Source organism: Pleurodeles waltl, chromosome 7 (genome assembly GCF_031143425.1).
Source record: "Pleurodeles waltl isolate 20211129_DDA chromosome 7, aPleWal1.hap1.20221129, whole genome shotgun sequence".
In the NCBI taxonomy this organism is placed as follows: Eukaryota; Metazoa; Chordata; class Amphibia; order Caudata; family Salamandridae; genus Pleurodeles; species Pleurodeles waltl.
Window position 1 is genome coordinate 522,623,515 of NC_090446.1, and position 144,179 is coordinate 522,767,693.

Consider the following 144,179-nt stretch of genomic DNA (forward strand, 5'->3'; position numbering starts at 1 on the left):
CGACGTGGGACTCCTTTGTGCAACTTCGGCGAGCACCGTTTCACGCATCCTCGTAGTGCCTGTTTCTGGCACTTCTCCGGGAGCTACCTGCTTCAGTGAGGGCTCATTGTCTTGCTCGCCATCCCCTCTCTCTGCAGGTCTAATTTGCGACCTCCTGGTCCCTCCTGGGCCCCAGCAGCGTCCAAAAACGCTAAACGCACGATTTGCGTGTAGCAAGGCTTGTTGGCGTCCTTCCGGCGGGAAAGTAGTGAGTACCAAGTGGTACTTGCACCTTACACCAGGCCCAGGTATCACTTATTAGTGTATAGGGTGTCTAGCAGCTTAGGCTGATAGATAATGGTAGCTTAGCAGAGCAGCTTAGGCTGAACTAGGAGACGTGTGAAGCTACTACAGTACCACTCAGTGTCATATGCACAATATCATAAGAAAACACAATACACAGTTATACTAAAAATAAAGGTACTTTATTTTTATGACAATATGCCAAAGTATCTTAGAGTGTACCCTCAGTGAGAGGATAGGAAATATACACAAGATATATATACACAATAGCAAAAATATGCAGTATAGTCTTAGAAAACAGTGCAAACAATGTAAAGTTACAATAGGATGCAATGGGGAAACATAGGGATAGGGGCAACACAAACCATATACTCCAAAAGTGGAATGCGAACCACGAATGGACCCCAAACCTATGTGACCTTGTAGAGGGTCGCTGGGACTATTAGAAAATAGTGAGAGTAAGACAAATAACCCTCCCCAAGACCCTGAAAAGTGAGTGCAAAGTCCACTAAAGTTCCCCTAAGGACAAATAAGTCGTGTTAGAGGAATAATGCAGGAAAGACACAAACCAACAATGCAACAACTGTGGATTTCCAATCTAGGGTACCTGTGGAACAAGGGGACCAAGTCCAAAAGTCACAAGCAAGTCGGAGATGGGCAGATGCCCAGGAAATGCCAGCTGCGGGTGCAAAGAAGCTTCTACTGGACAGAAGAAGCTGAGGTTTCTGCAGGAACAAAAAGGGCTAGAGACTTCCCCTTTGGTCGACGGATCCTTCTCGCCGTGGAGAGTTGTGCAGAAGTGTTTTCCCACCGAAAGAACGCCAACAAGCCTTGCTAGCTGCAAATCATGCAGTTAGTGTTTTTGGACGCTGCTGTGGCCCTGAAGGGACCAGGAGGTCGCAAATTGGACCAGGAGAGAGAGGGGACGTCGGGCAAGACAAGGAGCCCTCTCAGCAGCAGGTAGCACCCAGACAAGTGCCAGAAACAGGCACTACGAGGATGCGTGAAACGGTGCTCACCCGAAGTCGCACAAAGGAGTCCCACGTCGCCGGAGACCAACTTAGAATGTCGTGAAATGCAGGTTAGAGTGCCGTGGACCCAGGCTTGGCTGTGCACAAAGGATTTCCGCTGGAAGTGCACAGGGGCCGGAGTAGCTGCAAAAGTCACGGTTCCCAGCAATGCAGCCCAGCGAGGTGAGGCAAGGACTTACCTCCACTAAACTTGGACTGAAGAGTCACTGGACTGTGGGGGTCACTTGAACAGAGTCGCTGGATTCGAGGGACCTCGCTCGTCGTACTGAGAGGAGACCCAAGGGACCGGTAATGCAGCTTTTTGGTGCCTGCGGTTGCAGGGGGAAGATTCCTCTGGCTAGTGCCAGGGTGCCCTCACACTAAGTAACTTTGCACCTAACCTTTACTAGGTAAAGGTTAGACATATAGGTGACTTATAAGTTACTTAAGTGCAGTGTAAAATGGCTGTGAAATAACGTGGATGTTATTTCACTCAGGCTGCAGTGGCAGGCCTGTGTAAGAATTGTCAGAGCTCCCTATGGGTGGCAAAAGAAATGCTGCAGCCCATAGGGATCTCCTGGAACCCCAATACCCTGGGTACCTCAGTACCATATACCAGGGAATTATAAGGGTGTTCCAGTAAGCCAATGTAAATTGGTAAAAATGGTCACTAGCCTGTTAGTGACAATTTGGAAAGAAATGAGAGAGCATAACCACTGAGGTTCTGATTAGCAGAGCCTCAGTGAGACAGTTAGTCACTACACAGGGAACACATTCAGGCACACTTATGAGCACTGGGGCCCTGGGTTACCAGGGTCCCAGTGACACATAGAACTAAAACAACATATATACAGTGAAAAATGGGGGTAACATGCCAGGCAAGATCGTACTTTCCTACACAACCCCCCCCCCCCAAACGAAGGACAATAAGACTAGCCAGGACCTGATGAGTCTTCATTGTCTAAGTGGAAATATCTGGAGAGTCCATCTGCATTGGAGTGGCTACTCCCAGGTCTATGTTCCACTGTATAGTCCATTCCCTGTAGGGATATGGACCACCTCAACAATTTAGGATTTTCACCTTTCATTTGTTTTAGCCAAAGTAGAGGTTTGTGGTCTGTCTGAACAATGAAGTGAGTGCCAAACAGGTATGGCCTCAACTTCTTCAGAGCCCAGACCACAGCAAAGGCCTCCCTCTCAATGGCAGACCAACGCTTTTCTCTAGGGGTCAACCTCCTACTAATAAAAGCAACAGTTTGATCCTGGCCCTCAGAATTAAGTTGTGATAGGACTGCCCCTACTCCTAATTCAGATGCATCAGTTTGGACATAGAATTTCTTAGAGTAACAAGGGCTTTTCAGGACAGGTGCAGAGCACATGGCCTGCTTCAGCTCCTCAAAAGCTTTCTGACAGTTTGCTGTCCATAATACCTTTTTAGGCATCTTTTTGGAAGTGAGGTCATTAAGAGGGGCTGCAATGGAGCCATAGTTCTTAATGAACCTTCTGTAATACCCAGTGAGGCCTAGGAAGGCTCTCACCTGAGTCTGTGTGGTAGGGGGAATCCAATCAATAATTGTTTGGATTTTCCCCTGTAGTGGTGCAATCTATTCCCCACCAACAAGGTGTCCCAGATAAACCACCTTACCCTGCCCTATCTGGCACTTTGAAGCCTTGATAGTGAGGCCTGCCTTTTGCAGGGCCTCCAAAACTTTCCATAGGTGGACCAGGTGATCATCCCAGCTGGAGCTAAAGACAGCTATATCGTCCAAATATGCTGCACTGAAAGCTTCCAGCCCTTGCAGGACTGTGTTCACCAACCTTTGAAAAGTGGCAGGTGCATTTTTCAAACCAAAAGGCATTACAGTAAACTGGTAATGTCCTCCAATGGTAGAAAATGCAGTCTTAGGTTTAGCATCTTCTGACAATTTGATCTGCCAATACCCTGCAGTCAAATCAAAAGTGCTTAGATACTTGGCAGATGCCAGTGTATCTATGAGCTCATCTGCCCTGGGTATAGGGTGAGCATCAGTTTTGGTTACCAAGTTGAGACCTCTATAGTCTACACAAAACCGCATTTCCTTCTTTCCATCTTTGGAATGGGGTTTTGGTACCAGTACCACAGGAGAAGCCCATGGACTGTCAGAGTGCTCAACCACTCCTAGTTCTAACATTTTCTGGACCTCTTGCTTTATGCAGTCCCTGACATGGTCAGGCTGCCTATAGATCTTACTTTTGACAGGTAAACTGTCTCCAGTATCTATAGTGTGCTCACACCAAGAAGTGGTACCTGGCACAGTAGAGAAGAGTTCAGAGAATTGATCTAGGAGGTTTATGCAATTGTCTTTCTGCTCAGCAGTAAGACAATCAGCCAAAACTACACCTTCCACAAGAGCATCTTGTTCTGTGGAAGAGAAGAGATCAGGTAGAGGATCACTGTCTTCTTCCTGTCCCTCATCTGTTGCCATGAGCAGGGTGAGATCAGCCCTGTCATAGTAGGGTTTCAGGCGGTTTACATGGAGTACCCTAAGGGGACTCCTTGCAGTGCCTAAGTCAACTAAATAGGTGACTTCACCCTTTTTCTCAACAATTGTTGGGGACCACTCCATTTATCTTGGAGTGCTCTTGGGGCCACAGGCTCCAAGACCCACACTTTCTGCCCTGGTTGGTACTGAACCAAAACAGCCTTCTGATCATGCCATTGCTTCTGGAGCTCTTGGCTGGCCTGAAGGTTTTTGCTGGCCTTTTTCATGTACTCAGCCATCCTTGATCTGAGGCCAAGTACATAATCCACAATATCCTGCTTAGGAGCTTTGAAAGGTTGTTCCCAACCCTCCTTTACAAGTGTGAGTGGACCCCTAACAGGGTGTCCAAAAAGAAGTTCAAAGGGGCTGAAGCCCACTCCTTTCTGGGGTACCTCCCTGTAGGCAAAAAGGAGGCATGGTAGAAGGATATCCCATCTCCTGCAGAGTTTTTCAGGGAGACCCATAATCATGCCTTTGAGAGTTTTATTAAATCTCTCCACCAGTCCATTTGTTTGTGGATGATAGGGTGTTGTGAACTTGTACGTTACACCACACTCCTTCCACATGGCCTTTAAGTATGCAGACATGAAATTGCTTCCCCTGTCTGATACCACTTCCTTTGGGAAGACCACCCTGGAAAATATTCCCAGGAGGGCCTTTGCCACTGCACGTGCTGTAGTGGTCCTTAAAGGAATAGCTTCAGGATATCTTGTGGCATGGTCCACTACCACCAAGATAAACCTATTGCCTGAAGCAGTAGGAGGGTCAAGGGGGCCAACTATGTCAACCCCTACCCTTTCAAAGGGAACCCCAACCACAGGCAGTGGGATAAGGGGTGCCTTTGGGGTGCCACCTGTCTTGCCACTGGCTTGACAGGTTTCACAGGACTTACAAAATTCCTTTGTGTCCTCAGACATTCTAGGCCAATGAAACAGGGGAACAAGCCTGTCCCAAGTTTTCATTTGTCCTAGATTCCCAGCTTGGGGAATGTCATGTGGCAGTGTTAGGAGGAACTTTCTGTACTCCTGAGGAATCACTAATCTCCTGGCAGCTCCAGGTTTAGGATCCCTATGCTCAGTGTACAAGAGGTTGTCTTCCCAGTAAACTCTGTGAGAGTCACTGACATCCCCATTAGCCAGTTTGACAGCTTCCTGTCTGAGACCCTCTAATGTGGGACAGGTTTGCTGTGCCACACTCAGCTCCTGTCTGGCAGGCCCCCCTTCACCCAAAAGCTCAGCAGTGTCTGCTTCCAGCTCCTCTGGTGTAGGTTCTGCACAGGGAGGGAATTCTTCTTCCTCAGAAGTTGAATCCACTGTAGAGGGAGGGATAGTAGGAAGTGGTTTGCTTCTACTAGCCCTAGCTTTAGGGAGCACTTGGTCCATTGTTCCAGGATCCAAGCTTCCCTGTCCTTTTTGCTTTTTGGCCTGAGCCCTTGTCAAAGCAAAAATATGCCCTGGGATGCCCAGCATTGCTGCATGGGCCTCCAACTCCACATCTGACCAAGCTGATGTCTCCAAATCATTCCCTAATAGACAGTCTACAGGTAAATCTGAAGCTACCACAACTTTCTTTGGACCAGTAACCCCCCCCCAGTTGAGATTTACAACAGCCATGGCGTGGCTAAGTGTGTTGTTGTGAGCATCGGTTACTTGGTACTGGTGACCAAGTAGGTGTTGTTCAGGGTGGACCAGTTTCTCTATGACCATAGTCACACTGGCTCCAGTGTCCCTGTAGGCCTGAACCTCAACACCATTTATTAGGGGTAGCTGCTTGTACTTATCCATATTAAGGGGACAAGCAACTAAGGTGGCTAAATCAATAGCCCCCTCAGAGACTAACACAGCCTCTGTGGCCTCCCTAACAAGGCCAACCCCAACTAAGTTACCAATAGTGAGCCCAGCTACTCCCTTGGATTGGCTATTAGTAGGTTTGCTCCCACCACCACTGCTATTAGTAGGGACACTAGGGGTAGCAGTAGGGGTTGTAGTGGTAGGAGCATTGGTGCTTTTCTTTGGACAACTGGGATCTGTTGTCCAATGGCCTTTTATTTTACATAAATAGCACCATGGTTTCTTTTCCTTGTTCTGATTAAAAGAGGATTTGGGCCCACCACCCCCACCAGAGTGTTTTTGTGGGCCTGATGAAGACTCATTTTTAGATTTGTCCCCACCCTTGTCAGAAGACTTACCATCCTTCTTCTTGTTGCCATCTTTGTCACCCCCTGTATGAACTTTTCTGTTCACCCTTGTTCTGACCCATTTGTCTGCCTTCTTTCCCAATTCTTGGGGAGAGGTCAGATCAGAGTCCACCAAGTACTGGTGCAACAAATCAGACACAAAATTATTAAGAATATGCTCTCTCAGGATCAAGTTATACAGGCTGTCATAATCAGTAACTTTACTGCCATGTAACCACCCCTCCAAGGCCTTCACTGAATGGTCAATGAAATCAACCCAGTCTTGTGAAGACTCCTTTTTGGTCTCTCTGAACTTTATCCTGTATTGTTCAGTGGTTAAGCCATAACCGTCCAGGAGTGCATTCTTAAGAACTTGGAAATTATTAGCATCATTTTCTTTCACAGTAAGGAGCCTATCCCTACCTTTTCCACTAAATGATAGCCATAGGATAGCAACCCACTGCCTTTGAGGGATATCCTGTACAACACAGGCCCTCTCAAGTGCAGCAAACCACTTGTTAATTTCATCCCCCTCCTTATAAGGGGGAACTATCTTATGCAGATTCCTGGAATCATGCTCTTTTGCAGGATGACTATGGGGAATACTGCTGCTGCCACCATGGGTATCTAAACCCAACTTCTGTCTTTCTTTCTCTAGTTCAAAAGACTGTCTATCCAAATCCAGCTGTTGCTTTTTAAGCTTCAGTCTGGTTTGTTCCACTCTCAACTTATTGAGTTCCCTCTCTAACATTCTGTCATCAGGGTTGGTGGGAGGGACATTCTTAGACACAGAAGAATGAACCGAAGGAGACCTGTCCCTTACAGAAGCCACCCTAACAGCTTGGCTAACAGAAACATCTCTACCTGTATGGTGAGAATAAATGCTTTTGCTATGATGTGAGACAACACTATTTCTATGGTGAGGCTCTCCATCATTACCAACTATGCTAGACTGTCTAGTAATGGGCAGGCTAGGAAGTTTCTTTCCTGAATCTTTTCCTGGGGGAGTCCCTGGATCAGATTGGGAACCATTTGCTACTATTTCCACAGATGTGGCCCCTATGGCCTTATCTTGTTCTCTAAGCATGTTAAGCAATAATTCCAAAGAAGGATTCTTCCCTACACTCAAACCTCTCTCTACACAGAGACTCCTTGCTCCTTTCAAGCTAAGGTGGTCATATGCAAGTTTGGAGAGATCAACATTTTGGCCTGTGCCAGACATTTTTAGAGAGAGTTAAAGTGATAGTAAAAGATAAAAAGTTTGTCAGAGCTTTTAGAAAGACAGAGAAAAAAAACTTTTTAAACTTTTTAGAACTTTTTAGAAAGTTTAGAAGTACTTTTCAGCACTTAGAAAAGAGTGAAAAGAGGAAATGCAAAACTTTTTGGCTATGTGTATATACACTGACCTTGTTTTGTATATTTTTCTCTTATGAAAAGTACAATGACAAGAGTGGTAAGTAGTCTCAAAGCACTTATCCCACCGCTGCACAACCAATGTAGGAGGCTGGGCTGGCTTGTAGTGAGTACCAAGGGGTACTTGCACCTTGCACCAGGCCCAGGTATCCCTTATTAGTGTATAGGGTGTCTAGCAGCTTAGGCTGATAGATAATGGTAGCTTAGCAGAGCAGCTTAGGCTGAACTAGGAGACGTGTGAAGCTACTATAGTACCACTCAGTGTCATATGCACAATATCATAAGAAAACACAATACACAGTTATACTAAAAATAAAGGTACTTTATTTTTATGACAATATGCCAAAGTATCTTAGAGTGTACCCTCAGTGAGAGGATAGGAAATATACACAAGATATATATACACAATAGCAAAAATATGCAGTATAGTCTTAGAAAACAGTGCAAACAATGTATAGTTACAATAGGATGCAATGGGGAAACATAGGGATAGGGTCAACACAAACCATATACTCCAAAAGTGGAATGCGAACCACGAATGGACCCCAAACCTATGTGACCTTGTAGAGGGTCGCTGGGACTATTAGAAAATAGTGAGAGTTAGACAAATAACCCTCCCCAAGACCCTGAAAAGTGAGTGCAAAGTGCACTAAAGTTCCCCTGAGGACAAAGAAGTCGTGTTAGAGGAATAATGCAGGAAAGACACAAACCAACAATGCAACAACTGTGGATTTCCAATCTAGGGTACCTGTGGAACAAGGGGACCAAGTCCAAAAGTCACAAGCAAGTCGGAGATGGGCAGATGCCCAGGAAATGCCAGCTGCGGGTGCAAAGAAGCTTCTACTGGACAGAAGAAGCTGAGGTTTCTGGAGGAACGAAAAGGGCTAGAGACTTCCCCTTTGGTGGACGGATCCCACTCGCCGTTGAGAGTCGTGCAGAAGTGTTTTCCCGCCGATAGAACGCAAATAAGCCTTGCTAGCTGCAAATCGTGCGGTTAGCGTTTTTGGACGCTGCTGTGGACGTGGAGGGACCAGGAGGTCGCAAATTGGACCAGGAGAGAGAGGGGACAGCGAGCAAGACAAGGAGTCCTGTCAGTAGCAGGTAGCACCCGGAGAAGTGCCAGAAACAGGCACTACGAGGATGCGTGAAACGGTGCTCACCCGAAGTCGCACAAAGGAGTCCCACGTCGCCGGAGACCAACTTAGAACGTCGTGCAATGCAGGTTAGAGTGTCGTGGACCCAGGCTTGGCTGTGCACAAAGGATTTCCGCCGTAAGTGCACAGGGGCCGGAGTAGCTGCAAAAGTCACGTTTCCCAGCAATGCAGCCCAGCGAGGTGAGGCAAGGACTTACCTCCACCAAACTTGGACTGAAGAGTCACTGGACTGTGGGGGTCACTTGGACAGAGTCGCTGGATTCAAGGGACCTCGCTCGTCGTGCTGAGAGGAGACCCAAGGGACCGGTAATGCAGCTTTTTGGTGCCTGCGGTTGCAGGGGGAAGATTCCGTCGACCCACGGGAGATTTCTTCGGAGCTTCTGGTGCAGAGAGGAGGCAGACTACCCCCACAGCATGCACAAGCAGGAAAACAGTTGAGAAGGCGGCATGATCAGCGTTACAGAGTTGCAGTAGTCGTCTTAGCTACTTTGTTGCAGTTTTGCAGGCTTCCAGCGCGGTCAGCAGTCGATTCCTTATCAGAAGGTGAAGAGAGAGATGCAGAGGAACTCGGCTGAGCTCTTGCATTCGTTATCTAAAGTTTCCCCAGAGACAGAGACCCTAAATAGCCAGAAAAGAGGGGTTGGCTACCTAGGAGAGAGGATAGGCTAGCAACACCTGAAGGAGCCTATCACAAGGAGTCTCTGACGTCACCTGGTGGCACTGGCCACTCAGAGCAGTCCAGTGTGCCAGCAGCACCTCTGTTTCCAAGATGGCAGAGGTCTGGAGCACACTGGAGGAGCTCTGGACACCTCCCAGGGGAGGTGCAGGTCAGGGGAGTGGTCACTCCCCTTTCCTTTGTCCAGTTTCACGCCAGAGCAGGGCTAAGGGGTCCCCTGAACCGGTGTAGACTGGCTCATGCAGAATTGGGCACCTCTGTGCCCAACAAAGCATTTCCAGAGGCTGGGTGAGGCTACTCCTCCCCTGCCTTCACACCATTTTCCAAAGGGAGAGGGTGTCACACCCTCTCTCAGAGGAAGTTCTTTGTTCTGCCATCCTGGGCCAGGCCTGGCTGGACCCCAGGAGGGCAGATGCCTGTCTGAGGGGTTGGCAGCAGCAGCAGCTGCAGTGAAACCCCAGGAAGGGCAGTTTGGCAGTACCAGGGTCTGTGCTACAGACCACTGGGATCATGGGATTGTGCCAACTATGCCAGGATGGCATAGAGGGGGCAATTCCATGATCATAGACATGTTACATGGCCATATTCGGAGTTACCATTGTGAAGCTACATATAGGTAGTGACCTATATGTAGTGCACGCGTGTAATGGTGTCCCCGCACTCACAAAGTTCAGTGAATTGGCTCTGAACAATGTGGGGGCACCTTGGCTAGTGCCAGGGTGCCCTCACACTAAGTAACTTTGCACCTAACCTTTACTAGGTAAAGGTTAGACATATAGGTGACTTATAAGTTACTTAAGTGCAGTGTAAATTGGCTGTGAAATAACGTGGACGTTATTTCACTCAGGCTGCAGTGGCAGGCCTGTGTAAGAATTGTCAGAGCTCCCTATGGGTGGCAAAAGAAATGCTGCAGCCCATAGGGATCTCCTGGAACCCCAATACCCTGGGTACCTCAGTACCATATACCAGGGAATTATAAGGGTGTTCCAGTAAGCCAATGTAAATTGGTAAAAATGGTCACTAGCCTGTTAGTGACAATTTGGAAAGAAATGAGAGAGCATAACCACTGAGGTTCTGATTAGCAGAGCCTCAGTGAGACAGTTAGTCACTACACAGGTAACACATTCAGGCACACTTATGAGCACTGGAGCCCTGGGTTACCAGGGTCCCAGTGACACATACAACTAAAACAACATATATACAGTGAAAAATGGGGGTAACATGCCAGGCAAGATGGTACTTTCCTACAGTAGCTGCTTGTACTTATCCATATTAAGGGGACAAGCAACTAAGGTGGCTAAATCAATAGCCCCCTCAGAGACTAACACAGCCTCTGTTGCCTCCCTAACAAGGCCAACCCCAACTAAGTTACCAATAGTGAGCCCAGCTACTCCCTTGGATTGGCTATTAGTAGGTTTGCTCCCACCACCACTGCTATTAGTAGGGACACTAGGGGTAGCAGTAGGGTTTGTAGTGGTAGGAGCATTGGTGCTTTTCTTTGGACAACTGGGATCTGTTGTCCAATGGCCTTTTATTTTACATAAATAGCACCATGGTTTCTTTTCCTTGTTCTGATTAAAAGAGGATTTGGGCCCACCACCCCCACCAGAGTGTTTTTGTGGGCCTGATGAAGACTCAGTTTTAGATTTGTCCCCACCCTTGTCAGAAGATTTACCATCCTTCTTTTTGTTGCCATCTTTGTCACCCCCTGTATGAACTTTTCTGTTCACCCTTGTTCTGACCCATTTGTCTGCCTTCTTTCCCAATTCTTGGGGAGAGGTCAGATCAGAGTCCACCAAGTACTGGTGCAACAAATCAGACACACAATTATTAAGAATATTTTCTCTCAGGATCAAGTTATACAGGCTGTCATAATCAGTAACTTTACTGCCATGTAACCACCCCTCCAAGGCCTTCACTGAATGGTCAATGAAATCAACCCAGTCTTGTGAAGACTCCTTTTTGGTCTCTCTGAACTTTATCCTGTATTGTTCAGTGGTTAAGCCATAACCATCCAGGAGTGCATTCTTAAGAACTTGGAAATTATTAGCATCATTTTCTTTCACAGTAAGGAGCCTATCCCTACCTTTTCCACTAAATGATAGCCATAGGATAGCAGCCCACTGCCTTTGAGGGACATCCTGTACAACACAGGCCCTCTCAAGTGCAGCAAACCACTTGTTAATGTCATCCCCCTCCTTATAAGGGGGAACTATCTTGTGCAGATTCCTGGAATCATGCTCTTTTGCAGGATGACTATGGGGATACTGCTGCTGCCACCATGGGTTTCTAAACCCAACTTCTGTCTTTCCTTCTCTAGTTCAAAAGACTGTCTATCCAAATCCAGCTGTTGCTTTTTAAGCTTCAGTCTGGTTTGTTCCACCCTCAACTTATTGAGTTCCCTCTCTAACAATCTGTCATCAGGGTTGGTGGGAGGGACATTTCTAGATACAGAGGTATGATGGGAATGAACAGAAGGAGACCTGTCCCTTACAGAAGTCACCCTAACAGCTTGGCTAACAGAAACATTACTACCTGTATGGTGAGAATAAATGCTTTGCTATGATGTGAGACAACACTATTTGTATGGTGTGGCTCATCATCATTACCAACTATGCTAGACTGTCTAGTAATGGGCAGGCTAGGAAGTTTCTTTCCTGAATCTTTTCCTGGGGGAGTCCCTGAATCAGATTGGGAACTATGAGGTACTTTTTCAACAGATGGGGCACCTATAGCCTTATCTTGTTCTCTAAGCATGTTAAGTAACAGTTCCAAGGAAGGATTCTTCCCTACACTCAAACCTCTCTCTATGCAGAGACACCTTGCTCCTTTCCAGCTAAGGTGATCATATGCAAGTTTGGACAGATCAACATTTTGGCCTGTGCCAGACATTTTTAGAGAGAGTTAAAGTGTTAGGAAAAAGAGAAAGAAGTTTTCAGAACTTTTTAGAAAGACAGAAAAAAAAACTTATTAAACTTTTAAGAACTTTTTGAAAGTTTAGAAGTACTTTTCAGCACTTAGAAAAGAGTGAAAAGAGGAAATGCAAAACTTTTTGGTTATGTGTATATACACTGACCTTGTTTTGTATATTTTTCTCTTATGAAAAGTACAATGACAAGAGTGGTAAGTAGTCTCAAAGCACTTATCCCACCACTGCTCAACCAATGTAGGAGGCTGGACTGGCTTGTAGTGAGTGCCAAGGGGTAATTGCACCTTGCACCAGGCCCAGTTATCCCTTATTAGTGTATAGGGTGTCTAGCAGCTTAGGCTGATAGATAATGGTAGCTTAGCAGAGCAGCTTAGGCTGAACTAGGAGACGTGTGAAGCTACTACAGTACCACTTAGTGTCATATGCACAATATCATAAGAAAACACAATACACAGTTATACTAAAAATAAAGGTACTTTATTTTTATGACAATATGCCAAAGTATCTTAGAGTGTACCCTCAGTGAGAGGATAGTGTAGGAAAGTACCATCTTGCCTGGCATGTTACCCCCATTTTTCACTGTATATATGTTGTTTTAGTTGTATGTGTCACTGGGACCCTGGTAACCCAGGGCCCCAGTGCTCATAAGTGTGCCTGAATGTGTTACCTGTGTAGTGACTAACTGTCTCACTGAGGCTCTGCTAATCAGAACCTCAGTGGTTATGCTCTCTCATTTCTTTCTAAATTGTCACTAACAGGCTAGTGACCATTTTTACCAATTTACATTGGCTTACTGGAACACCCTTATAATTCCCTAGTATATGGTACTGAGGTACCCAGGGTATTGGGGTTCCAGGAGATCCCTATGGGCTGCAGCATTTCTTTTGCCACCCATAGGGAGCTCTGACAATTCTTACACAGGCCTGCCACTGCAGCCTGAGTGAAATAACGTCCACGTTATTTCACAGCCATTTTACACTGCACTTAAGTAACTTATAAGTCACCTATATGTCTAACCTTTACCTGGTAAAGGTTAGGTGCAAAGTTACTTAGTGTGAGGGCACCCTGGCACTAGCCAAGGTGCCCCCACATTGTTCAGAGCCAATTCACTGAACTTTGTGAGTGCGGGGACACCATTACACGCGTGCACTACATATAGGTCACTACCTATATGTAGCTTCACCATGGTAACTCCGAATATGGCCATGTAACATGTCTATGATCATGGAATTGCCCCCTCTATGCCATCCTGGCATTGTTGGTACAATTCCATGATCCCAGTGGTCTGTAGCACAGACCCTGGTACTGCCAGACTGCCCTTCCTGGGGTTTCTCTGCAGCTGCTGCTGCTGCCAACCCCTCAGACAGGCAGCTGCCCTTCTGGGGTCCAGCCAGGCCTGGCCCAGGATGGCAGAACAAAGAACTTCCTCTGAGAGAGGGTGTGACACCCTCTCCCTTTGGAAAATGGTGTGAAGGCAGGGGAGGAGTAGCCTCCCCCAGCCTCTGGAAATGCTTTGTTGGGCACAGATGTGCCCAATTCTGCATAAGCCAGTCTACACCGGTTCAGGGACCCCTTAGCCCCTGCTCTGGCGCGAAACTGGACAAAGGAAAGGGGAGTGACCACTCCCCTGACCTGCACCTCCCCTGGGAGGTGTCCAGAGCTCCTCCAGTGTGCTCCAGACCTCTGCCATCTTGGAAACAGAGGTGCTGCTGGCACACTGGACTGCTCTGAGTGGCCAGTGCCACCAGGTGACGTCAGAGACTCCTGCTGATAGGCTCCTTCAGGTGTTAGTAGCCTTTCCTCTCTCCTAGGTAGCCAAACCCTCTTTTCTGGCTATTTAGGGTCTCTGTCTCTGGGGAAACTTTAGATAACGAATGCATGAGCTCAGCCGAGTTCCTCTGCATCTCCCTCTTCACCTTCTGATAAGGAATCGACCGCTGACCGCGCTGGAAGCCTGCAAACCTGCAACATAGTAGCAAAGACGACTACTGCAACTCTGTAACGCTGATCCTGCCGCCTTCTCGACTGTTTTCCTGCTTGTGCATGCTGTGGGGGTAGTCTGCCTCCTCTCTGCACCAGAAGCTCCGAAGAAATCTCCCGTGGGTCGACGGAATCTTCCCCCTGCAACCGCAGGCACCAAAAAGCTGCATTTCCGGTCCCTTGGGTCTCCTCTCAGCACGACGAGCAAGGTCCCTCGAATCCAGCGAGACCGTCCAAGTGACCCCCACAGTCCAGTGACTCTTCAGCCCAAGTTTGGTGGAGGTAAGTCCTTGCCTCACCTCGCTGGGCTGCATTGCTGGGGACCGCGACTTTGCAAGCTACTCCGGCCCCTGTGCACTTCCGGCGGAAATCCTTCATGCACAGCCAAGCCTGGGTCCACGGCACTCTAACCTGCATTGCACGACTTTCTAAGTTGGTCTCCGGCGACGTGGGACTCCTTTGTGCAACTTCGGCGAGCACCGTTTCACGCATCCTCGTAGTGCCTGTTTCTGGCACTTCTCCGGGTGCTACCTGCTTCAGTGAGGGCTCTTTGTCTTGCTCGACGTCCCCTCTCTCTGCAGGTCCAATTTGCGACCTCCTGGTCCCTCCTGGGCCCCAGCAGCGTCCAAAAACGCCAAACGCACGATTTGCGTGTAGCAAGGCTTGTTGGCATCCATCCGGCGGGAAAACAATTCTGCACGACTCTCAAAGGCGTGGGGGATCCATCCTCCAAAGGGGAAGTCTCTAGCCCTTGTCGTTCCTGCAGTATTCACAGTTCTTCAGCCTAGTAAGAGCTTCTTTGCACCAACCGCTGGCATTTCTTGGGCATCTGCCCATCTCCGAGCTGCTTGTGACTTTTGGACTTGGTCCCCTTGTTCCACAGGTACCCTCAGACAGGAATCCATCGTTGTTGCATTTCTGATTTGTGTTTTCCTTGCATTCTCCCTCTAACACGACTATTTTGTCCTTAGGGGAACTTTAGTGCACTTTGCACTCACTTTTCAGGGTCTTGGGGAGGGTTATTTTTCTAACTCTCACTATTTTCTAATAGTCCCAGCGACCCTCTACAAGGTCACATAGGTTTGGGGTCCATTCGTGGTTCGCATTCCACTTCTGGAGTATATGGTTTGTGTTGCCCCTATCCCTATGTTTCCCCATTGCATCCTATTGTAACTATACATTGTTTGCACTGTTTTCTAAGACTATACTGCATATTTTTGCTATTGTGTATATATATCTTGTGTATATTTCCTATCCTCTCACTGAGGGTACACTCTAAGATACTTTGGCATATTGTCATAAAAATAAAGTACCTTTATTTTTAGTATAACTGTGTATTGTGTTTTCTTATGATATTGTGCATATGACACTAAGTGGTACTGTAGTAGCTTCACACGTCTCCTAGTTCAGCCTAAGCTGCTCTGCTAAGCTACCATTATCTATCAGCCTAAGCTGCTAGACACCCTATACACTAATAAGGGATAACTGGGCCTGGTGCAAGGTGCAAGTACCCCTTGGTACTCACTACAAGCCAGTCCAGCCTCCTACATTGGTTGTGCAGCGGTGGGATAAGTGCTTTGAGACTACTTACCACTCTTGTCATTGTACTTTTCATAAGAGAAAAATATACAAAACAAGGTCAGTGTATATACACATAGCCAAAAAGTTGTGCATTTCCTCTTTTCACTCTTTTCTAAGTGCTGAAAAGTACTTCTAAACTTTCAAAAAAGTTCTTAAAAGTTTAAAAAGTTTTTTTTCTGTCTTTCCAAAAAGTTCTGAAAACTTTTTTATCTTTGTCTATCACTTTAACTCTCTCTAAAAATGTCTGGCACAGGCCAAAAAGTTGAACTGTCCAAACTTGCATATGATCACCTTAGCTGGAAAGGAGCAAGGAGTCTCTGCATAGAGAGAGGTTTGAGTGTAGGGAAGAATCCTTCCTTAGAACTGTTAATTAATATGCTTAGAGTACAGGATAAGGCCATAAGTGCCCAATCTGTAGAAAAAGTAGCTAATGGTTCTCAATCTGATCCAGGGACTCCCCCAGGAAAAGGTTCAGGAAAGAAACTTCTCAGCCTGCCCATTACTAGACAGTCTAGCATAGTTGGTACAGAGGTTGAATCACATCATACTGATGATGTGCTCTCACATTTTACTGGTAGCCAAGCTGTTAGGGTGCCCTCTGTAAGGGACAGGTCTCCTTCTGTTCATTCCCATCATACCTCTGTATCTAGAAATGTCCCTCCCACCCACCCTGATGACAGATTGTTAGAAAGGGAGCTCAATAGATTGAGAGTGGAACAAACCAGACTGAAGCTCAAGAAGCAACAGCTGGATTTGGATAGACAGTCTTTAGAAGTAGAGAGGGAAAGACAGAAGTTGGGTTTAGATACCCATGGTGGCAGCAGCAGTATTCCCCATAGTCATCCTGCAAAAGAGCATGATTCCAGGAATCTGCACAAGATAGTTCCCCCTTATAAGGAGGGGGATGACATTAACAAGTGGTTTGCTGCACTTGAGAGGGCCTGTGTTGTACAGGATGTCCCTCAAAGGCAGTGGGCTGCTATCCTATGGCTATCATTTAGTGGAAAGGGTAGGGATAGGCTCCTTACTGTAAAAGAAAGTGATGCCAATAATTTTGCAGTTCTTAAGAATGCACTCCTAGATGGTTATGGCTTAACCACTGAACAGTACAGGATGAAGTTCAGAGAAACCAAAAAGGAGTCTTCACAAGACTGGGTAGACTTTGTTGACCATTCAGTGAAGGCCTTGGAGGGGTGGTTACATGGCAGTAAAGTTACTGATTATGACAGCCTGTATAACTTGATCCTGAGAGAGCATATTCTTAATAATTGTTTGTCTGATTTGTTGCACCAGTACTTGGTGGACTCTGATCTGACCTCTCCCCAAGAATTGGGAAAGAAGGCAGACAAATGGGTCAGAACAAGAGTGAACAGAAAAGTTCATACAGGGGGTGACAAAGATGGCAACAAAAAGAAGGATGGTAAGTCTTCTGACAAGGGTGGGGACAAATCTAAAAATGAGTCTTCATCAGGCCCACAAAAACACTCTGGTGGGGGTGGTGGGCCCAAATCCTCCTTTAATCAGAACAAGGAAAAGAAACCATGGTGCTATTTATGTAAAATAAAAGGCCATTGGACAACAGATCCCAGTTGTCCAAAGAAAGGCACCACAGCTCCTACCACTACAACCCCTACTGCTAAACCTAGTGTCCCTACTAATAGCAGTGGTGGTGGGAGCAAACCTACTAATAGCCAATCCAAGGGAGTAGCTGGGCTCACTTTTGGTAATTTAGTTGGGGTTGGTCTGATTAGGGAGACCACAGAGGCTACTTTAGTCTCTGAAGGGGCTATTGACTTAGCCACTTTGGTTGCTTGCCCCCATAACTTGGAGAAGTACAAGCAACTAACCCTAATAAATGGTGTTGAGGTCCAGGCCTACAGGGACACAGGTGCCAGTGTCACAATGGTGATTGAGAAACTGGTGCACCCTGAACAACACATACTTGGACACCAGTACCAAGTAACCGATGCTCACAACATAACACAAAGCCACCCCATGGCTGTTGTAAATCTCAACTGGGGGGGGGTATCTGGTCCAAAGAAAGTTGTGGTAGCTTCAGATTTACCTGTAGACTGTCTATTAGGGAATGATTTGGAGACATCAGCTTGGTCAGATGTGGAGTTGGAGGCCCATGCAGCAATGCTGGGCATCCCAGGGCATATTTTTGCTTTGACAAGGGCTCAGGCCAAAAAGCAAAAAGGACAGGGAAGCTTGGATCCTGGAACAATGGACCAAGTGCTCCCTAAAGCTAGGGTTAGTAGAAGCAAACCACTTCCTACTATCCCTCCATCTACAGTGGATTCAACTTCTGAGGAAGAAGAATTCCCTCCCTGTGCAGAACCTACACCAGAGGAGCTGGAAGCAGACACTGCTGAGCTTTTGGGTGAAGGGGGGCCTGCCAGAGAGGAGCTGAGTGTGGCACAGCAAACCTGTCCCACATTAGAGGGTCTCAGACAGCAAGCTGTCAAACAGGCTAATGGGGATGTCAGTGACTCACACAGAGTTTACTGGGAGGACAACCTCTTGTACACTGAGCATAGGGATCCTAAACCTGGAGCTGCCAGGAGATTAGTGATTCCTCAGGAGTACAGAAAGTTCCTCCTAACACTGGCACATGACATTCCCTTAGCTGGGCACCTGGGTCAAATGAAAACTTGGGACAGATTGGTACCACTGTTTCATTGGCCTAGGATGTCTGAGGACACAAAAGAATTTTGTAAGTCCTGTGAAACCTGTCAAGCCAGTGGCAAGACAGGTGGCACTCCAAAGGCACCCCTTATCCCACTGCCTGTGGTTGGGGTTCCCTTTGAAAGGGTAGGGGTTGACATAGTTGGCCCCCTTGACCCTCCTACTGCTTCAGGCAATAGGTTTATCTTGGTGGTAGTGGACCATGCCACAAGATATCCTGAAGCTATTCCTTTAAGGACCACTACATCTCCTGCAGTGGCAAAGGCCCTCCTGGGAATATTTTCCAGGGTGGGCTTCCCAAAGGAAGTAGTATCAGACAGGGGAAGCAATTTCATGTCTGCATACTTAAAGGCCATGTGGAAGGAGTGTGGTGTAACTTACAAGTTCACAACACCCTATCATCCACAAACAAATGGACTGGTGGAGAGATTTAATAAAACTCTCAAAGGCATGATTATGGGACTCCCTGAAAAACTCCGCAGGAGATGGGATATCCTTCTACCATGCCTCCTTTTTGCCTACAGGGAGGTACCCCAGAAAGGAGTGGGCTTCAGCCCCTTTGAACTTCTTTTTGGACACCCTGTTAGGGGTCCACTCACACTTGTAAAGGAGGGTTGGGAACAACCTTTAAAAGCTCCTAAACAGGATATTGTGGATTATGTACTTGGCCTCAGATCAAGGATGGCTGAGTACATGAAAAAGGCCAGTAAAAACCTTCAGGCCAGCCAAGAGCTCCAGAAGCAATGGCATGATCAGAAGGCTGTTTTGGTTCAGTACCAACCAGGGCAGAAAGTGTGGGTCTTGGAGCCTGTGGCCCCAAGAGCACTCCAAGATAAATGGAGTGGACCCCACACAATTGTTGAAAAGAAGGGTGAAGTCACCTACTTGGTTGACTTAGGCACTGCCAGGAGTCCCCTTAGGGTGCTCCATGTCAACCGCCTGAAACCCTACTATGACAGGGCTGATCTCACCCTGCTCATGGCAACAGATGAGGGACAGGAAGAAGACAGTGATCCTCTACCTGATCTCTTCTCTTCCACAGAACAAGATGCTCTTGTGGAAGGTGTAGTTTTGGCTGATTGTCTTACTGCTGAGCAGAAAGATAATTGCATAAATCTCCTAGGACAATTTGCAGAACTCTTCTCCATTGTGCCAGGCACCACTTCTTGGTGTGAGCACACTATAGATACTGGAGACAGTTTACCTGTCAAAAGTAAGATCTATAGGCAGCCTGACCATGTCAGGGACTGCATAAAGCAAGAAGTTCAGAAGATGTTGGAACTAGGAGTGGTTGAGCACTCTGACAGTCCATGGGCTTCTCCTGTGGTACTGGTACCAAAACCCAATTCTAAAGATGGAAAGAAGGAAATGAGGTTTTGTGTAGACTATAGAGGTCTCAACTTGGTAACCAAAACTGATGCTCACCCTATACCCAGGGCAGATGAGCTAATAGATACACTGGCATCTGCCAAGTATCTAAGCACTTTTGATTTGACTGCAGGGTATTGGCAGATCAAAATGTCAGAAGATGCTAAACCTAAGACTGCATTTTCTACCATTGGAGGACATTACCAGTTTACTGTAATGCCTTTTGGTTTGAAAAATGCACCTGCCACTTTTCAGAGGTTGGTGAACACAGTCCTGCAAGGGCTGGAAGCTTTCAGTGCAGCATATTTGGATGATATAGCTGTCTTTAGCTCCAGCTGGGATGATCACCTGGTCCACCTATGGAAAGTTTTGGAGGCCCTGCAAAAGGCAGGCCTCACTATCAAGGCGTCAAAGTGCCAGATAGGGCAGGGTAAGGTGGTTTATCTGGGACACCTTGTTGGTGGGGAACAGATTGCACCACTTCAGGGGAAAATACAAACTATTATTGATTGGGTTCCCCCTACCACTCAGACTCAGGTGAGAGCCTTCCTAGGCCTCACTGGGTATTACAGGAGCTTCATTAAGAACTATGGCTCCATTGCAGCCCCTCTTAATGACCTCACATCCAAGAAAATGCCTAAAAAGGTATTATGGACAGCAAACTGTCAGAAAGCTTTTGAGGAGCTGAAGCAGGCCATGTGCTCTGCACCTGTCCTGAAAAGCCCTTGTTACTCTAAAAAATTCTATGTCCAAACTGATGCATCTGAATTAGGAGTAGGGGCAGTCCTATCACAACTTAATTCTGAGGGCCAGGATCAACCTGTTGCTTTTATTAGTAGGAGGTTGACCCCTAGAGAAAAGCGTTGGTCTGCCATTGAGAGGGAGGCCTTTGCTGTGGTCTGGGCTCTGAAGAAGTTGAGGCCATACTTGTTTGGCACTCACTTCATTGTTCAGACAGACCACAAACCTCTACTTTGGCTAAAACAAATGAAAGGTGAAAATCCTAAATTGTTGAGGTGGTCCATATCCCTACAGGGAATGGACTATACAGTGGAACATAGACCTGGGAGTAGCCACTCCAATGCAGATGGACTCTCCAGATATTTCCACTTAGACAATGAAGACTCATCAGGTAATGGCTAGTCTTATTGTCCTTCGTTTGGGGGGGGGTTGTGTAGGAAAGTACCATCTTGCCTGGCATGTTACCCCCATTTTTCACTGTATATATGTTGTTTTAGTTGTATGTGTCACTGGGACCCTGGTAACCCAGGGCCCCAGTGCTCATAAGTGTGCCTGAATGTGTTACCTGTGTAGTGACTAACTGTCTCACTGAGGCTCTGCTAATCAGAACCTCAGTGGTTATGCTCTCTCATTTCTTTCTAAATTGTCACTAACAGGCTAGTGACCATTTTTACCAATTTACATTGGCTTACTGGAACACCCTTATAATTCCCTAGTATATGGTACTGAGGTACCCAGGGTATTGGGGTTCCAGGAGATCCCTATGGGCTGCAGCATTTCTTTTGCCACCCATAGGGAGCTCTGACAATTCTTACACAGGCCTGCCACTGCAGCCTGAGTGAAATAACGTCCACGTTATTTCACAGCCATTTTACACTGCACTTAAGTAACTTATAAGTCACCTATATGTCTAACCTTTACCTGGTAAAGGTTAGGTGCAAAGTTACTTAGTGTGAGGGCACCCTGGCACTAGCCAAGGTGCCCCCACATTGTTCAGAGCCAATTCACTGAACTTTGTGAGTGCGGGGACACCATTACACGCGTGCACTACATATAGGTCACTACCTATATGTAGCTTCACCATGGTAACTCCGAATATGGCCATGTAACATGTCTATGATCATGGAATTGCCCCCTCTATGCCATCCTGGCATTGTTGGTACAATTCCATGATCCCAGTGGTCTGTAGCACAGACCCTGGTACTGCCAGACTGCCCTTCCTGGGGTTTCACTGCAGCTGCTGCTGCTGCCAACCCCTCAGACAGGCAGCTGCCCTCCTGGGGTCCAGCCAGGCCTGGCCCAGGATGGCAGAACAAAGAACTTCCTCTGAGAGAGGGTGTGACACCCTCTCCCTTTGGAAAATGGTGTGAAGGCAGGGGAGGAGTAGCCTCCCCCAGCCTCTGGAAATGCTTTGTTGGGCACAGATGTGCCCAATTCTGCATAAGCCAGTCTACACCGGTTCAGGGACCCCTTAGCCCCTGCTCTGGCGCGAAACTGGACAAAGGAAAGGGGAGTGACCACTCCCCTGACCTGCACCTCCCCTGGGAGGTGTCCAGAGCTCCTCCAGTGTGCTCCAGACATCTGCCATCTTGGAAACAGAGGTGCTGCTGGCACACTGGACTGCTCTGAGTGGCCAGTGCCACCAGGTGACGTCAGAGACTCCTGCTGATAGGCTCCTTCAGGTGTTAGTAGCCTTTCCTCTCTCCTAGGTAGCCAAACCCTCTTTTCTGGCTATTTAGGGTCTCTGTCTCTGGGGAAACTTTAGATAACGAATGCATGAGCTCAGCCGAGTTCCTCTGCATCTCCCTCTTCACCTTCTGATAAGGAATCGACCGCTGACCGCGCTGGAAGCCTGCAAACCTGCAACATAGTAGCAAAGACGACTACTGCAACTCTGTAACGCTGATCCTGCCGCCTTCTCGACTGTTTTCCTGCTTGTGCATGCTGTGGGGGTAGTCTGCCTCCTCTCTGCACCAGAAGCTCCGAAGAAATCTCCCGTGGGTCGACGGAATCTTCCCCCTGCAACCGCAGGCACCAAAAAGCTGCATTACCGGTCCCTTGGGTCTCCTCTCAGCACGACGAGCGAGATCCCTCGAATCCAGCGATGCTGTCCAAGTGACCCCCACAGTGCAGTGACTCTTCAGCCCAAGTTTGGTGGAGGTAAGTCCTTGCCTCACCTCGCTGGGCTGCATTGCTGGGAACCGTGACTTTGCAGCTACTCCGGCCCCTGTGCACTTCCGGCGGAAATCCTTCGTGCACAGCCAAGCCTGGGTCCACGGCACTCTAACCTGCATTGCACGACTTTCTAAGTTGGTCTCCGGCGACGTGGGACTCCTTTGTGCAACTTCGGCGAGCACCGTTTCACGCATCCTCGTAGTGCCTGTTTCTGGCACTTGTCTGGGTGCTATCTGCTTCAGTGAGGGCTCTTTGTCTTGCTCGACGTCCCCTCTCTCTGCAGGTCCAATTTGCGACCTTCTGGTCCCTCCTGGGCCCCAGCAGCGTCCAAAAACGCCAAATGCACGATTTGCGTGTAGCAAGGCTTGTTGGTGTCCTTCCGGCGGGAAAACACTTCTGCACGACTCTCCAAGGCAAGTGGAATCCGTCCACCAAAGGGGAAGTCTCTAGCCCTTTTCGTTCCTGCAGAAACCTCAGCTTCTTCTGTCCAGTCGAAGCTTCTTTGCACCCGCAGCTGGCATTTCCTGGGCATCTGCCCATCTCCGACTTGCTTGTGACTTTTGGACTTGGTCCCCTTGTTCCACAGGTACCCTCGATTGGAAATCCACAGTTGTTGCATTGCTGGTTTGTGTCTTTCCTGCATTATTCCTCTAACACAACTCTTTTGTCCTTAGGGGAACTTTAGTGCACTTTGCACTCACTTTTCAGGGTCTTGGGGAGGGTTATTTTTCTAACTCTCACTATTTTCTAATAGTCCCAGCGACCCTCTACAGGGTCACATAGGTTTGGGGTCCATTCGTGGTTCACATTCCACTTTTGGAGTATATGGTTTGTGTTGCCCCTATCCCTATGTTTCCCCATTGCATCCTATTGTAACTATACATTGTTTGCACTGTTTTCTAAGACTATACTGCATATTTTTGCTATTGTGTATATATATCTTGTGTATATTTCCTATCCTCTCACTGAGGGTACACTCTAAGATACTTTGGCATATTGTCATAAAAATAAAGTACCTTTATTTTTAGTATAACTGTGTATTGTGTTTTCTTATGATATTGTGCATATGACACTAAGTGGTACTGTAGTAGCTTCACACGTCTCCTAGTTCAGCCTAAGCTGCTCTGCTAAGCTACCATTATCTATCAGCCTAAGCTGCTAGACACCCTATACACTAATAAGGGTTAACTGGGCCTGGTGCAAGGTGCAAGTACCCCTTGGTACTCACTACAAGCCAGTCCAGCCTCCTACAGATAGGAAATATACACAAGATATATATACACAATAGCAAAAATATGCAGTATAGTCTTAGAAAACAGTGCAAACAATGTATAGTTACAATAGGATGCAATGGGGAAACATAGGGATAGGGGCAACACAAACCATATACTCCAAAAGTGGAATGCGAACCACGAATGTACCCCAAACCTATGTGACCTTGTAGAGGGTCGCTGGGACTATTAGAAAATAGTGAGAGTTAGAAAAATAACCCTCCCCAAGACCCTGAAAAGTGAGTGCAAAGTGCACTAAAGTTCCCCTAAGGACAAAGAAGTCGTGTTAGAGGAATAATGCAGGAAAGACACAAACCAACAATGCAACAACTGTGGATTTCCAATCTAGGGTACCTGTGGAACAAGGGGACCAAGTCCAAAAGTCACAAGCAAGTCGGAGATGGGCAGATGCCCAGGAAATGCCAGCTGCGGGAGCAAAGAAGCTTCTACTGGACAGAAGAAGCTGCGGTTTCTGCAGGAACGAAAAGGGCTAGAGACTTCCCGTTTGGCGAACGGATCCCGCTCGCCGTGGAGAGTTGTGCAGAAGTGTTTTCCCGCCGAAAAAACGCCAACATGCTTTGCTAGCTGCAAATCGTGCGGTTAGAGTTTTTGGACGCTGCTGTGGCCCTGGAGTGACCAGGAGGTCGCAAATTGGACCAGGAGAGAGAGGGGACGTCGAGCAAGACAAGGAGCCCTCTCAGCAGCAGGTAGCACCCGGAGAAATGCCAGAGACAGGCACTACGAGGATGCGTGAAACGGTGCTCACCCGAAGTTGCACAAAGAAGTCCCACATCGCCGGAGAACAACTTAGGAGGTCGTGCAATGCAGGTTAGAGTGCTGTGGACCCAGGCTGGACTGTGCACAAAGGATTTCCGCCGGAAGTGCACGGAGGCCGGAGTAGCTGCAAATGTCGCGGTTCCCAGCAATGCAGTCTAGCGAGGTGAGGCAAGGACTTACCTCCACCAAACTTGGACTGAAGAGTCACTGGACTGTGGGGGCCACTTGGACAGAGTTGCTGGATTCGAGGGACCTCGCTCGTCGTGCTGAGAGGAGACCCAAGGGACCGGTAATGCAGCTTTTTGGTGCCTTCGGTTGCAGGGGGAAGATTCCGTCGACCTATGGGAGATTTCTTCAGAGCTTCTGGTGCAGAGAGGAGGCAGACTACCCCCACAGCATGCACAAACAGGAAAACAGTCGAGAAGGCGGCAGGATCAGCGTTACAGAGTTGCAGTAGTCGTCTTTGCTACTTTGTTGCAGTGTTGCAGGCTTCCAGCGCGGTCAGCAGTCGATTCCTTGGCAGAAGGTGAAGAGAGAGATGCAGAGGAACTCGGCTGAGCTCTTGCATTCGTTATCTAAAGTTTCCCCAGAGACAGAGACCCTATATAGCCAGAAAAGAGGGTTTGGCTACCTAGGACAGAGGATAGGCTAGCAACACCTGAAGGAGCCTATCACAAGGAGTCTCTGACGTCACCTGGTGGCACTGGCCACTCAGAGCAGTCCAGTGTGCCAGCAGCACCTCTGTTTCCAAGATGGCAGAGGTCTGGAGCACACTGGAGGAGCTCTGGACACCTCCCAGGGGAGGTGCAGGTCAGGGGAGTGGTCACTCCCCTTTCCTTTGTCCAGTTTCGCGCCAGAGCAGGGCTAAGGGGTCCCCTGAACCGGTGTAGACTGGCTTATGCAGAATTGGGCACATCTGTGCCCAACAAAGCATTTCCAGAGGCTGGGGGAGGCTACTCCTCCCCTGCCTTCACACCATTTTCCAAAGGGAGAGGGTGTCACACCCTCTCTCAGAGGAAGTTCTTTGTTCTGCCATCCTGGGCCAGGCCTGGCTGGACCCCAGGAGGGCAGATGCCTGTCTGAGGGGTTGGCAGCAGCAGCAGCTGCAGTGAAACCCCAGGAAGGGCAGTTTGGCAGTACCAGGGTCTGTGCTACAGACCACTGGGATCATGGGATTGTGCCAACTATGCCAGGATGGCATAGAGGGGGCAATTCCATGATCATAGACATGTTACATGGCCATATTCGGAGTTACCATTGTGAAGCTACATATAGGTAGTGACCTATATGTAGTGCACGCGTGTAATGGTGTCCCCGTACTCACAAAGTTCAGGGAATTGGCTCTGAACAATGTGGGGGCACCTTGGCTAGTGCCAGGGTGCCCTCACACTAAGTAACTTTGCACCTAACCTTTACCAGGTAAAGGTTAGACATATAGGTGACTTATAAGTTACTTAAGTGCAGTGTAAAATGGCTGTGAAATAACGTGGACGTTATTTCACCCAGGCTGCAGTGGCAGGCCTGTGTAAGAATTGTCAGATCTCCCTATGGGTGGCAAAGGAAATGCTGCAGCCCATAGGGATCTCCTGGAACCCCAATACCCTGGGTACCTCAGTACCATATACTAGGGAATTATAAGGGTGTTCCAGTAAGCCAATGTAAATAGGTAAAAATGGTCACTAGCCTGTTAGTGACAATTTGGAAAGAAATGAGAGAGCATAACCACTGAGGTTCTGATTAGCAGAGCCTCAGTGAGACAGTTAGTCACTACACAGGTAACACATTCAGGCACACTTATGAGCACTGGGGCCCTGGGTTACCAGGGTCCCAGTGACACATACAACTAAAACAACATATATACAGTGAAAAATGGGGGTAACATGCCAGGCAAGATGGTACTTTCCTACACCCACCCTGGAAAATATTCCCAGGAGGGCCTTTGCCACTGCAGGTGCTGTAGTGGTCCTTAAAGGAATTGCTTCAGGATATCTTGTGGCATGGTCCACTACCACCAAGATAAACCTATTGCCTGAAGCAGTAGGAGGGTCAAGGGGGCCAACTATGTCAACCCCTACCCTTTCAAAGGGAACCCCAACCACAGGCAGTGGAATAAGGGGTGCCTTTGGAGTGCCACCTGTCTTGCCACTGGCTTGACAGGTTTCACAAGACTTACAAAACTCTTTTGTGTCCTCAGACATTCTAGGCCAATGAAACAAGGGAACAAGCCTGTCCCAAGTTTTCATTTTTTCCTAGATGCCCAGCTAGGGGAATGTCGTGGGCTAGAGTTAGGAGGAACTTTCTGTACTCCTGAGGAATCACTAACCTCCTGGCAGTTCCAGGTTTAGGATCCCTTGCTTCAGTGTACAAGAGGTTGTCCTCCCAGTAAACTCTGTGAGAGTCACTGACATCCCCATTAGCCTGTTTGACAGCTTGCTGTCATAGACCCTCTAGTGTGGGACAGGTATGCTGTGCCACACTCAGCTCCTCCCTGGCAGGCCCCCCTTCACCCAAAAGCTCAGCAGTGTCTGCTTCCAGCTCCTCTGGTGTAGGTTCTGCACAGGGTGGAAATTCTTCTTCCTCAGAAGTAGAATCCACTGTAGAGGGAGGGATAGTAGGAAGTGTTTTACTTCTACTAGCCCTAGCTTTAGGGAGCACTTGGTCCATTGTTCCAGGATCCAAGCTTCCCTGTCCTTTTTGCTTTTTGGCCTGAGCCCTTGTTAAAGCAAAAATATGCTCTGGGATGCCCAGCATTGCTGCATGGGCCTCCAACTCCACATCTGACCAAGCTGATGTCTCCAAATCATTCCCTAATAGACAGTCTACAGGTAAATCTGAAGCTACCACAACTTTCTTTGGACCAGTAACCCCCCCCCCAAGTTGAGATTTACAACAGCCATGGGGTGGCTAAGTGTGTTGTTGTGAGCATCGGTTACTTGGTACTGGTGACCAAGTAGGTGTTGTTCAGGGTGGACCAGTTTCTCTATGACCATAGTCACACTGGTTCCAGTGTCCCTGTAGGCCTGAACCTCAACACCATTTATTAGGGGTAGTTGCTTGTACTTATCCATGTTAAGGGGACAAGCAACCAAGTTGGCTAAATCAATAGCCCCCTCAGAGACTAACACAGCCTCTGTGGTCTCCCTAATCACACCAACCCCAACTAAATTACCAAAAGTGAGCCCAGCTACTCCCTTGTATTGGCTATTAGTAGGTTTGCTCCCACCACCACTGCTATTAGTAGGGACACTAGGTGTAGCAGTAGGGGTTGTAGTGGTAGGAGGCTTGGTGCTTTTCTTTGGACAACTGGGATCTGTTGTCCAATGGCCTTTTATTTTACATAAATAGCACCATGGTTTCTTTTCTTTGTTTTGATTTGAAGAGGATTTGGGCCCACCACCCCCACCAGAGTGTTTTTGTGGGCCTGATGAAGACTCATTTTTAGATTTGTCCCCACCCTTGTCAGAAGACTTACCATCCTTCTTCTTGTTGCCATCTTTGTCACCCCCTGTATGAACTTTTCTGTTCACCCTTGTTCTGACCCATTTGTCTGCCTTCTTTCCCAATTCTTGGGGAGAGGTCAGATCAGAGTCCACCAAGTACTGGTGCAACAAATCAGACACACAATTATTAAGAATATGCTCTCTCAGGATCAAGTTATACAGGCTGTCATAATCAGTAACTTTACTGCCATGTAACCACCCCTCCAAGGCCTTCACTGAATGGTCAATGAAATCAACCCAGTCTTGTGAAGACTCCTTTTTGGTCTCTCTGAACTTTATCCTGTATTGTTCAGTGGTTAAGCCATAACCATCCAGGAGTGCATTCTTAAGAACTGTAAAATTATTGGCATCACTTTCTTTCACAGTAAGGAGCCTATCCTTACCCTTTCCACTAAATGATAGCCATAGGATAGCAGCCCACTGCCTTTGAGGGACATCCTGTACAACACAGGCCCTCTCAAGTGCAGCAAACCACTTGTTAATGTCATCCCCCTCCTTATAAGGGGGAACTATCTTGTGCAGATTCCTAGAATCATGCTCTTTTGGAGGATGACTATTGGGAATACTGCTGCTGCCACCATGGGTTTCTAAACCCAGTTTCTGTCTCTCCTTCTCTACTTCTAAGGACTGTCTATCCAAATCCAGCTGTTGCTTCTTGAGCTTCAGTCTGGTTTGTTCCACTCTCAATCTATTGAGCTCCCTTTCTAACAATCTGTCATCAGGGTGGGTGGGAGGGACATTCCTAGACACAGAAGTATGGTGAGAATGGACAGAAGGAGACCTGTCCCTTACAGAAGGCACCCTAACAGCTTGGCTAACAGTGTAATGTGAGAGCACACCTTCTGTATGATGTGACCCAGCATCTGTACCAACTATGCTAGACTGTCTAGTAATGGGCAGTCTAGGAAGTTTCTTTCCTGAATCTTTTCCTGGGGGAGTCCCTGGATCAGATTGGGAACCATTTGCTACTTTTTCAACAGATGTGGCCCCTATGGGCTTATCTTGTTCTCTAAGCATATTAAGCAATAATTCCAAAGTAGGATTCTTTCCTACAATCAAACCTATTTCTACACAGAGACTCCTTGTAGGAGGCTGGACTGGCTTGTAGTGAGTACCAAGGGGTACTTGCACCTTGCACCAGGCCCAGTTATCCCTTATTAGTGTATAGGGTGTCTAGCAGCTTAGGCTGATAGATAATGGTAGCTTAGCAAAGCAGCTCAGGCTGAACTAGGAGACGTGTGAAGCTACTACAGTACCACTTAGTGTCATATGCACAATATCATAAGAAAACACAATACACAGTTATACTAAAAATAAAGGTACTTTATTTTTATGACAATATGCCAAAGTATCTTAGAGTGTACCCTCAGTGAGAGGATAGGAAATATACACAAGATATATATACACAATAGCAAAAATATGCAGTATAGTCTTAGAAAACAGTGCAAACAGTGTATAGTTACAATAGGATGCAATGGGGAAACATAGGGATAGGGGCAACACAAACCATATACTCCAGAAGTGGAATGCGAACCACGAATGGACCCCAAACCTATGTGACCTTGTAGAGGGTCGCTGGGACTATTAGAAAATAGTGAGAGTTAGAAAAATAACCCTCCCCAAGACCCTGAAAAGTGAGTGCAAAGTGCACTAAAGTTCCCCTAAGGACAAAATAGTCGTGTTAGAGGGAGAATGCAAGGAAAACACAAATCAGCAATGCAACAACGATGGATTCCTGTCTGAGGGTACCTGTGGAACAAGGGGACCAAGTCCAAAAGTCACAAGCAGCTCGTAGCTGGGCAGATGCCCAAGAAATGCCAGCGGTTGGTGCAAAGAAGCTCTTACTAGGCTGAAGAACTGTGAATACTGCAGGAACAACAAGGGCTAGAGACTTCCTCTTTGGAGGATGGATCCCCCACGCCTTGGAGAGTCGTGCAGAAGTGTTTTCCCGCCGGATGGACGCCAACAAGCCTTGCTACACGCAAATCGTGCGTTTGGCGTTTTTGGACGCTGCTGGGGCCCAGGAGGGACCAGGAGGTCGCAAATTGGGCCTGCAGAGAGAGGGGACGTCGAGCAAGACAAGGAGCCCTCACTGAAGCAGGTAGCACCCGGAGAAGTGCCAGAAACAGGCACTACGAGGATGCGTGAAATGGTGCTCGCCGAAGTTGCACAAAGGAGTCCCACGTCGCCGGAGACCAACTTAGAAAGTCGTGCAATGCAGGTTAGAGTGAAGTGGACCCAGGCTTGGCTGTGCACACAGGATTTCCGCCGGAAGTGCACAGGGGCCGGAGAAGCTTGCAAAGTCGCGGTTCCCAGCAATGCAGCCCAGCGAGGTGAAGCAAGGACTTACCTCCACCAAACTTGGGCTGAAGAGTCACTGGACTGTGGGGGTCACTTGGACGGTGTCGCTGGATTCGAGGGACCTCGCTCGTCGTGCTGAGAGGAGACCCAAAGGACCGGCAATGCAGCTTTTTGGTGCCTGCGGTTGCAGGGGGAAGATTCCGTCGACCCACGGGAGATTTCTTCGGAGCATCTGGTGCAGAGAGGAGGCAGACTACCCCCACAGCATGCACAAGCAGGAAAACAGTCGAGAAGGCGGCAGGATCAGCGTTACAGAGTTGCAGTAGTCGTCTTTGCTACTATGTTGCAGGTTTGCAGGCTTCCAGCGCGGTCAGCGGTCGATTCCTTATCAGAAGGTGAAGAGGGAGATGCAGAGGAACTCGGCTGAGCTCATGCATTCGTTATCTAAAGTTTCCTCAGAGACAGAGACCCTAAATAGCCAGAAAAGAGGGTTTGGCTACCTAGGAGAGAGGAAAGGCTACTAACACCTGAAGGAGCCTATCACAAGGAGTCTCTGACGTCACCTGGTGGCACTGGCCACTCAGAGCAGTTCAGTGTGCCAGCAGCACCTCTGTTTCCAAGATGGCAGAGGTCTGGAGCACACTGGAGGAGCTCTGGACACCTCCCAGGGGAGGTGCAGGTCAGGGGAGTGGTCACTCCCCTTTCCTTTGTCCAGTTTCGCGCCAGAGCAGGGGCTAAGGGGTCCCTGAACCGGTGTAGACTGGCTTATGCAGAATTGGGCACCTCTGTGCCCAACAAAGCATTTCCAGAGGCTGGGGGAGGCTACTCCTCCCCTGCCTTCACACCATTTTCCAAAGGGAGAGGGTGTCACACCCTCTCTCAGAGGAAGTTCTTTGTTCTGCCATCCTGGGCCAGGCCTGGCTGGACCCCAGGAGGGCAGATGCCTGTCTGAGGGGTTGGCAGCAGCAGCAGCTGCAGTGAAACCCCAGGAAGGGCAGTTTGGCAGTACCAGGGTCTGTGCTATAGACCACTGGGATCATGGAATTGTACCAACAATGCCAGGATGGCATAGAGGGGGCAATTCCATGATCATAGACATGTTACATGGCCATATTCGGAGTTACCATGGTGAAGCTACATATAGGTAGTGACCTATATGTAGTGCACGCGTGTAATGGTGTCCCCGCACTCACAAAGTTCAGGGAATTGGCTCTGAACAATGTGGGGGCACCTTGGCTAGTGCCAGGGTGCCCTCACACTAAGTAACTTTGCACCTAACCTTTACCAGGTAAAGGTTAGACATATAGGTGACTTATAAGTTACTTAAGTGCAGTGTAAAATGGCTGTGAAATAACGTGGACGTTATTTCACTCAGGCTGCAGTGGCAGGCCTGTGTAAGAATTGTCAGAGCTCCCTATGGGTGGCAAAAGAAATGCTGCAGCCCATAGGGATCTCCTGGAACCCCAATACCCTGGGTACCTCAGTACCATATACTAGGGAATTATAAGGGTGTTCCAGTAAGCCAATGTAAATTGGTAAAAATGGTCACTAGCCTGTCAGTGACAATTTGGAAAGAAATGAGAGAGCATAACCACTGAGGTTCTGATTAGCAGAGCCTCAGTGAGACAGTTAGTCACTACACAGGTAACACATTCAGGCACACTTATGAGCACTGGGGCCCTGGGTTACCAGGGTCCCAGTGACACATACAACTAAAACAACATATATACAGTGAAAAATGGGGGTAACATGCCAGGCAAGATGGTACTTTCCTACACAACCCCCCCCCAAACGAAGGACAATAAGACTAGCCATTACCTGATGAGTCTTCATTGTCTAAGTGGAAATATCTGGAGAGTCCATCTGCATTGGAGTGGCTACTCCCAGGTCTATGTTCCACTGTATAGTCCATTCCCTGTAGGGATATGGACCACCTCAACAATTTAGGATTTTCACCTTTCATTTGTTTTAGCCAAAGTAGAGGTTTGTGGTCTGTCTGAACAATGAAGTGAGTGCCAAACAGGTATGGCCTCAACTTCTTCAGAGCCCAGACCACAGCAAAGGCCTCCCTCTCAATGGCAGACCAACGCTTTTCTCTAGGGGTCAACCTTCTACTAATAAAAGCAACAGGTTGATCCTGGCCCTCAGAATTAAGTTGTGATAGGACTGCCCCTACTCCTAATTCAGATGCATCAGTTTGGACATAGAATTTTTTAGAGTAACAAGGGCTTTTCAGGACAGGTGCAGAGCACATGGCCTGCTTCAGCTCCTCAAAAGCTTTCTGACAGTTTGCTGTCCATAATACCTTTTTAGGCATTTTCTTGGATGTGAGGTCATTAAGAGGGGCTGCAATGGAGCCATAGTTCTTAATGAACCTCCTGTAATACCCAGTGAGGCCTAGGAAGGCTCTCACCTGAGTCTGAGTGGTAGGGGGAATCCAATCAATAATAGTTTGGATTTTCCCCTGAAGTGGTGCAATCTGTTCCCCACCAACAAGGTGTCCCTGATAAACCACCTTACCCTGCCCTATCTGGCACTTTGAAGCCTTGATAGTGAGGCCTGCCTTTTGCAGGGCCTCCAAAATTTTCCAAAGGTGGACCAGGTGATCATCCCAGCTGGAGCTAAAGACAGCTATATCGTCCAAATATGCTGCACTGAAAGCTTCCAGCCCTTGCAGGACTGTGTTCACCAACCTCTGAAAAGTGGCAGGTGCATTTTTCAAACCAAAAGGCATTACAGTAAACTGGTAATGTCCTCCAATGGTAGAAAATGCAGTCTTAGGTTTAGCATCTTCTGACATTTTGATCTGCCAATACCCTGCAGTCAAATCAAAAGTGCTTAGATTCTTGGCAGATGCCAGTGTATCTATTAGCTCATCTGCCCTGGGTATAGGGTGAGCATCAGTTTTGGTTACCAAGTTGAGACCTCTATAGTCTACACAAAACCTCATTTCCTTCTTTCCATCTTTAGAATTGGGTTTTGGTACCAGTACCACAGGAGAAGCCCATGGACTGTCAGAGTGCTCAACCACTCCTAGTTCCAACATCTTCTGAACTTCTTGCTTTATGCAGTCCCTGACATGGTCAGGCTGCCTATAGATCTTACTTTTGACAGGTAAACTGTCTCCAGTATCTATAGTGTGCTCACACCAAGAAGTGGTGCCTGGCACAATGGAGAAGAGTTCTGAAAATTGTCCTAGGAGATTTATGCAATTATCTTTCTGCTCAGCAGTAAGACAATCAGCCAAAACTACACCTTCCACAAGAGCATCTTGTTCTGTGGAAGAGAAGAGATCAGGTAGAGGATCACTGTCTTCTTCCTGTCCCTCATCTGTTGCCATGAGCAGGGTGAGATCAGCCCTGTCATAGTAGGGTTTCAGGCGGTTGACATGGAGCACCCTAAGGGGACTCCTGGCAGTGCCTAAGTCAACCAAGTAGGTGACTTCACCCTTCTTTTCAACAATTGTGTGGGGTCCACTCCATTTATCTTGGAGTGCTCTTGGGGCCACAGGCTCCAAGACCCACACTTTCTGCCCTGGTTGGTACTGAACCAAAACAGCCTTCTGATCATGCCATTGCTTCTGGAGCTCTTGGCTGGCCTGAAGGTTTTTACTGGCCTTTTTCATGTACTCAGCCATCCTTGATCTGAGGCCAAGTACATAATCCACAATATCCTGCTTAGGAGCTTTTAAAGGTTGTTCCCAACCCTCCTTTACAAGTGTGAGTGGACCCCTAACAGGGTGTCCAAAAAGAAGTTCAAAGGGGCTGAAGCCCACTCCTTTCTGGGGTACCTCCCTGTAGGCAAAAAGGAGGCATGGTAGAAGGATATCCCATCTCCTGCGGAGTTTTTCAGGGAGTCCCATAATCATGCCTTTGAGAGTTTTATTAAATCTCTCCACCAGTCCATTTGTTTGTGGATGATAGGGTGTTGTGAACTTGTAAGTTACACCACACTCCTTCCACATGGCCTTTAAGTATGCAGACATGAAATTGCTTCCCCTGTCTGATACTACTTCCTTTGGGAAGCCCACCCTGGAAAATATTCCCAGGAGGGCCTTTGCCACTGCAGGAGCTGTAGTGGTCCTTAAAGGAATAGCTTCAGGATATCTTGTGGCATGGTCCACTACCACTAAGATAAACCTATTGCCTGAAGCAGTAGGAGGGTCAAGGGGGCCAACTATGTCAACCCCTACCCTTTCAAAGGGAACCCCAACCACAGGCAGTGGGATAAGGGGTGCCTTTGGAGTGCCACCTGTCTTGCCAATGGCTTGACAGGTTTCACAGGACTTACAAAATTCTTTTGTGTCCTCTGACATCCTAGGCCAATGAAACAGTGGTAGCAATCTGTCCCAAGTTTTCATTTGACCCAGGTGCCCAGCTAAGGGAATGTCATGTGCCAGTGTTAGGAGGAACTTTCTGTACTCCTGAGGAATCACTAATCTCCTGGCAGCTCCAGGTTTAGGATCCCTATGCTCAGTGTACAAGAGGTTGTCCTCCCAGTAAACTCTGTGTGAGTCACTGACATCCCCATTAGCCTGTTTGACAGCTTGCTGTCTGAGACCCTCTAATGTGGGACAGGTTTGCTGTGCCACACTCAGCTCCTCTCTGGCAGGCCCCCCTTCACCCAAAAGCTCAGCAGTGTCTGCTTCCAGCTCCTCTGGTGTAGGTTCTGCACAGGGAGGGAATTCTTCTTCCTCAGAAGTAGAATCCACTGTAGAGGGAGGGATAGTAGGAAGTGGTTTGCTTCTACTAGCCCTAGCTTTAGGGAGCACTTGGTCCATTGTTCCAGGATCCAAGCTTCCCTGTCCTTTTTGCTTTTTGGCCTGAGCCCTTGTCAAAGCAAAAACATGCCCTGGGATGCCCAGCATTGCTGCATGGGCCTCCAACTCCACATCTGACCAAGCTGATGTCTCCAAATCATTCCCTAATAGACAGTCTACAGGTAAATCTGAAACTACCACAACTTTCTTTGGACCAGATACCCCCCCCCAGTTGAGATTTACAACAGCCATGGGGTGGCTTTGTGTTATGTTGTGAGCATCGGTTACTTGGTACTGGTGTCCAAGTATGTGTTGTTCAGGGTGCACCAGTTTCTCAATCACCATTGTGACACTGGCACCTGTGTCCCTGTAGGCCTGGACCTCAACACCATTTATTAGGGTTAGTTGCTTGTACTTCTCCAAGTTATGGGGGCAAGCAACCAAAGTGGCTAAGTCAATAGCCCCTTCAGAGACTAAAGTGGCCTCTGTGGTCTCCCTAATCAGACCAACCCCAACTAAATTACCAAAAGTGAGCCCAGCTACCCCCTTGGATTGGCTATTAGTAGTTTTGCTCCCACCACCACTGCTATTAGTAGGGACACTAGGTTTAGCAGTAGGGGTTGTAGTGGTAGGAGCTGTGGTGCCTTTCTTTGGACAACTGGGATCTGTTGTCCAATGGCCTTTTATTTTACATAAATAGCACCATGGTTTCTTTTCCTTGTTCTGATTAAAGGAGGATTTGGGCCCACCACCCCCACCAGAGTGTTTTTGTGGGCCTGATGAAGACTCATTTTTAGATTTGTCCCCACCCTTGTCAGAAGACTTACCATCCTTCTTTTTGTTGCCATCTTTGTCACCCCCTGTATGAACTTTTCTGTTCACTCTTGTTCTGACCCATTTGTCTGCCTTCTTTCCCAATTCTTGGGGAGAGGTCAGATCAGAGTCCACCAAGTACTGGTGCAACAAATCAGACACACAATTATTAAGAATATGCTCTCTCAGGATCAAGTTATACAGGCTGTCATAATCAGTAACTTTACTGCCATGTAACCACCCCTCCAAGGCCTTCACTGCCTGGTCAATGAAATCAACCCAGTCTTGTGAAGACTCCTTTTTGGTATCTCTGAACTTTATCCTGTACTGTTCAGTGGTTAAGCCATAACCATCCAGGAGTGCATTCTTAAGAACTTGGAAATTGTTAGCATCATTTTCTTTTACAGTAAGGAGCCTATCCCTACCTTTTCCAGTAAATGATAGCCATAGGATAGCAGCCCACTGCTTTTGAGGGACATCCTGTACAGCACAGGCCCTCTCAAGTGCAGCAAACCACTTGTTAATGTCATCCCCCTCCTTGTAAGGGGGAACTATCTTATGCAGATTCCTGGAATCATGCTCTTTTGCAGGATGACTATGGGGAATACTGCTGCTGCCACCATGGGTATCTAAACCCATCTTCTGTCTTTCCCTCTCTATTTCTAAAGACTGTCTATCCAAATCCAGCTGTTGCTTCTTGAGCTTCAGTCTGGTTTGCTCCACTCTCAATCTATTGAGCTCCCTTTCTAACAATCTGTCATCAGGGTGGGTGGGAGGGACATTTCTAGATACAGAGGTATGATGGGAATGAACAGAAGGAGACCTGTCCCTTACAGAGGGCACCCTAACAGCTTGGCTATCAGTATAATGTGAGAGCACATCATCAGTATGATGTGATTCAACCTCTGTACCAACTATGCTAGACTGTCTAGTAATGGGCAGGCTGAGAAGTTTCTTTCCTGAACCTTTTCCTGGGGGAGTCCCTGGATCAGATTGAGAACCATTAGCTACTTTTTCTACAGATTGGGCACTTATGGCCTTATCCTGTACTCTAAGCATATTAATTAACAGTTCTAAGGAAGGATTCTTCCCTACACTCAAACCTCTCTCTATGCAGAGACTCCTTGCTCCTTTCCAGCTAAGGTGATCATATGCAAGTTTGGACAGTTCAACTTTTCGGCCTGTGCCAGACATTTTTTAGAGAGAGTTAAAGTGATAGACAAAGAGAAAAAAGTTTTCAGAACTTTTTGGAAAGACAGAAAAAAACTTTTTAAACTTTTAAGAACTTTTTGAAAGTTTAGAAGTACTTTTCAGCACTTAGAAAAGAGTGAAAAGAGGAAATGCAAAACTTTTTGGCTATGTGTATATACACTGACCTTGTTTTGTATATTTTTCTCTTATGAAAAGTACAATGACAAGAGTGGTAAGTAGTCTCAAAGCACTTATCCCACCGCTGCACAACCAATGTAGGAGGCTGGACTGGCTTGTAGTGAGTACCAAGGGGTACTTGCACCTTGCACCAGGCCCAGTTATCCCTTATTAGTGTATAGGGTGTCTAGCAGCTTAGGCTGATAGATAATGGTAGCTTAGCAAAGCAGCTCAGGCTGAACTAGGAGACGTGTGAAGCTACTACAGTACCACTTAGTGTCATATGCACAATATCATAAGAAAACACAATACACAGTTATACTAAAAATAAAGGTACTTTATTTTTATGACAATATGCCAAAGTATCTTAGAGTGTACCCTCAGTGAGAGGATAGGAAATATACACAAGATATATATACACAATAGCAAAAATATGCAGTATAGTCTTAGAAAACAGTGCAAACAGTGTATAGTTACAATAGGATGCAATGGGGAAACATAGGGATAGGGGCAACACAAACCATATACTCCAGAAGTGGAATGCGAACCACGAATGGACCCCAAACCTATGTGACCTTGTAGAGGGTCGCTGGGACTATTAGAAAATAGTGAGAGTTAGAAAAATAACCCTCCCCAAGACCCTGAAAAGTGAGTGCAAAGTGCACTAAAGTTCCCCTAAGGACAAAATAGTCGTGTTAGAGGGAGAATGCAAGGAAAACACAAATCAGCAATGCAACAATGATGGATTCCTGTCTGAGGGTACCTGTGGAACAAGGGGACCAAGTCCAAAAGTCACAAGCAGCTCGTAGCTGGGCAGATGCCCAAGAAATGCCAGCGGTTGGTGCAAAGAAGCTCTTACTAGGCTGAAGAACTGTGAATACTGCAGGAACGACAAGGGCTAGAGACTTCCCCTTTGGAGGATGGATCCCCCACGCCTTGGAGAGTCGTGCAGAAGTGTTTTCCCGCCGGATCGATGCCAACAAGCCTTGCTACACGCAAATCGTGCGTTTGGCGTTTTTGGACGCTGCTGGGGCCCAGGAGGGACCAGGAGGTCGCAAATTGGGCCTGCAGAGAGAGGGGACATCGAGCAAGACAAGGAGCCCTCACTGAAGCAGGTAGCACCCGGAGAAGTGCCAGAAACAGGCACTACGAGGATGCGTGAAACAGTGCTCGCCGAAGTTGCACAAAGGAGTCCCACGTCGCCGGAGACCAACTTAGAAAGTCGTGCAATGCAGGTTAGAGTGCCGTGGACCCAGGCTTGGCTGTGCACACAGGATTTCCGCCGGAAGTGCACAGGGGCCGGAGAAGCTTGCAAAGTCGCGGTTCCCAGCAATGCAGCCCAGCGAGGTGAGGCAAGGACTTACCTCCACCAAACTTGGGCTGAAGAGTCACTGGACTGTGGGGGTCACTTGGACGGTGTCGCTGGATTCGAGGGACCTCGCTCGTCGTGCTGAGAGGAGACCCAAGGGACCGATAATGCAGCTTTTTGGTGCCTGCGGTTGCAGGGGGAAGATTCCGTCGACCCACGGGAGATTTCTTCGGAGCTTCTGGTGCAGAGAGGAGGCAGACTACCCCCACAGCATGCACAAGCAGGAAAACAGTCGAGAAGGCGGCAGGATCAGCGTTACAGAGTTGCAGTAGTCGTCTTTGCTACTATGTTGCAGGTTTGCAGGCTTCCAGCGCGGTCAGCGGTCGATTCCTTATCAGAAGGTGAAGAGGGAGATGCAGAGGAACTCGGCTGAGCTCATGCATTCGTTATCTAAAGTTTCCTCAGAGACAGAGACCCTAAATAGCCAGAAAAGAGGGTTTGGCTACCTAGGAGAGAGGAAAGGCTACTAACACCTGAAGGAGCCTATCACAAGGAGTCTCTGACGTCACCTGGTGGCACTGGCCACTCAGAGCAGTCCAGTGTGCCAGCAGCACCTCTGTTTCCAAGATGGCAGAGGTCTGGAGCACACTGGAGGAGCTCTGGACACCTCCCAGGGGAGGTGCAGGTCAGGGGAGTGGTCACTCCCCTTTCCTTTGTCCAGTTTCGCGCCAGAGCAGGGGCTAAGGGGTCCCTGAACCGGTGTAGACTGGCTTATGCAGAATTGGGCACCTCTGTGCCCAACAAAGCATTTCCAGAGGCTGGGGGAGGCTACTCCTCCCCTGCCTTCACACCATTTTCCAAAGGGAGAGGGTGTCACACCCTCTCTCAGAGGAAGTTCTTTGTTCTGCCATCCTGGGCCAGGCCTGGCTGGACCCCAGGAGGGCAGATGCCTGTCTGAGGGGTTGGCAGCAGCAGCAGCTGCAGTGAAACCCCAGGAAGGGCAGTTTGGCAGTACCAGGGTCTGTGCTATAGACCACTGGGATCATGGAATTGTACCAACAATGCCAGGATGGCATAGAGGGGGCAATTCCATGATCATAGACATGTTACATGGCCATATTCGGAGTTACCATGGTGAAGCTACATATAGGTAGTGACCTATATGTAGTGCACGCGTGTAATGGTGTCCCCGCACTCACAAAGTTCAGGGAATTGGCTCTGAACAATGTGGGGGCACCTTGGCTAGTGCCAGGGTGCCCTCACACTAAGTAACTTTGCACCTAACCTTTACCAGGTAAAGGTTAGACATATAGGTGACTTATAAGTTACTTAAGTGCATTGTAAAATGGCTGTGAAATAACGTGGACGTTATTTCACTCAGGCTGCAGTGGCAGGCCTGTGTAAGAATTGTCAGAGCTCCCTATGGGTGGCAAAAGAAATGCTGCAGCCCATAGGGATCTCCTGGAACCCCAATACCCTGGGTACCTCAGTACCATATACTAGGGAATTATAAGGGTGTTCCAGTAAGCCAATGTAAATTGGTAAAAATGGTCACTAGCCTGTCAGTGACAATTTGGAAAGAAATGAGAGAGCATAACCACTGAGGTTCTGATTAGCAGAGCCTCAGTGAGACAGTTAGTCACTACACAGGTAACACATTCAGGCACACTTATGAGCACTGGGGCCCTGGGTTACCAGGGTCCCAGTGACACATACAACTAAAACAACATATATACAGTGAAAAATGGGGGTAACATGCCAGGCAAGATGGTACTTTCCTACACTCCTTGCTCCTTTCCAGCTAAGGTGGTCATATGCAAGTTTGGACAGATCAACATTTTGGCCTGTGCCAGACATTTTAGAAAGAGTTTAAGTGACAGAAAAAGTGAGAAAAAGTTTTTAGAGCTTTTGAGAAAGACAGAAAAAAAAACTTTAAAAACTTTTTAGAACTTTTTGAAAGTTTAGAAGTACTTTTCAGCACTTTAGAAAAGAGTGAAAAGAGGAAATGCAAAACTTTTTAGTTATGTGTACATACACTGAACTTGTTTTGTATATTTTTCTCTTATGAAAAGTACAATGACAAGAGTGGTAAGTAGTCTCAAAGCACTTATCCCACCGCTGCACAACCAATGTAGGAGGCTGGACTGGCTTGTAGTGAGTACCTAGGGGTACTTGCACCTTGCACCCGGCCCAGTTATCCCTTATTAGTGTATAGGGTGTCTAGCAGCATAGGCTGATAGATAATGGTAGCTTAGCAGAGCAGCTTAGGCTGAACTAGGAGACGAGTGAAGCTCCTACAGTACCACTTAGTGTCATATGCACAATATCATAAGAAAACACAATACACAGATATACTAAAAATAAAGGTACTTTATTTTTATCACAATATGCCAAAAGTATCTCAGTGAGTACCCTCAGTATGAGGATAGCAAATATACACAAGATATATGTACACAATACCAAAATATGCAGTAATAGTATTAGAAAACAGTGCAAACAATGTATAGTTACAATAGGATGCAATGGAGACACATAGGGATAGGGGCAACACAAACCATATACTCCAAAAGTGGAATGCGAACCACGAATGGACCCCAAACCTATGTGACCTTGTAGAGGGTCGCGGGGACTATTAGAAAATAGTAAGGGTTAGAAAAATAGCCCACCCCAAGACCCTGAAAAGTGAGTGCAAAGTGCACTAAAGTTCCCCAAAGGACATAGAAGTCGTGATAGGGGAATTCTGCAGGAAAGACACAAACCAACAATGCAACAACGCTGGATTTCCAATCTGGGGTACCTGTGGAACAAGGGAACCAAGTCCAAAAGTCACAAGCAAGTCGGAGATGGGCAGATGCCCAGGAATTGCCAGCTGTGGGTGCAAAGATGCTGCTACTGGACAGTTGAAGCATAGGTTTCTGCAAGAACGAAAAGGGCTAGAGACTTCCCCTTTGGAATACGGATCCCTCTCGCCGTGGAGAGTCGTGCAGAAGTATTTTCACGCCGAAAGACCGCCATCAAGCCTTGCTAGATGCAAATCGTGCCGTAAGGGTTTTTGGATGCTGCTGTGGCTCAGGAGGGAACAGGATGTCGCAAATTGCGTCAGGGGACAGAGGGGATGTCGAGCAAGAAAAGGAGCCCTCTCAGCAGCAGGCAGCATCTGGAGAAGTGCCAGAAACAGGCACTACGAGGATGCGTGAAATGGTGCTCACCCAAAGTCGCACAAAGGAGTCCCACGTCGCCGGAGAACAACTTAGGAGGTCGTGCAATGCAGGTTAGAGTGCCGTGGAACCAGGCTGGACTGTGCACAAAGGATTTCCGCCGGAAGTGCACGGAGACCGAAGTAGCTGCAAAAGTCGCGGTTCCCAGCAATGCAGTCTGGCGTGGGGAGGCAAGAACTTACCTCCACCAAACTTGGACTGAAGAGTCACTGGACTGTGGGAGTCACTTGGACAGGGTTGCTGGAATCAAGGGACCTCGCTCGTCGTGCTGAGAGGAGACCCAGGGTACCGGTGATGCAGTTCTTTGGTGCCTGCGGTTGCAGGTGGACGATTCCGTCGACCCACAGGAGATTTCTTCGGAGCTTCTAGTGCAGAGAGGAGGCAGACTACCCCCACAGCATGCACCACCAGGAAAACAGTCGAGAAGGCGGCAGGATCAGCGTTACAGAGTTGCAGTAGTCGTCTTCGCTACTTTGTTGCAGTTTTGCAGGCTTCCAGCGCGGTCAGCAGTCGATTCCTTGGCAGAAGGTGAAGAGAGAGATGCAGAGGAACTCTGATGAGCTCTTGCATTCGTTATCTAAGGAATCCCCAGAGACAAAGACCCTAAATAGCCAGAAAAGAGGGTTTGGCTACCTAGGAGAGAGGATAGGCTAGCAACACCTGAAGGAGCCTATCAGAAGGAGTCTCTGACGTCACCTGCTGGCCCTGGCCACTCAGAGCAGTCCAGTGTGCAAGCAGCACCTCTGTTTCCAAGATGGCAGAGGTCTGGAGCACACTGGAGGAGCTCTGGACACCTCCCAGGGGAGGTGCAGGTCATAGGAGTGGTCACTCCCCTTTCCTTTGTCCAGTTTCGCGCCAGAGCAGGGCTCAGGGGTCCCTGAACCGGTGTAGACTGGATTATGCAGAAATGGGCACCATGTGTGCCCATGAAAGCATTTCCAGAGGCAGGGGGAGGCTACTCCTCCCCTGCCTTCACAGCATTTTCCAAAGGGAGAGGGTGTAACACCCTCTCTCAGAGGAAGTCCTTTGTTCTGCCATCCTGGGACAAGCCTGGCTGGACCCCAGGAGGGCAGAAACCTGTCTGAGGGGTTGGCAGCAGCAGCAGCTGCAGTGAAACCCCTGAAAAGGCAGTTTGGCAGTACCAGGGTCTGTGCTACAGACCACTGGGATCATGGAATTGTGCCAACTATGCCAGGATGGCATAGAGGGGGCAATTCCATGATCATAGACATGTTACATGGCCATATTCGGAGTTACCATTGTGAAGCTACACATAGGTAGTGACCTATATGTAGTGCACGCGTGTAATGGTGTCCCCGCACTCACAAAGTCCGGGGAATTGGCCCTGAACAATGTGGGGGCACCTTGGCTAGTGCCAGGGTGCCCTCACACTAAGTAACTTTGCACCTAACCTTTACCAGGTAAAGGTTAGACATATAGGTGACTTATAAGTTACTTAAGTGCAGTGTAAAATGGCTGTGAAATAACGTGGACGTTATTTCACTCAGGCTGCAGTGGCAGGCCTGTGTAAGAATTGTCAGAGCTCCCTATGGGTGGCAAAAGAAATGCTGCAGCCCATAGGGATCTCCTGGAACCCCAATACCCTGGGTACCTCAGTACCATATACTAGGGAATTATAAGGGTGTTCCAGTAAGCCAATGTAAATTGGTAAAATTGGTCACTAGCCTGTTAGTGACAATTTGAAAGAAATGAGAGAGCATAACCACTGAGGTTCTTATTAGCAGAGCCTCAGTGAGACAGTTAGTCATAACACAGGTAACACATCCAGGCACACTTATGAGCACTGGGGTCCTGACTAGCAGGGTCCCAGTGACACATAACAAACATACTGAAAACATAGGGTTTTCACTATGAGCACTGGGCCCTGGCTAGCAGGATCCCAGTGAGACAGTGAAACACCCTGACATACACTCACAAACAGGCCAAACGTGGGGGTAACAAGGCTAGAAAGAGGCTACTTTCTCACACAAGGCTTGTTTGCGGTCTTTCTGCGGGAAAAGACTTCTGCACGACTCTTCACGACGTGGGACATCCATCCTCCAAAGAGGAAGTTTCTAGCCCTTGTCGTTCGTGCAGAATCCTCAGCTTCTACCATCCGGTGGCAGCTCCTTTTCACCCACAGCTGGCATTTCCTGGGCATCTGCCCACTCCCGACTTGATCGTGACTTTTGGACTTGGCCCCCTTGTTCCACAGGTACTCTCGTCTGGAAATCCATCGTTGTTGCATTGCTGGTGTTGGTCTTTCCTGCAGAATTCCCCTATCACGACATCTGTGCTCTTTGGGGAACTTAGGTGCACTTTGCACCCACTTTTCAGGGTCTTGGGGTGGGCTATTTTTCTAACCCTCACTGTTTCCTTACAGTCCCAGCGACCCTCTACGAGGTCACATAGGTTTGGGGTCCATTCGTGGTTCGCATTCCACTTCTAGAGTATATGGTTTGTGTTGCCCCTATCCCTATGTGCCCCCATTGCATTCTATTGTGACTATACATTGTTTGCACTGTTTTCTATTGCTATTACTGCATATTTTGGTATTGTGTACATATATCTTGTGTATATTTGCTATCCTCATACTGAGGGTACTCACTGAGATACTTTTGGCATATTGTCATAAAAATAAAGTACCTTTATTTTTAGTATATCTGTGTATTGTGTTTTTTTATGATATTGTGCATATTACACTAGTGGTACTGTAGGAGCTTCACTCGTCTCCTAGTTCAGCCTAAGTTGCTCTGCTAAGCTACCATTATCTATCAGCCTAAGCTGCTAGACACCCCCCTACACTAATAAGGGATACCTGGGCCTGGTGCAAGGTGTAAGTACCCCTTGGTACTCACTACAAGCCAGTCTAGCCTCCTACCATAGCTACCTTCTATCAGCCTAAGCTGCTAGAAACACCTCTTCTACACTAAGAAGGGATGAATGGACCTGGTAGAAGGTGTAAGTACCTCTGGTACCCACTACAAGCCCGGCGAGCCTCCTACAGAGTCCAGTCTATTACTCTCACAGGTGCATTGCCCAAATGGGCATAGGAAGTGGAGCTGGGGCAGTTTAAGGATGGACAGGGTGACAAAGTGGGACAGAAGGATGACATTCAGGGTGGTCTCATTTCTTGGCTGGGGTCTTGGCATCGTTCTCCGTCTTTGTCCTGGATCTCAGGGACCGTTTGCGGGGTGGTTCTCCCTCTGCAGGGGGTGGGGTGCTGGTGTGGTGGTCCTGTGGAGGTGCCTCCTGTCCACTAGCGCCGGCGGAGGTTGTGGGCAGTTCATCATCCATGCTAGTGTCAGGGGCCCCTTGTTGTGCCACAGTGTCCCTCCTGGTGTTGAGTACTTCCTTCAGCACCCCTACGATGGTGCCCAGGGTGGAATTGATGGTTCTGAGTTCCTCCCTGAAGCCCAAATACTGTTCCTCCTGCAGGCGCTGGGTCTCCTGAAACTTGCCCAGTACCGTTGCCATCGTCTCCTGGGAGTGGTGGTAGGCTCCTATGATGGGGGAGATGGCCTCGTGGAGAGTGGGTTCCTTGGTCCTGTCCTCCCCCTGTCGCACAGCAGCCCTCCCAGTTCCCCTGTGTTCCTGGGCCTCCGTCCCCTGGACCATGTGCCCACTGCCACAGCCCCCAGGTCACTGTTGTTGTTGGGGTGGTGGGTCAGCCTGGGTTCCCTGTAGTGGTGGACACACTGCTGATTGACGTGTCCTGGGGACAGAGGTATGGGCCTGCTGGGTGGGTGCTGTGCTGGTGTTTCCAGAGGGGGGAAGCTCTGTAGTGGCCTGTGACTGTGTGATGGGAACCGACTGTCCCGAGGTCCCCGATGGGCCGGGCTGGTCATCTAGTTCCAGTTGGACAGAGCTGCTGTCATCACTGTGGGACTCTTCTGTTGGTGGTGTGGACATGTGTGGACCCTCCTGTCCGATGACGTTGGGTAGGGGTTCTGCAGGGGTATAAAGGGATGTTTAGTACATCTGTGTGTGCCATGGTGTGCAATGGGTGGGTGACCGTGTACCCCAGTGCTTGCATTCCTGTGTGGGACCTTGTGTGATGATGGTTTAGGGGGGTATATGGGTATGTGCAGTGGGCATGCTTTGGTGGTGGGTGTCCATGCTTTGGTGTTGCATGCAGGGCTTGGTGTTGGGATGTGTGATTTGTGATGTTGGAACATTTGTGAGGAGTTGGAGTGACGGGGGTGAGGGTGAGGGTGGGGGTATGTGATGGCATGCAGGCAGGGTGGGGGATGTAATAGTTAAGATTTGACTTACCAGAGTCCATTCCGCCATCTACTCCTGAGAGGCCCTCAGGATGCAGAATCGGAAAAAACCTGCTCCTCCCATGTTGTTAGTTGTGGAGGAGGAGGTGGGGGTCCGCCGCCAGTCCGCTGAACCACAAGGTGGTGTCTTGAGACCACGGAACGCACCTTCCCCCGTAGGTCGTTCCACCTCTTCCTGATGTCATCCCTATTTCTTGGGTGCTGTCCCACTGTGTTGACCCTGTCCACTATTCTTCGCCATAGCTCCATCTTCCTTGCAATGGAGGTGTGCTGCACCTGTGATCCGAATAGCTGTGGCTCTACCCGGACGATTTCCTCCACCATGACCCTGAGCTCCTCCTCCGAGAACCTGGGGTGTCTTTGCTGTGCCATGGGGTGGTGTGGGTGATGTGTGGGGTGGTGTGTGTGGTGATAAGTGTGCTGATATGTAGTGGTGTGTTGTGTGAGGTGCGTGGAAGTTATGTGGGTGATGGTCTGGTGTGCCTGTGGATGCTAGTATTGTTGATGGTGGTGTCTCTCTCTGGCCTTCTCTCACTAATTGTGGTCGTAGGGGTTTGTGGGTGATGTGGGTGTGTGTTTTATATTGTACTGGGTGTGTGGGAGTGGTGTGTGTATGTGTATCAGGTGTGTGTATTTTGAATTTCCCAATGTGGCTGAGATTTGTAAAAGTGTGTGTATTTTGAGCGCGGCGGTGTGTACCGCCAATGGAATACCGCGGTTGAAAGACCGCCGCGTGGATTCGTGTGTTGTGATAGTGTGGGCATATTTATGTTGGCGTGACGGTGGAGGTTTTGTTTTCGTCAGTTTGACCTTTGGTGTGGCGGAATTGTGTGGGTGTCCGAATTTTGGCAGATTCCGTGCTGTGGGTCATAATAGCTATGGTGGATTTCTGAGGCCGCTGCATTGTGTTGGCGGTCTTCTGCACGGCGATAAGCGGCTTTTACCGCCAATGTTGTAATGAGGGCCTTAGTCTTTTTCTCCCCACCAGCACACACAAGCTGTGAGGCAGTGTTCATGTGCTGAGTGAGGGGTCCCCAGGTTGGCATAAAACATGCTGCAGTCCTTAGAGAACTTCCCTGGCCACAGGGCCCTTGGTAACAGGGGTACCATTTACAAGGGACTTATCTGTGTGCCAGGGCTGTGCCAAATGTGGGGAAAAAGATACAGTTTAGGGAAAGAACACTGGTGCTGGGGCCTGGTTAGTAGGGTCCCAGCACACTTTCAATCATAACTGGCATCAACTAAAAGCAAAAAGTTAGGGGGTAACCGTGCCAAGGAAGGCATTTCTTTACACAAGGGCTACTGTCCTTCCTGGAATTTTCTGCGACTTTTGGACTTGGTTTCCTCTCTTCACAGGTCTTCAGGTCCAGTAAACCACCATTGGTGCTTGCAGCCTTGCTTGGTTCTTGCAATAACTTTTATCACAACTTGTAGTGTGTCCTGAGGAAACTTGCAGTACTTTACTCCTACTTTCTTGGGCTCTGGGGTAGGATATTTTACTTACCTTTTGTGTTTTCTTACACTCCTAAGCTGCTAGAACACTGATTACCTTTCACTAATAAGGGATAACTGGACCTGGTATAAGGTGTAAGTACCTAGGGCACCCACTACAAACCAGGCAGCCTCCTACACGTAGGCTGTCTGGAGGTAGCTTGAGCAGAGAAACTTAAGCTGAACCAGGAGACATGCAAAGCTCCTGCAATACCACTATAGTTACACAGTACTTATACACAATAAAAGACAATACTCAGTGTTACCAAAAATAAAGTTACTTTATTTTAGAGACACAAGGCCAAAAATATCTTAGAGACAATACTCCTTCTGCAGGTAAGTAATATACACAATATGTATACTAGTAACCAAATCAGGTAAGTACACAGTCATAGAATAGTGTAAACAATAGAAAATACAATAGATTGCAATGGGCCTAGGGGCGAATGTCGAATTCCCCCCTGGGAAGTGTAGTGTAGAGGGGCGCTGTGAGTGTAGGAAAACAACAAAGGTGAGTAAATTACCTGTAGGAAAGTACCATCTTCCGTGGCATGTTACCCCCATTATTGCCTGTATGTAAGTATGTTTTTGCCTGTCTCAATGGGATCCTGCTGGTCAGGACCCCAGTGCTCATAGTTTATGTTGGAAGGTAGCCTCTTTCTAGCCTTGTTACCCCCACTTTTGGCCTGTTTGTGAGTATGTCAGGGTATTTTTACTGTCTCACTGGGATCCTGCTAGCCAGGGCCCAATGCTCATAGTGAAAACCCTTTGTTGTCAGTGTGTTTGATATGTGTCACTGGGATTCTGCTAGCCAGGACCCCAGTGCTCATATGTTTGAGCCCTGTATGTGTTCCCTGTGTGGTGCCTAACTGTCTCACTTAGGCTCTGCTAACCATAACCTCAGTGTTTATGCTCTCTCTGCTTTCTAAAATTGTCACTGCAGGCTAGTGACTAATTTTACCAATTCTCATTGGCACACTGATACACCCATATAATTCCCTTGTATATGGTACCTACGTACCCAGGGTATTGGGGTTCCAGGAGATCCCTATGGGCTGCAGCATTTCTTTTGCCACCCATAGGGAGCTCAGGCAATTCTTACACAGGCCTGCCACTGCAGCCTGAGTGAAATAACGTCCACGTTATTTCAGAGCCATTTTTCACTGCACATGAGTAACTTATAAGTCACCTATATGTCTAACCCTCACTTGGTGAAGGTTAGGTGCCAAGTTACTTAGTGTGTGGGAACCCTGGCACTAGCCAAGGTGCCCCCACATTGTTCAGGGCAAATTCCCTAAACTTTGTGAGTGCGGGGACACCATTACATGCGTGCACTATACATAGGTCACTGCCTATGTATAGCGTCACAATGGTAACTCCGAACATGGCCATGTAAAATGTCTAAGATCATGAAATTGTCCCCCCAATAACATTCTGGGATTGGGGGGATGTAGGAAAGTACCATCTTGCCTGGCATGTTACCCCCATATTTCACTGTATATATGTTGTTTTAGTCTATGTGTCACTGGGACCCTGCCAGGCAGGGCCCCAGTGCTCATACGTATGTGCCCTGTATGTGTTCCCTGTGTTATGACTGTCTCACTGAGGCTCTGCTATCCAGAACCTCAGTGGTTATGCTCTCTCATTTCTTTCCAAATTGTCACTAACAGGCTAGTGACCAATTTCACCAATTTACATTGGCATACTGGAACACCCTTATAATTCCCTAGTATATGGTACTGAGGTACCCAGGGTATTGGGGTTCCAGGAGATCCCTATGGGCTGCAGCATTTCTTTTGCCACCCATAGGGAGCTCTGACAAATCTTACACAGGCCTGCCACTGCAGCCTGAGTGAAATAACGTCCACGTTATTTCACAGCCATTTACCACTGCACTAAAGTAACTTAGAAGTCACCTATACGTCTAACCTTTACCTGGTAAAGGTTGGGTGCTAAGTTACTTAGTGTGTGGGCACCCTGGCACTAGCCAAGGTGCCCCCACATTGTTCAGGGCAAATTCCCCGGACTTTGTGAGTGCGGGGACACCATTACACACGCGTTCACTACACATAGGTCACTACCTATGTGTAACTTCACAATGGTAACTCCGAATATGGCCATGTAACATGTCTATGATCATGGAATTGCCCCCTCTATGCCATCCTGGCATTGTTGGCACAATCCCATGATCCCACGGGTCTCTAGCACAGACCCGGGTACTGCCAAACTGCCTTTTCAGGGGTTTCACTGCAGCTGCTGCAGCTGCCAACCCCTCAGACAGGTTTCTGCCCTCCTGGGGTCCAGCCAGGCTTGGCCCAGGAAGGCAGAACAAAGGACTTCCTCAGAGAGAGGGTGTTACACCCTCTCCCTTTGGAAAAAGGTGTTAATGCAGGGGAGGAGTAGCCTCCCCCAGCCTCTGGAAATGCTTTCATGGGCACAGATGGTGCCCATTATTGCATAAGCCAGTCTACACCGGTTCAGGGACCCCTCAGCCCTGCTCTGGCGCGAAACTGGACAAAGGAAAGGGGAGTGACCACTCCCCTGACCTGCACCTCCCCTGGGAGGTGCCCAGAGCTCCTCCATTGTGCTACAGACCTCTGCCATCTTGGAAACAGAGGTGCTGCTGGCACACTGGACTGCTCTGAGTGGCCAGGGCCAGCAGGTGACGTCAGAGACTCCTTCTGATAGGCTCCTTCAGGTGTTGCTAGCCTATCCTCTCTCCTAAGTAGCCAAACCCTCTTTTCTGATATTTAGTGTAGGAGGCTGGACTGGCTTGTAGTGAGTACCAAGGGGTACTTGCACCTTGCACCAGGCCCAGTTATCCCTTATTAGTGTATAGGGTGTCTAGCAGCTTAGGCTGATAGATAATGGTAGCTTAGCAGAGCAGCTTAGGCTGAACTAGGAGACGTGTGAAGCTACTACAGTACAACTTAGTGTCATATGCACAATATCATAAGAAAACACAATACACAGTTATACTAAAAATAAAGGTACTTTATTTTTATGACAATATGCCAAAGTATCTTAGAGTGTACCCTCAGTGAGAGGATAGGAAATATACACAAGATATATATACACAATAGCAAAAATATGCAGTATAGTCTTAGAAAACAGTGCAAACAATGTATAGTTACAATAGGATGCAATGGGAAACATAGGGATAGGGGCAACACAAACCATATACTCCAAAAGTGGAATGCGAACCACGAATGGACCCCAAACCTATGTGACCTTGTAGAGGGTCGCTGGGACTATTAGAAAATAGTGAGAGTTAGAAAAATAACCCTCCCCAAGACCCTGAAAAGTGAGTGCAAAGTGCACCTAAGTTCCCCTAAGGACAAAGAAGTCGTGTTAGAGGAATAATGCAGGAAAGACACAAACCAACAATGCAACAACTGTGGATTTCCAATCTAGGGTACCTGTGGAACAAGGGGACCAAGTCCAAAAGTCACAAGCAAGTCGGAGATGGGCAGATGCCCAGGAAATGCCAGCTGCGGGTGCAAAGAAGCTTCTACTGGACAGAGGAAGCTGTGGTTTCTGCAAGAACGCAAAGGGCTAGAGACTTCCCCTTTGGAGGACTGATTCGTATCGTGTTGTAGAGTTGTGCAGTAGTGTTTTCCCGCCAAAAGAATGCCAACAAGCCTTGCTAACTGCAAATCGTGCGGTTAGCGTTTTTGGATGCTGCTGTGACCCAGGAGAGACCAGGAGATCGCAAATTGGACCAGGAGAGAGAGGGGACGTGGAGCAAGAAAAGGAGCCCTCTTAGCAGCAGGTACCGCCTGGAGAAGTGCCAGAAACAGGCACTAAGAGGATGCGTGAAACGGTGCTCACCCGAAGTCGCACAAAGAAGTCCCACGTCGCCGGAGGACAACTTAGGAGGTCGTGCAATGCAGGTTAGAGTGCCGTGGACCAAGGCTGGACTGTGCACAAAGGATTTCCGCCGGAAGTGCACGGAGGCCGGAGTAGCTGCAAAAGTCGCGGTTCCCAGCAATGCAGTCTAGCGAGGTGAGGCAGGGACTTACCTTCACCAAACTTGGACTGAAGAGTCACTGGACTGTGGGAGTCACTTGGACAGAGTTGCTGGATTCGAGGGACCTCGCTCGTTGTGCTGAGAGGAGACCCAAGGGACCGGTAATGCAGCTTTTTGGTGCCTGCGGTTGCAGGGGGAAGATTCCGTCGACCCACGGGAGATTTCTTTGGAGCTTCTAGTGCAGAGAGGAGGCAGACTACCCCCACAGCATGCACCACCAGGAAAACAGTCGAGAAGGCGGCAGGATCAGCGTTACAGAGTTGCAGTAGTCGTCTTTGCTACTATGTTGCAGTTTTGCAGGCTTCCAGCGCGGTCAGCAGTCGATTCCTTGGCAGAAGGTGAAGAGAGAGATGCAGAGGAACTCGGCTGAGCTCTTGCATTCGTTATCTAAGGAATCCCAAGAGACAGAGACCCTAAATAGCCAGAAAAGAGGGTTTGGCTACCTAGGAGAGAGGATAGGCTAGCAACACCTGAAGGAGCCTATCACAAGGAGTCTCTGACGTCACCTGGTGGCACTGGCCACTCAGAGCAGTCCAGTGTGCCAGCAGCACCTCTGTTTCCAAGATGGCAGAGGTCTGGAGCACACTGGAGGAGCTCTGGGCACCTCCCAGGGGAGGTACAGGTCAGGGGAGTGGTCACTCCCCTTTCCTTTGTCCAGTTTCGCGCCAGAGCAGGGCTAAGGGGTCCCTGAACCGGTGTAGACTGGCTTATGCAGAAATGGGCACCAAAAGTGCCCATGAAAGCATTTCCAGAGGCTGGGGGAGGCTACTCCTCCCCTGCCTTCACACCATTTTCCAAAGGGAGAGGGTGTAACACCCTCTCTCAGAGGAAGTCCTTTGTTCTGCCATCCTGGGCCAGGCCTGGCTGGACCCCAGGAGGGCAGATGCCTGTCTGAGGGGTTGGCAGCAGCAGCAGCTGCAGTGAAACCCCGGGAAAGGCAGTTTGGCAGTACCAGGGTCTGTGCTACAGACCACTGGGATCATGGGATTGTGCCAACTATGCCAGGATGGTATAGAGGGGGCAATTCCATGATCATAGACATATTACATGGCCATATTCGGAGTTACCATTGTGAAGCTACATATAGGTAGTGACCTATATGTAGTGCACGCGTGTAATGGTGTCCCCGCACTCACAAAGTCCGGGGAATTGGCCCTGAACAATGTGGGGGCACCTTGGCTAGTGCCAGGGTGCCCTCACACTAAGTAACTTAGCACCCAACCTTTACCAGGTAAAGGTTAGACATATAGGTGACTTATAAGTTACTTAAGTGCAGTGTAAAATGGCTGTGAAATAACGTGGACGTTATTTCACTCAGGCTGCAGTGGCAGGCCTGTGTAAGAATTGTCAGAGCTCCCTATGGGTGGCAAAAGAAATGCTGCAGCCCATAGGGATCTCCTGGAACCCCAATACCCTGGGTACCTCAGTACCATATACTAGGGAATTATAAGGGTGTTCCAGTAAGCCAATGTAAATTGGTAAAATTGGTCACTAGTCTGTTAGTGACAATTTGTAAAGAGAGAGCATAACCACTGAGGTTCTGGTTAGCAGAGCCTCAGTGAGACAGTTAGGCATCACACAGGGAACACATACCTTTAGGTCACAACCTTATGAGCACTGGGGTCCTGACTAGCAGGGTCCCAGTGACACATAACAAACATACTGAAAACATAGGGTCTTCACTATGAGCACTGGGCCCTGGCAAGCAGGATCCCAGTGAGACAGTGAAAACACCCTGACATACACTCACAAACAGGCCCAAAGTGGGGGTAACAAGGCTAGAAAGAGGCTACTTTCTCACACAACCCCCCCCAAACGAAGGACAATAAGGCTAACCTTGGCCAGTTGAGACTTTATTGTCTAAGTGGTGATAAGTAGAGAGTAGCTCTGCAATAGACTGGTTACTCCCTTTATCATCCACTATATGGTTACTTCCCTGTGGGGATGTAAACCACCCTGTTTGAAGTTTTTTAGCTAAGCAACAATGTGAAGATGTATTTTCAGAGTTTCTATCAGTAGGTTTTAGTTTAGAGCAGTGGGAATTGTCCACTGAACCCATTTGTAGTGATGGAAATGCCAGACAGGGATGCTGTCTCAGAAAAGCCATAGTTGGGCAAAAACTTTGTCCATATGGCTGGAAGAGAGAACAGGGATGCTGTTTCTCTTGGGTTGGAGCAGGGCAGGGATGCTGTCCTATCAGCTCCACACTAGGGCAGGGATGCTGTCCTAAGTGTTGTGAGGCAGTGCAGAGTTTCTGCACTAAAGTTTCTCTGGGAGGGTTGGAGGGATGCTCCATGTTAACTAAAATGGTGCTCTTTTTCTCACCAATGTTAGTTATCCCACAGAGAGGTACTTCTACCTCAGGGAGTACAGCTTTGCCAGCTGATGCTTCCCTTGGAACAGGTGCCACCCCAGGAGAGGTTTCTCCCACCACAGGAATGGTATCCTGAATGGCAGGGTGGTTAGGGGATACTGTGATACCCTTTTTACCTGTTGATGGAGAGGGATCCTGAGTTTTCAGGCCTTCTCTCCTTTGCTTTTTCATTTCAGTAGAAATGAGAGGGAACAATTCCTCAGGGAAGCCCAGCATGGCTGCATGGGCATAAAACTCTACATCAGCCCAACCTGAGGCCTCTAGGTCATTACCTAAGAACAGTCTACAGGTAAGCTAGGTGATACCACCACCTGCTTAGGGCCAGTAACTCCACCCCAACTAAACTGAATTATAGCTAAGGGAAGAAACTTAGTGGAGTTATGGACATCAATAATTTATACTGTTGTCCAATGATGTGTTGTTTAGGATGCACTAGGTTTTCAGTCACCAAAGTGATACTGGCACCTGTGTCCCTGTAGGCCAAGGCCTCAACACCATTTATTGAAACTGTCTGCCTGTACTTATCCATTGTAAGGGGACAAGCAGCCAGTGTGGCAAGGCCAATGCCACTAGGTGTGACAGAAACTGTCTTGGGACTGACTACCCCAATTTCTATTATGGACCCATAAGTGAACCCAATTACACCCTTAACTTGACTGTTGCCAGCAGTCCCACCACTAGTACCACTACTGCTAGGGGCACTAGAGCTTGATGTATTAGTGGTGGTAGGCTCAGGGGGTTTACCTGGACAGGACTTATCCCCTGGCCTATGGCCTCTGTTTTTACACTCAAAGCACCAAGGCTTTTTAAATTGTGTAGGTTGAGAAGAAGAGGAAGAATTAGTTTTATCCCCACCCCCTGAAGAGTGTTTAAGATTTGAAGTGGGATCTTTGGTTTTACCCTTATCCCCATGCTTATCTTGAGATTTTTCACCATCTTTCTTCTTGTTGTTCTCCTTGTCACCCCCTGTATGAACTTTTCTGTTCACCCTTGTTCTGATCCATTTGTCTGCCTTCTTTCCCAATTCTTGGGGAGAGGTCAGATCAGAGTCCACCAAGTACTGGTGCAACAAATCAGACACACAATTATTAAGAATATGCTCTCTCAGGATCAAGTTATACAGGCTGTCATAATCAGTAACTTTACTGCCATGTAACCACCCCTCCAAGGCCTTCACTGAATGGTCAATGAAATCAACCCAGTCTTGTGAAGACTCCTTTTTGGTCTCTCTGAACTTTATCCTGTATTGTTCAGTGGTTAAGCCATAACCATCCAGGAGTGCATTCTTAAGAACTTTGTAATCATTAGCTTCATTTTCTTTTACAGTAAGGAGCCTATCCCTACCTTTTCCACTAAATGATAGCCATAGGATAGCAGCCCACTGCCTTTGAGGGACATCTTGTACAGCACAGGCCCTCTCAAGTGCAGCAAACCACTTGTTAATGTCATCCCCCTCCTTATAAGGGGGAACTATCTTGTGCAGATTCCTGGAATCATGCTCTTTTGCAGGATGACTATGGGGAATACTGCTGCTGCCACCATGGGTTTCTAAACCCAGTTTCTGTCTCTCCTTCTCTACTTCTAAAGTCTGTCTATCCAAATCCAGCTGTTGCTTCTTGAGCTTCAGTCTGGTTTGTTCCACTCTCAATCTATTGAGTTCCCTTTCTAACAATCTGTCATCAGGGTGGGTGGGAGGGACATTCCTTGAAACAGAAGTATGGTGAGAATGGACAGAAGGAGACCTGTCCCTTACAGAGGGCACCCTAACAGCTTGGCTAACAGTATAATGTGAGAGCACACCATCAATATGGTGTGATTCAACCTCTGTACCAACTATACTAGACTGTCTAGTAATGGACAGGCTGAGAAGTTTCTTTCCTGAATCTTTTTCTGGGGGAGTCCCTGGATCAGATTGGGAACCATTAGCTACTTTTTCAACAGATGGGGCACTTTTAGCCTTATCTTGTTCTCTAAGCATGTTAAGTAACAATTCCAAGGAAGGATTCTTCCCTACACTCAAACCTCTCTCTATGCAGAGACTCATTGCTCCTTTCCAGCTAAGGTGATCATATGCAAGTTTGGACAGATCAACATTTTGGCCTGTGCCAGACATTTTTAGAGAGAGTTAAAGTGATAGAAAAAGAGAAAAAAGTTTGTCAGAGCTTTTAGAAAGACAGAGAAAAAAACGTTTTAATTTTTTTAGAAATTTTTAGAAAGTTAGAAGTACTTTTCAGCACTTAGAAAAGAGTGAAAAGAGGAAATGCAAAACTATTTGGCTATGTGTATATACACTGACCTTGTTTTGTATATTTTTCTCTTATGAAAAGTACAATGACAAGAGTGGTAAGTAGTCTCAAAGCACTTATCCCACCGCTGCACAACCAATGTAGGAGGCTGGACTGGCTTGTAGTGAGTACCAAGGGGTACTTGCACCTTGCACCAGGCCCAGTTATCCCTTATTAGTGTATAGGGTGTCTAGCAGCTTAGGCTGATAGATAATGGTAGCTTAGCAGAGCAGCTTAGGCTGAACTAGGAGACGTGTGAAGCTACTACAGTACCACTTAGTGTCATATGCACAATATCATAAGAAAACACAATACACAGTTATACTAAAAATAAAGGTACTTTATTTTTATGACAATATGCCAAAGTATCTTAGAGTGTCCCCTCAGTGAGAGGATAGGAAATATACACAAGATATATATACACAATAGCAAAAATATGCAGTATAGTCTTAGAAAACAGTGCAAACAATGTATAGTTACAATAGGATGCAATGGGGAAACATAGGGATAGGGGCAACACAAACCATATACTCCAAAAGTGGAATGCGAACCACGAATGGACCCCAAACCTATGTGACCTTGTAGAGGGTCGCTGGGACTATTAGAAAATAGTGAGAGTTAGAAAAATAACCCTCCCCAAGACCCTGAAAAGTGAGTGCAAAGTGCACTAAAGTTCCCCTAAGGACAAAGAAGTCGTGTTAGAGGAATAATGCAGGAAAGACACAAACCAACAATGCAACAACTGTGGATTTCCAATCTAGGGTATCTGTGGAACAAGGGGACCAAGTCCAAAAGTCACAAGTAAGTCGGAGATGGGCAGATGCCCAGGAAATGCCAGCTGCGGGTGCAAAGAAGCTTCTACTGGACAGAGGAAGCTGTGGTTTCTGCAAGAACGCAAAGGGTTAGAGATTTCCCCTTTGGAGGACGGATCCCTCTCGCCTTGTAGAGTTGTGCAAAAGTGTTTTTCCACCGAAAGAACACCAACAAGCCTTGCTAGCTGCAAATCGTGTGGTTAGCGTTTTTGGATGCTGCTGTGGCCCAGGAGGGACCAGGAGGTCGCAAATTGGACCAGGAGAGAGAAGGGACGTCGAGCAAAACAAGGAGCCCTCTTAAAAGCAGGTACCACCCGGAGAAGTGCCAGAAACAGGCACTACAAGGATGCATGAAATGGTGCTCACCCAAAGTCGCACAAAGAAGTCCCACGTCGCCGGAGAACAACTTAGGAGGTCGTGCTATGCAGGTTAGAGTGCCGTGGACACAGGCTGGACTGGGCACAAAGGATTTCCGCCGGAAGTGCACGGAGGCCGGAGTAGCTGCAAAAGTCGCGGTTCCCAGCAATGCAGTCTAGCGAGGTGAGGCAAGGACTTACCTCCACCAAACTTGGACTGAAGAGTCACTGGACTGTGGGAGTCACTTGGACAGAGTTGCTGGATTCGAGGGACCTCGCTCGTCGTGCTGAGAGGAGACCCAAGGGACCGGTAATGCAGCTTTTTGGTGCCTGCGGTTGCAGGTGGAAGATTCTGTCGACCCACGGGAGATTTCTTTGGAGCTTCTAGTGCAGAGAGGAGGCAGACTACCCCCACAGCATGCACCACCAGGAAAACAGTTGAGAAGGCGGCAGGATCAGCGTTACAGAGTTGCAGTAGTCGTCTTTGCTACTATGTTGCAGTTTTGCAGGCTTCCAGCGCGGTCAGCAGTCGATTCCTTGGCAGAAGGTGAAGAGAGAGATGCAGAGGAACTCGGCTGAGCTCTTGCATTCGTTATCTAAGGAATCCCAAGAGACAGAGACCCTAAATAGCCAGAAAAGAGGTTTGGCTACCTAGGAGAGAGGATAGGCTAGCAACACCTGAAGGAGCCTATCACAAGGAGTCTCTGACGTCACCTGGTGGCACTGGCCACTCAGAGCAGTCCAGTGTGCCAGCAGCACCTCTGTTTCCAAGATGGCAGAGGTCTGGAGCACACTGGAGGAGCTCTGGGCACCTCCCAGGGGAGGTACAGGTCAGGGGAGTGGTCACTCCCCTTTCCTTTGTCCAGTTTCGCGCCAGAGCAGGGCTAAGGGGTCCCTGAAGCGGTGTAGACTGGCTTATGCAGAAATGGGCACCAAAAGTGCCCATGAAAGCATTTCCAGAGGCTGGGGGAGGCTACTCCTCCCCTGCCTTCACACCATTTTCCAAAGGGAGAGGGTGTAACACCCTCTCTCAGAGGAAGTCCTTTGTTCTGCCATCCTGGGCCAGGCCTGGCTGGACCCCAGGAGGGCAGATGCCTGTCTGAGGGGTTGGCAGCAGCAGCAGCTGCAGTGAAACCCCGGGAAAGGCAGTTTGGCAGTACCAGGGTCTGTGCTACAGACCACTGGGATCATGGGATTGTGCCAACTATGCCAGGATGGTATAGAGGGGGCAATTCCATGATCATAGACATATTACATGGCCATATTCGGAGTTACCATTGTGAAGCTACATATAGGTAGTGACCTATATGTAGTGCACACGTGTAATGTTGTCCCCGCACTCACAAAGTCCGGGGAATTTGCCCTGAACTATGTGGGGGCACCTTGGCTTGTGCCAGGGGCCCCACACACTAAGTAACTTAGCACCCAACCTTTACCAGGTAAAGGTTAGACATATAGGTGACTTATAATTTACTTAAGTGCAGTGGTAAATGGCTGTGAAATAACGTGGACGTTATTTCACTCAGGCTGCAGTGGCAGGCCTGTGTAAGAATTGTCAGAGCTCCCTATGGGTGGCAAAAGAAATGCTGCAGCCCATAGGGATCTCCTGGAACCCCAATACCCTGGGTACCTCAGTACCATATACTAGGGAATTATAAGGGTGTTCCAGTATGCCAATGTAAATTGGTGAAGTTGGTCACTAGCCTGTTAGTGACAATTTGGATAGAAATGAGAGAGCATAACCACTGAGGTTCTGGATAGCAGAGCCTCAGTGAGACAGTTAGTCATAACACAGGTAACACATTCAGGGCACACTTATGAGCACTGGGGCCCTGGCTGGCAGGGTCCCAGTGACACATACAACTAAAACAACATATATACTGTGAAAAATGGGGGTAACATGCCAGGCAAGATGGTACTTTCCTACAGGGTCCCAGTGACACATACAACTAAAACAACATATATACAGTGAAATATGGGGGTAACATGCCAGGCAAGATGGTACTTTCCTACAGTATGTCATCAGAATGACCCATGAAAGCATGGCTCTCTAACATCCTCCAGTTCACAGTTTTATTGGCGAGGGTACGGTGAAGAGGTATCTAGGAGCCTTTGTCTTTTTCCTTTGACTCCTGGCCCAATCGTCCTTTTTTTAAGTCTCTCAGTGTGTTAAGGTTTTTTGAAGGTCTGACTGACATATTTGCTTCCACTCTGAGTATTATGCCCCCGTGGGATATATGTTTTTACTAACCTTTTTAATAGGGTCTCTGTTTGAGCCCTTACAGGGCTGCTTTCCTTTCTTAGTTGGTGATACCTTCCATTTGGGTCAGTCCTTGTCCTTACGTTCCTTTTTGCCCCCATCTCCTCCCATTAAGTAGAAATAGAGGTTGCATAGGCTGGATCTGAACTTGGTGGTGAGTCTGATGTCATTCCCATCCTGCTGTATCGGCAGTATGGGAAAAGGTATGTGAAACCGACGTTGTTTAGATGGTGTGGGGGCTTTGTGGCTCCTGTGATGCCACATACAGCACTTCAGGTGTTGATACAGAGCTAGCACCCCTTACCATTGGGGAAGAGCTGTGGAAGAAGATTTTCCAGACCAATCTGGTGCCCGGAGGATTATTCAATCGGTGAGGAATCTACAGGTTGATATAGAATCCACCTGAAGTATCATTATTGAAGGTCAGTGAGTTTTTTTCACCATTCAGGCCAATCTCTGCCATCCATGCGTGTTCTGTACTAATGTCCCATTCATTATTTCTATTTCCAGGGTGATATCGGGAGGCCGCTTGTCTGCCATGAGGATGGGGCCTGGTTCTTAGCAGGAATAGCCACCTTCAGTTCAGGACCAGACAAGCCAGCGGTGTTCACCGAGGTTTCAGCCTATGCTAAATGGATCCAAGAAAAGGTTTCTGGGGTGTACTTTGCCAACCAGACAATCCAAGTTTCAAGTGACGTGGATAGTGAGGATTGTGCAAATGTTGCCCAACCAGCAGGTAAGAGCATGTGAATATGTCCACATCCAACTCACTTAGGTGTGGGAGGGCTATTGTGTTTTCGTGAAGGATGACTCGTGTTTATTTTTAACATTTTGTGTACGTTTTGGCAGTGCTAATGTTCTATTCGGTCACAGATTGGCACTGAGCAAGAGAGAGAAAAACACAGAAAAGGAAAGAAAATAATCAGAAAAATAGTGACAAAAAAAGAACGCAAGGATTAATAAGAACCCGAAAGACTGAGATAAAGGAGCAGGGAGTGTTTGGTGGTGGATTACAGAGGCGTGATGTGGAAATGAGACTACAAGGCCTTGATATTTTACAACCCTACGTTCGATACGATGGGCTTTTGAGCAAAACTGTGGGCACTGGCACTTGTTCTTTTACAAATAAAGCACTGAGGATTAGTCTAATTAAATAGCTAGCAGCAAAGGGGCTCATCAAAATAAATATTCACCTTTGTGGAAATATCTTGGCCCAGCATAGGAAGTTGTTTCCCTAATGCTGACCAGTAATAGAATTAGAAATTAAAGAGTGTCATCCCTCCTTTAAACAGGGGCAGTTGGAGGAAGTGGATAGTATTCCTTAGTATCTATAAGAGCAGATAAGTTATAAAATAGAGAGTTCTCCCTGAACAAAAAAGTCTGAGGTATATAAACAGGTAGGGCCTAAGTCATGTAAATTATATCTGGAAACAAAACTATTTTATCAGATTTAACCGGCCCAGCAGAGTCAGTGGTAGGCGTTCACATTTCTTATGCATCGGATTGCATCCCGATTAACCTCATATTTTAGGCCTTAGATTATCATAGCTCTTGGTGAGCCACAATCCAAGAAACGTCAATTGATTTGCTAGATCAGCGATCATTAACCTTTTGACTTCTTTGGACCCCTACTAAATCACTACTAGAAACCTGGGACACGAAAATAAAGAAACATTTGTACATTAAGTTATGAAGTATGAAGGTTTTACTTAATTCAAAAATCGAAATTTTAATTTTACGTGGAAAATGTAGGGGCATATTTACAAGAAAGTAGTGCATCAGCTACAATGCGCCACTTTTCTTGTGCCCCCAGCACCCCCTTAACGTCACTATGACAGTGCCATATTTACAATACAGCGCACCATGGCACACGTTAGCACAATAGCATACCATTTTTTTATGCTAATGTGGTACATTGGTTGACTAGCGCCAAACATTATGGCGCTAGTCCTGCAATGCGTGGGACGGCCCATTGAAAACAATGGGAACTTCACTTTACCGCCTGTCTTGGGCAGGCGTTAAAAATGACAGGAAAAACGGCCCAGTGAAATCTCATAAATTTCACTGCAGCATTCTTCTGGGCCTCCTAACGGGGGAATGCCCCCCCTTGCATACATTATGCTTGGCACAGGCATAATGTGGCCAAAGGGGATACAAAGTGGTGCAATGCTTGCATTGCACCACTTTGTAAATCTGGTGCAGGAAAAAGTCCTACTGACGACACCTTATTGTAAAAAAAATGATGCTAGGGAGGCGCCAGGAGCCACTAGTGGCTTGTAAATATGCCCTGTAATTTTATTTCTAAGAGACAAAGTGAAATGCTGCACATCTTTTCTCTTATTTGTTCCAGATGCATGCCCTTTGTTTAATTGGTGTTTCCCAGTGTTTCAACTGGGGCCACAAATCATCCATACTAGATTTCGTTTGCTGTACTTGTACTGCTCCCATAAATCAAGATAATGATACCAACTTAATTTCTTCCCTCCAGTTTCAATTATTGTCTCACAAAGGATTTTAAAGTGTTGATTTATTATGTGTGTATGCTTCCTTAATCTGCTAATATTATTTGACTTTCTAACTAATTTCAGACCCCCTGAGTAGATATTGCGGATCCCTGGGGTTCAAAAGACCACAGGTTAAGAATCAATCTACTAAACAGTACTCTCGAGACCCCTTGGAAACCTCCTAAAAATTTGATTATTTTCTATAAATAATTTATGACTAGATTCTAAAACAAAATCAGCAGCAGTGCCCTCCTTTGTGGATACTGTGTTAAGTGGATTAGTGTCCTTATCATGGTGGGCTTTTCTGACTCAGCTCAGAGCCCTGGGCCTGTTTTATGTGTCTGCAGTGTGTAAAGTGAATTAATCTAGCCCGATATTTCTCTAAATTAGTGCCTTATTTTCAGCTAGTACAGCATGGAGACAGCAAGCAAGGATTGTTTCATTCTGTTTCTAGTCTTGTTATTTGAAACTAAAGCACTAACTCACAAAAACATAAGGTTAAGTAAATTCAGTTTACGCACACAGGCATATAATATGTTCGGATTACTTACTGTAATCTTCATTACTCCGATTCTAGCCTCGTTGTCCAAGTAATTACATAATAAAGATTACCAGTACATAATTCGAGGATTGTCTCCTCATCCCATTGCATACATAGTGACGATCTGCCCAAGTTCAGGCCTTTTTATCACATCTCAAGAAAGGAAGAACAAGAACACACCATAAGCATATGTACTCAGTTTTATCTGAAAAGAAACAACCCAGTGTATTACTGTAGGAAAGTACCATCTTCCTTGGCATGTTTACCCCCATTTTTACCTGTATGTCAGTATGTGTTTGCCTGTCTCACTGGGATCCTGCTGGTCAGGACCCCAGTGCTCATAGTTTATGGCCTAATGTGTGTGTCTGTAAAGTGTTTAACTGTGTCCCTGAGGCTCTGCTAATCAGAACCTCAGTGCTTATGCTCTCTCTGCTTTTAAATTTGTCACTGTAGGCTAAAGACTTCACTTACCAATTTCAATTGGCATACTGGACCCCCCCTTATAAGTCCCTAGTATATGGTACCGAGATACCCAGGGCAATGGGGTTCCAGGAGATCCTTATGGGCTGCAGCATTTCTTTTGCCACCCATAGGGAGCTCAGACAAACCTTTGCACAGGCCTGCCATTGCAGCCTGCGTGAAATTACATACGTTATTTCACTGCCATTTTCACTGCACTTAAGTAACTTTAAGTCACCTATATGTCTAACCTTCACTTGCTGAAGGTTAGGTGCAAAGTTACTAAGTGTGAGGACACCCGTGCACTAACAAAGGTGCCCCCACATAGCTCAGGGCCATTTCTCGGGACCTTGTGAGTGTGGAGACGCCATTACACGAGTGCACTCCATATAGGTCAATACCTATATGTAGCTTCACAATGGTAACTCAGAATATGGCCATGTAACATGTCTAAGATCATGGGGTTGTCCCCCCATTCCAAATCTGGTATTGGGGAGCCAATTCCATGAATCCTGGAGGCTCCACTATGGACCCCCAGTACTGCCAAACCAGCTATCTGAGGCTTGCACTGCAGCTACAGCTGTTGCCACCTCACAGACAGGGTTCTGCCCTCTTGGGGTCTGAGCAGCTCAGTTCCAGGAAGGCAGATTAAAGCATTTCCACTTACAGCGGGGTGTTACACCCTCTCCCTTTGGAAATAAGTGTTGCAGGCTGGGGAGGGGTAGCCTCCCACAGCCTCTGGAAATGCTTCTGTGCCCTCCTTTCATAAGCCAGTCTACACCGGTTCAGGGACCCCTTGTCTCCTGCTCTGGGGCAAAACTGGACAAAGGAAAGGGGAGTGACCACTCCCCTGTTCATCACCACCCTAGGGGTTGTGTCCAGAGCTCCTCCAGTGTGTCCCAGACTTCAGCCATCTTGCTTTGCAAGGTGTGGGGGCACTCTAGAGGGCTCTGAGTGGCCAGTGCCAGCAGGTGATGTCAGAGACCCCTCCTGATAGGTCCTTACCTGTTAAGTTAGCCAATCTCCCTCTCAGGGCTATTTAGGGTCTCTCCTGTGGGTTCTCTTCAGATTCTGCTTGCAAGTTTCCTTCAGGAATCCTCTGCAACTACTACTTCATTCTCTGACCTCGGATCAATCGCAGCCTGTTCCAGGAACCACTGTAACAGCAACAAAGTATCCACAAGGGATACTTTTCTTCTGCAAATTTAGCTCCAGCCAGCAACTGCAATAGTTTCCATGGTGTGCACACTCTGGGGACTCCCCGTCTTCAAGCTGCACCAGAAGGACCGAAGAAATCTCCCATGGGATGACGGAGTCACTCCCCTGCTCACGCAGGCACCTTCTAAGACAACGACCGTACCCTTGGACTCCTCTCACAGCAACGAGCATGCTCCTAAGGCCACAGAGGGTGGACCTCATTGACATAGACTGTCCTAAGGTCCTGCTGACGCAATTTGGAGGAGGTAAGACCTTGCCTTCACTGGAAGCGACAGTACCCCTGTGTACTGCATCTTCTTCACCTCCTGAGGCCTCTGTGCATTATTTACAAAATTCCTTTGTGCCCAACCTGGCCCAGGTCCAAAGCACTCCATCCTGCGATGCTCAACTTGCTGAGTTGTTCTCCAGCAGTGTGGGATGTTCCTTTGTTGTGCTGCACCAACTGTGTTTTGCTCTTCCGTTGTCCCCATGTCCTGGGACTCCTGCGGGTGCTATCTGGCAACCTGATGGGCTCTCTAAAGTGCTGAGACCCCCTCTTCCTCCTCACACAGAGTTGAGGCCCCCAGGTCCCTCCTGGGACCAGCCAGCGCCATTTTGGTGCAAAACGCACATTTGATGTAACCAAGGCTTGTTGGTGACTTCCACCACAAAATCACATCTGCATCCATCTTCAGGTCGTGGGACATCCTTTACATCATGCAGGAACACTCAGGCATCTTTCTAGGGTGCATTCCTGCAGTCTTCGTCCAAATGGGGACTCTTCTTTTGCACCCTTTTCTGGGTTGATAGGGGCTCCTACCCTTCCTGGAACTTCTTTTGACTTCTGTACTTGATCCCCCTTCTTTTTCACATCTTCAAGTCCAGGAATCCAGCAGTTGTTGTTTGCAGACTTGGTTGGTTACTGCAATATCCCAATCACGAAGTGTGGTGTGTCCTAAGGAAACTTGCAGTACTTTGCTCCTGCTTTTCTGGGCTCTGGGGTGGGGTAATTTACTTACCTTTACTGTATTCTTACTCTCCCAGCGATTCTGCACACACTACACTTATCTAGGGGGGAATTTGTGATTCTCATTCCACTTTCTTAGTACATGCTTTGTGTTGTTCCTAGACCTATTTTCTCCCATTGCATTCTATAGCATTTCCTATTGTTTGCACTATCCTATGTCTAATCACTTACCTTATTTTGGTGTCTAATGTATATATTGTGTATAATACTTAACTCCAGAAGGAGTATTTCGTCTAAGATATTTTTGGTACTGTGTCACCCAAATAAAGTACCTTTATTTTTGGTAACACTGAGTATTGTCTTTACTTGTGTATAACTACTGTGTAACTATAAGTGGTATTGCATGAGCTTTGCATGTCTCCTAGTTCAGCCTAAGCTGCTCGGCTATAGCTACCTCTATCAGCCTAAGCTGCTACAACACTACTACTTCACTAATAAGGGATAACTGGACCTGGTATAAGGTGTAAGTACCCAAGGTACCCACTACAAACCAGGCCAGCCTCCTACAATTACAAAAATAAGTAAAAGTAGAAAAACACCCAAAATGCAATTACAAAAACTGCCCCTAATTACAAAGAAGTCTGGGAGACAGCTTTACAAAGAGTTCCAGAGCTAAAATCCAACTCATTGCCTTGAGCTAAAATGAGCCTATAATTGGACACAAAAGTGAATGGAGAGTCCCATGTCATAACAGAACAAACATCTGCTCTTGAGACCCCTGCCCATTCAGCCCAAGACGCAGCCATGACCCTAACTGAATAAGCCAACACCCTGCCTGGAAAATCCCTGCTTGCACTTTTATAGGCCAACAAAATCCCTGATATGGTCCATCTCACCAAGGTTGATTTTAAGGACTTAAGGCCTCTATTTGCATTGCCAACTTTAAAAAACAGGAAATCTGACTTCCTAAATACAAAGGTTCTCATAAGATAGATAGTAAACACCCTCATGACACCCAAAGATAACACCAAGGAGTTGTAGGAGGCTGACCTGGCTTGTATTGGGTACCAAGGGGTACTTACACCATGTGCCAGGTCCAGATATCCCTTATTAGTGTAGAAGAGGTGTTTCTAGCAGCTTAGGCTGATAGAAGGTAGCTATGGCAAAGCAGCTTAGGCTGAACTAGGAGACATGTAAAGCTCCTACTATACCACTTGTGTCATATGCACAATATCATAAGAAAACACAATACACAGATATACTAAAAATAAAGGTACTTTATTTTTATGACAATATGCCAAAAGTATCTCAGTGAGTACCCTCAGTATGAGGAGGAGAAATATACACAAGATATATGTACACAAACCAAAATTATGCAGATAATAGCAAAAGGAAGCAATGCAAGCAGTGTAAAGTTACAGTAGATTGCAATAGGAGCACACAGGTATAGGGGCAACACAAACCATATACTCCAAAAGTGGAATGCGAACCACGAATGGACCCCAAACCTGTGTGAGCTTGTAGAGGGTCGCTGGGACTGTAAGAAAACAGTGAGGGTTAGAAAAATAGCCCACCCCAAGACCCTGAAAGGTAGGTGTATAGTGCACCTACTACCCCCAGAGAGCACAGAAGTCGTGATAGGGGGATTCTGCAGGAAGAACAAACAACAGCAATGCAACAACAGTGGATTTCCGGACCTGAGTACCTGTAAGACAAGGGGACCAAGTCCAAGAGTCGTGACAGTGTTGAGAGTGGGCAGGAGCCCAAGAAATGCCATCTGAGGGTGCAAGGAAGCTGCCACCTGTTGGAAGAACCTTGGTGTTCTGCAAGAACGAAGAGTACTAGGAACTTCCCCTTTGGAGGATGGATGTCCCACATCGTGAAGAAGCTTGCAGAGGTGTTCCCATGCAGAAAGACAGCAAACAAGCCTTGCTAATTGCAAGGGTTACAGTAAGAGTTTTTGGATGCTGCTGTGGCCCAGGAGGGACCAGGATGTTGCCACTTGGATGAGGAGAGTCAGGAAGCCCTCACAGAGCAGGCAGCACCCGCAGAAGTATCTGAACAGGTACTTAGAAAAGTGAACTGGAGTCCACCTGAAGTCACAAAAGGGAGTCCCACGACGCCGGAGGACAACTCAGAAGGTTGTGCACTGCAGGTTAGAGTGTCAGGGACCCTGGCTTGGCTGTGCATGAAGGAAATCCTGGAAGAGTGCACAGGAGCCGGAGCAGCTGCAAATCATGCGGTACCCAGCAATGAAGTCTAGCATGGGGAGGCAGGGACTTACCTCCACCAAACTTGGACTGAAGAGTCACTGGACTGTGGGAGTCACTTGGACAGAGTTGCTGAGTTCCAGGGACCACGCTCGTCGTGCTGAGAAGGGACCCAGAGGACCGGTGATGCAGTCTTTTGGTGCCTGCGTGTAGGAGGCTAGACTGGCTTGTAGTGAGTACCTAGGGGTACTTGCACCTTGCACCAGGCCCAGTTATCCCTTATTAGTGTATAGGGTGTCTAGCAGCATAGGCTGATAGATAATGGTAGCTTAGCAGAGCAGCTTAGGCTGAACTAGGAGACTAGTGAAGCTCCTACAGTACCACTTAGTGTCATATGCACAATATCATAAGAAAACACAATACACAGATATACTAAAAATAAAGGTACTTTATTTTTATGACAATATGCCAAAAGTATCTCAGTGAGTACTCTCAGTATGAGGATAGCAAATATACACAAGATATATGTACACAATACCAAAATATGCAGTAATAGTATTAGAAAACAGTGCAAACAATGTATAGTTACAATAGGATGCAATGGAGACACATAGGGATAGGGGCAACACAAACCATATACTCCAAAAGTGGAATGCGAACCACGAATGGACCCCAAACCTATGTGACCTTGTAGAGGGTCGCTGGGACTATTAGAAAATAGTGAGGGTTAGAAAAATAGCCCACCCCAAGACCCTGAAAAGTGAGTGCAAAGTGCACTAAAGTTCCCCAAAGGACACAGAAGTCGTGATAGGGGAATTCTGCAGGAAAGACACAAACCAACAATGCAACAACGATGGATTTCCAGTCGAGGGTACCTGTGGAACAAGGGCACCAAGTCCAAAAGTCACAAGCAAGTCGGAGATGGGCAGATGCCCAGGAAATGCCAGCTGTGGATGCAAAGAAGCTGCTACTGGACAGTAGAAGCATAGGTTTCTGCAAGAACAACAAGGGCTAGAGACTTCCTCTTTGGAGGACGGATCCCGCACGCCGTGGAGAGTCGTGCAGAAGTGTTTTTCCGCCGAAAGATTGCCAACAAGCCTTGCTAGCTGCAAATCGTGCGGTAAGGGTTTTTGGATGCTGCTGTGGCCCAGGAGGGACCAGGATTTCGCAAATTGCGTCAGGGGACAGAGGGGACGTCGAGCAAGACAAGGAGCCCTCTCAGCAGCAGGCAGCACCCGGAGAAGTGCCAGAAACAGGCACTACGAGGATGCGTGAAACGGTGCTCACCCGAAGTTGCACAAAGGAGTCCCACGTCGCCGGAGAACAACTTAGGAGGTCGTGCAATGCAGGTTAGAGTGCAGTGGACCCAGGCTGGACTGTGCACAAAGGATTTCCGCCGGAAGTGCACGGAGGCTGGAGTAGCTGCAAAAGTCGCGGTTTCCAACAATGCAGTCTGGCGTGGGGAGGCAAGGACTTACCTCCACCAAACTTGGACTGAAGAGTCACTGGACTGTGGGAGTCACTTGGACAGAGTTGCTGGATTCAAGAGACCTCGCTCGTCGTGCTGAGAGGAGAACCAAGGTACCGGTGATGCAGTTCTTTGGTGCCTGCGGTTGCAGGGGGACGATTCCGTCGGCCCATGGGAGATTTCTTCAGGGCTTCTAGTGCAGAGAGGAGGCAGACTACCCCCACAGCATGCACCACCAGGAAAACAGTCGAGAAGGCGGCAGGATCAGCGTTACAGAGTTGCAGTAGTTGTCTTTGCTACTATGTTGCAGTTTTGCAGGCTTCCAGCGCGGTCAGCAGTCGATTCCTTGGCAGAAGGTGAAGAGAGAGATGCAGAGGAACTCCGATGAGCTCTTGCATTCGTTATCTAAGGAATCCCAAGAGACATAGGGGGTGATTCTGAGACTGGCGGGCGGCGGAGGCCGCCCGCCAGTCTTCCCCCGACAAAATACCGCTCCGCGGTCGCAAGACCGCTGAGGGTATTTTGAGATTTGCCCTGGGCTGGCGGGCGGCCGCCCGCCAGCCCAGGGCAAATCTACCTTCCCACGAGGACGCCGGCGTAGTGGGAAGGTGCGACGGGTGCAGTTGCACCCGTCGCGTATTTCAGTGTCTGCTTTGCAGACACTGAAATACTTTGTGGGGCCCTCTTACGGGGGCCCCTGCAGTGCCCATGCCATTGGAGACCCGCCAGGAACAGGATGGCGGTAGGGGGTGTCAGAATCCCCATGGCGGCGGAGCGCGCTCCGCTGCCATGGAGGATTCTCCCGAGCAGCGGAAAGTCGGCGGGAGACCGCCGACTTTCCGTTTCTGACCACGGCTGAACTGCCGCGGTCAGAATGCTCGACGGAGCACCGCCAGCCTGTTGGCGGTGCTCCCGTGGTCAGTGACCCTGGCGGTCACCGACCGCCAGGGTCAGAATGACCCCCATAGACCCTAAATAGCCAGAAAAGAGGGTTTGGATACCTAGGAGAGAGGATAGGCTAGCAACACCTGAAGGAGCCTATCAGGAGGAGTCTCTGACGTCACCTGATGGCACTAGCCACTCAGAGCAGTCCAGTGTGCCAGCAGCACCTCTGTTTCCAAGATGGCAGAGGTCTGGAGCACACTGGAGGAGCTCTGGGCACCTCCCAGGGGAGGTACAGGTCAGGGGAGTGGTCACTCCCCTTTCCTTTTTCCAGTTTCATGCCAGAGCAGGGCTAAGGGGTCCCTGAACCGGTGTAGACTGGCTTATGCAGAAGTGGGCACCAAATGTGCCCATGAAAGCATTTCCAGAGGCTGGGGGAGGCTACTCCTCCCCTGCCTTCACACAATTTTCCAAAGGGAGAGGGTGTAACACCCTCTCTCAGAGGAAGTCCTTTGTTCTGCCATCCTGGGCCAGGCCTGGCTGGACCCCAGGAGGGTAGGTGCCTGTCTGAGGGGTGGCAGCAGCAGCAGCTGCAGTGAAACCCCGGGAAAGGCAGTTTGGCAGTACCAGGGTCTGTGCTACAGGCCACTGGGATCGTGGGATTGTGCCAACTATGCCAGGATGGTATAGAGGGGGCAATTCCATGATCATAGACATATTACATGGCCATATTCGGAGTTACCATTGTGAAGCTACATATAGGTAGTGACCTATATGTAGTGCACACGTGTAATGGTGTCCCCGCACTCACAAAGTCCGGGGAATTGGCCCTGAACAATGTGGGGGTACCTTGGCTAGTGCCAGGGTGCCCTCACACTAAGTAACTTAGCACCCAACCTTTACCAGGTAAAGGTTAGACATATAGGTGACTTATAAGTTACTTAAGTGCAGTGGTAAATGGCTGTGAAATAACGTGGACGTCATTTCACTCAGGCTGCAGTGGCAGGCCTGTGTAAGAATTGTCAGAGCTCCCTATGGGTGGCAAAAGAAATGCTGCAGCCCATAGGGATCTCCTGGAACCCCAATACCCTGGGTACCTCAGTACCATATACTAGGGAATTATAAGGGTGTTCCAGTAAGCCAATGTAAATTGGTAAAATTGGTCACTAGGTGTTAGTGACAATTTGAAAGTAATGAGAGAGCATAACCACTGAGGTTCTGGTTAGCAGAGCCTCAGTGAGACAGTTAGTCATAACACAGGTAACATATTCAGGCACACTTATGAGCACTGGGGCCCTGACTAGCAGGGTCCCAGTGACACATACAACTAAAACAACATATATACAGTGAAAAATGGGGGTAACATGCCAGGCAAGATGGTACTTTCCTACACAACCCCCCCCCAAACGAAGGACAACAAGACTAGCCATGACCTGATGAGTCTTCATTGTCTAAGTGGAAATATCTGGAGAGTCCATCTGCATTGGAGTGGCTACTCCCAGGTCTATGTTCCACTGTATAGTCCATTCCCTGTAGGGATATGGACCACCTCAATAATTTAGGATTTTCACCTTTCATTTGTTTTAGCCAAAGTAGAGGTTTGTGGTCTGTCTGAACAATGAAGTGAGTGCCAAACAAGTATGGCCTCAACTTCTTCAGTGCCCAGACCACAGCAAAGGCCTCCCTCTCAATGGCAGACCAACGCTTTTCTCTAGGGGTCAACCTCCTACTAATAAAAGCAACAGGTTGATCCTGGCCCTCAGAATTAAGATGTGATAGGACTGCCCTTACTCCTAATTCAGATGCATCAGTTTGGACATAGAATTTTTTAGAGTAACAAGGGCTTTTCAGGACAGGTGCAGAGCACATGGCCTGCTTCAGCTCCTCAAAAGCTTTCTGACAGCTAGCTGTCCACAATACCTTTTTAGGCATCTTTTTGGATGTGAGGTCATTAAGAGGGGCTGCAATGGAGCCATAGTTCTTAATGAACCTCCTGTAATACCCAGTGAGGCCTAGGAAGGCTCTCACCTGAGTCTGAGTAGTAGGGGGAACCCAATCTATAATAGTTTGGATTTTCCCCTGTAGTGGTGCAATCTGTTCCCCACCAACAAGGTGTCCCAGATAAACCACCTTCCCCTGCCCTACCTGGCACTTTGAAGCCTTGATAGTGAGGCCTGCCTTTTGCAGGGCCTCTAAAACTTTCCATAGGTGGACCAGGTGATCATCCCAACTGGAGCTAAAGACAGCTATATCGTCCAAATATGCTGCACTAAAAGCTTCCAGCCCTTGCAGGACTGTGTTCACCAACCTTTGAAAAGTGGCAGGTGCATTTTTCAATCCAAAAGGCATTACTGTGAATTGGTAATGGCCTCCAATGGTTGAAAATGCAGTTTTAGGTTTAGCATCTTCTGATAATTTGATCTGCCAATACCCTGCAGTCAAATCAAAAGTGCTTAGATACTTGGCAGATGCCAGTGTATCTATGAGCTCATCTGCCCTGGGTATAGGGTGAGCATCAGTTTTGGTTACCTGGTTGAGACCTCTATACTCCTTGGAATGAGGTTTTGGTACAAGTACCACAGGAGAGGCCCATGGACTTTCAGAGTGCTCAACCACTCCTAGTTCCAACATTTTCTGAACTTCTTGCTTTATGCAGTCCCTGACATGGTCAGGCTGCCTATAGATCTTACTTTTGACAGGCAAGCTGTCTCCAGTATCTATAGTGTGCTCACACCAAGAAGTGGTACCTGGCACAGTAGAGAAGAGTTCAGAAAACTGACCCAGGAGATTTATGCAATGGTCTTTCTGCTCAGCAGTAAGACTATCAGCCAAAACTACACCTTCCACAAGAGCATCTTGTTCTGTGGAAGAGAAGAGATCAGGTAGACGATCACTGTCTTCTTCCTGTCCCTCATCAGTTGCCATGAGCAGGGTGAGATCAGCCCTGTCATAGTAGGGTTTCAGGCGATTGACATGGAGCACCCTAAGGGGACTCCTGGCAGTGCCTAAGTCAACTAAGTAGGTGACTTCACCCTTTTTCTCAACAATTATGTGGGGTCCACTCCATTTATCTTGGAGTGCTCTTGGGTCCACAGGCTCCAAGACCCACACTTTCTGCCCTGGTTGGTACTGAACCAAAACAGCCTTCTGGTCATGCCATTGCTTTTGGAGCTCTTGGCTGGCCTGAAGGTTTTTACTGGCCTTTTTCATGTACTCAGCCATCCTTGATCTGAGGCCAAGTACATAATCCACAATATCTTGCTTTGGAGCTTTTAAAGGTTGTTCCCAACCCTCCTTGACAAGTGTTAGAGGACCTATCACAGGGTGACCAAATAGGAGTTCAAAGGGGCTGAAGCCCACTCCTTTCTGGGGTACCTCCTTGTAAGCAAAAAGGAGGCATGGTAAAAGGATATCCCATCTCCTGCTGAGTTTTTCAGGGAGTCCCATAATCATGCCTTTGAGAGTTTTGTTAAATCTCTCTACCAGTTCATTAGTTTGTGGATGATAGGGTGTAGTGAACATGTAAGTCACACCACACTCCTTCCACATGGCCTTTAAGTAAGCAGACATGAAATTGCTTCCTCTGTCTGATACTACTTCCTTTGGGAAGCCCACCCTGGAAAATATTCCCAGGAGGGCCTTTGCCACTGCAGGTGCTGTAGTGGTCCTTAAAGGAATTGCTTCAGGATATCTTGTGGCATGGTCCACTACCACCAAGATAAACCTATTGCCTGAAGCAGTAGGAGGGTCAAGGGGGCCAACTATGTCAACCCCTACCCTTTCAAAGGGAACCCCAACCACAGGCAGTGGAATAAGGGGTGCCTTTGGGGTGCCACCTGTCTTGCCACTGGCTTGACAGGTTTCACAGGACTTACAAAATTATTTTGTTTCCTCAGACATTCTAGGCCAATGAAACAAGGGAACAAGCCTGTCCCAAGTTTTCATTTGTCCTAGATGTCCAGCTAGGGGAATGTCGTGGGATAGAGTTAGGAGGAACTTTCTGTACTCCTGAGGAATCACTAACCTCCTGGCAGTTCCAGGTTTAGGATCCCTTGCTTCAGTGTACAAGAGGTTGTCCTCCCAGTAAACTCTGTGAGAGTCACTGACATCCCCAGTAGTCTGTTTGACAGCTTGCTGTCTTAGACCCTCTAGTGTGGGACAGGTCTGCTGTGCCACACTCAGCTCCTCCCTGGCATGCCCCCCTTCACCCAAAAGCTCAGCAGTGTCTGCTTCAAGCTCCTCTGGTGTAGGTTCTGCACAGGGTGGAAATTCTTCTTCCTCAGAAGTAGAATCCACTGTAGAGGGAGGGATAGTAGGAAGGGCTTTACTTCTACTAGCCCTAACTTTAGGGAGCATTTGGTCCATTGTTCCAGGATCCAGGCTTCCCTGTCCTTTTTGCTTTTTGGCCTGAGCCCTTGTTAAAGCAAAAATATGCCCTGGGATGCCCAGCATTGCTGCATGGGCCTCCAACTCCACATCTGACCAAGCTGATGTCTCCAAATCATTTCCTAATAGACAGCCTACAGGTAAATCTGAAGCTACCACAACTTTCTTTGGACCAGTAACCCCCCCCCCCCAGTTGAGATTTACAACAGCCATGGGGTGGCTAAGTGTGTTGTTGTGAGCATCGGTTACTTGGTACTGGTGACTAAGTAGGTGTTGTTCAGGGTGGACCAGTTTCTCTATGACCATAGTTACACTGGCTCCAGTGTCCCTGTAGGCCTGAACCTCAACACCATTTATTAGGGGTAGTTGCTTGTACTTTTCCATGTTAAGGGGACAAGCAACCAAGGTGGCTAAATCAATAGCCCCCTCAGAGACTAACACAGCCTCTGTGGTCTCCCTAATCAGACCAACCCCAACTAAATTACCAAAAGTGAGCCCAGCTACTCCCTTGGATTGGCTATTAGTAGGTTTGCTCCCACCACCACTGCTATTAGTAGGGACACTAGGTGTAGCAGTAGGGGTTGTAGTGGTAGGAGGCTTGGTACTTTTCTTTGGACAACTGGGATCTGTTGTCCAATGGCCTTTTATTTTACATAAATAGCACCATGGTTTCTTTTCTTTGTTTTGATTAGAAGAGGATTTGGGCCCACCACCTCCACCAGAGTGTTTTCGTTGGCCTGATGAAGACTCATTTTTAGATTTGTCCCCACCCTTGTCAGAAGACTTACCATCCTTCTTCTTGTTGCCATCTTTGTCACCCCCTGTATGAACTTTTCTGTTCACCCTTGTTCTGACCCATTTGTCTGCCTTCTTTCCCAATTCTTGGGGAGAGGTCAGATCAGAGTCCACCAAGTACTGGTGCAACAAATCAGACACACAATTTGTAGGAAAGTACCATCTTGCCTGGCATGTTACCCCCATTTTTCACTGTATATATGTTGTTTTAGTTGTATGTGTCACTGGGACCCTGGTAACCCAGGGCCCCAGTGCTCATAAGTGTGCCTGAATGTGTTACCTGTGTAGTGACTAACTGTCTCACTGAGGCTCTTCTAATCAGAACCTCAGTGGTTATGCTCTCTCATTTCTTTCCAAATTGTCACTAACAGGCTAGTGACCATTTTTACCAATTTATATTGGCTTACTGGAACACCCTTATAATTCCCTAGTATATGGTACTGAGGTACCCAGGGTATTGGGGTTCCAGGAGATCCCTATGGGCTGCAGCATTTCTTTTGCCACCCATAGGGAGCTCTGACAATTCTTACACAGGCCTGCCACTGCAGCCTGAGTGAAATAACGTCCACGTTATTTCACAGCCATTTTACACTGCACTTAAGTAACTTATAAGTCACCTATATGTCTAACCTTTACCTGGTAAAGGTTAGGTGCAAAGTTACTTAGTGTGAGGGCACCCTGGCACTAGCCAAGGTGCCCCCACATTGTTCAGAGCCAATTCCCTGAACTTTGTGAGTGCGGGGACACCATTACACGCGTGCACTACATATAGGTCACTACCTATATGTAGCTTCACAATGGTAACTCCGAATATGGCCATGTAACATGTCTATGATCATGGAATTGCCCCCTCTATGCCATCCTGGCATAGTTGGCACAATCCCATGATCCCAGTGGTCTGTAGCACAGACCCTGGTACTGCCAAACTGCCTTTCCTGGGGTTTCACTGCAGCTGCTGCTGCTGCCAACCCCTCAGACAGGCATCTGCCCTCCTGGGGTCCAGCCAGGCCTGGCCCAGGATGGCAGAACAAAGAACTTCCTCTGAGAGAGGGTGTGACACCCTCTCCCTTTGGAAAATGGTGTGAAGGCAGGTGAGGAGTAGCCTCCCCCAGCCTCTGGAAATGCTTTGTTGGGCACAGAGGTGCCCAATTCTGCATAAGCCAGTCTACACCGGTTCAGGGGACCCCTTAGCCCTGCTCTGGCGCGAAACTGGACAAAGGAAAGGGGAGTGACCACTCCCCTGACCTGCACCTCCCCTGGGAGGTGTCCAGAGCTCCTCCAGTGTGCTCCAGACCTCTGCCATCTTGGAAACAGAGGTGCTGCTGGCACACTGGACTGCTCTGAGTGGCCAGTGCCACCAGGTGACGTCAGAGACTCCTTGTGATAGGCTCCTTCAGGTGTTGCTAGCCTATCCTCTCTCCTAGGTAGCCAAACCCTCTTTTCTGGCTATTTAGGGTCTCTGTCTCTGGGGAAACTTTAGATAACGAATGCAAGAGCTCCTCCGAGTTCCTCTGCATCTCTCTCTTCACCTTCTGCCAAGGAATCGACTGCTGACCGTGCTGGAAGCCTGCAACACTGCAACAAAGTAGCAAAGACGACTACTGCAACTCTGTAACGCTGATCCTGCCGCCTTCTCGACTGTTTTCCTGTTTGTGCATGCTGTGGGGGTAGTCTGCCTCCTCTCTGCACTAGAAGCTCCGAAGAAATCTACCGTGGGTCGACGGAATCTTCCCCCTGCAACCGCAGGCACCAAAAAGCTGCATTACCGGTCCCTTGGGTCTCCTCTCAGCACGACGAGCGAGATCCCTCGAATCCAGCAACTCTGTCCAAGTGGCCCCCACAGTCCAGTGACTCTTCAGTCCAAGTTTGGTGGAAGTAAGTCCTTGCCTCACCTCGCTAGACTGCATTGCTGGGAACCGCGACTTTTGCAGCTACTCCGGCCTCCGTGCACTTCCGGCAGAAATCCTTTGTGCACAGTCCAGCCTGGGTCCACGGCACTCTAACCTGCATTGCACGACCTCCTAAGTTGTTCTCCGGCGACGTGGGACTTCTTTGTGCGACTTCGGGTGAGCACCATTTCACGCATCATCGTAGTGCCTGTTTCTGGCACTTCTCTGGGTGCTACCTGCTGCTGAGAGGGCTCTTTGTCTTGCTCGATGTCCCTTCTCTGTCCTGGTCCAATTTGAGACCTCCTGGTCCCTCCAGGGCCACAGCAGCGTCCAAAAACGCTAACCGCATGATTTGCAACTAGCAAGGCTTGTTGGCGTTCTTTCGGCGGGAAAACAAACCTGCACAACTCTCCATGGCAAGAGGGATCTGTCCACCAAAGGAGAAGTCTCTAGCCCTTTTCGTTCCTGCAGAAACCTCAGCTTCTTCTGTCCAGTAGAAGCTTCTTTGCACCCGCAGCTGGCATTTCCTGGGCATCTGCCCATCTCCGACTTGCTTGTGACTTTTGGACTTGGTCCCCTTGTTCCACAGGTACCCTAGATTGGAAATCCACAGTTGTTGCATTGTTGATTTGTGTCTTTCCTGCATTATTCCTCTAACACGTCTTCTTTGTCCTTAGGGGAACTTTAGTGCACTTTGCACTCACTTTTCAGGGTCTTGGGGAGGGTTATTTTTCTAACTCTCACTATTTTCTAATAGTCCCAGCGACCCTCTACAAGGTCACATAGGTTTGGGGTACATTCGTGGTTCGCATTCCACTTTTGGAGTATATGGTTTGTGTTGCCCCTATCCCTATGTTTCCCCATTGCATCCTATTGTAACTATACATTGTTTGCACTGTTTTCTAAGACTATACTGCATATTTTTGCTATTGTGTATATATATCTTGTGTATATTTCCTATCCTCTCACTGAGGGTACACTCTAAGATACTTTGGCATATTGTCATAAAAATAAAGTACCTTTATTTTTAGTATAACTATGTATTGTGTTTTCTTATGATATTGTGCATATGACACTAAGTGGTACTGTAGTAGCTTCACACGTCTCCTAGTTCAGCCTAAGCTGCTCTGCTAAGCTACCATTATCTATCAGCCTAAGCTGCTAGACACCCTATACACTAATAAGGGATAACTGGGCCTAGTGCAAGGTGCAAATACCCCTTGGTACTCACTACAAGCCAGTCCAGCCTCCTACATTGGTTGTGCAGCGGTGGGATAAGTGCTTTGAGACTACTTACCACTCTTGTCATTGTACTTTTCATAACAGAAAAATATTCAAAACAAGGTCAGTGTATATACACATAGCCAAAAAGTTTTTGCATTTCCTCTTTTCACTCTTTTCTAAGTGCTGAAAAGTACTTCTAAACTTTCAAAAAGTTCTTAAAAGTTTAAAAAGTTTTTTTCTGTCTTTCTAAAAAGTTCTGAAAACTTTTTTCTCTTTTTCTATCACTTTAACTCTCTCTAAAAATGTCTGGCACAGGCCAAAATGTTGATCTGTCCAAACTTGCATATGATCACCTTAGCTGGAAAGGAGCAAGGAGTCTCTGCATAGAGAGAGGTTTGAGTGTAGGGAAGAATCCTTCCTTGGAACTGTTACTTAACATGCTTAGAGAACAAGATAAGGCTATAGGTGCCCCAACTGTTGAAAAAGTACCTAATAGTTCCCAATCTGATTCAGGGACTCCCCCAGGAAAAGATTCAGGAAAGAAACTTCCTAGCCTGCCCATTACTAGACAGTCTAGCATAGTTGGTAATGATGATGAGCCACACCATGCAAATAGTGTTGTCTCACATCATAGCAAAAGCATTTATTCTCACCATACTGGTAGTAATGTTTCTGTTTGCCAAGCTGTTAGGGTGGCTTCTGTAAGGGACAGGTCTCCTTCTGTTCATTCCCATCATACCTCTGTATCTAGGAATGTCCCTCCCACCAACCCTGAAGACAGAATGTTAGAGAGGGAACTCAATAAGTTGAGGGTGGAACAAACCAGACTGAAGCTTAAAAAGCAACAGCTGGATTTGGATAGACAGTCTTTTGAACTAGAGAAGGAAAGACAGAAGTTGGGTTTAGAAACCCATGGTGGCAGCAGCAGTATTCCCCATAGTCATCCTGCAAAAGAGCATGATTCCAGGAATCTGCACAAGATAGTTCCCCCTTATAAGGAGGGGGATGACATTAACAAGTGGTTTGCTGCACTTGAGAGGGCCTGTGTTGTACAGGATGTCCCTCAAAGGCAGTGGGCTGCTATCCTATGGCTATCATTTAGTGGAAAAGGTAGGGATAGGCTCCTTACTGTGAAAGAAAAAGATGCTAATAATTTTCAAGTTCTTAAGAATGCACTCCTGGATGGTTATGGCTTAACCACTGAACAATACAGGATAAAGTTCAGAGAGACCAAAAAGGAGTCTTCACAAGACTGGGTTGATTTCATTGACCATTCAGTGAAGGCCTTGGAGGGGTGGTTACATGGCAGTAAAGTTACTGATTATGACAGCCTGTATAACTTGATCCTGAGAGAGCATATTCTTAATAATTGTGTGTCTGATTTGTTGCACCAGTACTTGGTGGACTCTGATCTGACCTCTCCCCAAGAATTGGGAAAGAAGGCAGACAAATGGGTCAGAACAAGGGTGAACAGAAAAGTTCATACAGGGGGTGACAAAGATGGCAACAAGAAGAAGGATGGTAAGTCTTCTGACAAGGGTGGGGACAAATCTAAAAATGAGTCGTCATCAGGCCCACAAAAATACTCTGGTGGAGGTGGTGGGCCCAAATCCTCTTCTAATCAAAACAAAGAAAATAAACCATGGTGCTATTTATGTAAAATAAAAGGCCATTGGACAACAGATCCCAGTTGTCCAAAGAAAAGCACCAAGCCTCCTACCACTACAACCCCTACTGCTACACCTAGTGTCCCTACTAATAGCAGTGGTGGTGGGAGCAAACCTACTAATAGCCAATCCAAGGGAGTAGCTGGGCTCACTTTTGGTAATTTAGTTGGGGTTGGTCTGATTAGGGAGACCACAGAGGCTGTGTTAGTCTCTGAGGGGGCTATTGATTTAGCCACCTTAGTTGCTTGTCCCCTTAATATGGATAAGTACAAGCAGCTACCCCTAATAAATGGTGTTGTGGTTCAGGCCTACAGGGACACTGGTGCCAGTGTGACTATGGTCATAGAGAAACTGGTCCACCCTGAACAACACCTTCTTGGTCACCAGTACCAAGTAACCGATGCTCACAACAACACACTTAGCCACCCCATGGCTGTTGTTAATCTCAACTGGGGGGGGTTACTGGTCCAAAGAAAGTTGTGGTAGCTTCAGATTTACCTGTAGACTGTCTATTAGGGAATGATTTGGAGACATCAGCTTGGTCAGATGTGGAGTTGGAGGCCCATGCAGCAATGCTGGGCATCCCAGGGCATATTTTTGCTTTGACAAGGGCTCAGGCCAAAAAGCAAAAAGGACAGGGAAGCTTGGATCCTGGAACAATGGACCAAGTGCTCCCTAAAGTTAGGGCTAGTAGAAGTAAAGCCCTTCCTACTATCCCTCCCTCTACAGTGGATTCAACTTCTGAGGAAGAAGAATTCCCTCCCTGTGCAGAACCTACACCAGAGGAGCTGGAAGCAGACACTGCTGAGCTTTTGGGTGAAGGGGGGCCTGCCAGGGAGGAGCTGAGTGGGCCACAGCAAACCTGTCCCACATTAGAGGGTCTCAGACAGCAAGCTGTCAAACAGGCTAATGGGGATGTCAGTGACTCTCACAGAGTTTACTGGGAGGACAACCTCTTGTACACTGAGCATAGGGATCCTAAACCTGGAGCTGCCAGGAGATTAGTGATTCCTCAGGAGTACAGAAAGTTCCTCCTAACACTGGCACATGACATTCCCCTAGCTGGGCATCTAGGACAAATGAAAACTTGGGACAGGCTTGTTTCCCTGTTTCATTGGCCTAGAATGTCTGAGGACACAAAGGAATTTTGTAAGTCCTGTGAAACCTGTCAAGCCAGTGGCAAGACAGGTGGCACCCCAAAGGCACCCCTTATTCCACTGCCTGTGGTTGGGGTTCCCTTTGAAAGGATAGGGGTTGACATAACTGGCCCCCTTGACCCTCCTACTGCTTCAGGCAATAGGTTTATCTTGGTGGTAGTGGACCATGCCACAAGATATCCTGAAGCTATTCCTTTAAGGACCACTACAGCACCTGCAGTGGCAAAGGCCCTCCTGGGAATATTTTCTAGGGTGGGCTTCCCAAAGGAAGTAGTATCAGACAGGGGAAGCAATTTCATGTCTGCATACTTAAAGGCCATGTGGAAGGAGTGTGGTGTAACTTACAAGTTCACTACACCCTATCATCCACAAACAAATGGACTGGTGGAGAGATTTAATAAAACTCTCAAAGGCATGATTATGGGTCTCCCTGAAAAACTCCGCAGGAGATGGGATATCCTTCTACCATGCCTCCCTTTTGCCTACAGGGAGGTACCCCAGAAAGGAGTGGGCTTCAGCCCCTTTGAACTTCTTTTTGGACACCCTGTTAGGGGTCCACTCACACTTGTAAAGGAGGGTTGGGAACAACCTTTAAAAGCTCCTAAGCAGGATATTGTGGATTATGTACATGGCCTCAGATCAAGAATGGCTGAGTACATGAAAAAGGCCAGTAAAAACCTTCAGGCCAGCCAAGAGCTCCAGAAGCAATGGCATGATCAGAAGGCTGTTTTGGTTCAGTACCAACCAGGGCAGAAAGTGTGGGTCTTGGAGCCTGTGGCCCCAAGAGCACTCCAAGATAAATGGAGTGGTCCCCACACAATTGTTGAGAAAAAGGGTGAAGTCACCTATTTAGTTGACTTAGGCACTGCAAGGAGTCCCCTTAGGGTACTCCATGTAAACCGCCTGAAACCCTACTATGACAGGGCTGATCTCACCCTGCTCATGGCAACAGATGAGGGACAGGAAGAAGACAGTGATCCTCTACCTGATCTCTTCTCTTCCACAGAACAAGATGCTCTTGTGGAAGGTGTAGTTTTGGCTGATTGTCTTACTGCTGAGCAGAAAGACCATTGCATAAATCTCCTAGATCAATTCCCTGAACTCTTCTCTACTGTGCCAGGTACCACTTCTTGGTGTGAGCACACTATAGATACTGGAGACAGTTTACCTGTCAAAAGTAAGATCTATAGGCAGCCTGACCATGTCAGGGACTGCATAAAGCAAGAGGTCCAGAATATGTTAGAACTAGGAGTGGTTGAGCACTCTGAAAGTCCATGGGCTTCTCCTGTGGTACTTGTACCAAAACCCCATTCCAAAGATGGAAAGAAGGAAATGCGGTTTTGTGTAGACTATAGAGGTCTCAACTTGGTAACTAAAACTGATGCTCACCCTATACCCAGGGCAGATGAGCTCATAGATACACTGGCATCTGCCAAGTATCTAAGCACTTTTGATTTGACTGCAGGGTATTGGCAGATCAAATTGTCAGAAGATGCTAAACCTAAGACTGCATTTTCAACCATTGGAGGACATTACCAGTTTACTGTAATGCCTTTTGGTTTGAAAAATGCACCTGCCACATTTCAGAGGTTGGTGAACACAGTCCTGCAAGGGCTGGAAGCTTTCAGTGCAGCATATTTGGACGATATAGCTGTCTTTAGCTCCAGCTGGGATGATCACCTGGTCCACCTATGGAAAGTTTTGGAGGCCCTGCAAAAGGCAGGCCTCACTATCAAGACTTCAAAGTGCCAGATAGGGCAGGGTAAGGTGGTTTATCTGGGACACCTTGTTGGTGGGGAACAGATTGCACCACTACAGGGGAAAATCCAAACAATTATTGATTGGATTCCCCCTACCACTCAGACTCAGGTGAGAGCCTTCCTAGGCCTCACTGGGTATTACAGGAGGTTCATTAAGAACTATGGCTCCATTGCAGCCCCTCTTAATGACCTCACATCCAAGAAAATGCCTAAAAAGGTATTATGGACAGCAAACTGTCAGAAAGCTTTTGAGGAGCTGAAGCAGGCCATGTGCTCTGCACCTGTCCTGAAAAGCCCTTGTTACTCTAAAAAGTTCTATGTCCAAAATGATGCATCTGAATTAGGAGTAGGGGCAGTCCTATCACAACTTAATTCTGAGGGCCAGGATCAACCTGTTGCTTTTATTAGTAGGAGGTTGACCCCTAGAGAAAAGCGTTGGTCTGCCATTGAGAGGGAGGCCTTTGCTGTGGTCTGGGCTCTGAAGAAGTTGAGGCCATACCTGTTTGGCACTCACTTCATTGTTCAGACAGACCACAAACCTCTACTTTGGCTAAAACAAATGAAAGGTGAAAATCCTAAATTGTTGAGGTGGTCCATATCCCTACAGGGAATGGACTATACAGTGGAACATAGACCTGGGAGTAGCCACTCCAATGCAGATGGACTCTCCAGATATTTCCACTTAGACAATGAAGACTCATCAGGTCATGGCTAGTCTTATTGTCCTTCGTTTGGGGGGGGGGTTGTGTAGGAAAGTACCATCTTGCCTGGCATGTTACCCCCATTTTTCACTGTATATATGTTGTTTTAGTTGTATGTGTCACTGGGACCCTGGTAACCCAGGGCCCCAGTGCTCATAAGTGTGCCTGAATGTGTTACCTGTGTAGTGACTAAGGGGGTGATTCTAACCCTGGTGGTCGGTGTTAAAGCGGCGGCCAACCCGCCAACAGGCTGGCGGTAAAAAAAATGGGATTCTGAGCCTGGCGGGAACCGCCAACACAGACAGCCACCTTAACACTCCGACCGCCACAGCAGTACAAACAAACAGCGCGGCGGTCACCGCCAACAGACAGGCGGCAGACAATGTACCGCCCACACTATTCCAACTCACCAATACGCCACCTTTTCCGGGGCGGGAGCACCGCCGATAAAAACACGGCGGAAACAGACTACGGACGGGAAAACGCTCACCACTACGCACTTCAGGAGGAAGGAGGACAGCATGGAACCCGAATTAAACATCCTACCTGCTCTCGTCTACCTTCTCATCTACCACGAGTACGAAGTCCGGCGCAGACGACAACGGTGAGTACTGCACCTACGACACACGGGAGGGGGAGGACGAAAGGTTACGGGCACACACATATGCGACCCCCCCCCCCCCAACTATGTACTCACCAATGCAGAGCACCAAGTCACAGTGACACCACCCAAACACCCCTGAAAAATGCTAGGACATAATCATATTTGGAATAAATATTTATGTACCAAAAAGCTCCAGAAAATTATCGTACAACCATGAAAGATATTCACAACAAAACTAATGACATACACATCAGTGTATAACTGAAGTAACAAGTCCTGCACATCCTACGAATTCATCATGTCCGTGGGCCAAAGTTTTGAGAAACAAGGGCAAAGCCCACACAGGAGACCTGAGTCCTTTGGAGAGAACACTGCAGGGGCATCAGATGTAAAAACTACAGGCACCTCAGGGGGAAGGGAAGGGGGGGGCACCACAGCCACATGAGTCCACGACGCCAGATCCACGAGGAGCCACCATGCCCACTGGACCATCCTGGGGAGTGCAAAGCCACAGTCTCTCAATGTCTCTACAGTGGGTGGGCTGCCCACTGGACCATCCTGGGGAGTGCAAAGCCACAGTCTCTTAATATCTCTACAGTGGGTGGGCTGCCCACTGGACCATCCTGGGGAGTGCAAAGCCACAGTCCATCAGGTGGATGACAGTCTCCACTGGTCAAGGAGGAGGCATGGTGGGCACAGTGAACCATAAACGGTGCTTGAGACGGCAGTGCCAAGCGGAGCGGTGCTTGAGAGGAAGGGCCCAGCGGAGCGGTGCTTGAGAGGAAGGGCCCAGCGGAGTGGTGCTTGAGACGCCGGTGCCCAGCGGAGCGGTGCTTGAGAGGAAGGGCCCAGCGGAGCGGTGCTTGAGACGCCGGTGCCCAGCGGAGCGGTGCTTGAGAGGAAGGGCCCAGCGGAGCGGTGCTTGAGACGGCGGTGCCCAGCGGAGCGGTGCTTGAGAGGAAGGGCCCAGCGGAGCGGTGCTTGAGAGGAAGGGCCCAGCAGAGCGGTGCTTGAGACGGCGGTGCCCAGCGGAGCGGTGCTTGAGACGGCGGTGCCCAGCGGAGCGGTGCTTGAGACGGCGGTGCCCAGTGGAGCGGTGCTTGAGAGGAAGGGCCCAGCGGAGCGGTGCTTGAGAGGAAGGGCCCAGCGGAGCGGTGCTTGAGACGGCGGGGCCCTGTTCAGCGGTGCTCTTCTGCACCGCGGGCCCTGTTCAGCGGTGCTCTTCTCCACGGCGGGGCCCTGTTCAGCGGTGCCTATCTCCACGGCGGTCCCTGTTCAGCAGTGCTCTTCTGCACGGCGGGGCCCTGTTCAGCGGTGCCTATCTCCACGGCGGGCCCTGTTCAGCGGTGCTTTTCTCCACGGCGGGCCCTGTTCAGCGGTGCCTATCTCCACGGCGGGCCCTGTTCAGCGGTGCTCTTCTGCACCGCGGGCCCTGTTCAGCGGTGCTCTTCTGCACAGCGGGCCCTGTTCAGCGGTGCTCTCCTCCACGGCGGGGCCCTGTTCAGCGGTGCTCTTCTGCACCGCGGGCCCTGTTCAGCGGTGCTCATCCAGCAGGTCAAGGGAGCCAGACCTGGCCTGGACCCCCTGCTCAGTCGCCCTCGGACCGTGACGTTTCTGGACCCTTCGGGGACGGACTCCTGGCCTCCTTAGTGTCCTCCTTCCCAGCTGGGATGTGGCATGTGGGGTCCACCTTCTCCGCGCTCCTGCTGCCCTTCCGCTCCTTTGATGGGGCTCTCGGGCCCTTGCCTCCCCTACATGGTGTGGGTGGTGAAGTGGCCGCACATTGCTCCTTGGGGGCAGCCCTGTCGGTCCTCGCACGGCGGCCCTTGTTTTTGCGGGTCCTCTTGCCGGGGGGGGGGGCTGGACGTGTCCTTGCTGCTGATCGATGTGTCACTGCTGGCAAAGGGTGGGCTCCAGAACCCAGGCACAACAGTGACACCCGAAGCTGGGCTGGTGGTGGCTGCGGTGCTCTTGGGACTCTTTGAAGATGGATGGGGGAGCTCATCGGGGGGAAAGAGGTTAAGGTTAGCCAGGAAAAGTTTTTTAGGGCCAAGGTAAAGGGTAGGAGAAGTGGAGATGGAAGTGGAGGTAGAGGAGGTGGTTGTAGGAGAGTCAGGTGTGCTGTCATTGGGTGAAGGTGCTGGTGGATGGCTGTTGGGTGGGTGTCTGCCTGCGTTTGTGTGTCTTGGAAGAGGGGGTGACAGACACAGTGGGAGAGGACACAGGGGACGTGTAAATGGCAGTGGAGGTGGTGACTGCACGAGTGTGGACTGTCCTGGAGGGTGAGGTGGTGATGGAAGCACTGGCTGATGTTGGGGTGCATGCAGGTGTGAGTGTAGACGTCACAGGGAGGGAGGAGGGAGACGAGGAGGAGGGGGACACAGGGGTGGCAGTGGCTGTTGGCATGTCTGCATCTGGGTGTTGCTTGGGTGAGTGTTTGTGGGATCTGTGGTGCTTGTGTTTGGATGAGCTGCTCTTGGGTGTTGAGGTGTGTGCAGGCTGGTCTGATGGTGTGGATGGGATAGGCTGAGGAACAGGAGACAGAGAAAGGCTGGAGGCAGTAAGAAGAGGGAGGCTGGAAACAGGGACAATGGCTGCCGTCAGTGCTGAGGCCAGAGCAGTGAACGCTCGTTGATGGGCAGCCTGACCCGAATGAATGCCCTCCAGGTACACATTGCTCTGTTGCACCTCCCTTTGCACACCCTGGATGGCATTCAAAAGGGTCGTCTGCCCAACAATGAGCGTCCTTACCAGGTCAATGAGCTCCGAACTGAGGGCAGCAGGGGCAACAGGGGCAGGGGCTGAGGTGCCTGGGGCGAAGGAGACGTGCGCCTTCCTGGGCGAACCGGCACGGAGCGAAGACTGAGGGGCTGCTGGGAGGGCGGGGCTGGTGCGCTGGGTGGCGGCTGTACCTGTAGAGGCGGGGGCATGGATGTTGCCGCCACCCCTAGGGAGCTCCCATCCGAGGACGTGTCGCTTTCGCTGCTCTCACCAGCGGTCCCCGTCGTGGTGCTCCCCTCGCCGTCCGGATCACTGGTGCCCTCGGTGTCTGTTCCTGGGCCCACCGGGGCCTTGTGTCCTGCAGCTCCCTCGTGCTCCGATGCCAAATCTCCTCCGCCTGATGATGCTAATGCACACATGCACAAGAAGATGAAGAGAAAGGGTGGGGGGAGTGTAGGAAAGTACCATCTTGCCTGGCATGTTACCCCCATTTTTCACTGTATATATGTTGTTTTAGTTGTATGTGTCACTGGGACCCTGGTAACCCAGGGCCCCAGTGCTCATAAGTGTGCCTGAATGTGTTACCTGTGTAGTGACTAACTGTCTCACTGAGGCTCTGCTAATCAGAACCTCAGTGGTTATGCTCTCTCATTTCTTTCCAAATTGTCACTGACAGGCTAGTGACCATTTTTACCAATTTACATTGGCTTACTGGAACACCCTTATAATTCCCTAGTATATGGTACTGAGGTACCCAGGGTATTGGGGTTCCAGGAGATCCCTATGGGCTGCAGCATTTCTTTTGCCACCCATAGGGAGCTCTGACAATTCTTACACAGGCCTGCCACTGCAGCCTGAGTGAAATAACGTCCACGTTATTTCACAGCCATTTTACACTGCACTTAAGTAACTTATAAGTCACCTATATGTCTAACCTTTACCTGGTAAAGGTTAGGTGCAAAGTTACTTAGTGTGAGGGCACCCTGGCACTAGCCAAGGTGCCCCCACATTGTTCAGAGCCAATTCCCTGAACTTTGTGAGTGCGGGGACACCATTACACGCGTGCACTACATATAGGTCACTACCTATATGTAGCTTCACCATGGTAACTCCGAATATGGCCATGTAACATGTCTATGATCATGGAATTGCCCCCTCTATGCCATCCTGGCATTGTTGGTACAATTCCATGATCCCAGTGGTCTGTAGCACAGACCCTGGTACTGCCAAACTGCCCTTCCTGGGGTTTCACTGCAGCTGCTGCTGCTGCCAACCCCTCAGACAGGCATCTGCCCTCCTGGGGTCCAGCCAGGCCTGGCCCAGGATGGCAGAACAAAGGACTTCCTCTGAGAGAGGGTGTTACACCCTCTCCCTTTGGAAAATGGTGTGAAGGCAGGGGAGGAGTAACCTCCCCCAGCCTCTGGAAATGCTTTCATGGGCACATTTGGTGCCCATTTCTGCATAAGCCAGTCTACACCGGTTCAGGGAACCCTTAGCCCCTGCTCTGGCGCGAAACTGGACAAAGGAAAGGGGAGTGACCACTCCCCTGACCTGCACCTCCCCTGGGAGGTGTCCAGAGCTCCTCCAGTGCGCTCCAGACCTCTGCCATCTTGGAAACAGAGGTGCTGCTGGCACACTGGACTGCTCTGAGTGGCCAGTGCCACCAGGTGACGTCAGAGACTCCTGCTGATAGGCTCCTTCAGGTGTTAGTAGCCTATCCTCTCTCCTAGGTAGCCAAACCCTCTTTTCTGGCTATTTAGGGTCTCTGTCTCTGGGGAAACTTTAGATAACGAATGCATGAGCTCAGCCGAGTTCCTCTGCATCTCTCTCTTCACCTTCTGATAAGGAAACGACCGCTGACCGCGCTGGAAGCCTGCAAACCTGCAACATAGTAGCAAAGACGACTACTGTAACTCTGTAACGCTGATCCTGCCGCCTTCTCGACTGTTTTCCTGCTTGTGCATGCTGTGGGGGTAGCCTGCCTCCTCTCTGCACCAGAAGCTCCGAAGAAATCTCCCGTGGGTCGACGGAATCTTTCCCCTGCAACCGCAGGCACCAAAAAGCTGCATTACCGGTCCCTTGGGTCTCCTCTCAGCACGACGAGCGAGGTCCCTCAAATCCAGCGACTCTGTCCAAGTGACCCCCACAGTCCAGTGACTCTTCAGTCCAAGTTTGGTGGAGGTAAGTCCTTGCCTCACCTCGCTGGGCTGCATTGCTGGGAACCGCGACTTTGCAGCTACTCCGGCCCCTGTGCACTTCCGGCGGAAATCCTTCGTGCACAGCCAAGCCTGGGTCCACGGCACTCTAACCTGCATTGCACGACTTTCTAAGTTGGTCTCCGGCGACGTGGGACTCCTTTGTGCAACTTCGGCGAGCACCGTTTCACGCATCCTTGTAGTGCCTGTTTCTGGCACTTCTCCGGGTGCTACCTGCTTCAGTGAGAGCTCTTTGTCTTGCTCGACGTCCCCTCTCTCTTCAGGTCCAATTTGCGACCTCCTGGTCCCTCCTGGGCCCCAGCAGCGTCCACAAACGCACAATTTGCAACTAGCAAAGCTTGTTGGCGTCCTTCCGGCGGGAAAACACTTCTGCACGACTCTCCAAGGCGAGAGGGATCCGTCCACCAAAGGGGAAGTCTCTAGCCCTTTTCGTTCCTGCAGAAACCTCAGCTTCTTCTGTCCAGTAGAAGCTTCTTTGCACCCGCAGCTGGCATTTCCTGGGCATCTGCCAATCTCCGACTTGCTTGTGACTTTTGGACTTGGTCCCCTTGTTCCACAGGTACCCTAGATTGGAAATCCACAGTTGTTGCATTGCTGGTTTGTGTCTTTCTTGCATTATTCCTCTAACACGACTACTTTGTCCTTAGGGGAACTTTAGTGCACTTTGCACTCACTTTTCAGGGTCTTGGGGAGGGTTATTTTTCTAACTCTCACTATTTTCTAATAGTCCCAGCGACCCTCTACAAGGTCACATAGGTTTGGGGTCCATTCGTGGTTCGCATTCCACTTTTGGAGTATATGGTTTGTGTTGCCCCTATCCCTATGTTTCCCCATTGCATCCTATTGTAACTATACATTGTTTGCACTGTTTTCTAAGACTATACTGCATATTTTTGCTATTGTGTATATATATCTTGTGTATATTTCCTATCCTCTCACTGAGGGTACACTCTAAGATACTTTGGCATATTGTCATAAAAATAAAGTACCTTTATTTTTAGTATAACTGTGTATTGTGTTTTCTTATGATATTGTGCATATGACACTAAGTGGTACTGTAGTAGCTTCACACGTCTCCTAGTTCAGCCTAAGCTGCTCTGCTAAGCTACCATTATCTATCAGCCTAAGCTGCTAGACACCCTATACACTAATAAGGGATAACTGGGCCTGGTACAAGGTGCAAGTACCCCTTGGTACTCACTACAAGCCAGTCCAGTCTCCTACATTGGTTGTGCAGTGGTGGGATAAGTGCTTGAGACTACTTACCACTCTTGTCATTGTACTTTTCATAAGAGAAAAATATACAAAACAAGGTCAGTGTATATACACATAGCCAAAAAGTTTTGCATTTCCTCTTTTCACTCTTTTCTGAGTGCTGAAAAGTACTCCTAAACTTTTAAAAAGTTCTTAAAAGTTTAAAAAGTTTTTTTCTGTCTTTCCAAAAAGTTCTGAAAACTTTTTTCTCTTTTTCAATCACTTTAACTCTCTCTAAAAAAATGTCTGGCACAGGCCAAAGTGTTGATCTGTCCAAACTTGCATATGACAACCTTAGCTGGAAAAGAGCAAGGAGTCTCTGTATAGAGAGAGGTTTGAGTGTAGGGAAGAATCCTTCCTTGGAACTGTTACTTAACATGCTTAGAGAACAGGATAAGGCCATAGGTGCCCCATCTGTTGAAAAAGTACATAATAGTTCCCAATCTGATTCAGGGACTCCCCCAGGAAAAGATTCAGGAAAGAAACTTCCTAGCCTGCCCATTACTAGACAATCTAGCATAGATGGTAATGATGATGAGCCACACCAAATAAATAGTGTTGTCTCACGTCATAGCAAAAGCATTTATTCTCACCATACTGGTAGTAATGTTTCTGTAAACCAAGCTGTTAGGTTGGCTTCTGTAAGGGACAGGTCTCCTTCTGTTCATTCCCATCATAGCTCTGTTTCTAGAAATGTCCCTCCCACCAACCCTGATGACAGAATGTTAGAGAGGGAACTCAATAAGTTGAGGGTGGAACAAACCAGACTGAAGCTTAAAAAGCAACAGCTGGATTTGGATAGACAGTCTTTTGAATTAGAGAAGGAAAGACAGAAGTTGGGTTTAGATACCCATGGTGGCAGCAGCAGTATTCCCCATAGTCATCCTGCAAAAGAGCATGATTCCAGGAATCTGCACAAGATAGTTCCCCCTTATAAGGAGGGGGATGACATTAACAAGTGGTTTGCTGCACTTGAGAGGGCCTGTGTTGTACAGGATGTCCCTCAAAGGCAGTGGGCTGCTATCCTATGGCTATCATTTAGTGGAAAAGGTAGGGATAGGCTCCTTACTGTGAAAGAAAATGATGCTAATAATTTCCAAGTTCTTAAGAATGCACTCCTGGATGGTTATGGCTTAACCACTGAACAGTACAGGATAAAGTTCAGAGAGACCAAAAAGGAGTCTTCACAAGACTGGGTTGATTTTATTGACCATTCAGTGAAGGCCTTGGAGGGGTGGTTACATGGCAGTAAAGTTACTGATTATGACAGCCTGTATAACTTGATCCTGAGAGAGCATATTCTTAATAATTGTGTGTCTGATTTGTTGCACCAGTACTTGGTGGACTCTGATCTGACCTCTCCCCAAGAATTGGGAAAGAAGGCAGACAAATGGGTCAGAACAAGAGTGAACAGAAAAGTTCATACAGGGGGTGACAAAGATGGCAACAAAAAGAAGGATGGTAAGTCTTCTGACAAGGGTGGGGACAAATCTAAAAATGAGTCTTCATCAGGTCCACAAAAACACTCTGGTGGGGGTGGTGGGTCCAAATCCTCCTTTAATCAGAACAAGGAAAAGAAACCATGGTGCTATTTATGTAAAATAAAAGGCCATTGGACAACAGATCCCAGTTGTCAAAAGAAAGGCACCACAGCTCCTACCACTACAACCCCTACTGCTACACCTAGTGTCCCTACTAATAGCAGTGGTGGTGGGAGCAAACCTACTAATAGCCAATCCAAGGGAGTAGCTGGGCTCACTTTTGGTAATTTAGTTGGGGGTGGTCTAATTAGGGAGACCACAGAGGCTACTTTAGTCTCTGAAGGGGCTATTGATTTAGCCACTTTGGTTGCTTGCCCCCATAACTTGGAGAAGTACAAACAACTAACCCTAATAAATGGTGTTGAGGTCCAGGCCTACAGGGACACAGGTGCCAGTGTCACAATGGTGATTGAGAAACTGGTGCACCCTGAACAACACATACTTGGACACCAGTACCAAGTAACCGATGCTCACAACATAACACAAAGCCACCCCATGGCTGTTGTAAATCTCAACTGGGGGGGGTAACTGGTCCAAAGAAAGTTGTGGTAGCTTCAGATTTACCTGTAGACTGTCTATTAGGGAATGATTTGGAGACATCAGCTTGGTCAGATGTGGAGTTGGAGGCCCATGCAGCAATGCTGGGCATCCCAGGGCATATTTTTGCTTTGACAAAGGCTCAGGCCAAAAAGCAAAAAGGACAGGGAAGCTTGGATCCTGGAACAATGGACCAAGTGCTCCCTAAAGCTAGGGCTAGTAGAAGCAAACCACTTTCTACTATCCCTCCCTCTACAGTGGATTCTAATTCTGAGGAAGAAGAATTCCCTCCCTGTGCAGAACCTACACCAGAGGAGCTGGAAGCAGACACTGCTGAGCTTTTGGGTGAAGGGGGGCCTGCCAGAGAGGAGCTGAGTGTGGCACAGCAAACCTGTCCCACATTAGAGGTTCTCAGACAGCAAGCTGTCAAACAGGCTAATGGGGATGTCAGTGACTCTCACAGAGTTTACTGGGAGGACAACCTCTTGTACACTGAGCATAGGGATCCTAAACCTGGAGCTGCCAGGAGATTAGTGATTCCTCAGGAGTACAGAAAGTTCCTCCTAACACTGGCACATGACATTCCCTTAGCTGGGCATCTAGGACAAATGAAAACTTGGGACAGACTTGTTCCCCTGTTTCATTGGCCTAGGATGTCTGAGGACACAAAGGAATTTTGTAAGTCCTGTGAAACCTGTCAAGCCAGTGGCAAGACAGGTGGCACTCCAAAGGCACTCCTTATCCCACTGCCTGTGGTTGGGGTTCCCTTTGAAAGGGTAGGGGTTGACATAGTTGGCCCCCTTGACCCTCCTATTGCTTCAGGCAATAGGTTTATCTTAGTGGTAGTGGACCATGCCACAAGATATCCTGAAGCAATTCCTTTAACCACTTCGCTGCCAGGCCTTTTCCCCCTCCTGTGCCAGGCCTTTTTTTGCCTATTTGGGGCAGTTCGCGCTTAGGCCCTCATAACTTTTTGTCCACATAAGCTAACCAAGCCAAATTTGCGTCCTTTTTTTCCAATATCCTAGCGATTCTAAAGGTACCCAGACTTTGTGGGTTCCCCTGAAGGAGGCCAAGAAATTGGCCAAAATACAGTGAAAATTTCGTTTTTTTCAAAAAAATTGGAAAAAGGGGCTGCAGAAGAAGGCTTGTGGTTTTTCCCCTGAAAATGGCATCAACAAAGGGTTTGCGGTGCTAAACTCAGCAGCTTCCCAGCTTTCAGGAACAGGCAGACTTGAATCCGAAAACCCAATTTTTCCACACAATTTTGGCATTTTACTGGGGCATACCCCATTTGTGCAATTTTTGGTGCTTTCAGCCTCCTTCCAGTCAGTGACCGGAATGGTCATGAAACCAATGCTGGATCCCAGAAACCTAAACATTTCTGAAAAGTAGACAAAATTCTGAATTCAGCAAGGGGTCATTTGTGTAGATCCTACAAGGGTTTCCTACAGAAAATAACAGCTGAAGAAGAAAAATATTGAAATTGAGGTGAAAAAAACATCAATTTTTCTCTACTTTTTACTCTGTAACTTTTCCCTGCAATGTCAGATTATCAAAAGCAATATACCGTTACGTCTGCTGGACTCCTCTGGTTGCGGGGATATATAGGGTTTGTAGGTTCATCAAGAACCCGAGGAACCCAGAGCCAATAAATGAGCTGCACCCTGCAGTGCGTTTTCATTCTATACCGGGTATACAGTAATTCATTTGCTGAAATATAAGGAGTAAAAAATAGCTATCAAGAAAACCTTTGCATTTCCAAAAAGGGCACAAGATAAGGTGTTGAGGAGCAGTGGTTATTTGCACATCTCTGAATTCCGGGGTGACCATAGTAGCACGTGAATTACATGGAATTTCTCAAATAGATGTCTTTTTTACACACACCCCTATATTTGGAAGGAATAAATGTAGAGAAAGACAAGGGGCAATAACACTTGTTTTGCTATTCTATGTTCCCCCAAGTCTCCCGATAAAAATGATACCTCACTTGTTTGGGTAGGCCTAGCGCCCGCGACAGGATATGCCCCAAAACACAACGTGGACACATCACAGAAAACAGAGCTGTTTTTAGCAAAGTGACTACCTGTAGATTTTGGCCTCTAGCTCAGCCAGCACCTAGGGAAACTTACCAAACCTGTGCATTTCTGAAAACTAGAGACCTAGGGGAATCCAAGGAGGGGTGACTTGTGTGGCTCGGACCAGGTTCTGTTACCCAGAATCCTTTGCAAACCTCAAAATTTGGCTAAAAAAACACATGTTCCTCACATTTCTGTGGCAGAAAGTTCTGGAATCTGAGAGGAGCGACAAATTTCCTTCCACCCAGCATTCCCCCATGTCTCCCGATAAAAATGATACCTCACTTGTGTGGGTAGGCCTAGCGCCCGCGACAGGATATGCCCCAAAACACAACCTGGACACATCACAGAAAACAGAGCTGTTTTTAGCATAGTGACTACCTGTAGATTTTGGCCTCTAGCTCAGCCGCCACCTAGGGAAACCTACCAAACCTGTGCATTTCTGAAAACTAGAGACCTAGGGGAATCCAAGGAGGGGTGACTTGTGTGGCTCGGACCAGGTTCGGTTACCCAGAATCCTTTTCAAACCTCAAAATTTGGCTCAAAAAACACATGTTCCTCACATTTCTGTGGCAGAAAGTTCTGGAATCTGAGAGGAGCCACAAATTTCCTTCCACCTAGCGTTCCCCCACGTATCCTGATAAAAATGATACCTCACTTGTGTGGGTAGGCCTAGCGCCCGCGACAGGATATGCCCCAAAACACAACGTGGACATATCACAGAAAACAGAGCTGTTTTTAGCAAAGTGACTACCTGTAGATTTTGGCCTCTAGCTCAGCCGCCACCTAGGGAAACCTACCAAACCTGTGCATTTCTGAAAACTAGAGACCTAGGGGGATCCAAGGAGGGGTGACTTGCGGGGCTCGGACCAGGTTCTGTTACCCAGAATCCTTTGCAAACCTCAAAATTTGGCTAAAAAAACACATGTTCCTCACATTTCTGTGGCAGAAAGTTCTGGAATCTGAGAGGAGCCACAAATTTCCTTCCACCCAGCGTTCCCCCACGTCTCCCGATAAAAATGATACCTCACTTGTGTGGGTAGGCCTAGCGCCCGCGACAGGATATGCCCCAAAACACAACGTGGACATATCACAGAAAACAGAGCTGTTTTTAGCAAAGTGACTACCTGTAGATTTTGGCCTCTAGCTCAGCCGCCACCTAGGGAAACCTACCAAACCTATGCATTTCTGAAAACTAGAGACCTAGGGGAATCCAAGGAGGGGTGACTTGTGTGGCTCGGACGAGGTTCTGTTACCCAGAATCCTTTGCAAACCTCAAAATTTGGCTAAAAAAACACATGTTCCTCACATTTCTGTGGCAGAAAGTTCTGGAATCTGAGAGGAGCGACAAATTTCCTTCCACCCAGCATTCCCCCATGTCTCCCGATAAAAATGATACCTCACTTGTGTGGGTAGGCCTAGCGCCCGCGACAGGATATGCCCCAAAACACAACCTGGACACATCACAGAAAACAGAGCTGTTTTTAGCATAGTGACTACCTGTAGATTTTGGCCTCTAGCTCAGCCGCCACCTAGGGAAACCTACCAAACCTGTGCATTTCTGAAAACTAGAGACCTAGGGGAATCCAAGGAGGGGTGACTTGTGTGGCTCGGACCAGGTTCGGTTACCCAGAATCCTTTGCAAACCTCAAAATTTGGCTAAAAAAACACATGTTCCTCACATTTCTGTGGCAGAAAGTTCTGGAATCTGAGAGGAGCCACAAATTTCCTTCCACCCAGCGTTCCCCCACGTCTCCCGATAAAAATGATACCTCACTTGTGTGGGTAGGCCTAGCGCCCGCGACAGGATATGCCCCAAAACACAACGTGGACATATCACAGAAAACAGAGCTGTTTTTAGCAAAGTGACTACCTATAGATTTTGGCCTCTAGCTCAGCCGCCACCTAGGGAAACCTACCAAACCTATGCATTTCTGAAAACTAGAGACCTAGGGGAATCCAAGGAGGGGTGACTTGTGTGGCTCGGACGAGGTTCTGTTACCCAGAATCCTTTGCAAACCTCAAAATTTGGCTAAAAAAACACATGTTCCTCACATTTCTGTGGCAGAAAGTTCTGGAATCTGAGAGGAGCTACAAATTTCCTTCCACCCAGTGTTCCCCCAAGTCTCCCGATAAAAATGATACCTCACTTGCGTGGGTAGGCCTAGCGCCGGCGACAGGAAACACCCCAAAGCGCAACGTGGACACATCCTAAATTTTGGAAAAAAACAGAGGTGTTTTTTGCGAAGTGCCTACCTGTAGATTTTGGCCTCTAGCTCAGCTGGCACCTAGGGAAACCTACCAAACCTGTGCATTTCTGAAAACTAGAGACCTAGGGGAATCCAAGGAGGGGTGACTTGCGGGCCTCGGACCAGGTTCTGTTACCCAGAATCCTTTGCAAACCTCAAAATTTGGCTAAAAAAACACATGTTCCTCACATTTCTGTGGCAGAAAGTTCTGGAATCTGAGAGGAGCTACAAATTTCCTTCCACCCAGCGTTCCCCCACGTCTCCCGATAAAAATGATACCTCACTTGTGTGGGTAGGCCTAGCGCCCGCGACAGGATATGCCCCAAAACACAACGTGGACATATCACAGAAAACAGAGCTGTTTTTAGCAAAGTGACTACCTGTAGATTTTGGCCTCTAGCTCAGCCGCCACCTAGGGAAACCTACCAAACCTGTGCATTTCTGAAAACTAGAGACCTAGGGGGATCCAAGGAGGGGTGACTTGCGGGGCTCGGACCAGGTTCTGTTACCCAGAATCCTTTGCAAACCTCAAAATTTGGCTAAAAAAACACATGTTCCTCACATTTCTGTGGCAGAAAGTTCTGGAATCTGAGAGGAGCTACAAATTTCCTTCCACCCAGCGTTCCCCCACGTCTCCCGATAACAATGATACCTCACTTGTGTGGGTAGGCCTAGCGCCCGCGACAGGATATGCCCCAAAACACAACGTGGACATATCACAGAAAACAGAGCTATTTTTAGCAAAGTGACTACCTGTAGATTTTGGCCTCTAGCTCAGCCGCCACCTAGGGAAACCTACCAAACCTATGCATTTCTGAAAACTAGAGACCTAGGGGAATCCAAGGAGGGGTGACTTGTGTGGCTCGGACGAGGTTCTGTTACCCAGAATCCTTTGCAAACCTCAATATTTGGCTAAAAAAACACATGTTCCTCACATTTCTGTGGCAGAAAGTTCTGGAATCTGAGAGGAGCTACAAATTTCCTTCCACCCAGTGTTCCCCCAAGTCTCCCGATAAAAATGATACCTCACTTGCGTGGGTAGGCCTAGCGCCGGCGACAGGAAACACCCCAAAGCGCAACGTGGACACATCCTAAATTTTGGAAAAAAACAGAGGTGTTTTTTGCGAAGTGCCTACCTGTAGATTTTGGCCTCTAGCTCAACCGGCACCTAGGGAAACCTACCAAACCTGTGCATTTCTGAAAACTAGAGACCTAGGGAAATCCAAGGAGGGGTGACTTGCGGGCCTCGGACCAGGTTCTGTTACCCAGAATCCTTTGCAAACCTCAAAATTTGGCTAAAAAAACACATGTTCCTCACAATTCTGTGGCAGAAAGTTCTGGAATCTGAGAGGAGCTACAAATTTCCTTCCACCCAGCGTTCCCCCACGTCTCCCGATAAAAATGATACCTCACTTGTGTGGGTAGGCCTAGCGCCCGCGACAGGATATGCCCCAAAACACAACGTGGACATATCACAGAAAACAGAGCTGTTTTTAGCAAAGTGACTACCTGTAGATTTTGGCCTCTAGCTCAGCCGCCACCTAGGGAAACCTACCAAACCTGTGCATTTCTGAAAACTAGAGACCTAGGGGGATCCAAGGAGGGGTGACTTGCGGGGCTCGGACCAGGTTCTGTTACCCAGAATCCTTTGCAAACCTCAAAATTTGGCTAAAAAAACACATGTTCCTCACATTTCTGTGGCAGAAAGTTCTGGAATCTGAGAGGAGCTACAAATTTCCTTCCACCCAGCGTTCCCCCACGTCTCCCGATAAAAATGATACCTCACTTGTGTGGGTAGGCCTAGCGCCCGCGACAGGATATGCCCCAAAACACAACGTGGACATATCACAGAAAACAGAGCTGTTTTTAGCAAAGTGACTACCTGTAGATTTTGGCCTCTAGCTCAGCCACCACCTAGGGAAACCTACCAAACCTGTGCATTTCTGAAAACTAGAGACCTAGGGGGATCCAAGGAGGGGTGACTTGCGGGGCTCGGACCAGGTTCTGTTACCCAGAATCCTTTGCAAACCTCAAAATTTGGCTAAAAAAACACATGTTCCTCACATTTCTGTGGCAGAAAGTTCTGGAATCTGAGAGGAGCTACAAATTTCCTTCCACCCAGCGTTCCCCCACGTCTCCCGATAAAAATGATACCTCACTTGTGTGGGTAGGCCTAGCGCCCGCGACAGGATATGCCCCAAAACACAACGTGGACATATCACAGAAAACAGAGCTGTTTTTAGCAAAGTGACTACCTGTAGATTTTGGCCTCTAGCTCAGCCGCCACCTAGGGAAACCTACCAAACCTGTGCATTTCTGAAAACTAGAGACCTAGGGGGATCCAAGGAGGGGTGACTTGCGGGGCTCGGACCAGGTTCTGTTACCCAGAATCCTTTGCAAACCTCAAAATTTGGCTAAAAAAACACATGTTCCTCACATTTCTGTGGCAGAAAGTTCTGGAATCTGAGAGGAGCTACAAATTTCCTTCCACCCAGCGTTCCCCCAAGTCTCCCGATAAAAATGATACCTCACTTGTGTGGGTGGCCCAGGTGCCTGCAACATAATAAGGCCCAAAACCTGAAGGGATAGAAGGGATAGCACAGCAAGTTTATAAGGGCATATTCTTTTATACATCTTTAGACGGACTCTGCTTTGGGGACCCACATAAGTGAGGTGTCATTTTACTTGGGAGACTGAGGGGAAAACTGGGGAGTAGGAATTTTGTGCTGGAGCGGTGATCCTACTAAGAAAAATCAGGAAAATATGCTTTTTTATGCAAATTGTGAGGTTTACAGAGGAGTCTGGGTAAGAAAATGTTGGGGGAGCCACACAAGCCACACCTCCCTAGACTCCTTGGGGTGCCTAGTTTTAAAAAGTTTCTGGGTTTTGTAGGTTTCCCTACATGACGGCCGCACCCAGGACCAAAAACATAGGTGGGCCCTCCCCCCCAAACACAGGTATTTTTGGAATATATCACTTTGATGTGTGCACATACGTCCGTGATGTGCCAAACACTAAAATTGTGAAAAGAAACACACTTAGGTTATGTGAAGAAGACCCCTCACCCACCAACCAAGTTGGTGGCATGCTTCATCATCGGGGTCCCACCTGAGGCACCTAGCGTGTCTCAAGTGTGCTGCGACGCCTGATTACAGCGGAGCAGGTTTTGTCATTTGTACCACACATACTGGTTGGATTTGGCACGAGGGTGAGTGATGGTTCAGTAGATCAAATTTTATTAATAAGAGATTTCACAAAAGTGAAATGCACTGGTAATAACTGAAAGGCCAAAAAACTGAACCAATGACTCACAGCTCGTGAGCTGTAAAGCCACGACAAGGCACCAACCGCTTTACAGTCCATTCACACACCTTTCATACATGACATGCACTAGACCATTCACGCCGCCAGCCACGGGCCCAGCACATTACAAGACTCGCATCCACAGACAGCGCCAGTCAAGGGCCCATCACTTTCATACGCCCACATGCCTGATACAGAAATCACACCAGCTGATGAGTGTGTGGACTGGCGTTTGGCCGGCACTGCCAGCCAAGCGCCACCCCACCCACACCACCAGCCAAGCGCCACCCCACACACACCGCCAGCCCAGCGCCACCCCACACACACCGCCAGCCAAGCGCCACCCCACACACACCGCCAGCCAAGCGCCACCCCACACACACCGCCAGCCAAGCGCCACCACACCCACGCCGCCAGCCAAGCGCCACTCTACACATGCCATCCCCTTTTTTTTGTTTTTAAACAACAAAGAAACCACTAATCATAAATTAGTACAAAACTACAAACACAAAAGCTCTAACTGAATACATGACTAATGCCAACCGTGAAACCGAACATATAAAAATATAAAACACCAGTTTACGCTCACGGAATTTCCCAATAATTCTTCTGTGTGTGGTAGCTCCTGAAACAGCCACCCACACACAGCCCAGGCTTTGAAGGACAATCAGGGCAGTACATCCTAGTCTCCTTCCTGATACCTCTTCGAGCACAGACTCTACATCTCTTAGCAGGAAAGTTTTTTTTGGCCGTGGGAGGAATGTGCTCAGCAAAGTGACGATCTTTCAATCTAGCCACATCCTCCACCACTGCTTCTCTAGGAACTCTTGCCTGTTCCAGCACAACAAGGCTAGCTATGATAGACTCCTGAAATTTCACAAATGTCATCCTTGACTCTGGAGAACTATCCTTAAACACAACAAAAGCATTAAAAGTTGCCAAGTGGAACAAGTGAAGCGCTAATTTCTTATACCACACATAAGACTTACGAGCAGCAGTGTAAGGTTCTAACCTCTGATCTACTCTATCAACACCACCCATGTGCTTATTATAGTCTAAGATGCACACAGGTTTGCGCACTTCGGCAACCTGACCCCAAACAGCCACAGGTGAAGTACTCTCATCATGGATGGTGCTTAGCATGTATACATCCCTCTTGTCTACAAATTTCAGAGCTAGCAGCTCATCATTCCGCAAGGCACTGCACTGTCCCTTCTCAAGTTTTTTACAGACAAGCTCTTTTGGATAGCCTTTCCGATTAGAGCGGATTGTGCCACAAGCAACAGTGTCCACTCTGAACAACTCCTTGAACAACCGAACTCCAGTGTAGAAGTTATCTACATATAAATGGTGACCTTTGTTAAACAGTTGTCTACCAAGTTCCCACACAATTTTCTCACTAACTCCAAAAGTGGGAGGACAACCAGGGGGGTCAATATTGGAATCCCTACCAGTGTAGACCCGGAAATTATAAACATATCCTGTACTACTTTCTGACAGCATATACAATTTAATTCCATACCGTGCCCTCTTGCTAGGAATGTACTGCCTAAAAACCAAACGACCCTTGAACAGGACCAAAGACTCATCTACAGATATTTCTTTCCCTGGAACATAGATCTCTGAAAACCGATCTACCAAATGATCAAGGACAGGTCTAATCTTAAAAAGACGGTCAGAATCAGGATGATCTCGTGGCAAGGCTAAAGCATTATCTACAAAATGCAACATCCGAAGAAGAAGCTCATACCGGTTACGACTCATGATGGCAGGAAATATAGCAGTTGCCATCAAGGGACTAGTAGACCAATATGAAGACAGCGACGGCTTCCTTATCAGCCCCATCAAAAAAGTTAAACCCAAGAACTTTTTCAACTCTTCCAGATTTGTGGGAATCCACCGGCTAGCTCTAGAGTGTGGCCTAAGTCTGGCAGCGTTGTCCCTCAAAAACTGCTCTGCATACAAATTAGTCTGCTCAACAATCTCTTCCAAAAATATATCGTCCATAAACAACTCAAAAAAGTTGACGGGCAAAAAGTTTTCCGTATTAACTCGACACCCTGGAAAACCAGTAAACACAGGCAACTGTGGCTGCTCCATGTTTGGTGCAACCCATGCGTCAGGTCTTCCAATGGGAAGCCTTTCAGCCGCTGGCTCCTGCACCATTGGCACATCACTGTCCTCTTCTAAAACAGGCCCTTCATCAGCACTGAGAGTGGCTTCATCATCAGATGATTCATCTCTGACAGAAAATTCACTTCCAGAATCCTGCACTTCCTCCTCTGCCTCAGATGCAGAGTCAGTCTCATATTCATGGTCAGAAGATGACTCAAAAAGCACACTAACAACCTGCTGAGCGGTCATCCTACGGCTGGCCATGATCCTTCCTACTAAAATTAACTGGACAAATACACCACCAACAACCAGCACTGTGTAAGATAAGTAACAAAGTATAGGTTTATCACTAAGAATTATAAACTCAAAAACTATACTGCTCACTTGCCTGAAAAAGCTTGACTCACCAGCAACTACTCTGCACAGCCACAGCAATCACCAACGATATCCCACTAAAAAGAGAAAAAAAAAAGCAAATTAGACATAAGACAACACAATAATCATTGTGCATAACTCTAAGGACAATTTCACACACAATCCTGCATTCAGTACACCACCTACAAACATGTCATTCATGCATTGCAACAATACTCACTTGGAGTAAATTCATTTACTTACCTAAAACATGCAACTACGCAAACCGCAGGACAACTACTGCCAAAACTGCAACAAGCCACAGCAAAGTCAGCAAAAGCTTTGAACTAAAACAAAAAGGAGAAAAACTGTTATTATCATAAAAGTAAATACTTCGCCAGTTGACAAACACTCCGCCACTAACCATTTTTTCATTTTCCCGTGTCTAGTCTTCTCTGCTTGGGGGAAGATGGGCCTAAAAAAAAATAGGCCAATCTACCCCCAAGGGGAGGGGGCAGAAATCGCCCAGATTACATTGCACCCTTTGGGGGGGGCGACCCTTGCCCAAGGTGCCACACCCCCACACAAAGCACACACACACATACATAGTATCCCTGGCGCTATGGGGATTCTGCCCCCCTTGGGGACAGAAAGGCCTAAAAAATAGGCAGAACTGCCCAAAAATACATGTGGGCCCCTGGGGGCGACCCTTGCCCAAGGGGCCACCCCCCAACACAAAAAATAAAAATCAACAATAAAATCCCTGGTGTCTAGTGGCATTCTGCCCCCCTTGGGGGCAGATCGGCCTAAAAATAGGGCCAATCTGCCCCCAAGGGGGGCAGAAACGACAATAAATACATTGCGCCCCTGGGGGGAGCGACCCTTGCCCAAGGGGCCACCCCCCAACACAAAGCACACATACATACATACTATTTCTGGCGCTATTGGGATTCTGCCCCCCTTGGGGGCAGAAAGGCCTAAAAAAAATAGGCCTCTCTGCCCCCAAGGGGGGCAGAACTGCCCAAAAATACATGAGGGCCCCTGGGGGCGACCCTTGCCCAAGGGGCCGCCCCCCAACACAAAAAATACACATCAACAATAAAATCCCTGGTGTCTAGTGGCTTTCTGCCCCCCTTGGGGGCAGATCGGCCTAAAAATAGGGCCAATCTGCCCCCAGGGGGGGCAGAAACGACGTAAAATACATTTGCCCCCAAAGGGGAGCGACCCTTGCCCAAGGGGCCGCCCCCCAACACAAAAAATACACAGCAACAATAAAATCCCTGGTGTCTAGTGGCTTTCTGCCCCCCTTGGGGGCAGATCGGCCTAAAAATAGGGCCAATCTGCCCCCAGGGGGGGCAGAAACGACGTAAAATGCATGTGCCCCCAAAGGGGAGCAACCCTTGCCCAAGGGGTCGCTCCCCTACACTAATATTCACACACACACACACACACATACAGAAATCCCTGGTGTCTAGTGGGCATTCCTGCTGCCCGATCGCATCGCGATCGGGCAGCAGGAATGCTCAAAGAGACATCGAGGGAAAGGAAAACCCTTTCCTTTCCCTCGATGCCTCTCTGAGAGCACCCCCACCCCGCAGGAAGGTGAAATACTCACCTTCTCCCTTGACGCGCTGGAAGCAAATGGCTTCCAGCGCGTCATTCCCCCTTTCCATGAAATCAGCGCGCGCTGCCATGGACGTAACCATTACGTCCGTGGCGGGGAAGGGGTTAAGGACCCCTACAGCTCCTGCAGTGGCAAAGGCCCTCCTGGGAATATTTTCCAGGGTGGGCTTCCCAAAGGAAGTAGTATCAGACAGGGGAAGCAATTTCATGTCTGCATCCTTAAAGGCCATGTGGAAGGAGTGTGGTGTAACATACAAGTTCACAACACCCTATCATCCAGAAACAAATGGACTGGTGGAGAGATTTAATAAAACTCTCAAAGGCATGATTATGGGTCTCCCTGAAAAACTCCGCAGGAGATGGAATATCCTTCTACCATGCCTCCTTTTTGCCTACAGGGAGGTACCCCAGAAAGGAGTGGGCTTCAGCCCCTTTGAACTTCTTTTTGGACACCCTGTTAGGGGTCCACTCACACTTGTAAAGGAGGGTTGGGAACAACCTTTAAAAGCTCCTAAACAGGATATTGTGGATTATGTACTTGGCCTCAGATCAAGGATGGCTGAGTACATGAAAAAGGCCAGTAAAAACCTTCAGGCCAGCCAAGAGCTCCAGAAGCAATGGCATGATCAGAAGGCTGTTTTGGTTCAGTACCAACCAGGGCAGAAAGTGTGGGTCTTGGAGCCTGTGGCCCCAAGAGCACTCCAAGATAAATGGAGTGGACCCCACACAATTGTTGAAAAGAAGGGTGAAGTCACCTACTTGGTTGACTTAGGCACTGCCAGGAGTCCCCTTAGGGTGCTCCATGTCAACCGCCTGAAACCCTACTATGACAGGGCTGATCTCACCCTGCTCATGGCAACAGATGAGGGACAGGAAGAAGATAGTGATCCTCTACCTGATCTCTTCTCTTCCACAGATCAAGATGCTCTTGTGGAAGGTGTAGTTTTGGCTGATTGTCTTACTGCTGAGCAGAAAGACAATTGCATAAATCTCCTAGGACAATTTTCAGAACTCTTCTCTTCTGTGCCAGGTACCACTTCTTGGTGTGAGCACACTATAGATACTGGAGACAGTTTACCTGTCAAAAGTAAGATCTATAGGCAGCCTGACCATGTCAGGGACTGCATAAAGCAAGAAGTTCAGAAAATGTTGGAACTAGGAGTGGTTGAGCACTCTGACAGTCCATGGGCTTCTCCTGTGGTACTGGTACCAAAACCCAATTCTAAAGATGGAAAGAAAGAAATGCGGTTTTGTGTAGACTATAGAGGTCTCAACTTGGTAACCAAAACTGATGCTCACCCTATACCCAGGGCAGATGAGCTTATAGATACACTGGCATCTGCCAAGTATCTAAGCACTTTTGATTTGACTGCAGGGTATTGGCAGATCAAATTGTCAGAAGATGCTAAACCTAAGACTGCATTTTCTACCATTGGAGGACATTACCAGTTTACTGTAATGCCTTTTGGTTTGAAAAATGCACCTGCCACTTTTCAGAGGTTGGTGAACACAGTCCTGCAAGGGCTGGAAGCTTTCAGTGCAGCATATTTGGACGATATAGCTGTCTTTAGCTCCAGCTGGGATGATCACCTGGTCCACCTATGGAAAGTTTTGGAGGCCCTGCAAAAGGCAGGCCTCACTATCAAGGCTTCAAAGTGCCAGATAGGGCAGGGTAAGGTGGTTTATCTGGGACACCTTGTTGGTGGGGAACAGATTGCACCACTTCAGGGGAAAATCCAAACTATTATTGATTGGGTTCCCCCTACCACTCAGACTCAGGTGAGAGCCTTCCTAGGCCTCACTGGGTATTACAGGAGGTTCATTAAGAACTATGGCTCCATTGCAGCCCCTCTTAATGACCTCACATCCAAGAAAATGCCTAAAAAGGTATTATGGACAGCAAACTGTCAGAAAGCTTTTGAGGAGCTGAAGCAGGCCATGTGCTCTGCACCTGTCCTGAAAAGCCCTTGTTACTCTAAACAATTCTATGTCCAAACTGATGCATCTGAATTAGGAGTAGGGGCAGTCCTATCACAACTTAATTCTGAGGGCCAGGATCAACCTGTTGCTTTTATTAGTAGGAGGTTGACCCCTAGAGAAAAGCGTTGGTCTGCCATTGAGAGGGAGGCCTTTGCTGTGGTCTGGGCTTTGAAGAAGTTGAGGCCATACCTGTTTGGCACTCACTTCATTGTTCAGACAGACCACAAACCTCTACTTTGGCTAAAACAAATGAAAGGTGAAAATCCTAAATTGTTGAGGTGGTCCATATCCCTACAGGGAATGGACTATACAGTGGAACATAGACCTGGGAGTAGCCACTCCAATGCAGATGGACTCTCCAGATATTTCCACTTAGACAATGAAGACTCATCAGGTCATGGCTAGTCTTATTGTCCTTCGTTTGGGGGGGGTTGTGTAGGAAAGTACCATCTTGCCTGGCATGTTACCCCCATTTTTCACTGTATATATGTTGTTTTAGTTGTATGTGTCACTGGGACCCTGGTAACCCAGGGCCCCAGTGCTCATAAGTGTGCCTGAATGTGTTACCTGTGTAGTGACTAACTGTCTCACTGAGGCTCTGCTAATCAGAACCTCAGTGGTTATGCTCTCTCATTTCTTTCCAAATTGTCACTGACAGGCTAGTGACCATTTTTACCAATTTACATTGGCTTACTGGAACACCCTTATAATTCCCTAGTATATGGTACTGAGGTACCCAGGGTATTGGGGTTCCAGGAGATCCCTATGGGCTGCAGCATTTCTTTTGCCACCCATAGGGAGCTCTGACAATTCTTACACAGGCCTGCCACTGCAGCCTGAGTGAAATAACGTCCACGTTATTTCACAGCCATTTTACACTGCACTTAAGTAACTTAGAAGTCACCTATATGTACAACCTTTAACTGGTAAAGGTTAGGTGCAAAGTTACTTAGTGTGAGGGCACCCTGGCACTAGCCAAGGTGCCCCCACATTGTTCAGAGCCAATTCCCTGAACTTTGTGAGTGCGGGGACACCATTACACGCGTGCACTACATATAGGTCACTACCTATATGTAGCTTCACCATGGTAACTCCGAATATGGCCATGTAACATGTCTATGATCATGGAATTGCCCCCTCTATGCCATCCTGGCATTGTTGGTACAATTCCATGATCCCAGTGGTCTGTAGCACAGACCCTGGTACTGCCAAACTGCCCTTCCTGGGGTTTCACTGCAGCTGCTGCTGCTGCCAACCCCTCAGACAGGCATCTGCCCTCCTGGGGTCCAGCCAGGCCTGGCCCAGGATGGCAGAACAAAGAACTTCCTCTGAGAGAGGGTGTGACACCCTCTCCCTTTGGAAAATGGTGTGAAGGCAGGGGAGGAGTAGCCTCCCCCAGCCTCTGGAAATGCTTTCTTGGGCACAGATGTGCCCAATTCTGCATAAGCCAGTCTACACCGGTTCAGGGACCCCTTAGCCCCTGCTCTGGCGCGAAACTGGACAAAGGAAAGGGGAGTGACCACTCCCCTGACCTGCACCTCCCCTGGGAGGTGTCCAGAGCTCCTCCAGTGCGCTCCAGACCTCTGCCATCTTGGAAACAGAGGTGCTGCTGGCACACTGGACTGCTCTGAGTGGCCAGTGCCACCAGGTGACGTCAGAGACTCCTGCTGATAGGCTCCTTCAGGTGTTAGTAGCCTATCCTCTCTCCTAGGTAGCCAAACCCTCTTTTCTGGCTATTTAGGGTCTCTGTCTCTGGGGAAACTTTAGATAACGAATGCATGAGCTCAGCCGAGTTCCTCTGCATCTCTCTCTTCACCTTCTGATAAGGAAACGACCGCTGACCGCGCTGGAAGCCTGCAAACCTGCAACATAGTAGCAAAGACGACTACTGCAACTCTGTAACGCTGATCCTGCCGCCTTCTCGACTGTTTTCCTGCTTGTGCATGCTGTGGGGGTAGCCTGCCTCCTCTCTGCACCAGAAGCTCCGAAGAAATCTCCCGTGGGTCGACGGAATCTTCCCCCAGGCACCAAAAAGCTGCATTACCGGTCCCTTGGGTCTCCTCTCAGCACGACGAGCGAGGTCCCTCAAATCCAGCGACTCTGTCCAAGTGACCCCCACAGTCCAGTGACTCTTCAGTCCAAGTTTGGTGGAGGTAAGTCCTTGCCTCACCTCGCTGGGCTGCATTGCTGGGAACCGCGACTTTGCAGCTACTCCGGCCCCTGTGCACTTCCGGCGGAAATCCTTCGTTCACATCCAAGCCTGGGTCCACGGCACTCTAACCTGCATTGCACGACTTTCTAAGTTGGTCTCCGGCGACGTGGGACTCCTTTGTGCAACTTCGGCGAGCACCGTTTCACGCATCCTCGTAGTGCCTGTTTCTGGCACTTCTCCGGGGCTACCTGCTTCAGTGAGGGCTCTTTGTCTTGCTCGACGTCCCCTCTCTCTTCAGGTCCAATTTGCGACCTCCTGGTCCCTCCTGGGCCCCAGCAGCGTCCAAAAACGCCAAACACACGATTTGCAACTAGCAAAGCTTGTTGGCATCCTTCCGGCGGGAAAACACTTCTGCACAACTCTCCAAGGCGAGAGGGATCTGTCCACCAAAGGGGAAGTCTCTAGCCCTTTTCGTTCCTGCAGAAACCTCAGCTTCTTCTGTCCAGTAGAAGCTTCTTTGCACCCGCAGCTGGCATTTCCTGGGCATCTGCCCATCTCCGACTTGCTTGTGACTTTTGGACTTGGTCCCCTTGTTCCACAGGTACCCCAGATTGGAAATCCACAGTTGTTGCATTGCTGGTTTGTGTCTTTCCTGCATTATTCCTCTAACACGACTACTTTGTCCTTAGGGGAACTTTAGTGCACTTTGCACTCACTTTTCAGGGTCTTGGGGAGGGTTATTTTTCTAACTCTCACTATTTTCTAATAGTCCCAGCGACCCTCTACAAGGTCACATAGGTTTGGGGTCCATTCGTGGTTCGCATTCCACTTTTGGAGTATATGGTTTGTGTTGCCCCTATCCCTATGTTTCCCCATTGCATCCTATTGTAACTATACATTGTTTGCACTGTTTTCTAAGACTATACTGCATATTTTTGCTATTGTGTATATATATCTTGTGTATATTTCCTATCCTCTCACTGAGGGTACACTCTAAGATACTTTGGCATATTGTCATAAAAATAAAGTACCTTTATTTTTAGTATAACTGTGTATTGTGTTTTCTTATGATATTGTGCATATGACACTAAGTGGTACTGTAGTAGCTTCACACGTCTCCTAGTTCAGCCTAAGCTGCTCTGCTAAGCTACCATTATCTATCAGCCTAAGCTGCTAGACACCCTATACACTAATAAGGGATAACTGGGCCTGGTGCAAGGTGCAAGTACCCCTTGGTACTCACTACAAGCCAGTCCAGCCTCCTACAGGGAGTAAAAAGAAGACCAGGTTGAGTGCATGCAATGTCAACACCGTTGGCGGAGAGGACAGACACAGGTGCCTAATGCACTAAGCCGCGCATTCGGGGGTACACTACTCAGTACTACTGACTACGACAACAGGCCAAGAGACGTCAAACGCGCACATGGGAGATGCTGGACCTTCAATGGCTGTACTTGTCACCCTACCGAGGTGGGGGCCGGGGGCACAGGGCCATGCCTAAGGGAGAGGACTACACTACAGAAAGCGCCCTGGCCTAATGTCACCCACAGCCCTCCTCCCCCACCCAGACGCCTCCACTGCACAGAAAGATAGGAGAATGTGCTGATACTCACCCCCTTGTGTCTGCTGTGATGTCTTAAAGCGCCCATCCAATTCAGGGTAGGCCACCGCCAGGATCCGGGACATCAGGGGGGTCATGGTGCGACTGGCACCCCTCCTAGGTTGGGAGGCCATCCCCAGCAGTGTTTCTGCGGTCTTCCTTGTTCCGCGGCGGATGTCCTCCCACCTCTTGCGGCAGTGGGTGCCCCGTCTGTTGTGGACCCCCAAGTTCCGGACTTCCTTGGCGATGGCACGCCAAATCTCGATCTTCTGATGGGCGCTGACCTATTTGACATGTACAGGGTGGAAAGGAGGAAATCATGAATGACCTGCATGTTAGATGTAATTGGCCCCCCCACCCACTTTGCCATATGGCACATGCTCTCATCTGTCGGGCGTTGCACTCCTCATTCGCCCCACACCCCACAAACTTACATCCACCCCAATCCACACAGGCATAGCCCATTCCATGTGCACCCGGTGTACTCACTTGTTGGTCTGGAGGACCGTAGAGTGGCGCATACTGGGGGAGGACCCCATCCACGAGCTTCTCCAACTCTTCAGACGTGAAGGCAGGGGCCCTTTCCCCAGTCGCAGCAGCCATTGTATCTTCCAGACCGAGGTCACAGCAGCACTTGCAGTATAGGTCCTCTCCTGTGGATGATCAGGTCTCGAGTGATTAAGCAGATAGAAAATGGCGGTCACGCCCGCGGCGGTGCGTACCGCGGCGGTGCGTACCGCGACCGCCGGCGCACTTCGTCATTGGCTCCTGAGACCCATAGGCTTCAATGTTAACCAATGCGGCTTTGCGCCGCGGTCTTCGACCGCCTACCGCCACGGTGTGCCCCGCCAGCGCATTGACCTCACATCCCATTGTCCCACTTCACAGGTCAGGCAGCCGCCATTTCAAGGGCCTACATGGCTTAATTTTGACTGCGACACGCAGGCCTAGGCCTTGCATTGCCACACATACACGCCTTTCAATCCATTGCCATTCTTTAACTGTGCAAGCTGTCTGTACGTACCTGTGGTTTGGCTGACTCTGTGCTCCATGTTGTCCTTCCTAGGCACCGTCCGCTGGGACTTGCGATGAGAAGGAGGAATCCTCGCGTGTACCGACCGCTGGTGGACCTGTCGACAATGGAAGAACGCCATAGAATACTTCGATACAGACTTGACCGTGCCACTATCCATGAACTGTGTGCCCAGCTGGAGCCAGCCCTGATGTCCCCCATCCGCCAACCCACAGGGATTCCCCCTCTGGTGCAGGTTTTGTCAGTCCTCCATTTTTTGGCCAGTGGGTCATTCCAGACCACAGTGGCCATGTCATCTGGAATGTCTCAGCCTATGTTTTCTAAGATTTTGAGCAGAGTGTTGTCTGCCCTGATGAAACTCATGCGGAGCTACATCATTTTCCCCGAGGAGGGTGACTTGCCTACAGTGAAGGGTGATTTCTATGCCCTTGGACATATCCCCAACATCATTGGTGCCATTGATGGGACCCATGTGGCTTTGGTACCCCCAAAAGACGATGAGCAGGTGTACCGAAACAGAAAAAATTATCATTCGATGAATGTCCAGGTGGTCTGTTTGGCTGACCAGTACATCTCCCATGTAAATGCCAAGTTCTCAGGGTCAGTGCATGACGCGTATGTGATGCGAAATAGCAGCATCCCCTATGTGATGGAGCAGCTACAGAGACAACGTGTGTGGCTAATAGGTGACTCTGGTTACCCCAACCTGCCGTAGCTACTGACCCCAGTGAGGAATCCCCGGACAAGGGCAGAGGAACGCTACAATGAGGCCCATGGGCGTACTAGGAGGGTGATTGAGCGAACCTTTGGCCTCCTGAAGGCCAGGTTTAGGTGCCTGCATATGACAGGTGGATCCCTAATGTACTCACCAAAGAAGGTGTGCCATATCATCGTGGCGTGCTGTATGCTTCACAACCTGGCTTTGCGACGCCAGGTGCCTTTCCTGCAGGAGGATGGTCCAGATGGTGGTGTTGTAGAAGCCGTGGAGCCTGTGGAGAGTGAAGAGGAGGAAGACTCAGAGGACGACACAGACAATAGGGACAGAGTGATACAACAGTATTTCCAGTAACACCCAGGTAAGAATCACCCACGCCATTTCCCAATTGCTTCTAGCCTCCTGCATCTGTACTTTCTGTAGTTCCCACCAGATATTTTTGGGTAATTTGTGATTTTCCCTTCCCTTCTCAGTGCTGTATGACGCAGTGCCTGACTTCTGCTTGGTTTGCCCATGAACTACAGCGTATTGACATTGGTATGTTGTCATCACTAATTGACAGAACAGATATTGAACAGTAATATGTAATACATTTGCTAATAATACAGCATGACTCCAAAATGATTTGTGTGCAATATGTGATTTATTTACAGGGCTAGATATTGGTACATGTGATTCTAAGGGTGATGGGTGGGGGTGGAGTAATGTCCATGGCAGAGTCCAGTTCTCAGTCTCACAGGTGCATTGTCCTTTTGCCTGTGGAAGGATGGAGCAGAGGCAGTTCATGGTTGGACAGGGTGGCAATGTGGGACAGTGGGAAGAGTTCAGGGGGTATGTCCTGCTGGCGGGGGTCTTGACATCCTACTCTGTCTTTTTTTTGGATCTCAGGCTCCTCTTACGGGGTGGTTGTTCTTCAGCAGGAGGTGGGGTTCTGGTGGCCTGCCGTGGTGTTGGGGCCTCCTGTCCACTAGCGCCGGCGGAGGTGGTAGGCTGTTCCTGGTCCGGGCTAGTGACAGGGGCCCTGTGTGGTGCCACATGGTCCCGCAACGCGTCTTCTATCCTGTTGAGGGCCAGGACGATGGTCCCCATTGCGGTCCCGATGATTCTCAGCTCCTCCCTGAACCCCATGTAGCGTTCCTCCTGCTGTGCCTGGATCTCCGTGAACCTGGCCAGTACCGTCGCCATCGTCTCTTGGGAGTGGTGGTAGGCCCCCATGATGGTGGTGAGGGCCTCTTGGAGAGTGGGTTCCCTGGGCCTCTCCTCCCCCCCCTGTCGCACAGCAGCCCTCCGAGCTGCCCGGTTTCCCCCGGCCTCTGTCCCCTGGACGGTGTGCCCGCTACCACTGCCCCCAGGTCCCTGTTGTTGTTGGGGTGTTGGGTTAGCCTGGGTGCCCTGTAGTGGCAGACACACCGCTGATTGAGCTGTCCTAGAGACAGAGGCATGGGCCCGCTGGGTGGGAGCTGTGCTGGTGTTGGCAGCGTGGGTCGGGTCTGGTGTGGCCTGTGGCTGCCTGAGGGGAACCGACTGCCCAGAGGTCCCCGATGGTCCGGGCTGGTCATCAGGTTCACTGTCGACAGAGCTGCTATCCTCAGTGTGGGCCTGTTCCGGTGGTGGGATGGACACTTCTGGACCCTCCTGGCTGGTGTGTTGTCGTTCGGGTCCTGCATGGGGTAAGAGAGTTTGGTTATTGTTTCTGTGTGTGCAATAGCGTGCGTGTTATGGGTGCCCTTGTCCCCCAGTGCAGGCATTCCCTTGAGGGAGGTGTTGTGAGGGTAGTTAGTGGGGGGGGGTTAGTGCAGTGGTCATGCTTAGGTGATGGGTGCCCATGATTTGTGTTGGCATGCAGGAGTTGGTGTTGGGATGGGTGGGTTGTGCTGGTGAGACATTGTCAGGGAGGATGTGTGCTGGGGGGTTGGGGGTGAGGGTGGGGGTGTGGGTTGGCATGCTGGTGGGGTGGGGGGGATATAGTAGTTGAGATGGGACTTACCAGAGTCCATTCCTCCGGCTACTCCAGCGAGGCCCTGAGGATGCAGGATGTTCAAGACCTCTTGCTCCCACGATGTAAATTCGGGAGGGGTGGGTGGGGGTCCGCCACCAGTCTTCTGGACCGCGATGTTGTGCCTGGAGACCATCGATCGGACCTTCCCCCGTAGGTCGTTCCATCTTTTGCGGATGTCCTCCCTATTCCTGGGATGCTGTCCCACCGCGTTGACCCTGTCCACGATCCGCTGCCATAGCTCCGCCTTCCTGGCTATACTGGTGTGCTGCACCTGCGAGCCGAAGAGCTGGGGTTCCACTCTTAGGATTTCCTCCACCATGACCCGGAGTTCTTGGTCCGAAAAGCGTGGGTGCCTTTGGGGTGCCATGGGGTGGTGTGGGTGAGGTGTGGGGTGGTGTATGTGATGAGGAGTATGTTGGTGAGTGGTGCTTTGTGCTACTATGTGGTGTGTGTGATGGTGTAGTGTGCCTCAGTGTGTCTTGCTATGGATTGTCTGCTGTGTCTCTCTCTCCTTCTCTCAGTAATTATGGTCGCAGGGGTTTGTGGGTGATGTGGGTGTGTGTTTTATAGTTGGTTGATTGTGTGGGAGTGGTGTGTGTATGTGTATCAGGTGTGTGTATTTCAAATTGTCCAATGTGGCTGTGTTTTGGTGATGTGTGTGTATTCTGACCGCGGTGGTGTGTAGCGCCAATGGAATACCGCGTTTGAATGACCGCCGTGTGGATTCGTGGGTCGTAATGGCATGGGCGTATTTCTGTTGGCGTGACGGTGGAGGTTTGGTCATCTCCAGTTTATCGCTGCCCGCAGATGTGGCGGGCTGCAGTGGAGGACGGGTTTTTGGAGGTTTGGCCGTTGTGGGTCAGAATGACCGTGGCGGTTGACCGCGGCCGCGGCGGTGTTATGGCGGTCTTATGACCGGCGGTAAGGGCATTTTACCGCCGAGGTCAGAATGACCCCCTAACTGTCTCACTGAGGCTCTGCTAATCAGAACCTCAGTGGTTATGCTCTCTCATTTCTTTCCAAATTGTCACTAACAGGCTAGTGACCATTTTTACCAATTTATATTGGCTTACTGGAACACCCTTATAATTCCCTAGTATATGGTACTGAGGTACCCAGGGTATTGGGGTTCCAGGAGATCCGTATGGGCTGCAGCATTTCTTTTGCCACCCATAGGGAGCTCTGACAATTCTTACACAGGCCTGCCACTGCAGCCTGAGTGAAATAACGTCCACGTTATTTCACAGCCATTTTACACTGCACTTAAGTAACTTATACGTCACCTATATGTCTAACCTTTACCTGGTAAAGGTTAGGTGCAAAGTTACTTAGTGTGAGGGCACCCTGGCACTAGCCAAGGTGCCCCCACATTGTTCAGAGCCAATTCCCTGAACTTTGTGAGTGCGGGGACACCATTACACGCGTGCACTACATATAGGTCACTACCTATATGTAGCTTCACAATGGTAACTCCGAATATGGCCATGTAACATGTCTATGATCATGGAATTGCCCCCTCTATGCCATCCTGGCATAGTTGGCACAATCCCATGATCCCAGTGGTCTGTAGCACAGACCCTGGTACTGCCAAACTGCCCTTCCTGGGGTTTCACTGCAGCTGCTGCTGCTGCCAACCCCTCAGACAGGCATCTGCCCTCCTGGGGTCCAGCCAGGCCTGGCCCAGGATGGCAGAACAAAGAACTTCCTCTGAGAGAGGGTGTGACACCCTCTCCCTTTGGAAAATGGTGTGAAGGCAGGGGAGGAGTAGGCTCCCCCAGCCTCTGGAAATGCTTTGTTGGGCACAGAGGTGCCCAATTCTGCATAAGCCAGTCTACACCGGTTCAGGGGACCCCTTAGCCCTGCTCTGGCGCAAAACTGGACAAAGGAAAGGGGAGTGACCACTCCCCTGACCTGCACCTCCCCTGGGAGGTGTCCAGAGCTCCTCCAGTGTGCTCCAGACCTCTGCCATCTTGGAAACAGAGGTGCTGCTGGCACACTGGACTGCTCTGAGTGGCCAGTGCCACCAGGTGACGTCAGAGACTCCTTGTGATAGGCTCCTTCAGGTGTTGCTAGCCTATCCTCTCTCCTAGGTAGCCAAACCCTCTTTTCTGGCTATTTAGGGTCTCTGTCTCTGGGGAAACTTTAGATAACGAATGTAAGAGCTCAGCCGAGTTCCTCTGCATCTCTCTCTTCACCTTCTGCCAAGGAATCGACTGCTGACCGTGCTGGAAGCCTGCAACACTGCAACAAAGTAGCAAAGACGACTACTGCAACTCTGTAACGCTGATCCTGCCGCCTTCTCGAATGTTTTCCTGTTTGTGCATGCTGTGGGGGTAGTCTGCCTCCTCTCTGCACCAGAAGCTCCGAAGAAATCTCCCGTGGGTCGACGGAATCTTCCCCCTGCAACCGCAGGCACCAAAAAGCTGCATTACCGGTCCCTTGGGTCTCCTCTCAGCACGACGAGCGAGGTCCCTCGAATCCAGCAACTCTGTCCAAGTGGCCCCCACAGTCCAATGACTCTTCAATCCAAGTTTGGTGGAGGTAAGTCCTTGCCTCACCTCGCTAGACTGCATTGCTGGGAACCGCGACTTTTGCAGCTACTCCGGCCTCTGTGCACTTCCGGTGGAAATCCTTTGTGCACAGTCCAGCCTGGGTCCACGGCACTCTAACCTGCATTGCACGACCTCCTAAGTTGTTCTCCGGCGACGTGGGACTTCTTTGTGCGACTTCGGGTGAGCACTGTTTCACGCATCCTTGTAGTGCCTGTTTCTGGCACTTCTCCGGGTGCTACCTGCTGTTGAGAGGGCTCCTTGTTTTGCTCGACATCCCCTCTCTCTCGTGGTCCAATTTGCGACCTCCTGGTCCCTCCAGGGCCACAGCAGCGTCCAAAAATGCTAACCGCACGATTTGCAACTAGCAAGGCTTGTTGGCGTTCTTTTGGCAGGAAAACACTTTTGCACGACTCTCCACGGCGATAAGGATCCATCCACCAAAGGGAAAGTCTCTAGCCCTTTTCGTTCCTGCAGAAACCTCAGCTTCTTCTGTCCAGTAGAAGCTTCTTTGCACCCACAGCTGGCATTTCCTGGGCATCTGCCCATCTCCGACTTGCTTGTGACTTTTGGACTTGGTCCCCTTGTTCCACAGGTATCCTAGATTGGAAATCCACAGTTGTTGCATTGCTGGTTTGTGTCTTTCCTGCATTATTCCTCTAACACGACTTCTTTGTCCTTAGGGGAACTTTAGTGCACTTTGCACTCACTTTTCAGGGTCTTGGGGAGGGTTATTTTTCTAACTCTCACTATTTTCTAATAGTCCCAGCGACCCTCTACAAGGTCACATAGGTTTGGGGTCTATTCGTGGTTCGCATTCCACTTTTGGAGTATATGGTTTGTGTTGCCCCTATCCCTATGTTTCCCCATTGCATCCTATTGTAACTATACATTGTTTGCACTGTTTTCTAAGACTATACTGCATATTTTTGCTATTGTGTATATATATCTTGTGTATATTTCCTATCCTCTCACTGAGGGTACACTCTAAGATACTTTGGCATATTGTCATAAAAATAAAGTACCTTTATTTTTAGTATAACTGTGTATTGTGTTTTCTTATGATATTGTGCAAGTGACACTTGTGGTACTGTAGTACCTTCACACGTCTCCTAGTTCAGCCTAAGCTGCTCTGCTAAGCTACCATTATCTATCAGCCTAAGCTGCTAGACACCCTATACACTAATAAGGGATAACTGGGCCTGGTGCAAGGTGCAAGTACCCCTTGGTACTCACTACAAGCCAGTCCAGCCTCCTACATTGGTTGTGCAGCGGTGGGATAAGTGCTTTGAGACTACTTACCACTCTTGTCATTGTACTTTTCATAAGAGAAAAATATACAAAACAAGGTCAGTGTATATACACATAGCCAAAAAGTTTTGCATTTCCTCTTTTCACTCTTTTCTAGGTGCTGAAAAGTACTTCTAAACTTTCAAAAAGTTCTTAAAAGTTTAAAAAGTTTTTTTCTGTCTTTCTAAAAAGTTCCGAAAACTTTTTTCTCTTTTTCTATCACTTTAACTCTCTCTAAAAATGTCTGGCACAGGCCAAAATGTTGATCTGTCCAAACTTGCATATGACCACCTTAGCTGGAAAGGAGCAAGGAGTCTCTGTGTAGAGAGAGGTTTGAGTGTAGGGAAGAATCCTTCTTTGGAATTATTGCTTAACATGCTTAGAGAACAAGATAAGGCCATAGGGGCCACATCTGTTGAAAAAGTAGCAAATGGTTCCCAATCTGATCCAGGGACTCCCCCAGGAAAATATTCAGGAAAGAAACTTCCTAGCCTGCCCATTACTAGACAGTCTAGCATAGTTGGTAATGATGGAGAGCCTCACCATAGAAATAGTGTTGTCTCACATCATAGCAAAAGCATTTATTCTCACCATACTGGTAGTGATGTTTCTGTTAGCCAAGCTGTTAGGGTGGCTTCTGTAAGGGACAGGTCTCCTTCTGTTCATTCTTCTGTGTCTAAGAATGTCCCTCCCACCAACCCTGATGACAGAATGTTAGAGAGGGAACTCAATAAGTTGAGAGTGGAACAAACCAGACTGAAGCTTAAAAAGCAACAGCTGGATTTGGATAGACAGTCTTTTGAACTAGAGAAAGAAAGACAGAAGTTGGGTTTAGATACCCATGGTGGCAGCAGCAGTATTCCCCATAGTCATCCTGCAAAAGAGCATGATTCCAGGAATCTGCATAAGATAGTTCCCCCTTATAAGGAGGGGGATGACATTAACAAGTGGTTTGCTGCACTTGAGAGGGCCTGTGTTGTACAGGATGTCCCTCAAAGGCAGTGGGCTGCTATCCTATGGCTATCATTTAGTGGAAAAGGTAGGGATAGGCTCCTTACTGTGAAAGAAAGTGATGCCAATAATTTTACAGTTCTTAAGAATGCACTCCTGGATGGTTATGGCTTAACCACTGAACAATACAGGATAAAGTTCAGAGAGACCAAAAAGGTGTCTTCACAAGACTGGGTTGATTTCATTGACCATTCAGTGAAGGCCTTGGAGGGGTGGTTACATGGCAGTAAAGTTACTGATTATGAAAGCCTGTATAACACAATCCTGAGAGAGCATATACTTAATAATTGTGTGTCTGATTTGTTGCACCAGTACCTGGTAGACTCTGATCTGACCTCTCCCCAAGAATTGGGAAAGAAGGCAGACAAATGGGTCAGAACAAGGGTGAACAGAAAAGTTCATACAGGGGGTGACAAATATGGCAATAAGAAGAAAGATGGTGAAAAATCTCAAGATAAGCATGGGGATAAGGGTAAAACCAAAGATCCCACTTCAAATCTTAAACACTCTTCAGAGGGTGGGGATAAAACAAATTCTTCCTCTTCTTCCCAACCTGCACACATTAAAAAGCCTTGGTGCTTTGTGTGTAAAAACAGAGGCCATAGGCCAGGGGATAAGTCCTGTCCAGGTAAACCCCCTGAGCCTACCACCACTAATACATCAAGCTCTAGTGCCCCTAACAGTAGTGGTACTAGTGGTGGGACTGCTGGCAACAGTCAAGCAAAGGGTGTAGTTGGGTTCACTTATGGGTCCATCATAGAAACTGGGGTAGTCAGTCCCAAGACAGTTTCTGTCACACCTAGTGGCATTGGCCTTGCCACACTGGCTGCTTGTCCCCTTACAATGGATAAGTACAGGCAGACAGTTTCAATAAATGGTGTTGAGGCCTTGGCCTACAGGGACACGGGTGCCAGTATCACTTTGGTGACTGAAAACCTAGTGCACCCTGATCAACACATCATTGGACAACAGTATAAGATTATTGATGTCCATAACTCCACTAGGTTTCTTCCCTTAGCTATCATTCAGTTTAGTTGGGGTGGAGTTACTGGCCCTAAGCAGGTGGTGGTATCACCTAGCTTACCTGTAGACTGTCTCTTAGGTAATGACCTAGAGGCCTCAGGTTGGGCTGATGTAGAGTTTTATGCCCATGCAGCCATGCTGGGCATCCCTGAGGAATTGTTCCCTCTCATTTCTACTGAAATGAAAAAGCAAAGGAGAGAAGGCCTGAAAACTCAGGAACCCTCTCCATCAACAGGTAAAAAGGGTATCACAGTATCCCCTAACCACCCTACCATTCAGGATACCATTCCTGTGGTGGGAGAAACCTCTCCTGGGGTGGCACCTTTTCCAAGGGAATCATCAGCTGGCAAAGCTGGACTCCCTGAGGTAGAAGTACCTCTCTGTGGGATAACTAACATTGGTGAGAAAAAGAGCAAAATTTTAGTTAACATGGAGCATCCTGTAGGAGGCTGGACTGGCTTGTAGTGAGTACCAAGGGGTACTTGCACCTTGCACCAGGCCCAGTTATCCCTTATTAGTGTATAGGGTGTCTAGCAGCTTAGGCTGATAGATAATGGTAGCTTAGCAGAGCAGCTTAGGCTGAACTAGGAGACGTGTGAAGCTACTACAGTACCACCTAGTGTCATATGCACAATATCATAAGAAAACACAATACACAGTTATACTAAAAATAAAGGTACTTTATTTTTATGACAATATGCCAAAGTATCTTAGAGTGTACCCTCAGTGAGAGGATAGGAAATATACACAAGATATATATACACAATAGCAAAAATATGCAGTATAGTCTTAGAAAACAGTGCAAACAATGTATAGTTACAATAGGATGCAATGGGGAAACATAGGGATAGGGGCAACACAAACCATATACTCCAAAAGTGGAATGTGAACCACGAATGGACCCCAAACCTATGTGACCTTGTAGAGGGTCGCTGGGACTATTAGAAAATAGTGAGAGTTAGCAAAATAACCCCCCCCAAGACCCTGAAAAGTGAGTGCAAAGTGCACTAAAGTTCCCCTAAGGACAAAATAGTCGTGTTAGAGGGAGAATGCAAGGAAAACACAAATCAGCAATGCAACAACGATGGATTCCTGTCTGAAGGTACCTGTGGAACAAGGGGACCAAGTCCAAAAGTCACAAGCAGCTCGGAGATGGGCAGATGCCCAAGAAATGCCAGCGGTTGGTGCAAAGAAGCTCTTACTAGGCTGAAGAACTGTGAATACTGCAGGAACGACAAGGGCTAGAGACTTCCCCTTTGGAGGATGGATCCCCTACGCCTTGGAGAGTCGTGCAGAAGTGTTTTCCCGCCGGATGGACGCCAACAAGCCTTGCTACACGCAAATCGTGCGTTTGGCGTTTTTGGTCGCTGCTGGGGCCCAGGAGGGACCAGAAGGTCGCAAATTGGACCTGCAGAGAGAGGGGACGTCGAGCAAGACAAGGAGCCCTCAATGAAGCAGGTAGCACCCGGAGAAGTGCCAGAAACAGGCACTACGAGGATGCGTGAAACGGTGCTCGCCGAAGTTGCACAAAGGAGTCCCACGTCGCCGGAGACCAACTTAGAAAGTCGTGCAATGCAGGTTAGAGTGCCGTGGACCCAGGCTTGGCTGTGCACACAGGATTTCCGCCGGAAGTGCACAGGGGCCGGAGAAGCTTGCAAAGTCGCGGTTCCCAGCAATGCAGCCCAGCGAGGTGAGGCAAGAACTTACCTCCACCAAACTTGGGCTGAAGAGTCACTGGACTGTGTGGGTCACTTGGACGGTGTCGCTGGATTCGAGGGACCTCGCTCGTCGTGCTGAGAGGAGACCCAAGGGACCGGAGATGCAGCTTTTTGGTGCCTGCGGTTGCAGGGGGAAGATTCCGTCGACCCACGGGAGATTTCTTCGGATCTTCTGGTGCAGAGAGGAGGCAGACTACCCCCACAGCATGCACAAGCAGGAAAACAGTCGAGAAGGCGGCAGGATCAGCGTTACAGAGTTGCAGTAGTCGTCTTTGCTACTATGTTGCAGGTTTGCAGGCTTCCAGCGCGGTCAGCGGTCGATTCCTTATCAGAAGGTGAAGAGGGAGATGCAGAGGAACTCGGCTGAGCTCATGCATTCGTTATCTAAAGTTTCCCCAGAGACAGAGACCCTAAATAGCCAGAAAAGAGGGTTTGGCTACCTAGGAGAGAGGAAAGGCTACTAACACCTGAAGGAGCCTATCAGCAGGAGTCTCTGATGTCACCTGGTGGCACTGGCCACTCAGAGCAGTCCAGTGTGCCAGCAGCACCTCTGTTTCCAAGATGGCAGAGGTCTGGAGCACACTGGAGGAGTTCTGGACACCTCCCAGGGGAGGTGCAGGTCAGGGGAGTGGTCACTCCCCTTTCCTTTGTCCAGTTTCGCGCCAGAGCAGGGGCTAAGGGGTCCCTGAACCGGTGTAGACTGGCTTATGCAGAATTGGGCACATCTGTGCCCAACAAAGCATTTCCAGAGGCTGGGGGAGGCTACTCCTCCCCTGCCTTCACACCATTTTCCAAAGGGAGAGGGTGTCACACCCTCTCTCAGAGGAAGTTCTTTGTTCTGCCATCCTGGGCCAGGCCTGGCTGGACCCCAGGAGGGCAGCTGCCTGTCTGAGGGGTTGGCAGCAGCAGCAGCTGCAGAGAAACCCCAGGAAGGGCAGTCTGGCAGTACCAGGGTCTGTGCTACAGACCACTGGGATCATGGAATTGTCCCAACAATGCCAGGATGGCATAGAGGGGGCAATTCCATGATCATAGACATGTTACATGGCCATATTCGGAGTTACCATGGTGAAGCTACATATAGGTAGTGACCTATATGTAGTGCACGCGTGTAATGGTGTCCCCGCACTCACAAAGTTCAGTGAATTGGCTCTGAACAATGTGGGGGCACCTTGGCTAGTGCCAGGGTGCCCTCACACTAAGTAACTTTGCACCTAACCTTTACCAGGTAAAGGTTAGACATATAGGTGACTTATAAGTTACTTAAGTGCAGTGTAAAATGGCTGTGAAATAACGTGGACGTTATTTCACTCAGGCTGCAGTGGCAGGCCTGTGTAAGAATTGTCAGAGCTCTCTATGGGTGGCAAAAGAAATGCTGCAGCCCATAGGGATCTCCTGGAACCCCAATACCCTGGGTACCTCAGTACCATATACTAGGGAATTATAAGGGTGTTCCAGTAAGCCAATGTAAATTGGTAAAATTGGTCACTAGCCTGTTAGTGACAATTTGAAAGTAATGAGAGAGCATAACCACTGAGGTTCTGGTTAGCAGAGCCTCAGTGAGACAGTTAGGCACCACACAGGGAACATATACATGCACACCTATGAGCACTGGGGCCCTGTGTGACAGGGTCCCAGTGACACATACATATAGGCCACAAACCTATGAGCACTGGGGTCCTGACCAGCAGGATCCCAGTGACACATAACAACCATACTGAAAACATAGTGTTTTCACTATGAGCACTGAGGCCTGGCTATCAGGATCCCAGTGAGACAGTGAAAACAGTGACAAACATCCTGACATACACTCACAAACAGGCCAAAAGTGGGGGTAACAAGGCTAGAAAGAGGCTACCTTCTCACACAACCCCCCCCCAAACGAAGGACAATAAGGCTAACCTTGGCCAGTTGAGACTTTATTGTCTAAGTGGTGATAAGTAGAGAGTAGCTCTGCAATAGACTGGTTACTCCCTTTATCATCCACTATATGGTTACTTCCCTGTGGGGATGTAAACCACGCTGTTTGAAGTTTTTTAGCTAACCAACAATGTGAAGATGTATTTTCAGAGTTTCTATCAGTAAGTTTTAGTTTAGAGCAGTGGGAATTATCCACTGAACCTATTTGTAATGATGGAAATGCCAGACAGGGATGCTGTCTCAGTAAAGCCATAGCTGGACAAAAACTTTGTCCATTTGGCTGGAAGAGAGAACAGGGATGCTGTTTCTCTTGAGTTGGAGCAGGGCAGGGATGCTGTCCTATGAGCTCCACACTAGGGCAGGGATGCTGTCCTAAGTGTTGTGAGGCAGTACAGGGTTTCTGCACTAAAGTTTCTCTGGGAGGGTTTGCGTCCATGTTAACTAAAATGGTGCTCTTTTTGTCACCAATGTTAGTTATCCCACAGAGAGGTACTTCTACCTCAGGGAGTCCAGCTATGCCAGCTGATGATTCCCTTGGAACAGGTGCCACCCCAGGAGAGGTTTCTCCCACCACAGGAATAGTATCCTGAATGGTAGGGTGGTTAGGGGATACTGTGATACCCTTTTTACCTGTTGATGGAGAGGGATCCCTGAGTTTTCAGGCCTTCTCTCCTTTGCTTTTTCATTTCACTTGAAATGAGAGGGAACAATTCCTCAGGGATGCCCAGCATGGCTGCATGGGCATAAAACTCTACATCAGCCCAACCTGAGGCCTCTAGGTCATTACCTAAGAGACAGTCTACAGGCAAGCTAGGTGATACCACCACCTGCTTAGGGCCAGTAACTCCACCCCAACTAAACTGAATTATAGCTAAGGGAAGAAACTTAGTGGAGTTATGGACATCAATAATCTTATACTGTTGTCCAATGATGTGTTGTTCAGGAGGCACTAGGTTTTCAGTCACCAAAGTGAAACTGGCACCTGTGTCCCTGTAGGCCCAGGCCTCAACACCATTTATTGAAACTGTCTGCCTGTACTTATCCATTGTAAGGGGACAAGCAGCCAGTGTGGCAAGGCCAATGCCACTAGGTGTGACAGAAACTGTCTTGGGACTGATTACATCAGTTTCCACTATGGACCCATAAGTGAACCCAACTACACCCTTTGCTTGACTGTTGCCAGCAGTCCCACCACTAGTACCACTACTGCTAGGGGCACTAGAGCTTGATGTATTAGTGGTGGTAGGCTCAGGGGGTTTACCTGGACAGGACTTATCCCCTGGCCTATGGCCTCTGTTTTTACACACAAAGCACCAAGGCTTTTTAATGTGTGCAGGTTGGGAAGAAGAGGAAGAATTTGTTTTATCCCCACCCTCTGAAGAGTGTTTAAGATTTGAAGTGGGATCTTTGGTTTTACCCTTATCCCCATGCTTATCTTGAGATTTTTCACCATCTTTCTTCTTATTGCCATCTTTGTCACCCCCTGTATGAACTTTTCTGTTCACCCTTGTTCTGACCCATTTGTCTGCCTTCTTTCCCAATTCTTGGGGAGAGGTCAGATCAGAGTCTACTAGGTACTGGTGCAACAAATCAGACACACAATTATTAAGTATATGCTCTCTCAGGATTGTGTTATACAGGCTTTCATAATCAGTAACTTTACTGCCATGTAACCACCCCTCCAAGGCCTTCACTGAATGGTCAATGAAATCAACCCAGTCTTGTGAAGACTCCTTTTTGGTCTCTCTGAACTTTATCCTGTACTGTTCAGTGGTTAAGCCATAACCATCCAGGAGTGCATTCTTAAGAACTGTAAAATTATTGGCATCATTTTCTTTCACTGTAAGGAGCCTATCCCTACCTTTTCCACTAAATGATAGCCATAGGATAGCAGCCCACTGCCTTTGAGGGACATCCTGTACAACACAGGCCCTCTCAAGTGCAGCAAACCACTTGTTAATGTCATCCCCCTCCTTATAAGGGGGAACTATCTTGTGCAGATTCCTGGAATCATGCTCTTTTGCAGGATGACTATGGGGAATACTGCTGCTGCCACCATGGGTTTCTAAACCCAACTTCTGTCTTTCCCTCTCTATTTCTAAAGACTGTCTATCCAAATCCAGCTGTTGCTTCTTGAGCTTCAGTCTGGTTTGCTCCACTCTCAATCTATTGAGCTCCCTTTCCAACAATCTGTCATCAGGGTGGGTGGGAGGGACATTTCTAGATACAGAGGTATGATGGGAATGAACAGAAGGAGACCTGTCCCTTACAGAGGGCACCCTAACAGCTTGGCTACCAGTATAATGTGAGAGCACATCATCAGTATGATGTGATTCAACCTCTGTACCAACTATGCTAGACTGTCTAGTAATGGGCAGGCTAAGAAGTTTCTTTCCTGAACCTTTTCCTGGGGGAGTCCCTGGATCAGATTGAGAACCATTAGCTACTTTTTCCACAGATTGGGCACTTATGGCCTTATCCTGTACTCTAAGCATATTAATTAACAGTTCTAAGGAAGGATTCTTCCCTACACTCAAACCTCTCTCTATGCAGAGACTCCTTGCTCCTTTCCAGCTAGGTGATCATATGCAAGTTTGGACAGTTCAACTTTTTGGCCTGTGCCAGACATTTTTAGAGAGAGTTAAAGTGATAGACAAAGCGAAAAAAAAGTTTTCAGAACTTTTTGGAAAGACAGAAAAAAAACTTTTTAAACTTTTAAGAACTTTTTGAAAGTTTAGAAGTACTTTTCAGCACTTAGAAAAGAGTGAAAAGAGGAAATGCAAAACTTTTTGGCTATGTGTATATACACTGACCTTGTTTTGTATATTTTTCTCTTATGAAAAGTACAATGACAAGAGTGGTAAGTAGTCTCAAAGCACTTATCCCACCACTGCACAACCAATGTAGGAGGCTGGACTGGCTTGTAGTGAGTACCAAGGGGTACTTGCACCTTGCACCAGGCCCAGTTATCCCTTATTAGTGTATAGGGTGTCTAGCAGCTTAGGCTGATAGATAATGGTAGCTTAGCAGAGCAGCTTAGGCTGAACTAGGAGACGTGTGAAGCTACTACAGTACCACCTAGTGTCATATGCACATAAGAAAACACAATACACAGTTATACTAAAAATAAAGGTACTTTATTTTTATGACAATATGCCAAAGTATCTTAGAGTGTACCCTCAGTGAGAGGATAGGAAATATACACAAGATATATATACACAATAGCAAAAATATGCAGTATAGTCTTAGAAAACAGTGCAAACAATGTATAGTTACAATAGGATGCAATGGGGAAACATAGGGATAGGGGCAACACAAACCATATACTCCAAAAGTGGAATGTGAACCACGAATGGGACCCCCAAACCTATGTGACCTTGTAGAGGGTCGCTGGGACTATTAGAAAATAGTGAGAGTTAGCAAAATAACCCCCCCCCAAGACCCTGAAAAGTGAGTGCAAAGTGCACTAAAGTTCCCCTAAGGACAAAATAGTCGTGTTAGAGGGAGAATGCAAGGAAAACACAAATCAGCAATGCAACAACGATGGATTCCTGTCTGAAGGTACCTGTGGAACAAGGGGACCAAGTCCAAAAGTCACAAGCAGCTCGGAGATGGGCAGATGCCCAAGAAATGCCAGCGGTTGGTGCAAAGAAGCTCTTACTAGGCTGAAGAACTGTGAATACTGCAGGAACGACAAGGGCTAGAGACTTCCCCTTTGGAGGATGGATCCCCCACGCCTTGGAGAGTCGTGCAGAAGTGTTTTCCCCGCCGGATGGACGCCAACAAGCCTTGCTACACGCAAATCGTGCGTTTGGCGTTTTTGGACGCTGCTGGGGCCAGGAGGGACCAGAAGGTCGCAAATTGGACCTGCAGAGAGAGGGGACGTCGAGCAAGACAAGGAGCCCTCAATGAAGCAGGTAGCACCCGGAGAAGTGCCAGAAACAGGCACTACGAGGATGCGTGAAACGGTGCTTGCCGAAGTTGCACAAAGGAGTCCCACGTCGCCGGAGACCAACTTAGAAAGTCGTGCAATGCAGGTTAGAGTGGCCGTGGACCCAGGCTTGGCTGTGCACACAGGATTTCCGCCGGAAGTGCACAGGGGCCGGAGAAGCTTGCAAGTCGCGGTTTCCCAGCAATGCAGCCCAGCGAGGTGAGGCAAGAACTTACCTCCACCAAACTTGGGCTGAAGAGTCACTGGACTGTGGGGGTCACTTGGACGGTGTCGCTGGATTCGAGGGACCTCGCTCGTCGTGCTGAGAGGAGACCCAAGGGACCGGAGATGCAGCTTTTTGGTGCCTGCGGTTGCAGGGGGAAGATTCCGTCGACCCACGGGAGATTTCTTCGGATCTTCTGGTGCAGAGAGGGAGGCAGACTACCCCCACAGCATGCACAAGCAGGAAAACAGTCGAGAAGGCGGCAGGATCAGCGTTACAGAGTTGCAGTAGTCGTCTTTGCTACTATGTTGCAGGTTTGCAGGCTTCCAGCGCGGTCAGCGGTCGATTCCTTATCAGAAGGTGAAGAGGGAGATGCAGAGGAACTCGGGCTGAGCTCATGCATTCGTTATCTAAAGTTTCCCCAGAGACAGAGACCCTAAATAGCCAGAAAAGAGGGTTTGGCTACCTAGGAGAGAGGAAAGGCTACTAACACCTGAAGGAGCCTATCAGCAGGAGTCTCTGACGTCACCTGGTGGCACTGGCCACTCAGAGCAGTCCAGTGTGCCAGCAGCACCTCTGTTTCCAAGATGGCAGAGGTCTGGAGCACACTGGAGGAGTTCTGGACACCTCCCAGGGGAGGTGCAGGTCAGGGAGTGGTCACTCCCCTTTTCCTTTGTCCAGTTTCGCGCCAGAGCAGGGGCTAAGGGGTCCCTGAACCGGTGTAGACTGGCTTATGCAGAATGGGCACATCTGTGCCCAACAAAGCATTTCCAGAGGCTGGGGGAGGCTACTCCTCCCCTGCCTTCACACCATTTTCCAAAGGGAGAGGGTGTCACACCCTCTCTCAGAGGAAGTTCTTTGTTCTGCCATCCTGGGCCAGGCCTGGCTGGGACCCCAGGAGGGCAGCTGCCTGTCTGAGGGGTTGGCAGCAGCAGCAGCTGCAGAGAAACCCCAGGAAGGGCAGTCTGGCAGTACCAGGGTCTGTGCTACAGACCACTGGGATCATGGAATTGTCCCAACAATGCCAGGATGGCATAGAGGGGGCAATTCCATGATCATAGACATGTTACATGGCCATATTCGGAGTTACCATGGTGAAGCTACATATAGGTAGTGACCTATATGTAGTGCACGCGTGTAATGGTGTCCCCGCACTCACAAAGTTCAGTGAATTGGCTCTGAACAATGTGGGGGCACCTTGGCTAGTGCCAGGGTGCCCTCACACTAAGTAACTTTGCACCTAACCTTTACCAGGTAAAGGTTAGACATATAGGTGACTTATAAGTTACTTAAGTGCAGTGTAAAATGGCTGTGAAATAACGTGGACGTTATTTCACTCAGGCTGCAGTGGCAGGCCTGTGTAAGAATTGTCAGAGCTCTCTATGGGTGGCAAAAGAAATGCTGCAGCCCATAGGGATCTCCTGGAACCCCAATACCCTGGGTACCTCAGTACCATATACTAGGGAATTATAAGGGTGTTCCAGTAAGCCAATGTAAATTGGTAAAATTGGTCACTAGCCTGTTAGTGACAATTTGAAAGTAATGAGAGAGCATAACCACTGAGGTTCTGGTTAGCAGAGCCTCAGTGAGACAGTTAGGCACCACACAGGGAACATATACATGCACACCTATGAGCACTGGGGCCCTGTGTGACAGGGTCCCAGTGACACATACATATAGGCCACAAACCTATGAGCACTGGGGTCCTGACCAGCAGGATCCCAGTGACACATAACAACCATACTGAAAACATAGTGTTTTCACTATGAGCACTGAGGCCTGGCTATCAGGATCCCAGTGAGACAGTGAAAACAGTGACAAACATCCTGACATACACTCACAAACAGGCCAAAAGTGGGGGTAACAAGGCTAGAAAGAGGCTACCTTCTCACACATCCCTCCAACCCTCCCAGAGAAACTTTAGTGCAGAAACCCTGCACTGCCTGACAACACTTAGGACAGCATCCCTGCCCTAGTGTGGAGCTCATAGGACAGCATCCCTGCCCTGCTCCAACTCAAGAGAAACAGCATCCCTGTTCTCTCTTCCAGCCATATGGACAAAGTTTTTGCCCAGCTATGGCTTTTCTGAGACAGCATCCCTGTCTGGCATTTCCATCACTACAAATAGGTTCAGTGGACAATTCCCACTGCTCTAAACTAAAACTTACTGATAGAAACTCTGAAAATACATCTTCACATTGTTGCTTAGCTAAAAAACTTCAAACAGGGTGGTTTACATCCCCACAGGGAATTAACCATATAGTGGATGATAAAGGGAGTAACCAGTCTATTGCAGAGCTACTCTCTACTTATCACCACTTAAACAATAAAGTCTCAACTGGCCAAGGTTAGCCTTATTGTCCTTCGTTTGGGGGGGGGGGTTTTGTGAGAAAGTAGCCTCTTTCTAGCCTTGATACCCCCACTTTGGGCCTGTTTGTGAGCGTATGTCAGGGTGTTTTCACTGTCTCACTGGTATCCTGCTTGCCAGGGCCCAGTGCTCATAGTGAAAACCCTATGTTTTCAGTATGTTTGTTATGTGTCACTGGGACCCTGCTAGTCAGGACCCCAGTGCTCATAAGTTTGTGACCTATAGGTATGTGTTCCCTGTGTTATGCCTAACTGTCTCACTGAGGCTCTGCTAACCAGAACATCAGTGGTTATGCTCTCTCTTTACAAATTGTCACTAACAGGCTAGTGACCAATTTTACCAATTTACATTGGCTTACTGGAACACCCTTATAATTCCCTAGTATATGGTACTGAGGTACCCAGGGTATTGGGGTTCCAGGAGATCCCTATGGGCTGCAGCATTTCTTTTGCCACCCATAGGGAGCTCTGACAATTCTTACACAGGCCTGCCACTGCAGCCTGAGTGAAATAACGTCCACGTTACTTCACAGCCATTTTACACTGCACTTAAGTAACTTATAAGTCACCTATATGTCTAACCTTTACCTGGTAAAGGTTAGGTGCAAAGTTACTTAGTGTGAGGGCACCCTGGCACTAGCCAAGGTGCCCCCACATTGTTCAGAGCCAATTCCCTGAACTTTGTGAGTGCGGGGACACCATTACACGCGTGCACTACATATAGGTCACTACCTATATGTAGCTTCACAATGGTAACTCCGAATATGGCCATGTAACATGTCTATGATCATGGAATTGCCCCCTCTATGCCATCCTGGCATAGTTGGCACAATCCCATGATCCCAGTGGTCTGTAGCACAGACCCTGGTAATGCCAAACTGCCCTTCCTGGGGTTTCACTGCAGCTGCTGCTGCTGCCAACCCCTCAGACAGGCATCTGCCCTCCTGGGGTCCAGCCAGGCCTGGCCCAGGATGGCAGAACAAAGAACTTCCTCTGAGAGAGGGTGTGACACCCTCTCCCTTTGGAAAATGGTGTGAAGGCAGGGGAGGAGTAGCCTCCCCCAGCCTCTGGAAATGCTTTGTTGGGCACAGATGTGCCCAATTCTGCATAAGCCAGTCTACACCAGTTCAGGGGACCCCTTAGCCCTGCTCTGGCGCGCAACTGGACAAAGGAAAGGGGAGTGACCACTCCCCTGACCTGCACCTCCCCTGGGAGGTGTCCAGAGCTCCTCCAGTGTGCTCCAGACCTCTGCCATCTTGGAAACAGAGGTGCTGCTGGCACACTGGACTGCTCTGAGTGGCCAGTGCCACCAGGTGACGTCAGAGACTCCTTGTGATAGGCTCCTTCAGGTGTTGCTAGCCTATCCTCTCTCCTAGGTAGCCAAACCCTCTTTTCTGGCTATTTAGGGTCTCTGTCTCTGGGGAAACTTTAGATAACGAATGCAAGAGCTCATCCGAGTTCCTCTGCATCTCTCTCTTCACCTTCTGCCAAGGAATCGACTGCTGACTGCGCTGGAAGCCTGCAAACCTGCAACATAGTAGCAAAGACGACTACTGCAACTCTGTAACGCTGATCCTGCCGCCTTCTCGACTGTTTTCCTGCTTGTGCATGCTGTGGGGGTAGTCTGCCTCCTCTCTGCACCAGAAGCTCCGAAGAAATCTCCCGTGGGTCGACGGAATCTTCCCCCTGCAACCGCAGGCACCAAAAAGCTGCATTACCGGTCCCTTGGGTCTCCTCTCAGCACGACGAGCGAGGTCCCTCGAATCCAGCAACTCTGTCCAAGTGACCCACACAGTCCAGTGACTCTTCAGTCCAAGTTTGGTGGAGGTAAGTCCTTGCCTCACCTCGCTGGGCTGCATTGCTGGGAACCGCGACTTTTGCAGCTACTCCGGCCCCTGTGCATTTCCGGCAGAAATCCTTTGTGCACAGCCAAGCCTGCGTCCACGGCACTCTAACCTACATTGCACGACTTTCTAAGTTGGTCTCCGGCGACGTGGGACTCCTTTGTGCAACTTCGGCGAGCACCGTTTTTCGCATCCTCGTAGTGCCTGTTTCTGGCACTTCTCCGGGTGCTACCTGCTTCAGAGAGGGCTCCTTGTCTTGCTCGACGTCCCCTCTCTCTGCTGTTCCAATTTGCGACCTCCTGGTCCCTCCAGGGCCACATCAGCAACCAAAAACGCTAACCGCAAGATTTGCAGCTAGCAAGGCTTTTTGGAGTTCTTTCGGCGAGAAAACACTTCTGCACAACTCCCACGGCGAGATAGATCCGTCCACCAAAGGGGAAATCTCTAGCCCTTTTCGTTCCTGCAGAAACCTCAGCTTCTTCTGTCCAGTAGAAGCTTCTTTGCTCCCGCAGCTGGCATTTCCTGGGCATCTGCCCATCTCCGTCTTGCTTGTGACTTTTGGACTTGGTCCCCTTGTTCCACAGGTATCCTAGATTGGAAATCCACAGTTGTTGCATTGCTGGTTTGTCTTTCCTGCATTATTCCTCTAACACGACTTCTTTGTCCTTAGGGGAACTTTAGTGCACTTTGCACTCACTTTTCAGGGTCTTGGGGAGGGTTATTTTTCTAACTCTCACTATTTTCTAATAGTCCCAGCGACCCTCTACAAGGTCACATAGGTTTGGGGTCCATTCGTGGTTCGCATTCCACTTTTGGAGTATATGGTTTGTGTTGCCCCTATCCCTATGTTTCCCCATTGCATCCTATTGTAACTATACATTGTTTGCACTGTTTTCTAAGACTATACTGCATATTTTTGCTATTGTGTATATATATCTTGTGTATATTTCCTATCCTCTCACTGAGGGTACACTCTAAGATACTTTGGCATATTGTCATAAAAATAAAGTACCTTTATTTTTAGTATAACTGTGTATTGTGTTTTCTTATGATATTGTGCAAGTGACATTTGTGGTACTGTAGTAGCTTCACACGTCTCCTAGTTCAGCCTAAGCTGCTCTGCTAAGCTACCATTATCTATCAGCCTAAGCTGCTAGACACCCTATACACTAATAAGGGATAACTGGGCCTGGTGCAAGGTGCAAGTACCCCTTGGTACTCACTACAAGCCAGTCCAGCCTCCTACAGGGAGTCCAGCAAGACAAGGAGCCCTCTCATAAGCAAGCAGCACCCGGACAAGTGCTGGAACAGGCACTACGAAGTGGAGTGAAACAGTGCTCACCCGAAGTTGCACAAGAGAGTCCCACGCCGCCGGAGGACAACCCAGGAGGTCGTGCAATGCAGGTTAGAGTGCCGTGGACCCAGGCTTGGCTGTGCACAAAGGAAATCCTGGAAAAGTGCACAGGAGCCGGAGTAGCTGCAAAACACGTGGTTCCCAGCAATGCAGTCTGGCGTGGGGAGGCAAGGACTTACCTCCACCAAACTTGGACTGAAGAGTCACTGGACTGTGGGAGTCACTTGGACAGAGTTGCTGGATTCGAGGGACCTCACTCGTCGTGCTGAGAGGAGACCCAAGGGACCAGTAATGCAGCTTTTTGGTGCCTGCGGTTGCAGGGGGAAGATTCCGTCGACCCACGGGAGATTTCTTCGGAGCTTCTAGTGCAGAGAGGAGGCAGACTACCCCCACAGCATGTACCACCAGGAAAACAGTCGAGAAGGCGGCAGGATCAGCGTTACAGAGTTGCAGTAGTCGTCTTTGCTACTATGTTGCAGGTTTGCAGGCTTCCAGCGCGGTCAGCAGTCGATTCCTTGGCAGAAGGTGAAGAGAGAGATGCAGAGGCACTCGGATGAGCTCTTGCATTCGTTATCTAAAGTTTCCCCAGAGACAGAGACCCTAAATAGCCAGAAAAGAGGGTTTGGCTACCTAGGAGAGAGGATAGGCTAGCAACACCTGAAGGAGCCTATCACAAGGAGTCTCTGACGTCACCTGGTGGCACTGGCCACTCAGAGCAGTCCAGTGTGCCAGCAGTACCTCTGTTTCCAAGATGGCAGAGGTCTGGAGCACACTGGAGGAGCTCTGGACACCTCCCAGGGGAGGTGCAGGTCAGGGGAGTGGTCACTCCCCTTTCCTTTGTCCAGTTTCGCGCCAGAGCAGGGCTAAGGGGTCCCCTGAACCGGTGTAGACTGGCTTATGCAGAATTGGGCACATCTGTGCCCAAGAAAGCATTTCCAGAGGCTGGGGGAGGCTACTCCTCCCCTGCCTTCACACCATTTTCCAAAGGGAGAGGGTGTAACACCCTCTCTCAGAGAAAGTTCTTTGTTCTGCCATCCTGGGCCAGGCCTGGCTGGACCCCAGGAGGGCAGATGCCTGTCTGAGGGGTTGGCAGCAGCAGCAGCTTCAGTGAAACCCCAGGAAAGGCAGTTTGGCAGTACCAGGGTCTGTGCTACAGACCACTGGGATCATGGGATTGTGCCAACTATGCCAGGATGGCATAGAGGGGGCAATTCCATGATCATAGGCATGTTACATGGCCATATTCGGAGTTATCATTGTGAAGCTACATATAGGTAGTGACCTATATGTAGTGCACGCGTGTAATGGTGTCCCCGCACTCACAAAGTCAGGGAAATTGGCCCTGAACAATGTGGGGGCACCTTGGCTAGTGCCAGGGTGCCCTCACACTAAGTAACTTTGCACCCAACCTTTACCAGGTAAAGGTTAGACATATAGGTGACTTATAAGTTACTTAAGTGCAGTGTAAAATGGCTGTGAAATAACGTGGACGTTATTTCACTCAGGCTGCAGTGGCAGGCCTGTGTAAGAATTGTCAGAGCTCCCTATGGGTGGCAAAAGAAATGCTGCAGCCCATAGGGATCTCCTGGAACCCCAATACCCTGGGTACCTCAGTACCATATACTAGGGAATTATAAGGGTGTTCCAGTAAGCCAATGTAAATTGGTAAAATTGGTCACTAGCCTGTTAGTGACAATTTGAAAGAAATGAGAGAGCATAACCACTGAGGTTCTGGTTAGCAGAGCCTCAGTGAGACAGTTAGGCATCACACAGGGAACACATACCTACAGTATAGGTCACAAACTTATGAGCACTGGGGTCCTGACTAGCAGGGTCCCAGTGACACATAACAAACATACTGAAAACATAGGGTTTTCACTATGAGCACTGGGCCCTGGCAAGCAGGATACCAGTGAGACAGTGAAAACACCCTGACATACACTCACAAACAGGCCCAAAGTGGGGGTAACAAGGCTAGAAAGAGGCTACTTTCTCACATCAGCGGATGGAAGAAGCTGTGGATTCTGCAAGAACGAAGAGGGCTAGAAACTTCCCCTTTGGAGGATGGATGCCCCACGTCTTGAAGAAGCTTGCAGAGGTGTTCCCACGCAGAAAGACCGCAAAGAAGCCTTGCTAGCTGCAAGGGTCGCGGTTAGGGTTTTTGGATGCTGCTGTGGCCCAGGAGGGACCAGGATGTCGCCAATTGGGTGAGAAGACAGAGGGGGCACCCAGCAAGATAGGGAGCCCTCACAGAAGCAGGCAGCACCCGCAGGAGTACCGGAACAGGCACTTCAAAGAGGAGTGAACCGGAGTCTGCCCGAAGACACAAAAGGGAGTCCCACAATGCCGGAGGACAACTCAGAAGGTTGTGCACTGCAGGTTAGAGTGTTGGTGTAGGAAAGTACCATCTTGCCTGGCATGTTACCCCCATTTTTCACTGTATATATGTTGTTTTAGTTGTATGTGTCACTGGGATCCTGGTAACCCAGGGCCCCAGTGCTCATAAGTGTGCCTGAATGTGTTACCTGTGTAGTGACTAACTGTCTCACTGAGGCTCTGCTAATCAGAACCTCAGTGGTTATGCTCTCTCATTTCTTTCCAAATTGTCACTAAACAGGCTAGTGACCATTTTTACCAATTTACATTGGCTTACTGGAACACCCTTATAATTCCCTAGTATATGGTACTCAGGTACCCAGGGTATTGGGGTTCCAGGAGATCCCTATGGGCTGCAGCATGTCTTTTGCCACCCATAGGGAGCTCTGACAATTCTTACAGAGGCCTGCCACTGCAGCCTGAGTGAAATAACGTCCACGTTATTTCACAGCCATTTTACACTGCACTTAAGTAACTTATAAGTCACCTATATGTCTAACCTTTACCTGGTAAAGGTTAGGTGCAAAGTTACTTAGTGTGAGGGCACCCTGGCACTAGCCAAGGTGCCCCCACATTGTTCAGGGCCAATTCCCCGGACTTTGTGAGTGCGGGGACACCATTACACGCGTGCACTACATATAGGTCACTACCTATATGTAGCTTCACCATGGTAACTCCGAATATGGCCATGTAACATGTCTATGATAATGGAATTGCCCCCTCTATACCATCCTGGCATAGTTGGCACAATCCCATGATCCCAGTGGTCTGTAGCACAGACCCTGGTACTGCCAAACTGCCCTTCCTGGGGTTTCACTGCAGCTGCTGCTGCTGCCAACCCCTCAGACAGGCAGCTGCCCTCCTGGGGTCCAGCCAGGCCTGGCCCACGATGGCAGAACAAAGGACTTCCTCTGAGAGAAGGTGTTACACCCTCTCCCTTTGGAAAATGGTGTGAAGGCAGGGGAGGAGTAGCCTCCCCCAGCCTCTGGAAATGCTTTCTTGGGCACAGATGTGCCCAATTCTGCATATGCCAGTCTACACAGGTTCATGGGACCCCTTAGCCCTGCTCTGGCGCGAAACTGGACAAAGGAAAGGGGAGTGACCACTCCCCTGACCTGTACCTCCCCTGGGAGGTGCCCAGAGCTCCTCCAGTGTGCTCCAGACCTCTGCCATCTTGGAAACAGAGGTGCTGCTGGCACACTGGACTGCTCTGAGTGGCCAGTGCCACCAGGTGACGTCAGAGACTCCTTGTGATAGGCTCCTTCAGGTGTTGCTAGCCTATCCTCTCTCCTAGGTAGCCAAACCCTCTTTTCTGGCTATTTAGGGTCTCTGTCTCTTGGGATTCTTTAGATAACGAATGCAAGAGCTCATCCGAGTTCCTCTGCATCTCTCTCTTCACCTTCTGCCAAGGAATCGACTGCTGACCGCGCTGGAAGCCTGCAAAACTGCAACATAGTAGCAAAGACGACTACTGCAACTCTGTAACGCTGATCCTGCCGCCTTCTCGACTGTTTTCCTGGTGGTGCATGCTGTGGGGGTAGTCTGCCTCCTCTCTGCACTAGAAGCTCCGAAGAAATCTCCCGTGGGTCGACGGAATCTTCCCCCTGCAACGGCAGGCACCAAAAAGCTGCATTACCGGTCCCTTAGGTCTCCTCTCAGCACAACGAGCGAGGTCCCTCGAATCCAGCATCTCTGTCCAAGTGGCGCCCACAGACCAGTGACTCTTCAGTCCAAGTTTGGTGGAGGTAAGTCCTTGCCTCACCTTGCTAGACTGCATTGCTGGGAACCGCGACTTTTGCAGCTACTCCGGCCTCCGTGCACTTCCGGTGGAAATCCTTTGGGCACAGTCCAGCCTGGGTCCACGGCACTCTAACCTGCATTGCACGACCTCCTAAGTTGTTCTCCGGCGACGTGGGACTTCTTTGTGCGACTTCGGGTGAGCACTGTTTCACGCATCATTGTAGTGCCTGTTTCTGGCACTTCTCTAGATGCTACCTGCTGCTGAGAGGTTTCCTTGTCTTGCTCGACGTCCCTTCTCTCTTCTGGTCCAATTTGCGACCTCCTGGTCCCTCCAGGGCCACAGCAGCATCCAAAAACGCTAACTGCACGATTTGCAGCTAGCAAGGCTTGTTGGCGTTCTTTCGGCGGGAAAACACTTCTGCACAACTCTACAAGGCGAGCGGGATGCGTCCTCCAAAGGGGAAGTCTCTAGCCCTTTGCGTTCCTGCAGAAACCGCAGCTTCTTCTGTCCAGTAGAAGCTGCTTTGCACCCGCAGCTGGCATTTCCTGGGCATCTGCCCATCTCCGACTTGCTTGTGACTTTTGGACTTGGTCCCCTTGTTCCACAGGTACCCCAGATTGGAAATCCAGCGTTGTTGCATTGTTGGTGTGTGTCTTTCCTGCATTATTCCTCTAACACGACTTCTTTATCCTTAGGGGAACTTTAGTGCACTTTGCACTCACTTTTCAGGGTCTTGGGGAGGGTTATTTTTCTAACTCTCACTATTTTCTAATAGTCCCAGCGACCCTCTACAAGGTCACATAGGGTTGGGGTCCATTCGTGGTTCGCATTCCACTTTTGGAGTATATGGTTTGTGTTGCCCCTATCCCTATGTTTCCCCATGCATCCTATTGTAACTATACATTGTTTGCACTGTTTTCTAAGACTATACTGCATATTTTTGCTATTGTGTATATATATCTTGTGTATATTTCTTATCCTCTCACTGAGGGTACACTCTAAGATACTTTGGCATATTGTCATAAAAATAAAGTACCTTTATTTTTAGTATAACTGTGTATTGTGTTTTCTTATGATATTGTGCAAGTGACACTTGTGGTACTGTAGTAGCTTCACACGTCTCCTAGTTCAGCCTAAGCTGCTCTGCTAAGCTACCATTATCTATCAGCCTAAGCTGCTAGACACCCTATACACTAATAAGGGATAACTGGGCCTGGTGCAAGGTGCAAGTACCCCTTGGTACTCACTACAAGCCAGTCCAGCCTCCTACATTGGTTGTGCAGCGGTGGGATAAGTGCTTTGAGACTACTTACCACTCTTGTCATTGTACTTTTCATAAGAGAAAAATATACAAAACAAGGTCAGTGTATATACACATAGCCAAAAGGTTTTGCATTTCCTCTTTTCACTCTTTTCTAAGTGCTGAAAAGTACTTCTAAACTTTCTAAAAAGTTCTAAAAAGTTAAAAAAGTTTTTTTTCTCTGTCTTTCTAAAAGCTCTGACAAACTTTTTTCTCTTTTTCTATCACATTAACTCTCTCTAAAAATGTCTGGCACAGGCCAAAATGTTGATCTGTCCAAACTTGCATATGATCACCTTAGCTGGAAAGGAGCAAGGAGTCTCTGCATAGAGAGAGGTTTGAGTGTAGGGAAGAATCCTTCCTTGGAATTGTTACTTAACATGCTTAGAGATCAAGATAATGCAAGAAGTGCCCCATCTGTTGAAAAAGTAGCTAATGGTTCCCAATCTGATCCAGGGACTCCCCCAGGAAAAGATTCAGGAAAGAAACTTACTAGCCTGCCCATTACTAGACAGTCTAGCATAGTTGGTAATGATGTTGAGTCACACCATACAAATAGTGTTGTCTCACATCATAGCAAAAGCATTTATTCTCACCACAGTGGTACTGATGTTTCTGTTAGCCAAGCTGTTAGGGTGCCCTCTGTAAGGGACAGGTCTCCTTCTGTCCATTCTCACCATACTTCTGTTTCAAGGCATGTCCCTCCCACCCACCCTGATGACAGATTGTTAGAAAGGGAGCTCAATAGATTGAGAGTGGAACAAACCAGACTGAAGCTCAAGAAGCAACAGCTGGATTTGGATAGACAGACTTTAGAAGTAGGGAAGGAGAGACAGAAACTGGGTTTAGAAACCCATGGTGGCAGCAGCAGTATTCCTCATAGTCATCCTGCAAAAGAGCATGATTCCAGGAATCTGCACAAGATAGTTCCCCCTTATAAGGAGGGGGATGAAATTAACAAGTGGTTTGCTGCACTTGAGAGGGCCTGTGCTGTACAGGATGTCCCTCAAAGGCAGTGGGCTGCTATCCTATGGCTATCATTTAGTGGAAAAGGTAGGGATAGGCTCCTTACTGTAAAAGAAAATGAAGCTAATGATTACAAAGTTCTTAAGAATGCACTCCTGGATGGTTATGGCTTAACCACTGAACAATACAGGATAAAGTTCAGAGAGACCAAAAAGGAGTCTTCACAAGACTGGGTTGATTTCATTGACCATTCAGTGAAGGCCTTGGAGGGGTGGTTACATGGCAGTAAAGTTACTGATTATGACAGCCTGTATAACTTGATCCTGAGAGAGCATATTCTTAATAATTGTGTGTCTGATTTGTTGCACCAGTACTTGGTGGACTCTGATCTGACCTCTCCCCAAGAATTGGGAAAGAAGGCAGACAAATGGGTCAGAACAAGGGTGAACAGAAAAGTTCATACAGGGAGTGACAAAGATGGCAACAAGAAGAAGGATGGTAAGTCTTCTGACAAGGGTGGGGACAAATCTAAAAATGAGTCTTCATCAGGCCCACAAAAACACTCTGGTGGGGGTGGTGGGCCCAAATCCTCTTCTAATCAAAACAAAGAAAAGAAACCATGGTGCTATTTATGTAAAATAAAAGGCCATTGGACAACAGATCCCAGTTGTCCAAAGAAAAGCACCAAGCCTCCTACCACTACAACCCCTGCTGCTACACCTAGTGCCCCTAGTAATAGCAGTGGTGGTGGGAGCAAACCTACTAATAGCCAATCCAAGGGAGTTGCTGGGATCACTTTTGGTAACTTAGTTGGGGTTGGTCTTCTTAGGGAGACCACAGAGACTGTGTTAGTCTCTGAGGGGGCTATTGACTTAGCCACCTTGGTTGCTTGTCCCCTTAACATGGATAAGTACAAGCAACTACCCCTAATAAATGGTGTTGAGGTTCAGGCCTACAGGGACACTGGTGCCAGTGTGACTATGGTCATAGAGAAACTGGTCCACCCTGAACAACACCTACTTGGTCACCAGTACCAAGTAACCGATGCTCACAACAACACACTTAGCCACCCCATGGCTGTTGTTAATCTCAACTGGGGGGGGGTTACTGGTCCAAAGAAAGTTGTGGTAGCCACAGATTTACCTGTAGACTGTCTACTAGGAAATGATTTGGAGACATCAGCTTGGTCAGATGTGGAGTTGGAGGCCCATGCAGCAATGCTGGGCATCCCAGGGCATATTTGTGCTTTGACAAGGGCTCAGGCCAAAAAGCAAAAAGGACAGGGAAGCTTGGATCCTGGAACAATGGACCAAGTGCTCCCTAAAGCTAGGGCTAGTAGAAGCAAACCACTTCCTACTATCCCTCCCTCTACAGTGGATTCAACTTCTGAGGAAGAAGAATTCCCTCCCTGTGCAGAACCTACACCAGAGGAGCTGGAAGCAGACACTGCTGAGCTTTTGGGTGAAGGGGGCCTGCCAGGGAGGAGCTGAGTGTGGCACAGCAAACCTGTCCCACATTAGAGGGTCTAAGACAGCAAGCTGTCAAACAGGCTAATGGGGATGTCAGTGACTCTCACAGAGTTTACTGGGAGGACAACCTCTTGTACACTGAGCATAGGGATCCTAAACCTGGAGCTGCCAGGAGATTAGTGATTCCTCAGGAGTAATTAAAGTTCCTCCTAACTCTTGCCCACGACATTCCCCTAGCTGGGCACCTGGGTCAAATGAAAACTTGGGACAGACTTGTTCCCTTGTTTCATTGGCCTAGGATGTCTGAGGACACAAAAGATTTTTGTAAGTCCTGTGAAACCTGTCAAGCCAGTGGCAAAACAGGTGGCACACCAAAGGCACCCCTTATTCCACTGCCTGTGGTTGGGGTTCCATTTGAAAGGGTAGGGGTTGACATAGTTGGCCCCCTTGACCCTCCTACTGCTTCAGGCAATAGGTTTATCTTGGTGGTAGTGGACCATGCCACAAGATACCCTGAAGCAATTCCTTTAAGGACCACTACAGCACCTGCAGTGGCAAAGGCCCTCCTGGGAATATTTTCTAGGGTGGGCTTCCCAAAGGAAGTAGTATCAGACAGGGGAAGCAATTTCATGTCTGCATACTTAAAGGCCATGTGGAAGGAGTGTGGTGTAACTTACAAGTTCACAACACCCTATCATCCACAAACAAATGGACTGGTGGAGAGATTTAATAAAACTCTCAAAGGCATGATTATGGGTCTCCCTAAAAAACTCCGCAGGAGATGGGATATCCTTCTACCATGCCTCCTTTTTGCCTACAGGGATGTACCCCAGAAAGGAGTGGGCTTCAGCCCCTTTGAACTTCTTTTTGGACACCCTGTTAGGGGTCCACTCACACTTGTAAAGGAGGGTTGGGAACAACCTTTAAAAACTTCTAAGCAGGATATTGTGGATTATGTACTTGGCCTCAGATCAAGGATGGCTGAGTACCTGAAAAAGTCCAGCAAAAACCTTCAGGCCAGCCAAGAGCTCCAGAAGCAATGGCATGATCAGAAGGCTGTTTTGGTTCAGTACCAACCAGGGCAGAAAGTGTGGGTCTTGGAGCCTGTGGCCCCAAGAGCACTCCAAGATAAATGGAGTGGACCCCACACAATTGTTGAAAAGAAGGGAGAAGTCACCTATTTAGTTGACTTAGGCACTGCCAGGAGTCCCCTTAGGGTGCTCCATGTCAACCGCCTGAAACCCTACTATGACAGGGCTGATCTCACCCTGCTCATGGCAACTGATGAGGGACAGGAAGAAGACAGTGATCCTCTACCTGATCTCTTCTCTTCTACAGAACAAGATGCTCTTGTGGAAGGTGTAGTTTTGGCTGATTGTCTTACTGCTGAGCAGAAAGACCATTGCATAAATCTCCTAGATCAATTCTCGGAACTCTTCTCTACTGTGCCAGGTACCACTTCTTGGTGTGAGCACACTATAGATACTTGTAGGAGGCTGGACTGGCTTGTAGTGAGTACAAAGGGGTACTTGCACCTTGCACCAGGCCCAGTTATCCCTTATTAGTGTATAGGGTGTCTAGCAGCTTAGGCTGATAGATAATGGTAGCTTAGCAGAGCAGCTTAGGCTGAACTAGGAGACGTGTGAAGCTACTACAGTACCACTTAGTGTCATATGCACAATATCATAAGAAAACACAATACACAGTTATACTAAAAATAAAGGTATTTTATTTTTATGACAATATGCCAAAGTATCTTAGAGTGTACCCTCAGTGAGAGGATAGGAAATATACACAAGATATATATACACAATAGCAAAAATATGCAGTATAGTCTTAGAAAACAGTGCAAACAATGTATAGTTACAATAGTATGCAATGGGGAAACATAGGGATAGGGGCAACACAAACCATATACTCCAAAAGTGGAATGCGAACCACGAATGGACCCCAAACCTATGTGACCTTGTAGAGGGTCGCTGGGACTATTAGAAAATAGTGAGACTTAGAAAAATAACCCTCCCCAAGACCCTGAAAAGTGAGTGCAAAGTGCACTAAAGTTCCCCTAAGGACAAAGAAGTCGTGTTAGAGGAATAATGCAGGAAAGACACAAACCAACAATGCAACAACTGTGGATTTCCAATCTAGGGTACCTGTGGAACAAGGGGACCAAGTCCAAAAGTCACAAGCAAGTCGGAGATGGGCAGATGCCCAGGAAATGCCAGCTGCGGGTGCAAAGAAGCTTCTACTGGACAGAAGAAGCTGAGGTTTCTGCAGGAACGAAAAGGGCTAGAGACTTCCCCTTTGGTGGACGGATCCCTCTTGCCGTGTAGAGTCATGCAGAAGTGCTTTCCCACCGAAAAAACGCCAACAAGCCTTGCTAGCTGCAAATTCTGCGGTTAGCGTTTTTGGATGCTGCTGTGGCCCTGGAGGGACCAGGAGGTCGCAAATTGGACCAGGAGAGAGAGGGGACGTCGAGCAAGACAAGAAGCCCTCTCAGCAGCAGGTAGCACCCGGAGAAGTGCCAGAAACAGGCACTATGAGGATGCGTGAAACAGTGCTCACCTGAAGTTGCACAAAGGAGTCCCACGTCGCTGGAGACCAACTTAGAACGTCGTGCAATGCAGGTTAGAGTGCCGTGGACCCAGGCTTGGCTGTGCACAAAGGATTTCCGCCGGAAGTGCACAGGGGCCGGAGTAGCTGCAAAAGTCGCGGTTCCCAGCAATGCAGCCCAGCGAGGTGAGGCAAGGACTTACCTCCACCAAACTTGGACTGAAGAGTCACTTGACTGTGGGGGTCACTTGACAGAGTCGCTGGATTCGAGGGACCTCGCTCGTCGTGCTGAGAGGAGACCCAAAGGACCGGTAATGCAGCTTTTTGGTGCCTGCGGTTGCAGGGGGAAGATTCCGTCGACCCACGGGAGATTTCTTCGGAGCTTCTGGTGCAGAGAGGAGGCAGACTACCCCCACAGCATGCACAAGCAGGAAAACAGTCGAGAAGGCGGCAGGATCAGCGTTACAGAGTTGCAGTAGTCGTCTTAGCTACTTTGTTGCAGGTTTGCAGGCTTCCAGCACGGTCAGCAGTCGATTCCTTGGCAGAAGGTGAAGAGAGAGATGCAGAGGAACTCGGCTGAGCTCTTACTTTCGTTATCTAAAGTTTCCCCAGAGACAGAGACCCTAAATAGCCAGAAAAGAGGGTTTGGCTACCTAGGAGAGAGGATAGGCTAGCAACACCTGAAGGAGCCTATCAGCAGGAGTCTCTGACGTCACCTGGTGGCACTGGCCACTCAGAGCAGTCCAGTGTGCCAGCAGCAC